This window comes from Salvelinus alpinus, chromosome 5 (genome assembly GCF_045679555.1).
Source record: "Salvelinus alpinus chromosome 5, SLU_Salpinus.1, whole genome shotgun sequence".
Lineage (NCBI taxonomy): Eukaryota > Metazoa > Chordata > Actinopteri > Salmoniformes > Salmonidae > Salvelinus > Salvelinus alpinus.
The window spans coordinates 64659886-64804064 of NC_092090.1; the positions used below are offsets into that span (position 1 = coordinate 64659886).

At 42.4% G+C, this 144179-nt stretch overlaps 2 protein-coding genes and 1 pseudogene across 2 annotated transcripts; 2 read left to right on the forward strand and 1 right to left on the reverse strand.

The window, feature by feature from the left end:
- Positions 1 to 367: 367 nt before the first annotated feature.
- On the forward strand, positions 368 to 4590 carry LOC139576518 (T-box transcription factor TBX3-like). The gene is made up of 7 exons (XM_071402712.1): positions 368 to 1181; positions 1296 to 1563; positions 1750 to 1896; positions 2456 to 2532; positions 2631 to 2728; positions 2858 to 3462; positions 3623 to 4590. The coding sequence occupies exons 1-7, from the start codon at positions 835 to 837 to the stop codon at positions 4046 to 4048; spliced, it is 1968 nt and encodes a 655-aa protein (XP_071258813.1). The 5' UTR covers positions 368 to 834; the 3' UTR covers positions 4049 to 4590.
- Positions 4591 to 13935: 9345 nt separating this feature from the next.
- On the forward strand, positions 13936 to 27796 carry LOC139575221 (TM2 domain-containing protein 2-like; annotated as a pseudogene).
- A 4324-nt stretch (positions 27797 to 32120) lies between these two features.
- On the reverse strand, positions 32121 to 46513 carry htra4 (HtrA serine peptidase 4). Its single transcript, XM_071402713.1, has 10 exons — positions 45797 to 46513; positions 39650 to 39749; positions 39203 to 39407; positions 37779 to 37868; positions 37516 to 37620; positions 37168 to 37200; positions 35217 to 35331; positions 34956 to 35013; positions 34584 to 34679; positions 32121 to 32830 (listed from the first exon to the last, which is right to left on the reverse strand). The coding sequence occupies exons 1-10, from the start codon at positions 46215 to 46217 to the stop codon at positions 32665 to 32667; spliced, it is 1389 nt and encodes a 462-aa protein (XP_071258814.1). The 5' UTR covers positions 46218 to 46513; the 3' UTR covers positions 32121 to 32664.
- Between the last annotated feature and the right edge of the window lie 97666 nt (positions 46514 to 144179).

The window sequence follows — 144179 nt, forward strand, 5'->3', positions numbered from 1 at the left end:
ATGTTCTTTTTAAATGTCAGCAAGGCAATATAAATAGGACAATATTAAGTCTACCCAGCCAAATTATTGATGAGAAGTGGATTTCAGCATCAGACGCACGTGGACAGCTCCTAGTTGCAATGGTGCGCTCTAATCCTTCATTGCTCACGAACACTCCGACTATATGGCTCGACGTTTCTTGCAAAGTTGTCTTTTGATCACCAGTGAAGTGGCAGAGACCAAATTGTATATGAAGCCAACACCCCACGTTACAATACTGCTTACTGAACCGCTCTACCCACCTGATCCGTGAAACCACACCCATAATGGAATATACAAGGTCCAAAGTGTCAAAGAGCCAATCAACTCCGGCTCGGACTTCGTAACATATTCGCACAGTTCGGGAAGGAAGAACATGAGCTAAGTGCACGCTAGGTCTTTGATGGGATAGGCTATTGCCTCTATTCTGGGGTTGTTTTTCTCCTAATAGCCTAATATAATGCTAAGAATAGAAGATAATTCCTTGGAATGAGATGGAGATGCACTTATCGAATGCGACCGGTCACATTTGTTCGGATTTAACACAAACTAGCCTAATCGAAAATTGAAATAGGTGGCATATGGGTAGGCCTACTTTTGTCTTCTGAAAAGGGTAAGCGACATTGTAATTAGGATGAAATGGCAACGAAATACCAGCATGAAATACACTTGAGAAAATGTGACAGTTAGACTGAATATAGCCTATTCCAAATATCAAAACGTGTGCATTTAAGAAATAATTGAAGACATCGGTTGTCCTACCTTGACATGAAGAGGATTCACTTTTGAATTAGAGATCCACTTGTACCAGGGGATATGGCACTCCAACCGTTTTTACCAAACACTGCTTCGGATTTCACCCTCGACGCAATGCTGGCCCGACAACCTCCGTTTTTTCCTGCCATTGCATTAACTTCCCACGGGTCTCTTCACTTGCCTGTTGCGCAAAGGCATCCCATGCTGGATCCGGACAATGCTGAAACGATCCTCCGCAAAGCCTCGCTGGAACCGCTTAATGCAACCCAGTCTGCCAAGCTCAGTCCTCCTAAAACGCTGGAGACGGTAGCCACGGAGGATGATCCAAAAGTTCACTTGGATGCAAGGCACCTTTGGAAACAATTCCACAAATTCGGCACTGAAATGGTCATAACAAAATCAGGAAGGTAAATGTTATAAAATATCACCAATAACCATAGCCTATAAAGTTATTCGTTTTTTTCCAGCCTATATTCTATACGTCTGTGATTTAGAATCGATGTGTGTTACCTTTTCTCCAGGCGCATGTTTCCACCGTTCAAAGCAAGATGTACTGGCTTGAACCAAAGGGCAAAATATATTTTGCTCATGGACATTGTGGCGGCCGACGACTTCAGGTACAAGTTTCACAACTCCCGTTGGATGGTGTCAGGAAAGGCAGATCCTGAGATGCCAAAGAGGATGTACATACACCCAGACAGTCCCGCTTCTGGCGAGCAATGGATGTCAAAAGTGGTCAATTTTCACAAACTAAAATTGACAAACAACATCTCGGACAAGCATGGGTTTGTAAGTTCCAAAAATACTAGCGTTTTGTGTTAATAATGTAGTCTATTTACAGTGAAGTTTAACTCATCTAATGTATTGTTATATTGAAATATAACTGAAAGACTCGTTTTTCTTAAACTGCGTAAAGTTCGAGTTGATGACTAGGCCTGATGTATTATTTAAAATGTATGTTGTCTCCAATTACAGACGATTCTTAACTCAATGCACAAATACCAGCCCAGGTTTCACGTTGTGAGGGCCAATGACATCCTCAAACTACCTTATAGCACGTTCATGACCTATGTCTTTTCTGAGACAGAATTCATTGCTGTAACTGCATATCAAAACGATAAGGTAGGCCCTTCATATTTTCATAAAGGAAATTTCAGAATATCAATGTATTTTTCGTATTGATAAAAAATATAAATTGTTTATATATATATATATATATATATATATATATATATATATATATATATATACACACACATTTATATATTATGCATAAAGGGTTTGTAAAGAGTTTATAGATGGTGATGAACAATTATTGCAGTTATGTAGACTTCAATCCAGGTCTAAATTAATTACTGACATATAGCCCGAGCTATACTCTATAGTATATTATGCCCAAGGCTCAATATTCGGCAAGTAATGAAATGTTGATGTTTGTGTTTTCAAATATTTTGTTTTAATATGCAATTTATTTACACAACGTTTATTAACTGCTTATAAACCCTTTACAAAGTTCTTGGGTACAAAGATTTTGTTGGAAACGTTTGAAGGATTTTATAGGCCAACTCCTGACTTATCACTAGCCTATAGCCTATGAGACTATGATTAATAGTGTTCAAATGTAGTTACTGGTCTAATGTTTAGAAACATTACAGTCCTTAACAGTCATTTCTATTTTCAGATCACACAAATGAAAATTGATAACAATCCTTTCGCCAAAGGATTCCGTGACACTGGCAATGGCAGAAGAGAAAAAAAGTGAGACAAAAAACGACAAATGTAAATCTAAATACTAAATACTTTTAGAAACTCTTAATTGTCAATAGGCCTACTAAAATGTTCCTTTTTTTTATTAGGAAACAATTGGGGATAAATATACAAAAGTTCAGTGAAACCTCTGGTGACTCTTTGGATGAGGCTCCACTGAAAAGCGCAGGAAATGCAAAATCAACCGGTGAGTTTGTATGATAACGAATTTAATACTTTTGTATCTTACGTACCATAATATATTGTAATGGTAAAATGTTTAGCCTCAACTTGTTCTCAGTTTACAAACAACATTGTATTTAACCAATCATGTTAGAGGGCTGCCAAAGTGACAACGAAAGCAGTCAAGAAAGCAAACATTGGAATAATGTTGGACAAGACTTGCGAAAAATCTCAACCACCACAGAGGAACTGAAACCTGAGTCAAATGTTACCACATTCCACGACAAAACGGACAGGGCTTCAACGAACTCACTTAGGACCGAAACAGACTCAGAGGATCCAAAACAGGACCATATAAACTCCATAACTGGTGGTATGACACGTTGCTTTGGAGCAGAGGATCCGAGGGCAACAGAACACTTCCAGCCTTTAACCGTGGAAACGGACCAACGCGCTCACATCACAGGCCTAGGACGCAACAATGTTTCACACTGCTATTCTTATCCACCGGATTGGACAAGATATATTCTCAACCCCTTGGGTGTCGCTCACCGTCTCCTACACAATGCCCAAGTCAACATGCAGGGAGAAACTTTATCCAGTGTAGCAGCAACAGCAATGGGGCACATGCTGATGGCTGTGTCATCTGACGGAGTGTGCACCATGGGAACGGCTGGTATCCCAGTATCTTCTGTACAAAGAGTGTCAGGAATGTCAGGATTACCCTTGAACTTTCAGCAGCATGCTATGGCATCGCAGGTATGCCTATCATCTCTTAATTCAGCAACACTACTCAATAGGCGGATTTTAAGCTTATGACGTCGTAAATTAATTAGGCTAATTTAAGTCGTGAAAATAAGTCATGAAAATAACAGCAAACTTTGCAGCCCTAACCGCTCTTTCTTTGTTTCCCATATAGGGCCTCACGGTTTCTCCTTTTGGTGCTATTTTCCCCTATCCCTACTCCTATTTGGCCGCAACGGCTGCTCTCTCCACCACAGCATCAACCCCAGTGCATCGCCGCCCAGTGCGCCCTCCTACCCGGTTCAGACCATACTCCATTCCCAATAGCGTAGGCCTACCAGACAACTGTTCGACGCCGCCGACATCTATTCACCTTATGACTAATAGAGACGTGAATTGTCACACTATTGCAAATAGTCCGATTGCTGCTCCATTGGACTGTAGGCCTATGTCAGAGGTAAACAGCGATTCCTCGCTACAGGGTTCTGGTGCGTCAGCGGCAAAACGCTTATCCAACAAGGATTGCATGGATCAGCTTCAATGTATACAAGAGTTGGTCAGAGGTATAGACTCCTATCAAGACAGAGACTCATATTCCTAGGTCATAAATCTAACAAACTGATTCAAATTGAGCTATTTTTTTTCATAGCCTGATGAATGAAGATTGAGGTGTTTGCTATCATACCAAACGGCATTTTAACATTTCTAATGCGGAATGTATACATAATAGATAACATTGTTTGAGTCTGTGAATTATGGTTGCGCTTGTGTGTTGATGATACTGTAATTTGTTCACTGATTGCACTGAAGTTTATTTGCAATAAATCCCCAATGTTTTTATATATCACTCAGCCCAGCCCAGCCATGCAATGAACCGCAATAAACCACTGTATTTTACAACCAAAGCACGTGTGTTGTTCAAATATGATTTATTTCGTGTTCTTGACAAAATAGTTAAGGAAATTTTGAAAATTCGTTTTATATAACCATTCATTTTTTTATGGAGGAATGTTTTTGCTGACTTGTTAAACATTGAAAAGTCAATGGCGTGGCTTCGGTCAGTTAATCAATATCATTTGCAGTTTCAGTAAGACAATAGTGTCAACATAACTATTTCATGTCGTGATGTGTGTTTTGTCCAATTTTTTATTTTATTTTATTTTATCTTTAATGCCAGCCCCGGGCCTTTTGCCTTTTGGTAGGCGTCATTGTAAATACGAATTTGTTCTTAACTGACTTATCTAGATAAATAAACGTCAAATAAAAAAAATATATAAAACATGTAGCTATTTTTATTTGCTGTAATTATGTGCATGCGTTGTAGATCAAAATAAATTGTCACAATATTTTTGGGGAAAATCTTGTATGCCTATCATTTATTACAACCCATTATATGCCTACAAAGCTCTTTGTTATAACATGTTTGTTCATTTGAATAACTGCTCTTGAATGCGTGTTATAAACTCAACAAAATAATGTTAAACGAAATAAAAGTATTCTGTTTTAATGGTTGAGGAGGTTCTTGAATGGATGCTCATGTCTGTGCATTTTATGTTTGAAAGGTTTCAGTTGGTTTAAAACGAAAAAAGTTCTAAATTAATTTCCTACCTCCCTACTGTGTGCGTTTTTAACATTTGCAGCCTAAAAGTATATAAAATACATTATTAGGCTAGCCTACTATTACGGTAATCGTTTACTATCATAGCGCTTATAACTACTACTTTGCAAATATATATATATTTGTAAATTATCCCGTAAGTTTCATATGATGATCTATATGAACAAATGATTCCAAAACGTTTATATTATAAACACAAGTTATTGTTCTTTATTGCATAAGCCTATATACTTAACAAATATATGCTTCCTTTTTTAGCCCCTTAGATGTTGTTCTGGTAAAGGCCTACAGTACACAGTCTTCATATTCAACGATCATGCTTGAATACAAATATTGTTTATCAAATACATTCAGCATTATCATAGTTTTTATTTCGAAAACGTTTTATTAAAATGTCATAAAATCTTAGAAAATATGAATGGCACAGTTATTACTAGCATTTAATGTTTAGATTTATGGAGATATATAGCCTACCAGCACGTGCAGTATTACTAAATAACAAATAATTTGACAGGTGCGAGCTTCACCTGCCCTCTGATAAGTGAAAGTTTTCCCATACATTGTTTAAACCAATCAAACCCTTTCAGATCTCCACAAGGGCGTGGCTAAAAGGGATACAGTTTGTGTCAAATTAACGTAACAAGTAGATTACGTGTGTACAACTCATGCGTCATTGGTTTTTGTCATATCGCTATTATTTAAAAGATTTGAAATACCTGGTTGGAGGTCAATACTATATAGCAGGGCTAGGCAACCCTGGTCCAGTAGTGCTACAGGCACTTCATGTTTTTGTTAACCATCTTCGAAGACCGGCTTGGTATCCCACAAAGCAAGCTAGATCTACTCAGGGTTTTCTAAAGCTAACCAGCTTCAGTTGGCTTCACATTTCAGCTCAGGCTTCATCCATACTATAACGGTGGACATGGCTAGTCGAACGCCGAACTCTTCATTGAGACAATTCTGAAACATCGAATTCAACAGGTGTAGTAGACCTTATAGTGAAATGCTTACGTACAAGCCCTTAACCAACAATTCAAATTTAAGAAAATAAGTGAAGTAAAAAAATAAAAAATTGTTAAAGAGCAGCAGTAAAATAACAGTAGCGAGGCTATATACAGGGGGTACCGATACAGAGTCAATGTGCGGGGGCACAGGTTAGTCGAGGTAATTGAGGAAATATGTACATGTAGGTAGAGCTAAAGTAACTATGCACAGATGGGGGGCAGCCATTTGATTAGCTGTTCAGGAGTCTTATGGCTTAGGGTAGAAGCTGTTAAGAAGACGTTTGTGTCTCCTGATCCCGTGTGGCTCAGTTGGTAGAGCATGGCGCTTGCAACGCCAGGGTTGTGGGTTCATTCCCCACGGGGGGACCAGGATGAATATGTATGAACTTTCCAAATTGTAAGTCGCTCTGGATAAGAGCGTCAGCTAAATGACTTAAATGTAAATGTAAACGTTTGGACCTAGACTTGGCGCTCCAGTACTGCTTGCCGTGCGGAAGCAGAGAACAGTCTACGACTAGGGTGGCTGGAGTCCCTGACAATTTTTAAGGCCTTCTTCTGACACCGCCTGATATAGAGGTCCTGGATGGCAGGAAGCTTGATGTACTGGGCCATACGCACTACCCTCTGTAGTGCCTTGCGGTCGGAGGTCGAGCAGTTGCCGTACCAGGCAGTGATGCATCCATTCAGGATGCTCTCGATGTTGCAGCTGTTTAACTTTTTGAGGACCCATGCCAAATCTTTTCAGTCTCCTGGGTGGGAATAGGCTTTGTCGTGCCCTCATTGTGATTTAATTATAATGTTGCTAGTTATCTAGTTGTGGCCATCTGGTTAGTTTCAACAAACGCTTACGACAAATTCTAGTTAGCTAGCAACAACATTAGCACAGCTTGCTAGTTAGCTTACATTAGCTACAACAGGCACAAGCCAAACATACTGTCATCTTGTGGCCTGGAGTATTTAAACAAAGAAAATCGGAGGTAAAACTGTTCCATGTGAACAGCCAAAAGTTAACTGCAGACACTCTGGGCAGAGGTGCTAAGTACCTATCGGCATTCAGATTTCTCGGTGTGTCTGACCCTTAACAAAATTAATGGGAGCCCCCTGCCCTGCGTGCCCGGTCAGTATTCGGCCATGATTCCTACAAGTTTAGATAAATGGCTAGACTAATTTACCAATTGAAACATTGTTAGCTGACATGACTAATTGAGTGACTGTCAGTGAGAAAAACTGCTGATTCACAACAAAATTTCGAACTTGCACCTTGTGTATTCTACTATTTGAACTCTCAACAGTAAGTTGAGACCCCGACTAGGGGGGGGGGGGGGGGGGCATGCAATATCCACTGTCTTAGTATGAATGAAGCCTGAACTGGAATAAGAAACTTACTGAACCTGGTTAGTTTTAGAAAACCCTGAGTAGATCTAGCTTGCTTTGTAGGATATCCCTCAAGACTTGAATGGAAATGGAAGTTGTTTTGGGAGCTAACATAGCTTCACCACTAGAGAGCAGTATTTACAAACCAATATATCAATAACCTTGATGTTTCATTAAACCCCTTTTCTCAATCATATAAAAGCATTTTTTTGAACAGTGTCCACAGTAAATGCTTTTTCAAAATGAAGTTACCTTCTCAAAACATAGTTACATCTTCAAAACAATATTATACTGTACAAATTGCAAAAACATTCATAAAAGGAACCCGAATGCCTGCAAAAAGATTCATGCAACCATAGTTTCCCTTGAGTCCAAGCACACAAAAATAAAAGTTAGACTGTCTTTTAAAAATACCAGTAGATCAATACATGTTCTTTGCATTCACTAAATCATGATGATCAAAATTGGATGTACAACTATCCAAAGTTACAGAATTATGTGCAATTTCTCTACTTGTATGCATATTTCACCAAACAATTTCATATACATCAAAACAAATATTATTCTTGATAAAATGTTTCATAAAAATAAGCACATTCGGCTGCGCTACAGCAATGCCAAGTCAGCCCGTGCTCACGCCATGGTTCTCACAGCTAGGGGAAGTGAATAGATAGGCTACAATAACTTTGTTCATGCATGCTGCATATTATATGTAACAACACCCTAGTGCATCGGACACAAAACGAAACACCAATACACATTAACAGCCCAAAATAGATACAATTGTGGAATTTTCTTTCATAGGTGCCTTTTCATTATATACTTAACAAAAATGTAAATGCAACATGTAGATTGTTGGTCCCATGTTTCATGAGCTGAAATCAAAGGATGTGCGTATGACCACAAACTTTTCTGAAATAAAAGATCCCAGAAATGTTCCATATGCGCAAAAAGTTGGGGGTGCTGAGAAGTATTTCTGTCTTTAATAAAGCCCTTTTGTGGGGAAAACTAATTCTGATAGGCTGGGCCTGGCCTCCCCAATGGGTGGGCCTATGCTCTCCCAAGCCCATTCATAGCTGCGCCCCTACACAGTCATTTGAAATCCATAGATTAGGGCCTAATGAATTTATTTCAGTTGACTAATTTCCTTCTATGAACTGTAACTCAAAATCTTTGAAATTGTTGTATGTTGCGTTCATATTTTTTGTTCAATATAGCATAGACACTTGTGATTTCTAGTTGCATCAATCAAAGCAGTGGAGCGTGGCCGAACCATTCATCTTGGGGCTACGGGGGGAGCGGGATTGCTAAGACATGTTTAATGAAACTGGGGTCCCCTTGATCTCTCTCATAACAAAATGAGCACTACATTATTATTTTTTGCAACACTGTCAGTCATTTCTCATTGCTGTCACACATAATGCAAATGCTAAGCACATTTTTGCAAAACAGTAAACACAACTCTCTACAAAAGATGCAAAAGTCAGTTGAGTAATTCATGTCAAACAAAATTAAAACATTTGGTCACGGCTGGTACAAATTACTCCCATGAATATGAGCCTCTTCTGCATGTGTGCAAAACTTTTTTGCATAATTGTTCAATCGACAACGAGTCCTTATTCATGAATCAAAGAGGTCACCTCTGAGTTACTGTTTGCACGAATGGACCAAGATGCAGAGGGCAAGGACAAAGGAGAGGTAGAGGGGCCCATAGAGGAAGATCACTCTCAATTAAAATAGAAAAATGTAAAATACTGTAAAGCCTTTTGTTTTTGGATATTCATGCTCTTGAGTGACAGTCTTTCTGCATTGGTCATCTTTGGTAAAATTATTTTATGAAAAAAGAATACAGCCCATGCTTGTTTGCTTGCCTTTTATGGTGCGTACTATAATTATAGTATCAACAAATGGCACAGACATATGCAAGAGGGTTATGTTAGGGTATATTGATAGTTGTAGTTAGTATTTATTGTGTCATTGTGTAACGCTTGATTGAAATAACTTTTCATTAGATAACAATGTGTAGGTTTTGATGGGAGGTAGTTGATTTTGTGTCATTATTTAAAGTTTTGAAAGTTAATGCATTTTGCAAATTAGATGTGTCATTTATGATGCCATGATATGTGCCTGTATTGACTGTGTGTTATGATCCCATGTACTGTTGAAATTTGGATGAAATGTCCTAGGCATGTTAGTGCAGTATATTGAGAGGTGTGATTTACAACAGTCAGAATGACACCCTCATTGAAATGACAATTGAACAGGTAAAGAGGTATGCTTAGATAACCTATGCAGAAAAATATACTTTAAAACAATTTTTTTTTTTACATTAGGCATAATGAGGAGGAAAGCTGGTTCGGCTGTTTGAAAAATTCTCCAACTTCCAGGCCAACCATCCTCTTGTACTTCACACCTCCTATAGAATAATGGGTGCATGATGCTCCTGCTTAGAGGTAACCCAACTTCATTCCCTGCGTCTCTGCATGTCTGCAATATTGTAACAAATATTATAAATTATTCCTCATTCTCTATCCCTACATTGTTGTACGACACTGATGGGACTTTTGTGCACTAGTAGTTACTGATTCCTGGATACAGTGAACGCAATTGCACACGTTTATCTTCTGATGAAAACCAAGTGTTATATTCTGTGAACAAAACACTGAACAGTGAATTTTGCATTCACCGATGAAAGGGAAAGGGGGATACCTAGTCAGTTGTACAACTGAATGCCTTCAACTGAAATGTGTCTGATATATATATTTAAAGTTCGTAAAAAAGGGGTCTAAGATCTGCAACTCAGTTACAAAGGAAAGAACAATGATCAGAAGTTCTGTCAAATGTACAGTATTTGATCATTGCTGTTCTGCAATAGATACAGTTGAAGTCGGACGTTTACATACACTTAGGTTGGAGTCATTAAAACTCGTTTTTCAACCACTCAACAAATTTCTGGTTAACAAACTATAGTTTTGGCAAGTCGGTTAGGACATCTACTTTGTGCATGACACAAGTCATTTTTCCAACAATTGTTTACAGATTATTTCACTTATAATTCACTGTATCACAATTCCAGTGGGTCAGAAGTTACCATACACTAAGTTGACTGTGCCTTTAAACAGCTTGGAAAATTCCAGAATATGATCTCATGGCCTTAGAATCTTCTGACAGGCTAATTGACATAATTTGAGTCAATTGGAGGTGTACCTGTGGATCTATTTCAAGACCTACCTTCAAACTCAGTGCCTCTTTGCTTGACACCATGGGAAAATCAAAATAAATCAGCCAAGACCTCAGAAAAAAAATTGTAGACCTCCACAAGTCTGGTTCATCCTTGGGAGCAATTTCCAAACGCCTGAAGGTATCACGTTCATATGTACAAACAACAGTACGCAAGTATAAACACCATGGGACCACGCAGCCGTCATACCGCTCAGGAAGGAGACGCGTTCTGTCTTCTAGAGATGAACGTACTTTGGTGCGAAAAGTGCAAATCAATCCCAGAACAACAGCAACGGACCTTGTGAGGATGCTGGAGGAAACAGGTACAAAAGTATATAAACTCAGCAAAAAAAGAAACGTCCTCTCACTGTTAACTGCGTTAATTTCCAGCAAACTTAACATGTGTAAATATTTGTATGAACATAAGATTCAACAACTGAGACATAACCTGAACAAGTTCTACAGACATGTGACTATCAGAAATGGAATAATGTGTCCCTGAACAAAGGGGGGGTCAAAATCAACAGTAACAGTCCGTATCTGGTGTGGCCACCAGCTGCATTAAGTACTGCAGTGCATCTCCTCCTCATGGACTGCACCAGATTTGCCAGTTCTTGCTGTGATATGTTACCCCACTCTTCCACCGAGGCACCTGCAAGTTCCCAGACATTTCTGAGGAGAATTGCTCTAGCCCCCCCCCCCCCCTCTGATCCAACAGGTCCCAGATGTGCTCAATTGGATTAAGATCCGGGCTCTCCGCTGGCCATGGCAGAACACTGACATTCCTGTCTTGCAGGAAATCACGCACAGAACGAGCAGTATGGCTGGTGGCATTGTCATGCTGGAGGGTCATGTCAAGATGAGCCTGCAGGAAGGGTACCACATGAGGGAGGAGGATGTCTTCCCTGTAACGCACAGTGTTGAGATTGCCTGCAGTGACAACAAGCTCAGTCCGATGATGCTGTGACACACCGCCCCAGACCATGACGGACCCTCCACCTCCAAATTGATCCCAGTCCAGAGTACAGGCCTCGCTGTAACGCTCATTCCTTTCGACGAAATATGCGATTCCGACCATCACCCCTGGTGAGTCTAAACCACGACTCGTCAGTGAAGAGCACTTTTTGCCAGTCCTGTCTGGTCCAGTGACGGTTTGTTTGTGCCCATAGGCGACGTGGTTGCCGGTGATGTCTGGTGAGGACCTGCCTTACAACAGGCCTACAAGCCCTCAGTCCAGCCTCTCTCAGCCTATTGCAGACAGTCTGAGCACTGATGGAGGGATTTTGCGTTCCTGGTGTAACTCGGGCAGTTGTTTTTGCCATCCTGTACCTTTCCCGCCGGTGTGATGTTCGGATGTACCGATCTTGTGCAGGTGTTGTTACACGTGGTCTGCCACTGCAAGGACGATCAGCTGTTCATCTTGTCTCCCTGTAGCGCTGTCTTAGGCGTCTCACAGTACGGACATTGCAATTTATTGCCCTGGTCACATCTGCAGTCCTCATGCCTCCTTGCAGCATGCCTAAGGCACGTTCACGCAAATGAGCAGGGACCCTGGGCATCTTTTTTTGTTGTGTCTTTCAGAGTCTGTAGAAAGGCCTATTTAGTGTCCTAAGTTTTCATAACTGTGGCTTTAATTGCCTACCGTGTGTAAGCTGTTAGTGTCTTAATGACCATTCCACAGGTGCATGTTCATTAATTGTTTATGGTTCATTGAACAAGCATGGGAAACAGTGTTTAAACACTTTACAATGAAGATCTGTGAAGTTATTTGGATTTTTACAAATTATGTTTGAAAGACAAGGTCCTGAAAAAGGTATGTTTCTTTTTTTGCTGAGTTTATATATATCATTTTCAGAAAGCGCATATTTTCTTCAGTTCTGCAAGAACTGGCAAATCATACACTGCAGTACTTAATGCAGCTGGTGGCCACACCAGATACTGACTGTTACTTTTGATTTTGAACCCCCCTTTGTTCAGGGACACATTATTCAATTACTGTTCGTCATATGTCTGTGGAACTTGTTCAGTTTATGTCTGTTGTTGAATCTTATGTTCATACAAATATTTTAAACATGTTAAGTTTGCTGGAAAAAAACACAGTTGACAGTGGGAGGACATTTCTTTTTTGCTGAGTTTATATAGATATATAGCCCTGTTAAGGTAATCAATGGATTATGGAAGTATAGCATATGGATCAGCAGCTCAGACATCTTTTAAAAAAGCTAGATGTAATCCAGGCAAAAGCCCTGTTGTGGAACAATGCAGGTAGAGTTGGGAGGGATGCCGTTAAAGTTGAGACAACAGCTAGCCATGACATATTGGGTAAATTAAATTCATGTGTCTCAGGGCAGACAGGATGTATTGTATGTTTTGCAGTGCTTGTATAGAGTGAAACAGATGGGGTATTTGTTATGTTCCTCTGGGTACCAGCTCACGTGGGAGTAGAGGGGAATGAGGAAGTGGATATTATTGCCAAGCAGGCTCTTAAACATCCTAATGTTGAGATGGAATTGTCAATCAGTAAAGCAGAAGCCAAGGGGTTAATAAGAACAGTGGTTAAAAATAAGTGGCAAGAGTGGAACAGGGAGAGAAAGGGATGACTCTTGTACAAAATTCAGGAAAAGGTTGGGGCAAGGAGGTCCTCAGGCCGAGAGAGGAGGAAAGTGTAGTCACAAGGCTGAGACTGGAACACACAAGGCTAAATATAACATTGAAATTGGTGGGGAAACATCCGACTGGGAGGTGTGATCATTGTCAGGAGGAGATGGAGACAGTGAAACATGTTCTATTTCAGTGCCAGAAATATGTGAGAGAAAGGGAGCGATTGTTATTAGATTTGAGGAGTAATGGGGTTGAAGAGTCAGGATTAAGTGAAACGGCTGGGGAAATCTTCAGCGGATGTAGTATTTCATTATGTATGTCGTTTCCTTAGGGAGACTAGATTATTGGGTAGGATGTAGACCTCCACTATCTCTGGTCCACACTCCAGTCCAATTGGTGGCGGTAATGCACTTTAAAGTTGGTTGCCAACTGCGATATAAAATCCACAGAAAAATATGAAGAATCAACGCTTTCGTTGACGTCACATCCAGTTTCTTCCCAGCTAGATAAAATAATATAACTAATCTTCGAAGAAACTATGAAATAAGATGGTATGAAACATTAATCAATGTAATCTAGCTATATTAGCCAAACTATCTGGCAGGATACTGGTAGATGGCAATAAAATATGATCAGTTCTTAGCTAGTTCTAACGTCACAGCTAGCTAACTGTTAGTTAGCCATTGGCATTACTTGCTGACGTTTCTCCAATCCAATGGCGCCAACAAGCAAGCTATAGCTAGTAATAGCCGCAGCTCAACCAAGGTTGAGAAGGTGGCTAGGATTTCGGTCAGCTACATTCTTCTTTGTGGTCAAGTTATCTTGCTACTAACAGTGTTGCTTTTGCATTGTTTGGAAGGAATACACTCCCAGAATTCATCAGACACATCCGGACAGAGAGCAACAGCTTCATTCAATGAGCAGCCACAGGATAACGTCACGTCGTATCATATCATACCAGTTGAATGCGTGAGTTATACTGAACTATATGAATATAGGCCCCCGTCGCAGTTGTCTTCTGCAGTTATCTGTAAGTATTGTATTTCTACACTAAACAAATATAAACGTAACACGTAAAGTGTTGGTCCCATGTGTCATGAGCTGAAATAAAAGATCCCAGAAATGTTCCATATGCACAAGAAGTTTGTGTCTCTCAATTGTTGTGCACATATTTGTTTACATCTGTGATAGTGAGAATTTTTCCTTTTATCAAGATAATCCATCCTCCTGACAGGTGTGGCATATCAAGAAGCTGATTGAATGGTATGATCATTACACATATGCACCTTGTGTTGGGGACAATAAAAGGACCCTCTAAAATGTGCCATTTTGTTACATAACACAATGCTAGAGGGAGTGTGCAATTGGCATGCTGACTGCAGGAATGTCCACCAGAGCTGTTGCCAGCGAATTTAATATTCATTTCTCTACCATAAGCTGCTTCCAATGTCGTTTTAGAGAATTTGGCAGTATGTCCGGCCTCACAACCGCAGACCATGTGTAACCATGCCAGCCTAGTACCTCCACATCCGGCTTCTTTACCTGCGGGATTGTCTGAGACCAGTCACCCAGACAGCTGATGAAACTGTGGGTTTGCACAACCGAAGAAGTTCTGCACAAACTGTAAGAAAGTGTCTCAGGGAAGGTCATCTGCGTGCTCGTAGTCCTCACCAGGGTCTTGACCTGACTGCAGTTCGGCGCCATAACCGACATCCACGAGAGTTGTTGCCAGAGAATTGAATGTTAATTTTTCTACCATAAGCCATCTCCAAAGTAGTTTTAGAGAATTTGGCAGTAGGTCCAACCGTCCACGTGTATCTAGTTGTGTGGGTTTGCTGATGATAGCGCCCTGTTTGCCCAGCCCGTTTTCTAATAGACAGAATACACATTAAATTTTTCCTGTCGGTATGTGAAGACCCGAGGAGTTCATACACTGTCAAGATCCAGTGGACCATGCACAGAACTCCATTGCCATTCTGGAGATGGGACATGGTTGTTGGAAGGTATGTCAAACCGTAGTGGATAGGCCCTCTCGCTCTCACTCAATCTGTGTGTGGCTTTCTATTCTGCTAGTACATTGACTAGTCAGTCAAAAACAGATGGGCAAACTGGCACGGTTGAACATTGTTTAGATTTTTGGTATTCCGTCAATATCTGTGTGTGAACTTTGTGTGATTTCATTTGTTATTCAACTAAATCACCCCCTTTGTTTAGTTTAGAGGGCAGGTACACAAAGATGTGAATCACACACCAGTCGTCTGCACGACATTGAGTGTGCTGGACCCAGGGAGTTCCTGAGAGGGAATGAGTGTGCATCAAGTAAGGGAGAATCTAGCTGCTGTACTTGACTACAGTTTCTGACAAGCTCATCAGTCAGTGTTTGTTGTTACATGATGATAGTCATTCCCAGTTTACGGTACTGAGACACCTGCCTGACTTCATCATTCAACAGATTTGAAATACCTGCTTGGAGGTCAATGCTATATATCAGAGCTGTTCAATTCTGGTTCATGAGGGCCGAAACACTTACAGTTGAAATTTAAACTCAGTTTTTCACAATTCCTGATATTTAATCCTAGTAAAAATTCCCTGTCTTAGGCCAGTTAGGATCACTTTATTTTAAGAATGTGAAATGTCAGAATAATAGTAGAGATAATGATTTATTTCAGCTTGTATTTCTTTCATTACATTCCCAGTGGGTCAGAAGTTTACATACACTCAATTAGTGTTTGGTAGCATTGCCTTTAAATTGTTTAACTTGGGTCAAACGTTACAGGTAGCCTTCCACAAGCTTCCCACAATAAGTTGGTTGAATTTTGGCCCATTCCTCCTGACAGAGCTGGTGTAACTGAGTCAGGTTTGTAGGCCTCCTTGCACGCACATACTTTTTCAGTTCTGCCCACAAATGTTCTATAGGATTTATGTCAGGGCCACTCCAATACCTTGACTTTGTTGTCCTTAAGCCATTTTGCCACAACTTTGGAAGTATGCTTGCGATCATTGTCCATTTGGAAGACCCATTTACAACCAAGCTTTAACTTCCTGACTGATGTCTTGATGTTGCTTCAATATATCCACACAATTTTCCTGCCTCATGATGCCATCTATTTTGTGAAGTGTACATGTCCCTTTTGCAGCAAAGCACCCCCACAACATGATGCTGCCACCCCTGTGCTTTACGGTTGGCATGGTGTTCTTCGGCTTGCAAGCCTCCCCATTTTTCCTCCAAACATAACGATGGTCATTATGGCCAACAGTTCTATTTTTCTCCAAAAAGTACGATCTTTGTCCCCATGTGCAGTTGCAACCGTAGTCTGGCTTTTTTATGGCAGTTTTGGAGCAGTGGCTTCTTCCTTGCTGAGCGGCCTTTCAGGTTATGTCAATATAGGACTCGTTTTACTGTGGAAATAGATACTTTTGTACCTGTTTCCTCCAGCATCTTCACAAGGTCCTTTGCTGTTGTTCTGGGATTGATTTGCACTTTTTGCACCAAAGTACATTCACCTCTAGGAGACGTTCTGTCTCCTAGAGGTGAATGTACTTTGGTGCAAAAAGTGCGTCTCCTTCCCTTCCCGAGCGGGTTGATGGCTGCGTGGTCCCATGGTGTTTATACTTGCGTACCATTGTTTGTACAGATGAACGTGGTACCTTCAGGCGTTTGGAAATTGCTCCCAAGGATGAACCAGACTACAATTTTTTTTCTGAGGTCTTGGCTGATTTTTCTGTTGTTGATTTTCCCATGATGTCAAGCAAAGATGTACTGAGTTTGAAGGTAGGCCTTGAAATACATCCACAGGTACACCTCCAATTGACTCAAATGATGTCAATTATCCTATCAGAAGCTTCTAAGGCCATGACACAATTTTCTTGAATTTTCCAAGCTATTTAAAGGCATAGTCAACTTAGTGTATGTAAACTTCTGACCCACTGGTATTGTGATACAGTGAATTTTAAGTGAAATAATCTGTAAACAATTGTTGGAAAAATTACTTGTCATGCACAAAGTAGATGTCCTAACCGACTTGCCAAAACTATAGTTTGTTAACAAGTAATTTGTGGAGTTGTTGAAAAACAAGTTTTAATGACTCCAACCTAAGGTTATGTAAACTTCTGACTTCAACTTTATGTTTTTTTGTGTCTACCTGGTAGTTAATTGCACTCACCTGGTGTCCCAGGTCTGAATTAGTCCATTATTAGAAGGAGACGATGTGGTCACTGAATTATTTTGATGAGCATGAAAATTATCCAAACCAATGGTCACCAACCTTTTCTGAGTCAAGATCACTTTGAGTCAAAATGCAAGCCGATCTACTGCTCAGATTTCTTTATTTTTTTATGTAAGCCTATGCAACATTAACCAATTAAAAACAGTTATGTAGCAATGAGGTTTGTGCAGTAGGCTATAAGCCCAATAAATGATCTCTGCATATTGTCTATGCTTGAATTGTCCGGCCAATTTTGTTCTTAGACCATTTAGAAATTGTATAGATTATTTTTATTTTTTTTAGGTATAGGATCACACTGTTAATAGATAATTTCAAATAAAATGTTGGTCACATACACATGGTTAGCAGATGTTAATGCGAGTGTAGCGAAATGCTTGTGCTTCTAGTTCCGACCGTGCAGTAATATCTAACAAGTAATCTAACAATTTCACAACAACTACCTTACACGTGTGTGTATATAAGCAATGAATAAGAATATGTACATATAAATATATGGATGAGCAATGGCCAAATGGCATTGGCAAGATGCAGTAGATGGTATAGAGTTCAGTATATACATATGAGATGAGTAATGTAGGGTATGTAAACATTATATAAAGTGGCATTGTTTAAAGTGATTAGTGATACATTTATTACATTCAATTTTGAATTATTTGAGTCAGTATGTTGGCAGCAGCCACTCAATGTTAGTTATGGCTGTTTAACAGTCTGATGGCCTTGATAGAAGTTGTTTTTCAGTCCCTCGGTCCCAGCTTTGATGCACCTGTTCTGACCTCACCTTCTGGATGATAGCGGGGTGAACAGGCAGTGGCTCGGGTGGTTGTTGTCCTTGATGATCTTTTTGGCCTTCCTGTGACATCGGGTGGTGTAGGTGTAGTTTGCCCCCGGTGATGCGTTGTGCAGACCTCACTACCCTCTGGAGAGCCTTGCGGTTGTGGGCAGAGCAGTTGCCGTACCAGTCGGTGATACAGCCCAACAGGATGCTCTCGATTGTGCATCTGTAAAGGTTTGTGTGTTTTTAGTGACAAGCTGAATTTCTTCAGCCTCCTGAGGTTGAAGAGACGCTGTTGCGCCTTCACCACGCTGTCTGTGTGGGTGGACCATTTCAGTTTGTCCGTGATGTGTACGCCGAGGAACTTAAAACTTTCCACCTTCTCCACTACTGTCCCGTTGATGTGGATAGGGGGGTGCTCCCTCGGCTGTTTCCTGAAGTCCACGATCATCTCCTTTGTTTTGTTGACGTTGAGTGTGAGGTTGTTTTCCTGACACCACACTCCGAGGGCCCTCACCATCTCCCTGTAGGCCGTCTGGTCATTGTGGTAATCAAGTCTACCACTGTAGTGTCGTCTGCAAACTTGATGATTGAGTTGGAGGCGTGCATGGCCACGCAGTCATGGGTGAACAGGGAGTACAGGAGAGGGCTGAGAACGCACCCTTGTGGGGCCCCAGTGTTGAGGGTCAGCGGGGTGGAGATGTTGTTTCCTACCTTCACCACCTGGGGGCGGCCCGTCAAAGTCCAGCACCCAGTTGCACAGGGCGGGGTTGAGACCCAGGGTCTCGAGCATAGTGACGAGTTTGGTGGGTACTATGGTGTTAAATGCTGAGCTGTAGTCAATGAACAGCATTCTTACATAGGTATTCCTCTTGTCCAGATGGGTTAGGGCAGTGTGATTGCGATTGCGTCGTCTGTGGACCTATTGGGGCGGTAAGCAAATTGGAGTGGGTCTAGAGTGTCAGGTAGGGTGGAGGTGATATGATCCTTGACGAGTCTCTCAAAGCACTTCATGATGACGGAAGTGAGTGCTGCGGGGCGATAGTCGTTTAGCTCAGTTACCTTAGCTTTCTTGGGCCAGGAACAATGGTGGCCCTCTTGAAGCATGTGGGAACAGCAGACTGGGATAGGGATTGATTGAATATGTCTGTAAACACACCAGCCAGCTGTTCTGCGCATGCTCTGATGACGCGGCTAGGGATGCTGTCTGGGCCGGCAGCCTTGCGAGGGTTAACACGTTTAAATGTTTTACTCACGTTGGCTGCGGTGAAGGAGAGTCCGCAGGTTTTGGTAGCGGGCAGTGTCGGTGGCACTGTATTGTCCTCAAAGCGAGCAAAGAAGTTGTTTAGTTTGCTCCAGAAGCAGGACATCGGGGTCCGCGATAGGGCTGGTTTTCTTTTTGTAGTCTGTGATTGACTGTAGACCCTGCCACATTCCTCTCGTGTCTGAGCCGTTGAATTGCGACTCTACTTTGTCTCTATACTGATGCTGTCACGCCCTGACCTGTGAGAGCTTTTTATGTCTCTATTTTGATTTGGGTGGGCATTCTATGTTCCTTTTTTTATGATTTGTATTTCTTTGTGTTTGGCCGGGTGTGGTTCTCAATCAGAGGCAGCTGTCTATCGTTGTCTCTGATTGAGAACCATACTTAGGTAGCCTTTTTCCCACCTGTATTTGTGGGTAGTTGTCCATGTATAGTTGCCTGTGAGCACTACGTTGGCTTCACGTTTTCGTTTTGATGTTTATTGTTTTGTTGGCGACATCCTAAAATAAAGAAGTATGTACGTTCACCACGCTGCGCTTTGGTTCACTGTTTCCACCTTAGACAATCGTGACAGATGCTTAGCTTGTTTGATTGCCTTGTGGAGGGAATAGCTACACTGTTTGTATTCGGTCATGTTTCCGGTCACCTTGCCCTGATTAAAAGCAGTGGTTTGCTCTTTCAGTTTTGCGCGAATGCTGCCATCAATCCACGGTTTCTGGTTGGGGAAGGTTTTAATAGTTGCTGTTGGTACAACATCACCGATGCACTTGCTAATAAACTCGACTGTGATTATAATCAAAGAGAATTCTCTTGGTAGATAATGCGGTCGGCATTTGATTGTAGGGAATTCTAGGTCAGGTGAACAAAAGGGCTTGAGTTCCTGTATGTTATGATCACACCACGACTCGCTAATCATAAGGCATACACCCCCGCCCTTCTTCTTACCAGAGAGATGCTTGTTTCTGTCGGTGCGATGCGTGAAGAAACCAGGTGGCTGTACCGACTCCGATAACGTATCCCGAGTGAGCCATGTTTCCTTGAAACAGAGAATGTTACAATCTCTGATGTCTCTCTGGACGGCAACCCTTGCTCGGATTTTGTCTATCTGTTGTCAAGAGACTGTACGTTGGCTGGTAGTATACTCGGGAGCGGTGGGCGATGTGCCCGTCTACGGAGTCTGACCAGAAGACCGCCGTTGTTTTGGGTCGCCTGCTGGGATCCGATCCATTGTCCTGGGTGGTGGATCAAACAGAGGATCCGCTTTGGGAAGGTCGTATTCCTGGTCGTAATGTTGGTAAGTTGACGTTGCTCTTATATCCAATAGTTCCTCCCGGCTGTGTGTAATGAGACTTAAGATTTCCTGGGGTAACAGTGTAAGAAATAATACATAAAAAAACTAAATATTACATAGTTTCCTAAGAACGTGAAGCGAAGCGGCCATCTCTGTCGGCGCAGGAAGTGTCTGTTGTATTACTTGTGAGGCCCAGCTGAGTGAACATAATATACAGTACCAGTCAAAGTTTAGACACCTATTCATTCAAGGGTTTTTCTTTATTTTGACTATTTTCTACATTGTAGAATAATAGTGAAGACATCACAACTATGAAATAACATCATAACAATCATGTAGTAACCAAAAAGTGCTTAACAAATCAAAATATATTTGAGATTCTTCAAAGTAGCCACCCTTTGCCTTGATGACAACTTTGCACACTCTTGGCATTCTCTCAACCAGCTTCATGAGGTAGTCACCTGGAATGCTTTTCAATTAACAGGTGTGCCTTAAGTTAATTTGTGGAATTTCTTTCCTCCTTAATGCGTTTCAGCCAATTGGTTGTGTTCTGACAAGGTAGGGGTGGTATACAGAAGATAGCCCTATTTGGTAAAAGACCAAGTCCATATTATGGCAAAAACAGTTCAAATAAGCAAAGAGAAATGACAGTCCATTACTTTAAGACATGAAGGTCAGTCAATCTGGAAAATTTCAATAACTTTGAAAGTTTCTTCAAGTGCAGTCGCAAAAACCATCAAGCGCTATGATGAAACTGGCTCTCATGAGGACCCCCACAGGGAAGGAAGACTCAGTTACCTCTGCTGCAGAGGATAAGTTCATTAGTTACCAGTCTCAGAATTTGCAGCCCAAATAAATGAGGGATGCAAACTAGTCACCTTTCGGCGAAATTCGCCGTTTTGAAGCCAAAATAGGTAAACTACGTGATACGTGTATATCCAATGAGGAAGTGGATCACTACTGGCTGTCAGCGAACAAGTGATGCGCGTTTGGTGAAATATTGGCTGTATCTGAAGAGACAACCAACTTGCTAGTTACAGCATCAGCTTGCGCTCTGAAAAGGCAGCGGAGAGTGGAAAGGCAGGTTGCCAGTTACAGCAGCGCGTCCCCAGAACGATAATGAAGAGGTAGGTGACCACGAAAACGGGGGTGAGAAGGTGATGAACCGTACTTCATGAGCTGTAACCGAAAAACGGGCTGGCGTTTGGAAAGTTTGAGGTGATGGAGCAAGTGTGTTGGAACAAGAATTGTTAGCTTTGTAAAGTATTGTAACGACCCTGGGTTTATAAGCGGGGATATCGACTCTGCCGGACGAGCATGCTTTTGCGGCACAGTCGAGAGCGCGACGGACTTCGGGCTAGAAGGTCAAGGGTTCAAGACCTGCTCCCTGCTGTTACATGGGTGTCAGAAGTGATCGGACCTTGCATCCACGACAGTGCGTGTGCTTGGCCGGTGAGCGCGTTCCTGTGAGACGTGGAGTCGCAAGCTAGCGCGAGGACGCGCTCTTTGAAAGGAGGGAGTAGTGTAACGACCCTGGGTTTATAAGCGCAGAAATTGACTCTGCCGCAGGAGCATGCTTTTGCGGCACAGTCGATAGCGCACCGGACTTCGGGCTAGAAGGTGGATCGAATTCTCTGTTAGCTAGCCAGAGAAATGTTGAGCAACATTAACCGACTTAGCTGATCAAATAATTGAGTTTATGGTGTGAAAATTAGCTGGCTAATAAAGTCAGACAGCTAGCTAGCCAACGTTACAACATCAGATGATCTAACGTTAGTAACCTAACCAATTCGCTATAGTATTAACTGGTATACGACTCCTTGCCGTTTCTCAAGTTATGTTAGTTGTGTGAGCGTTGCGTTATTCGAATCCGGTATCAGGATAAATAAAAAGCAAGGTCTGCTAACTTTCTTTAATTATGTTTAATTACCGCAAGCAATGAATGGCAAATGCAATTTTCGTATATACGGGTTCGCTGTATCACTGCGCAGGGTTGAACAGAGAACTGGCAGGAAGTACGTAAACAGCTGTTCTTATACCGTGATGACGTAGTTCCAACGCGTCTGTTGGCCTATCACAGTAGAGGCTGAGCGCGGTTTAAACTTTGCTCCGCCTTTGCTGGCACTCGGACTTGTCCAAGTCCCTTAGTGCTCTCCTCTGTCCACATCTGGTTGTTGGGTAGATTAGATCCGTCTTGTGTCTCCCCCGATTCTACACTCAAACAGTCCCTTATTTGGTATTGATCAGTGCTCTAACCTCCCTGGTTGGCCTAGAGATATGCACCCCTCCCCTCTCCAGATTGACCACAGCTTTTATGGCCTGTCACTCAATGTTGGTCAGTCTTTACACACATACATCTGTATTGTTTGTGTGTGTGTAACAAAACAATATTCATCTTCATACAATATGGTAGCAGGCTATAGTGCATAAACATACATCCTAACAGTTGCTTACTGGACCCTGGCAATCTGTGTGTAATGTTAACTAGCTAACATACTAATTTTTTCCCTCTACAGTATGTGGTTAATTTTCAGAATGAGAGAATTAGGTGAAAATGAGGCGTTGCTTGTTAAACAAGGGAATTCAGGGATCAAGTGTAGCTGGAGCTGGGCCTGGCTTAAGCTGGATGGCACTATAGAGGTGAAAGGAACACCATACACTTTCCCTCTTTCTCACTTTTTCAATACAGTGGATACAAAGGGGTATGCCAGGTATAGTCTGTCTGAATTAGATCAATTATGCCAACAAAGGGTCTCGTGCCTGCTGGCACATTGTAGAACAGATGTCCACAGGCAAAACGTGTACAATGTAATAACGTGCAGAGTAGCCCAAAGATATTGCTTTTGTTGTGTTGAACTTGACAGTAACACATGTGTGAGTGAGGGGGGATTATTACTTTTTTATTTATTTAGTGAATGTTATTTTTGCACACATGTAGCCTTGTGCGCTTGATCGATGTCTACTATAGTGGCCACTATAATAGAGCAAAAATAGAATGCCTGTTTTGTTTCATTCTATTTCCACTTTAAGATGTTTTTTCCCCAAGTGCAATATTTAGATTGTGTGGGGTCACACGCGTTCTATGTGTGTATCGTTTTTGCTCAAGACTTGAGTGTCATTTGCAGTAAAGTCTAGGCAACAAATAACATTGGATTGCTTTCCTGACATTTTTTTTAGCTGTGTGTTAGGTTCATGTTAACCACTTTGTATTTTATTTTCCACACTGAGACTGATCATACAGATCATATTCTTTGTTGTTTAATTAGTTAACCTGCATTTCCCCCTAGCAGGGATTTTTTGTTTGTTGCATGTTTCAGTGCAACAAAAAAAGGTGTCACCTTTTTGGGCCCTCACCAGTTTGCGTCTCTGCTAAATGCTTCAGGGGTCAAGTAACAGACACATCTCAACATCAACTGTTCATAGGAGACTGGGTGAATCAGGCCTTCATGATCGAATTGCTGCAAAGAAACCACTAATTAAGGACACCAATAAGAAGAGACTTGCTTGGGCCAAGAAACACAATCAATGGACATTAGACCGGTGTAAATCTGTCCTTTGTTCTGATGAGTTCAAATTTGCGATTTTTGGTTCCAACCGCTGTGTCTTTGTGAGACGTGGAGTAGGGGAACGGATGATCTCTGCATGTGTGGTTCCCACCGTGAAGCATTGCTGGTGACACTATCTGTGATTTATTTAGAATTCAAGGCACACTTAACCAGCTTGGCTACCACAGCATTCTGCAGAAATACGCCATCACATCTGGTTTGCGCTTAGTGGTACTATCATTTGTTTTTCAACAGGATAATGACCCAACACACCTCCAGGCTGTGTAAGAGCTATTTGACCAAGGAGAGTGATGGAGTGCTGCATCAGATGACTTGGCCTCCACAATCACCCGACCTCAACTCAATTGAGATGGTTTGGGATGAGTTGGACTGCAGAGTGAAGGAAAAGCAGCCAACAAGTGCTCAGCATATGTGGGAACGCCTTCAAGACGGTTGAAAAAGCATTCCAAATTAAGCTGGTTGAGTGCAAAGCTGCCATCAAGGCAAAGGGTAGCTACTTTGAAGAATCTCAAATATAAAATATATTTTGATATAACACTTTTGAGGTTACTACATGATTCCATATGTGTTATTTAATAGTTTTGATGTCTTCACTATTATTCTACAATGTAGAAAATAGTAAACAAAGAAAAACCCTTGAATGAGTAGGTGTGTCCAAACTTTTGACTGGTACTGCATATTTTGTTTACTGGACTGATGGCCTGCGTCTGATAGTCAGTCTGAGGTGGAGGGAACAGTGTAGGGATGGGCGATTCACGATATCTCTTCTCTCTAAATAAGTTTTGCTGTACAATTTAAAGTTCAAATACTCTGCATTTTAACAGTCAGCAATAATCTAATGAATTCAGTTATACTTAGGCTAAATCTAAGCCTTCCACAACCATAAGACCCACTAATATTTAAATGTTATAAAAATAGTTTAACATGCTTTTAATTTTTTTGCAACAATCATTGATCTGACTTTCAAGTCTGTATGGAAAATAATATTTTTTGTTACAAATTTAAATAGAACCATGCGTAATGCACATTCACTAATAATGACTAAATTCTTGTAGCAGGCAGTTAAAAAAAGTTCTCATCAACAATCTCTCAAGCCCATGTATTAGTTAGTGATTAGGTGGTTAATCTTTATATTTAAAGTTTAGCCAACTTGGATCTATTTAAGTGATAATGGCCGAGAAGTCAGTGTTGGAGGATATATTGACTAAGTTAGCCATAGTTGGCTAAAAACATCTTAAAGTGGAAATAGAATGAAACAAAACAGGCATTCTATTTTTGCTCTATTATAGTGGCCACTATAGTAGACATATCCTCCAAACACCGGCTTCCCGGGCATTATCACTTTTATACAATGTGTTACCATTTTTTTTTTTTTTTTTTAATTGAACCTTTATAATGGAAGGTTCGGTTGCCAGAGACGCAACCCAGTCGTTCTTTGTACATGTTCCATTGCCATACAGCCTGGAAACGTTCTTATCCCTTGCTTACTAGCTAGCCAACTATGGCTAACTTAGTCACGTCAAACAGTGCAGCCAGAATAACAACAGTAGCTGCATTTGTTTAAGCTGTTTTCTAGTGAAATTTTAATTGGATACATGCATAAGCTAATGAGGCACGATTTCACCCTGGCATAGAAAATGTGCTCACTCATCAGGACACTTGTTCAGAGGAGCTAGACAACAACACAGCTAAAAAGATCACTTCAAACGGAAGCTGGAAAGACTGCAAACTAGCTGCACTGTGTTTTGTTTGACATTTCTTTGTATATATCCATACAAATGCCAGGTGATTCATGATTTAGACTGGCTGAGAAACGCTTCCTGTCTGTCTCGTCCTGACTCCCGACACGTTGATTACTATGGGACAGCTGGAGATTGAATTTGAATATTGAAACAATGTTGCAAATGTTGGAGAGACAGACGGTAGGGTTTATACAAATCTCTGCTATTGAAAACTAAATGTTAGTCTAAAAGAAATGTGAGATAATGTCTAGATGCTTTTTATAGTGGAGCTCAAGTTCATAAATTGCCTGGCTGGGCTGATGAGACAGTGGATTGCGCAGTCAGATAGTACAGAGTAAATAGGCATTTTAATGTCATAGATTTAGCCAGTGGTAACTTGTGGAATAGATACTGTCTGGAATGCGGTTTTAACCAATCAGCATTCAGGATTAGAACCACCTGTTGTATAATTGCTAGCTAACAAGGTTGAACAGTTGAAATGTTATGAACACACATCCCTTCTGTTTGAAAAGCATGTTAGCCTGTCCACTTCTTTCAGATGTTGAAATCAGGTGGCCTACCTTATTTCTCAGAATGAGAATGAGTTGCCAATTCCTAAAATAATTGTTTTATGCTTATTGCATATTAGTAAAAGACTAGACAGCTAGTATAACAGTCTTTGGCTAAAATGCTGCTAGCGGTATGTGGTACCGTGTTCTCTGGAGTGATGAATCACGCTACATCATCTGTCAGTCTGACGGACAAATCTGGGAAATCGTAATGTAAATCTGGGAAATCTTAACGCTACAGCATACAATGACATTCTGGACGATTCTGTGCTACCAACTTTGTGGCAACAGTTTGGGGGTCATGCTGTTTCAGCATGAGCCCTGTGCACAAAGCGAGGTCCATACAGAAATTATTTGTCGATCGGCGTGGAAGAACTTGACTGGCCTGCACAGAGCCCTGACCTCAACTCCATTGACCACCTTCGGGATGAATTGGAACGTCGACTGCGAGCCAGGCATAATTGCCCAACATCACTAAAGCTCTTATGGCTGAATGGAAGCAAGTTCCTGCTGCAATGTTCCAACATCTAGTGGAAAGCGTTCCCAGATCAGTGAAGGCTGTTACAGCAGCAAAGGGGGGACCAACTCCATATTAATTCACATGATTTTGGAATGAGATGTTTGACGAGCAGGTGCCCACATACTTTTGGTCATGTGGTGTAGCTTCACCACTAGAGATAATTATTTACACACCAATATATGAATGGCATTGGAAGTTCATAATAATGTACCCAATAGGAGACCTTTTACATCACTTTTAATGGGCTCACCTGGCCATTCCTTCCTGTTGTTGACACCTCTGCCTTGTGATTTCAGATACACTGGCTACTATTTCATCACCACTCTGCTGTATTCCTTCTTCCTGGGGTGCTTTGGAGTGGACCGGTTCTGCCTGGGGCACACAGTCACAGCTGTGGGCAAGCTGCTGACCCTAGGAGGCCTGGGCATCTGGTGGTTCGTGGACCTCATCACCGGAGGCCTGATGCCTAGTGACAACAGCTACTGGTGCACCTTCTACTGAGACCAGCGAGCATGGGTTGAAGACCTTTTAAGGTGGGTTTACATTGCAGAGATGCGGGCTGAATATTTGCCATTGCTTGTTTGTGAGCAGTTTGACCACGTGTCGGATGCCTTTCTATCCGATTCTCCTAGAGAATCTTGTCACCTGACATGCTATCATTTTCATGTTTGCGCATTCATGTTTGCGCATGCCACAGATGACCATTAATCGCACCATAATTAACAATGTGTCGGCCGCTAACGCAATTTCCTCAGTCTTTTCTCTCACCATGTGAAAACGAGAAGTATGAGCAAATGATGTGTGGACCAGGGGCATGGTTGAGTGGCTGGCATGTTCGATATCTTTTGCCTTCAGTAGGCTCCTATAGATTTCTCTGCTTTGTTTTGAAAGACTTGGGTCTAAAGGTTAGACCACTGAACTGTTTAAGCAAAGGAAATGGTTTGCTATGTTGTCTATATGAAAGCTTAAATCTTAAATCTATATGTTTCATTATGCGATTGTATGCGTGCACAAACTACACATCTGAGATATATATTTACATTTTTTAAACAATTTTCATCATATGGTCATGGGCAATTCCATGGCAACATAATGATTTGGGGGACTTCGATCCTTCACTTTAAAATGTCAAAACAAAAACCAATGATTGCGAAATTAAACATACCATAAATCTATATGCACAAGGACTACTTTTAACAACTTCCACTGACAATTTCACAACACATTTACTTGAAGAACAGTGCAGTTGCAAAGTTTGTTAACAGGATGACTGCACAAACAGCACACACTCTCATCCTGCGCCGGCACTGCTCTTCAAATAAATGTTTTTGTAAAATTGTCAGTGGAAGTTGTTAAATCTATATGCACAAGGACTACTTTTATGGTTTGTTTAATTTCGCAATCATTGGTTTTTGTTTTGACATTTTAAAGTGAAGAATCGAAGTCCCCCAAATCATTATGTTGCCATGGAATTGCCCATGACCATATGATGAAAATGTAAAAAAATGTTTTTTAATATATGTATGTTCTAGCCGATCACTGAAGCTTTGCAATGATGTTATAAAGAATACATTTGAGCTGTTCCCCTTTCATCATACTACTACTACGTGTTGAGCATCTCTCTGTGCAGTCCTTTTACATTTTTTATTTATTATATATATATTTTTTTACATCTGATGTATATTAAAAGTACATAATATTGGCTGTTGGCATTTGGACCCTTCCATAGTGCTGGTTGCATTAGCCTACAGGGGTCACACCTACAGATACTGTTCACATTGCATACATGTAATTCCAAATGTAGTTCTGTTGTGTTCATTTGAAAACAACTTCATGAACCAGAGGTTAAAGACACATTAGGACCCTATGTGTAATGCTGTTCATATCTACCCACAATAATTCAATGATTGTTTTATATTCCTTTGTTATGCATTGAAATGTTTGTCCTTATTTATACTTTAACAGAAATATAACAACGTGCAACAATTTCAAAGATTCTTACGGAGTTACAGTTCATATGAGGAAATCAGTCGATTGAAATAAATTCATTAGGTCCTAATCTATGGATTACATATGACTGGGCAGGGGTGCAGCCGTGGGTGACCCTTGGAGGACCCAGGCCCACCCACTGGGGAGCCAGGCCCAGCCACAAAAGGCCTTTATTACAGACAGAAATACTCCTCAGCACCCCCACCCCCACTCAGACGATCCCCCAGGTGAAGAAGCTGGATGTTGAGGTCCTGGGCTGGCGTGGTTACATGTGGTCTGCGGTTGCGAGGCCGGTTGGACGTACTGCCAAATTCTCTAAAACGACGTTGGAGGCAGTTTATGGTAGAGAAATTAACATAATTCTCTGGCAACAGCTCTGGTGGACATTCCTGCAGTCAGCATGCTAATTGCAAGCTCCCTCAACTTGAGACATCTGTGGCATTATGCTGTGTGACAACTGCACATTTTAGTGGCCTTTTATTGTCCCCAGCACTAGGTGTCTTCCAAAATGTGACATTTTGGGAAAAAGGTTGGCAAAAATGTATCTTCCTAGGTGTAATGTGAGAGAATGCAGACTGTCTCACTGTGTTTGCCATCCCTGCACATCAAGTGTTTGTGGTTCAATATTTCTCTTTGAATCCTGTTTTGAATCTATGATTTGTTCAAAATGAACAACACATGAGATGGGTCCTTTTTGTTCTGTGCATGCATCCATCCATGCACTTTTCGATTAATTGTGTTTCTGTACACCTGATGACTTAGGCTTGTTCGTAGCACAGAGATATTTCTACTGTGACATACAGGTAACTGCCAAAATAAAGGAAACACCAACATATAGTGTCTTAATAGGGCATTGAGCCAGAACAGCTTCAATGCACCTTGGCCTAGATTTTTACAAGTGTCTGGAACTCTATCGAAGGTTCAGAACTCTTCTTCCATGAGAAATTCCATAATTTGGTGTTTTGTTGATGGAAAATGCTGTCTCAGGCGCTGCTCCAGAATCTCCCATAAGTATTCAATTGTGTTGATCTGGCGACTGAGACGGCCATGGCTTATGGTTTATATACACTGCTCAAAAAAATAAAGGGAACACTTAAACAACACAATGTAACTCCAAGTCAATCACACTTCTATGAAATCAAACTGTCCACTTAGGAAGCAACACTGATTGACAATAAATTTCACATGCTGTTGTGCAAATGGAATAGACAAAAGGTGGAAATTATAGGCAATTAGCAAGACACCCCCAAAAAAGGAGTGATTCTGCAGGTGGTGACCACAGACCACTTCTCAGTTCCTATGCTTCCTGGCTGATGTTTTGGTCACTTTTGAATGCTGGCGGTGCTCTCACTCTAGTGGTAGCATGAGACGGAGTCTACAACCCACACAAGTGGCTCAGGTAGTGCAGTTCATCCAGGATGGCACATCAATGCGAGCTGTGGCAAAAAGGTTTGCTGTGTCTGTCAGCGTAGTGTCCAGAGCATGGAGGCGCTACCAGGAGACAGGCCAGTACATCAGGAGACGTGGAGGAGGCCGTAGGAGGGCAACAACCCAGCAGCAGGACCGCTACCTCCGCCTTTGTGCCAGGAGGTGCACTGCCAGAGCCCTGCAAAATGACCTCCAGCAGGCCACAAATGTGCATGTGTCAGCATATGGTCTCACAAGGGGTCTGAGGATCTCATCTCGGTACCTAATGGCAGTCAGGCTACCTCTGGCGAGCACATGGAGGGCTGTGCGGCCCCACAAAGAAATGCCACCCCACACCATGACTGACCCACCGCCAAACCGGTCATGCTGGAGGATGTTGCAGGCAGCAGAACGTTCTCCACGGCGTCTCCAGACTCTGTCACGTCTGTCACATGTGCTCATGTGCTCAGTGTGAACCTGCTTTCATCTGTGAAGAGCACAGGGCGCCAGTGGCGAATTTGCCAATCTTGGTGTTCTCTGGCAAATGCCAAACGTCCTGCACGGTGCTGGGCTTGTAAGCACAACCCCCACCTGTGGACGTCGGGCCCTCATACCACCCTCATGGAGTCTGTTTCTGACCGTTTGAGCAGACACATGCACATTTGTGGCCTGCTGGAGGTCATTTTGCAGGGCTCTGGCAGTGCACCTCCTGGCACAAAGGCGGAGGTAGCGGTCCTGCTGCTGGGTTGTTGCCCTCCTATGTTCTCCTCCACGTCTCCTGATGTACTGGCCTGTCTCCTGGTAGCGCCTCCATGCTCTGGACACTACGCTGACAGACACAGCAAACCTTTTTGCCACAGCTCGCATTGATGTGCCACCCTGGATGAACTGCACTACCTGAGCCACTTGTGTGGGTTGTAGACTCCGTCTCATGCTACCACTAGAGTGAGAGCACCGCCAGCATTCAAAAGTGACCAAAACATCAGCCAGGAAGCATAGGAACTGAGAAGTGGTCTGTGGTCACCACCTGCAGAATCACTCCTTTTTTGGGGGTGTCTTGCTAATTGCCTATAATTTCCACCTTTTTGTCTATTCCATTTGCACAACAGCATGTGAAATTTATTGTCAATCAGTGTTGCTTCCTAATTGGAAAGTTTGATTTCACAGAAGTGTGATTGACTTGGAGTTACATTGTGTTGTTTAAGTGTTCCCTTTATTTTTTTGAGCAGTGTAGTTTATGCTCATCAAGCCATTTCAGTGACCACTTGTGCCCTGTAGATGGGGGCAATTGACATCATTTGGTGGCAAAGTCATGGTAGCCAAAATAATGGCCTGCCCATCATTTTTATACATGACCCTAAGCACGATGAGATGTTAATTGCTTAATTAACTACGGAACCACACCTGTGTGGAAGCACCTGCTTTCAATATACTTTGTATCCCTCATTTACTCAAGTGTTCCCATTATTTTGGCAGTTACATGTACTTACAGTACTTAGAGGAAAGGAAAACCAGGTTTTAGAGCCAAGCACTATGAAGACTTTATTAAATGTCCACAAATGTCACATTTACCACTTCCAGAGGTAACACATTCTACATATCATGACTTAAAACACAAACCATACCTCTAGAACTGCCTATACAGACTAGAGCTGAATGTCTCGAAAGTACATTAGATTCTATAGTTCTGGCAGAGAAATGGGTGCGGCACAGTTCATAAGGGACTCCCATCACCACAATGTTGCATATTGTAACTACGTATATCGCTATGGGAGTACGTCAGAGCTAACACGTGCATGTATGGCATGAACCACATTCACTTGCAACATACAGGCACCATAAACAACTGATGTACAATGCATTTGGCACAACTGTTGTGATACAACAGTTTTTTTATATACAAAAATAAGACAATTGTTGTGGAAACATGGCACAATGGTTGTGTAAACATTTTGGTGCAGACAAACTGTTGGATCACAAATCAGTTGTATCGCCACCATTGTATCACAACCGTTGTGTCAAAACCTCCGTGTGTACGGGGGACACAATGAGTGGAGAGAGACAGGCAGCCACTCAGTCGATTTCCTCAGGGACAACCTTTATCATGACGTCTTCGTTAGCTCGCCGCACTACCACGGACAGCGGACTGCCTGACTGGACAGCATCACTCACCTCGTCTGTGGTCTGGATGGGTTGCCCGTTGATGCTGATTATAACATCATGGTTAATCATGCCAGCACTGCATGGGGAACATGCATTAGAAAACAATTAACACTACACACACCTAGCCTGCTCCCAGATCTGTTTGTGCTCTGGACAACTCCGTTGATTGCCGTCGTTGTCAAGCCAATGTTTAGCGTGACGACAAGGAGTTGGCATGACAGCACAAAGACTGGCACTCAGGCTCACACACCCTCGCTGTTATACAAAACTCAACCTTTCTCTGACTTCCCATCTTATACCCTAAAGGAACAAGCGTTGACCTTTAGACTAAGTTGCAGATGCTGTGTCTTGATCCAAGAGAGAGAGAGAGATGCCGGTGGCTTCAAATCCAACAGATAATAGGCCAATCAGTACCATTCACTATAGTTTTGTAGTGTTAGCCAGGCTGGCTTATTATTGGACCTAACATCTATTAGCCATTTTGATTGGCATTCAGATTCAGAAGCTTTTGTTTGAGAGGGCTGCTGCATGCATGTTTGTGTTCCATAGCTGTGGGGGCTACTTCCTGCTATTACCCACAACGACAACATATCACACAGAGCTATTGAGACGGATTTGAGCTCCTGACTGTTCTAGCTTTTTTTGTTGTTGCATGGGGTAAGAGGGGATGTGGTTGAAAGTAATAGGGCTCTGTTCAAAAGTAGTGCACTATGAAGGGTATAGGGTACCATTTGGGGCATGGCCAGGAAGAAGACGTAATCAGAAACCTGCCTGTGGGTGACTGCTGGCTGGAGTGTAGTAGAGACCTGGACCAGTCTCGTCTAATAGCCTTGATAACCACAGGCCTGTCATTCCGTTCCTTTGAAAATATCCTGATGCCTCCAAACCCCTTTTGTGCACAGCACTGTCTGCTAATCCATTTGACCAAGACCTAATGGATAAACAGACAAGCATCCTACTGCGCATCACAAATCATACAGACTTGTTTCAGGTTGTGTCCAAAACCTTTTTAATAGTGAGTAGTGCTACTCTATCCTTCTCATATCCCATTAAAACTGCTTTGGTAATATGAATTTAATAACGTTCCTATTCAAAAAGCGCAATGTAACAGGTAATTGTCAGATTTAGGTCTGTACACCACTCAAATACACCAAACTATCATCTGTGAATAACATAGTAATGGTGGTATTGTCCCATTATCAGGCCTTCTGTGGGTGTTCCCACCATATGCCAATAATGAGAAGATGTCTAAACTTGACTCGGCGTGTGTCCTAAAATAGCCGCCTGTCCCGTCTGGCATCGGCACACATTTCAGCAAATAAACGCAGTGTCTAAATGAATTGTTTACAAGTGAACTTCAGCGAGTACCGTAAAGATTGTGCAAAATAAGATAAAGGAGAGCAATATCATTGCCATGGATGAGACAGCAGTCGGGTTGGACATGGTCGGCTTAACTACGGGGGATACAAGGCGCAACGAGGTGTGCGTGAGAGAATGGTGCTAAAGTGCAAAATCGCGTATGATCGACAGCCTAGTCTTTGCAAGTCTGATCTGCGATGGATTTGTTATTCTAATGTCTATACTGGTCACAATAAGCAGTGCGGTAGTCTTTTCAACATTTTATTGAGCAAAAGCTGTGTGCGTTAAGGAAATAGATCCCCGTCTCTAATAAGCGGCGGTTGTGTTAAGTGATTAGAAGCAAATGTCTGGGATATTAATTTAAGTTTTACGGTAGTGCACTACTTTTGACCAGGGCCCATAGGACTCTGATAAAAAGTAGTGCACTTTATAAGGATAGGGTGCAATTTGGGATGCACCCTCAGTCTTACCTGGAGGCAGCTGTTCCTGGGATCACTTCATAAACGTACACTCCTGAGCTCACATCTGGGAAGCCGCTCTCCCGCTCCCTCAGATCTCGGATCAAACTGGGAGGAGGATATTACACACAGTATGGCAAGACTTGGAAATGGTCACACACAAGATTTTAGCCAGCAACATTTTGAGAAAGGCAACAATTTGACCGTAAACTTAATATAGATTGTGGTTTAATCGGGATCAGAATTTATGGTGCATAGTAAACCTGCCAGTAATAATGGCACGGCCTGCGTCCACAATGGCACCCTATTCCCTATATAGTACTCTACTTTTGACCTGGCCATGGAAAAGTGATACCTTCTGACCAAAAGCAGATCTTTACTCACTGAGTTGAGAGTTGAAGCATCCGGACACCCATGTATTTCTTTTTTGGCAGTGTCTTTCCTGATAAACACAGTAAAATAAGAACGGTTATAGAATACCAAATGACTGTATAGAATTGTGCCAAATAAGAATTTGATCTTAACTGACTTGACTAGTTAAATAAAATACAAATAAAAATCATCAGCAATCTGAACCAGAAAAGCTATCATGTAAATCATGGGGTATATTAGTGAAATAGGTAGTGAAGAATTAGTCAAACAAACCCTTGATTTGTCTGTCGTAGGAATCCGCAAGGAATTGCCGTATTCTGTCAGCAGGAATTGCAAAGGATATTCCTGCTGTGACCTTCAGAGTATTTATGCCAATGACATCCCCATCCTGGAAACAAGTCAAATTGAACATAACAAATTATGAATATAAACAGAATTGTAGCATTAAAATATGAAAATATGCATCTGATATACAGTACCAGTCAAAAGTTTGGACACACCTACTCATTCAAGGGTTTTTCTTTATTTTTACTATTTTCTACATTAGAATAATAGTAAAGAAATCTAAACTATGAAATAACACATGGAATCATGTAGTAACCAAAAGTTTGAAACAAATCAAAATATATGTTATATTTGAGATTCTTCCAAGTAGCCACCCTTTGCCTTGATGACAGCTTTGCACACTCTTAGCATTATCTCAACCAGCTTCATGAGGTAGTCACCTGGAATGCATTTCAATTAACAAGTGTGCCTTGTTAAAAGTTAATTTGTGGAATTTTTTCCTTAATGCGTTTGAGCTAATCAGTTGTGTTGTGACAAGGTAGGGGTGGTATACAGAAGATTGCCCTATTTGGTAAAATACCAAGTCCATATTACATCTCCATGTGTCGTTCCCACCGTGAAGCATGGAGGAGGAGGTGTGATGGTGTGGGGGTGCTTTGCTTGTGACACTGTCAATGGTTTATTTAGAATTTAAGGCACACTTATCCTTAACCAGCATGGCTACCACAGCATTCTGCAGCAATACGCCATCCCATCTGGTTTGCACTTAGTGGGCTATCGTTTGTTTTTCAACAGGATAATGACCCAACACACCTCCAGGCTGTGTAAGGGCTATTTGACCAAGGAGAGTGATGGAGTGCTGCATCAGATGACCTGGCCTCCACAATCACTACCGACCTCAATTGAGATGGTTTGGGATGAGTTGAGCCACAGAGTGAAGGAAAAGCAGGCAATAAGTGCTCAGCATATGTGGGAACTCCTTCAAGACTGTTGGAAAAGCATTCCTCATGAAGCTGGTTGAGAGAATGTCAAGAGTGTGCAAAGCTGTCATCAAGGCAAAGGCTGGCTACTTTGAAGAATCTAAAATCTAAAATATATTTTGATTTGTTTAAAACTTATTTCAGATTCCATATGTGTTATTTCATAGTTTTGACGTCTTCACTATGCTACCATGTAGAAAATAGTAAAAATAAAGAAAAACCCTTGAATGAGTAGTCGTGTCCAAACTTTCGACTGGTACTGTACATTCATGGAATATGTACTTTCATTCAAGAAAGTTCCTTTGAACATGTCAGTCAACATTGTGTAATGTTCTGTTCTTTCCTGTGGTTCCAAGAATGTTCTGCTGTTCTGTTGTTTCCATGTGTGATGCTTAGCATGGTAATTCTCACTGAGTGAGGGAACAGAATGAAATGTGTATCCTTTTGGTGTATTTGAAAGTAAAGCAGTCTTTTTACAACATTAAGCTCGAGGCCACTGCTTTGATATATCCTATGTAATTGTGTACGCGTGCACAATGATGTTTTATGTAATTGCACTGCACCAATGCAATGTTGTGCAAAAGCCTTCTTTTATATACCACAAGGACTTAGATGGAAAAAATTATATAGCGGGTGAAGAAAGGCCTTAAGCTTCGTCAAGGGCGACTCTAGGAGAATTTTCCTGCTTTGAGATCAATAGGCAGACATAAGTCATCACTATTACAGGAGTCTGCAGATAAAGAATGTTTCCCGTGGCAGATTTTAAAACAACAGATGTCACAGTAAAACATAGAATGGGGACCTTGAGCAGTAAGCCATATATAGAAAACAGAATTATGTCCTTGCAAATCTTTCCGAAATAAAAAAAGGAAAGATACATAGCCTGCCTGCATTTCAAATGTGCTGATTTACATATTACAATCCTCTCAAATACAATATCAAGTAGTAAATCCCCTTACCAAGTTCACAAGTGGTCCCCCTGAGTTGCCATACTATAAAAGAACAGAGCAATAAACAAAAGGTAATGACAATTGTATTGCAGTGCAATGTTTAATCCAAAACAGAGACAAGAAGAGAAGATGGAGACATACAGTATGTAATGATATGTAAAGAGATGCACATGCAGTAAAAAAAGATTCTCAAAATACTGTTGCTTGACAGCCATGTTTCACGTTTGCATCCTAAATGGTACCCTATTCCCTATATGGTGAACTACTTTTGACCATGCATGGCCTATAGGGCTCTGGTCAAAAGTAGTGCACTAAACAGGGAATAGGGTGCCAGTTGAGTCACAGACTATGACTCACGTTGATGATGGCGTCCGTCTGGATGTACTCCATGTCAGAGTCTTTGAGTCCCAGCTCCAGGCCATTCCTATGGGCCGTGCTGATGATGCCTGTGGTGACCGTGTTCTGCAGGGGGAAGAAAATTCAAACAAAGCTTCAATTCCAACTAATATCCAAGTGAGTGCTGGCCTTTTTCATGTTTGTTGTGATCTATTTGTGGTTCCAATCATCCTTTCACGTGTTTACGCAAGAGGATAACAGTTGAGTATGTTCCCTCCCTTTACCTGCAGGGAGAAGGGACTTCCCACTGCCACCACAAACTCCCCAGGCCGAAGGTCAGACGAGTGGCCCAGCAGAAGCACCGGCAGTGGACTCTACAGAACAAGACAAACATAGAGATCATATAAATCACAAATCCACTGTTTCATGTTGCTAGGATATCAATGTTCATTCTAGTGTTCTGTTTAATTATGTGAAGATAGTGGGTTAGCATCGCTACTGCCTTCCTGAGACCTGTAGTACTGTCCCGGAACCCAGAAATGTTTGGGCTATTCTTTAAGCCGTGTCCGAGCCAGAATGGCCCATAGAGCAGGAACCTGTTTCTGAAGCTTGAGGCAGTTTGATGTAAAGTACACCCCCTGAACAGGACGCTAGTTAGCTTTCCTGGGACAGTAGTATTGAAGGTGCTTCTGGAGTATGTTGTGTCAATAAGGCGTGGGTTTGAATCCCAGGTCTGCCATGGGAGAGATGGACTGTGTTGTAAAGGCAACTGTGGGCTTACTGACTGACACATTGCTGGTCCGGTTCATTGAGTCATCAGAGCTACTTCCTGATACTGTATATGCAGTAAGGGAAGACAAATCACCCACCAAAAAAGGGAAAGAGGCTTTTCAACTGCTCTGTTAATACATTGGCCCTATCAACAGAAGAACCTATAGCACTGAATCATCAGTAAAGCCAAGAAGGCACTCTCACTCTAACCTTCACACCTAGCCTAAGCGTGTATCCGCATGCCTTTTCTTGTCGTGGGTTGAAGTATTTATATTGCTGGAATCTGACGATTACAGTTTGTTTCCATTGCCAGCCCCTCTAGGGCGTAAAGCCTTGTTCCATCACAACCTCACTTGCATGCAAATTTTGGGGTCTGCTGCAGCCTATGACCGCTTACTGTCTACCATCACAACTCATTCAATCTAATCCCTTTCTACTGCGTTTGTAGTCTCCACGGAAGTTTCTAGTTTTCTGAAGTATATTGTGTAGTGATGAGCTGAGTCAAAATGATCAGTTGTATTGCCTGTATGGTTTGTCCCTGGCCTAGATTGGGTTTTAGTGGACTGTGTTCTGGCCAGGGATCCCATAAAGCCACACAAAGGAGCTGTTTACCCAAGCTCCTGTCGTTGCGGTGACAAATGTTTTAGTAACAGCACCACTTGCGAATACTTAAAAAAAAGGGCTGAAGCTGTGAATTTGTAAGACCAAAACAATAGCCCCTAGAGGAAAATTTGGCGACAAATTGACCATGTCAAGGAGTGGAATCCAATTTTGGTCAGGCGAAAGGTCCTCTGTCGCCTTTTTTATGTTAGTCACTGATGACAACCCAGTAGGCCAGTGGAAAACACCAAGCAACATTTTGTTTAAGGACCTGTGAAATGAGAGAGGCCCTTGGAACAGCCTCATTTTAGGGAGGAGGAAAAGGAAGAGCACTCACATCCGACTCAATTTTGATGAGTGCAATGTCTAGCTTCGTGTCCACGTCCTTGACGGAGGCATCGAATTTGACACCGTTCTTCATCTCCACTTTGATTTTCTGCTTGTTGGAGAGAACGTGGGCGTTGGTGACAATCCAGCCGTCCTCTGACACGATGAACCCCGAACCACTAGAGACGGGGACTTCCTGGTTTGAAAATGCCAACCTGAGTGAAAAGACACAACAACCAATCAGGTTGCTTTCATCATCATACCAAAATATAAGGGAATCAGTTCCAATGAAGGGTTTGCGAAAAACACCCAGTCAACAAAATGCAGAGCTTGAAAATTAAGTATTGATCACAACTGTGTTAGACGCCTACTTCAATATGTTGCTGCAGAACGCATTGCATAGTACATTACTAACAGAAAGATTAAAGGGCTCCAATACTGTACTTGCTGCTTCTACCTCTTGAAAAGCTCTAGGTGCACCACAGCAGGGGCTATCTTATCCACCACATCGGCAATGAAGTTGAATTTGTAGCGGATACTTCCTGGGTTCAGGGAACCTGAGGGGACAAAATACAGAAAGACAGAAAGGAAGGTTTATTAATGTGAAACAAAGTTCATGCATATATTGGAGGTAGAATTTGCATACATTTCATATGTTGTTCATGAGCTGTAAACATTTTCATATTTATTGGGATACTAGTATATGGATTTTTTTTAAATAGAAAAAGCATAACATCTGTCAGACTTTTTCCAGCAGTTAAAAAATAGTGGGAGGGCAAAGTGGTAGGATTTAAGCCCTCTCTGAGCCTGATACGGGTATGCCAATTCTGAGCTTTGGGTTTGGTGCATGGTCTCCTTATGAACACAATGACAAATACATGTATGATACAGGGAAGCACTTAAGGCAAGTAGTAGCATATCTTGGCATTTTTTAAATGTTTTCATTACAGTTGAAGGAACTTAGATCAGTAGGGATTTGCCCACAGGACCTGCGGGTCCTGACAGAGATCATTGCAGCACAGTCTGCATTTTTCATGCTATGGTTGGGAGCGGTCGGTCCGACAGACAACTTTGGGATGAAAATATTTAAGTTGTCCCGCAGATTAAAATCACATCTTTGTTGCATTATTCACACACACTGCGAATTCGTTGCTTCAAGTTAAGTAGCCTACCTCTCCTCTCCTAATTGGGTGTGCGAGATCAAGTGTGCCTAGTACAGATGAAGTCAGAAGTTAATATATCTTCACATGATCTCAGTATATACAGTATACACCCGTTCTGAAAGGCCCCAGAGTCTGCAACACCACTAAGCAAGGGGCGGCACCATGAAGACCAATGAGCTCTCCAAACAGGTCAGGGACAAAGTTGTGGAGAAGTACAGATCAGGGTTGGGTTATAAAAAAATATCCGAAACCTTGAACATCCCACGGAGCACCATTAAATCCATTATTAGAAAATGGAAAGAATATGGCACCACAACAAACCTGCCAAGAGAGGGCCGCCCACCAAAGCTCACGGACCAGGCAAGGAGGGCATTAATCAGAGAGGCAACAAAGAGACCAAAGATAACCCAGAAGGAGCTGCAAAGCTCCACAGCGGAGATTGGATTATCTGTCCATAGGACCACTTTAAGCCGTACATTCCCCAGAGCTGGGCTTTATGGAAGAGTGGCCAGAAAAAAAAGCCATTGCTTAAAGAAAAAAATAAGCAAACACATTTGGTGTTCGCCGAAAGGCATGTGGGAGAATCCCCAAACATATGGAAGAAGGTACTTTGGTCAGATGAGACTAAAATTGAGCTTTTTGGCCATCAAGGAAAACGCTATGTCTGGCGCAAACCCAACACCTCTCATTACCCCGAGAACAGAATCCCCACAGTGAAGCATGGTGGTGGCAGCATCGTGCTGTGGGGGTGTTTTTCATCGGCAAGGACTTGGAAACTGGTCAGAATTGAAGGAATAATGGATGGCGCTAAATACAGGGAAATTCTTGAGGGAAACCTGTTTCAGTCTTCCAGAGATTTGAGACTGAGACGGAGGTTCACATTCCGGCAGGACAATGACCCGAAGCATAGTACTAAAGCAACACTCAAATGGTTTAAGGGGAAACATTTAAATGTCTTGGAATGGCCTAGTCAAAGCCCAGACCTCAATCCAATTGAGAATCTGTGGTATGACTTAAAGATTGATGTACACCAGCGGAACCCATCCAACTTGAAGGAACTGGAGCAGTTTTGCCTTGAAGAATGGGCAAAAATCCCAGTGGTTAGATGTGCCAATCTTATGGAGTCTTACCCCAAGAGACTTGCAGCTGTAATTGCTGCAAAAGGTGGCTCTAAAAAAGTATTGACTTTGGGGCGGGAGTGAATAGTTATGCACGGTCAAGTTTACAGTATATTTGTCTTATTTCTTGTTTGTTTCACAAGAAAAAATATTTTGCATCTTCAAAGTGGTAGGCATTCCCCCACATAATATATCTTAATTCCAGGTTGTAAGTCATCAAAATAGGAAAAATACCAAGGGGGGTGAATACTTTCGCAAGCCACTGTATCTTATATGCACAACGTGCCGACAGAATTTGATCTCTCTGTGCTGCTGACGGCAATTTTTTAAATTTGTATTCTACATTTTTTAATGATTTATTAGGGGGTGCTGCAGCACCCTCAGCACCCTTACTTTCCGCAGCTATGCTAGAGACCCTTGGAGCCTTCGGCCCCTATTCTGCTACCTGTTTGCTTGGATAGCTTGTCAGGTTGGTTTCCAGGGACCAAATTGATACCAGCAAGCTTGTGCCTGCTGAGCTCATGGCCTTGTTTGCCCACAAGGCAAATCAAGGTCTGAATGCAGCGAACACCCAGCCTGTAAGCCCATCTGATTGGCTGGCAGGAGGTGGAGGTACCTTTTATAGGCCACCTAGCTCTCCTCTTCTACTTAAAGGTTATTTATGACTCTCTTACTTTAGGCGAACTGGAAATCTTTGCCCCCCAAAACTATTCCCCTGCTGTTTCTCCTCTTCCCATTTATAGGGCATTTCTTCTCATGTAGGCTACAGCACGTTGCTCTCACACACACATTATCACATGTACTTTCCCTAAAGCTCCTGTGCACTACACCTTATCCTTAATGCATTCAGACACACGGTTTTGAGATTGATATTTGCATAGCAGCACAATGAACTAATCTCTGCGGAAACTTCCTTGAATGCAAATTTCAGCATGGCAAACAAAGGTACTCCTTTTGCCAAGACATATCCTTGACAGGACACCGAATATTTTTGCCTTGCACAAGGCTTCTTCACCCCCCCCTCCCCAAAACAACTTCTTATAAGCTACTAGTGCACTCTTTAAAATCTATGCCATTTTACAAACATATCACAATGTTTAACACTTTCTACATAAGATGATTATGAGAACTGGGTGCATTCTCCTGGTGCTGTCAGAAGCCTGGGCTCTTTGGGAGACTGAGGTTGTGTCCAACATGGTACCCTATTCCCTATACAGTGAGTATACCAAACATTAGGAACACCTTACTAATATTGAGTTGCATCCTCCAGAACAGCCTCAATTCGTCGGGGCATGGACTCTACAAGGTGTTTAAAGCGTTCCACAAGGATGCTGGCCCATGTTGACTCCAATGCTTCCCATAGTTGTGTCAAGTTGGCTGGATGTCTTTTGGATGGTGGGAAATTCTTGATACACACTGGAAACTGTTGAGCGTTTGTCAAACCGGTGCGCCTGGCACCTAGTACCATACCCCGTTCAAAGGCACTTAAATATTTTGTCTTGCCGATTCACCCTCTGAATGGCACACATATACAATCCATGTCTCAATTGTCTCAAGGCTTAAAAATCCTTCTTTAACCTGTCCCTACATTTAATCATCTACACTGATTGAAGTGGATTTAACAAGTGACATCAATAAGGGATCATAGCTTTCACATGTATAGTCTCTGTCATGTAAAGAGTATAATGCATTACTTTTGACCATTTGGGACGCAGCCTGAGAGATTGACTTGAGGGAGGCCATGGAGTGCACTGCATCTGTTCATGGATACTGTCCCTAGGCTCCACTGCCAAACCCTGATTGATGGTCAGAGCTTGGAATGCCTTGAACAATATAAAAATACTGGGTGCACTGCACACATCACAAATTTTGTATTTCAGATAACATGCACTTTGAATGGATTCCTCTGGATATTACTTGGAAAAGATTCAGCTTGTTTATTTTCTAATTTTGAGATATAATTCTATTTAAAATTGTGATTAAATTAATTAACTTTGGTGAACGTGCCATCCATCACTGTGATGTGTCAGTAGTGATGGGGAAGAAAGAAAAACAATATTATAAAAATTAAATCGTATTGTTTTGACTATCGCAATATTATTGCGCTAATTGGCTGTACCTGCACCAAAACTCCAGTATTTTTATTTCATAGCTTGTACTCCATATTTTTAAACAGGGAGACAATTTGTTTTCAACACTTGTATTTCTATGACTGATCAAAACTCGCTTTCTCCAGGCTCTCTGTTGTCCCTCTGCAGCAGACATGGTGAGCAAAATGTTTGGAGCATCGAATCGCAATAACATCACATTATCGATACATATAGAATCGTGAGAATCGCAATACATACTGTAACGCCACTTTAGTATCGTGATGAAACCGTATCGCGAGGCCCCAGCCCTATATTTCTAGCCATATTAGACTGTTATACTCCTGTATGTTAGGCTACGAATCAACTAGAATCTCTGTAACGAACCCACAGAGACATAAAGCATAAAAAAAACACATCGCCTACAGCTTTTATATAATGAGCAAAGAAAAAACTGTCAACACATTCCGCATGGCTACTTATTCAGGCTGGTGTTATTACTAAGAAAAGTTAAAGAGAGGTGATGAAATATTGTGTTAACACCTTTCTTGCCTGTAGTGTACGTCTGAGGCCGTATGTATCAAGTTACTCAGAGTAGGAATGTTGATCAAGGATCAGGTCCCCCGTCAATGTAATTAAAAGAAAATTGTGATCTAAAAGGCAAGACTGATCCTAGATCTGCACTCGCATCACTACTCAACACTACTCTGACACACTTTATTAATACAGGCTCTGTAACTGAGTAAAGTGTTGAATGTTGCTGCAAAGGTAGTCGACACAGCTCTGTTTCGTACACATCTTTGGCTCCCATGTGGAGGAATCCTGTCATGCAGTGAAATCTGAAGTACTGTCCTCTCTACGGTTGCTCTCTTAACCCCTCCACATGCTCCAAGCCTTTTATAGGCTGCTTCTCATTCAGGTGATTACTCAGTCCAATCACCTCATTCTTGTGCCAGTCCGTTAAACATTATGTGACACCCTCCAAAGCACACAGTAATTGGAAGCCATGTGGTTTGCACACCTGCTTTTCTCAGAAACCAGGAGGGGATCTAATGCATGGTGAATTTCTTATTTTCTCCATACACATTCTACTGTGGGTATAGCAACAATATGTAACCACTTGCTATGAGTAATAGGCCTAGATTGTGTTGCAATGGACACATTTCCGTTTAGGCATAACAACAGTTTTGTCAATAATAATGAAACCATTACCATGTCTAACACTTTCTGGCTGGCACAACATGGAACAGCAAACTGTAAACTGGCATTTGTTATCGTCTCAGATCCATCAAGATATCAACAGCTTGATCATGGAGCAAGTACGGAGTCCCAGTACCAGATCATTCACTCCTGCTCTCTTTGACTACTATGCCTGTGTACAATTCACCATCTCAAACCGTGCTAGAAAGTAATAGCCTACATCCCGAATGCCTCCATATTCCCTATATAGTTCCCATAGGGCTCCGGTCAAAAGTAGTGCACTATATAGGGAATAAGGTGCCATTTGGGATGGACCAACGTAACATGTAGGCCTATGATTATGACCAAAAATCGATTGAATATGCTCAGGATCCGTGCTAGACGAGGAAAGAAAAAAAACAGGGTTTGTCTGATTGTATTGTAAACAACATCTACCCTAATGCATTTTGCATTTTAGCGTCGTATGGCATGTTAACAGGATCAACCTTTATCAAATAAAGTTGATCTGTCGATCCTTTATTCAATGAAATAATGTTTTATTGGTGGGGGCTTGGTTGGAAGGGATGTAGTAGTTCTGCCAAGGCTCTGGCCAGGGTGTTTTTTCTCTATTGGAGAAAACAATTTCATCAAATTTTCCCTTACATAATTGGATCAGAGAGAGAATGAAAGGTGAAGCATTCTTCAGTAGGCTGTAAAACAAGATGATGGCTTGACCTTAGAGAGAAGCAGCAGTTTAACCTTCCTACTTAGTAGGTTAATTACAATCCCTGACATACAGGATGTAGACTACATCCTGTAGGCTTACACATTGCAGTAGAGCACAAATACCCATGTTGGGTCAACTTGACAAGTAGTTAGGACTGTACAATCGATTTATTCAACAATTAGGATTGTACAATCCAGTTATTCAACGAAGAAAATACATAAAGAAAACATAAACTAATGTCTTGATAACAATAGGCTACTTTGGATGGTTGACTGGAGATTAATACATGTAGGCTATGAAACTTTTCTTCCTTTGGCCCTCAATACTCACCCGAATCACAGTGGCCTTTCTGAATCAAGATGACCGGGGGATTTATACTGAGTTCTGCTATTTTGTTCTCGGCTCTCAAACGGCACATAGTGGGGTAAGTCCTTCCATCACTTCCACACACCGGCTCTGCAAGGGTGCAAACGCATGAACCGCGAACTCTGCGCTTTCCCGCTGGATATTCGCATGTCATCCCCTCGCCACAAAGGCCAATACCGCGCTCCCCGCAAATGTCACCTTCTCCAGACGCGCATACTGTGCAGCATCCGCAGCTGTCCTTCACTACACCGTAGTAACACCGTGATTCAGGTGCGACAGGACAGCCGGAGCCATCACAGACTTCCGGACACGGAGTTTGTCTCTTGCGAAGTAACCGCGCATGAACCACAGAGGCGAAGATAATGCAAACCACAAACTTTATCATGTTCAAAAAAAAGCTGATAACTCTTGTAAATTCAATTTGTAACCAAACAATGAACAAGGTCAAGTCCTCCTGCCCGTTTTGCGTATACCTGTCTATATCACCAATTTTATCTAAATGATGCCTTATTTGAAAATAAAATGCATGTGCAAAATGTGCATTCAGAATCCACAGCTTCAGGTTGGTCTAGTTTGCAGTTTAGTCTAAGTCTAAATGTCTTGTAACTGTGTTTCCAGTAGCAGCAGTCTGATTTTGAGCTCCACTCTTGCTTAGTCTTTTAAGTCCCCCAAGTGAACTCTCTGGAATGCAGCTGTGTGACTTTATGTAGAGGATTTGAAGAGACCCACAAGGAAGGAGCACCCTTTCAGTTTTCAGTACAGCTGTCTCCTGTGTGAATGATCAACAACACTCACATCAATGTAACTCACTTGATGACATATGACAGCATAAACCTACTTTTTTGTGATCATTTTGAAGATTTATAAATTACAATTTCAGTGGGTTGGTTAAACATGTCAGCATAATATTACATTTACATTTAAGTCATTTAGCAGACGCTCTTATCCAGAGCGACTTACAAATAATATACCAGCCTGGTCTATTTAGTATAGTGTATGTTACTTGATGTTAGGTCACATTACATTGATTAGATGTAACATAGTAAATACGGAACACTTAAATTACACTGAATAAAAATATAAAAACGCAACATGCAACAATTTCAAAGATTTTACTGAGTTACAGTCAAATGAAATAAATTCATTAGGCCCTGATCTATGGATTTCACATGACTGGGAATACAGATATGCATCTGTTGGTTACAGATACCTTAAAAAATAAAGTAGGGGGGTGGATAAGAAAACCAGTCAATATCTGGTGTGACCACCATTTGCCTTATGCAGTGAATAGAGTTGATCAGGCTGTTGATTGTGGTCGGTGGAATGTTCTTCCACCCCTCTTCAATGGCTGTGCGAAGTTGCTGGATATTGGCTGAAACTGGAACACGCTGTCGTACACGTCGATCCAGAGCATTCCAAACATGCTCAATTGGCTACATGTCTGGTTAGTAAGCAGGCCTTCCAGGAATTGTGTACATGGGACCGTGCATTATCATGCTTAAACATTAGTAAATGGCGGCGGACGAATGGCACGACAAATGGGCCTCAGGATCTCATCACTGTATCTCTATGCATTAAAATTGCCGTCAATAAAATGCAACTGTGTTCGGTGTCCGTAGCTTATGCCTGCCCATACCATAACCCCACCGCCACCATGGGTTCACAACGTTGACATCAGCAAACCGTTCGCCCATACGATGCCATACACTCTGTCTGCTATCTGCCCTGTACAGTTGAAATCGGGATTCATCCATGAATAGCACACTTCTTCAGCATGCCACTGGCCATCAAAGGTAAGCATTTGCCCACTGAAGTCGGTTATGACGCCAAACTGCAGTCAGATCAAGACCCTGGTGAGGACGATGAGCACGCAAATGAGAAAATCTTAGGTTGTGCAAACCCACAGTTTCATCAACTGTCCGGGTGACTAGTCTCAGATGATCCCCCAGGTGAAGAAGCCAGATGTGGAGTTCCTGGGTTGGTGTGATTACGCGTGGTTTGGATGTACTGCCAAATTCTCTAAAATGACATTGGAAGCAGCTTATGGTAGAGAAATTAACATTAAATTATCTGGCAACAGCTCTGGTGGACATTCCTGCAGTCAGGAATCTCCTGAGACATCTGTGGCATTGTGTTGTGTGACAAAACTGCCCATTTTAGTGTGGCCTTTTATTGTCCCCAGCACAAGGTGCACCTGTGTAATGATCTTGCTGTTTAATCAGCTTCTTGATATGCCACACCTGTCAGGTGGATGGATTATATTGGGAAAATGCTCACTAACAGGGATGTAAACAAATGTGTGCACAAAATTTGAGAGAAACTTTTTGTGCGTATGAATTTTTGTTCAGTGTAGTATGATATTTTATGTTTGTTATGAACAGTAGGTTACATATAATACGATCGTCTAGTAACCCAAAGGTTTTATGTTCGAATCTCAACATGGACAACTTTAGCATTTTATCTAACTAGCAACTTTGCAACTACTTACTACTTAGCATGCTAGCTAACCCTTCCCCTAACCCTTTAACCTAACTTCTAACCTTAACCCTAACCATAATCCATAACCTAACGTAGCATATCATACTAAAGCAATCAAACGTAATATATCATACTAAACAGATCAAATGTGATCTATTTAATAAGTGACATCAATAAGGCATCATAGCCTTCACCTGGATTCACCTGGTCCGTCTATGTCATTGAAAGAGCAGGTGTTCTTAATGTTTTGTACTCTCAGTGTATGACTGCTATTGCATTGGTAGGCCAATTTTATGCAAACTAACATAAAGTAACATATACTAAATGGAGTGGCAGGATTTTTGGAAAATATAAAATGTTTTGCTCTGGGACCAGGTTCCAGCATTGGCCTGCATTTCAGATTACGTTTGATTGATCAAGGCAAGATATGAGCTGCATATTATCTGGACTTTAAAAAGGCAAACACATACAAAAAGTACAAATAAAGTAAAGTAACAATGTTTGGAACTTTATATAAGTGATCTAATTCTTTCCCACATAAAGCTCTCACTTTACCACTAATGGCTTATTCATCTACCAAATGTCACCACCCGAAACAATACAATCCATCACACACATCCACATTCTTGTTATGAGCAAGGACTATGTATTTAAAGGGATACTTTAGGATTTTGGCAATGAGGCCCTTTAGCAGATACCCATAGACTTCCAGTCATTGCGCTAACGCCAGTTAGCGTTGGCTCACAAAACTACCTCTAACTTCCTTCACATTGGACACAGACATACAAATGGTATCAAAGAGTTGATCTGACATGTATAAAGGGCCAAAATCATTGCCAAAATCTCGAAGTATCCCTTTAACCTAGCCTGAAATACCTGCAGTGTCATTTAGTACAAGGCTGGGTTTTTATCTAGTTGGCAGCTGCTAATATAAAGATGGATGTGGGAAGTGTCCTTCCTATGTAGGCCTAGGAGGAGACCCTATACTCTGCATTAAAAAGAGCCAGTCCTAGGTTTGATGCAAGGGAGTGAAACCCACCTGGTGTATTCCAAGCATGTAATTCTTGGAGCAGATACAAAGCAATGCTTTTTGGAGAGAACAGCTCAGTGTATGAATATAGGCTGTTTTAGTTGTCACTGAGAAAATTATTTTTTTGTGGTAATTTTATTCACATTATTAGCTTACATTTAAAAAGGAAATGTGTGATGGCGGCAGGAATGCTCAAGTTCAAGCATCGCTCTCCCCCGCACTTGAGCCGAAATTGTAGGCCCTAATATGTCAACCTTTCCACTGGTTTTAACGTATGTAGGCCTAGGCTACAATTGGAAAATGATCTCCATTGTTAGCAAGTTATGCTGGTATCTTTGTAGCTCCAGTGAAATCCTTTTCTTTCAGTTTGTGCATTCATTTTAAGTGATACTTGCGTTTGTCTCGCTTGCTGCTTCTCAGAGCGCCACTCGTGGCACATCCACGCTCTACTAAAGATGCCTGCGGACATGTACGCACCCTTTTTACCCGCTGGTTCTGTTATTTTGTCATTCTTAATTTCATTTAACGAGATCTCTCGTTTTGGGAATGTAACTGTGAATACTATGTGATGTTATGATAGACCTCTATCATAACATCAGGGGGACGGACCCTGATTAATTTCACCATAGTCTTTGACCAACGAGCCATGGCTAACTCATTTCCGTTTTTTAGGAGTACAAGCTGGGGAGTTCTATTCTGGCTATGGGATAAATAAAGAAAACAAAACAATATTTTTGGTCAATGTCGCTCAGGATCACTTTTTGAAGTGAATTAAGTCCCCTTTTGTCTATATATAAAAAAAGTGTTTACTCTCTTTAAATGACAATTGTTTTAACACACAACTATTTACTTAAAAATTCAGAAAAATAAATGATAGTATAATCAAATGGTAGTAAATTAGCTTTTTAGTACTAATGTAGATTGTATTTTGGGAAAAAAGCTGCACCTTATATATAAACAAATATATATTTAGCTAATTAACTGTATTTTTGCTAACACAGCAGTCTGTTTTGGTAAAGAAAAAAATGGGATAACATTAATTAATGTCTATGATAGGAAATAAGTTGGTATTTGCTATTGCTTTGTACAATAGATTCTTCTTGGGGTCAAAATTACATTTGAATATTTTGTTACTTTACAGCCTTAGTCTAAAATGGATTGAATAGTTTTCCCCCTGATAAATCTACACATAATACCCTATGATGACAAAGCAAAAACAGGTTTTGACATTTTTGCAAATGTATAAAATAAAATAAATAAAAAACGGAAATATCACATTCACATAAGTATTAAGACCCTGTACTTTGTTGAAGCACCTTTGGCAGCGATTACAGATTCAAGTTTTCTTGGGTATGACGCTACAAGCTTGGCACACCTGTATTTGGGGAGTTTCTCCCATTCTTTTATGCAGATCCTCTCAAGCTCTGTCAGGTTGGATGGAGAGCGTCACTGAACAGCTATTTTCAGGTCTCCCCAGAGATGTTCGATCGGGTTCAAGTTCGGGCTCAGGTTGGGCCACTCAGGGACATTCAGAGACTTGTCCCGAAGCCACTCCTGTGTTGTCTTGGCTGTGTGCTTAGGGTTGTTGTCCTGTTGGAAGGTGAACCTTCGTCTGAGGTCCTGAGCGCTCTGGAGCAGGTGTTCATCAAGGATCTCTCTGTACTTTGTGCCGTTCATCTTTCCTTCAATCCTGACTAGTCTCCCAGTCCCTGCCGCTGAAAAACATCCCCACAGCATGATGCTGCCACCACCATGGGATGGTGCCAGGTTTCCTCCAGACGTGACGTTTGGAATTAAAGCCAAATAGTTAAATCTTGGTTTCATCAGACCAGAGAATCTTGTTTCTCATGGTCTGAGAGTCCCTTAGGTGCCTTTTTGGCAAACTCCAAGCAGGCTGTCATGTGCCTTTTACTGAGAGTATGGCTTCCATCTGTCCACTCTACCATAAAGGCCTGATTGGTGGAGTGCTGCAGAAATGGTTGCCCTTCTGGAAGGTTCTCCTATCTCCACAGAGGAACTCTGGAGCTCTGTCAGAGTGACCATTGGGTTCTTGGTCAAGGGGTCTAAATACTTTACGAATGCACTGTAGAACCCCAAAGAACCCTTTCTTCTATGAGTGTACAGTATATGGTCACCATGTGGAAATGCAAGACAGAACCTCTACTCATCCATAAGCCACAATGTAAGAAGGAAAACTCTGATGTTTCTATGTTGAAATAAGCATCACTCATTTTGTCAAAATGTTACATTATCTGCCATTGCACACGTGGAATTTAGTTTGGGGGAAAAATGCATTCTGATTGGCTGGGCCTGGCCAGTCATGTGAAATCCATAGAATAGGGCCTAATTTATTTATTTATATTAACTGAGTTCCTTATATGAATATGAACTGTAACTCAAGTAAACATTTAGAAATTCTTGCAGGTTGCGTTTATATTTTGATTCAGTATATATACCCACCTTGAGGGTTCTATCCCTACCCGAGAGTGTAATGGGGATTTTAGAAAACAGCTACAAAAAGAGTACCCAGTCACATCAAACTCTGAAATGACTGCTAACATTCCCTTTTAATTTCTTCAAGCTGTTTTGCGTCGACATTTATATCCATATGAATGATGCGGCTGCATGATTTCACAGTTGGCAGGGGGAAGATTGAATTCCTATTTTGCAAGATTGTTGCTGAGGTCTGAGTGGCAAACAGCTAGGTTCATACAAACCTGTGCTGTTGCAATCTAAATGCTAGCTAGAAGCAAGAGGAAATCATGTGTTTAAAGTGGAACTGACAGCGTTTAGCAACATGAAATCTTATTCAACTCTGTTCATATTCTTCCAAGGAAGAATTACACTTTATTTTTTCTGACAAGCAAGCACTTAGATATGGTCGTTCTCACAAATTCTTAGGTTTGGGGAATGACGCATTTGTGAAAATTCTACAGAAATATAGTGGGAAAGCAGCTGTGCGTTTGGACAATTAATAGACACTGCAGCAATTAAAAGCGAATAAAAACATCTGATTCGCCCAGGATGGAGTCTAAGCAGACCCGTGCGCCATAGCCAATTAGAGCTACAGCAGGTCTTTATGCAAATAAGCCATTTGGCACAGTGGCCTGCCATCATTCACTTTGAACTGGACTGTGTGTTTACAGGCAGTAGCAACAGCGCGACTTTAGATCATTAGAACCACAAAATACATGGAACCATTTCGGTTCAGTGAAGAAGATCCTCTAGGGTTCTGATCGGAAGCAAGCGATGGAGCCCTTTTGGTTCTACAAGGAACCTTTTTTTCTAATAGTGTAGGTATGATTATGCAATAGCATAATTATAGGTAGGTGTGTAAGAGAGAGAGAGATATGAGGGCACAGACAGAGCTGAACTGAGGTGAATTTGGATTCTATTACTATCTACAGTGACTGTGCTGTGAGCAGGAGATAAATGGCTTAGTCATGGCACTGGCACGTAGGTCATGTTCAAGGCTGAGCGCTCACATAGGGATAGTTTAATTAAATTGTTTCAGTGGCAGTACACCATAGCAGGGCCTGCATTTTCAACAAATGAAGCCAAAACAGACAGTTACCATCAGCCAGGTTTAGCTAGCTCTGAATCAAGTGATGTAGTACAAAAAGTAGGCTTACTTACTTAGTTGTTTTAGTCAGCAATGATGAAGAAAGATTTAGCAATGTTAACTTACTTTTTTAAAAGTAAGTTAACACTATAATATGGACAGACAAATCCCCATGATCTTCGAGGAGCTCCACTTTTAAGAGCCAAACATAATCTCATGACATTGATCATGCCCTGATGGTGGTTAAAAGGGGAGACATGTAAAGCTAAGAACTTGAAAAGGTTATATGGAGACCACAGGAGTTTGCTGGCACCTTAATTTGGGAGGACAGTCTCGTAGTAATGGCTGGAGCAGAATCAGTGGAATGGTATCAAATACATCAAACACATGGTTTCCAGGTGTGTGATGCTATTCCATTTGCTCCGTCCTCCCCTCAGCAGCCTCCTGCGTTTGTGACATGGGGCAACACAACTTGTCACAATGCCTTTCAAATTCACTTTGCCACAACTAATTTAGAATCCTCTAACTTGTGTGTACAACAGTAAGTGGGGATGCATTATGTAAGAAATGCATTAAAAAAATACATTGTAGAGTTCTTTACAGTTCATTCATTCTTTGTCATGTTTGTTGAGTGAATTTCTCAATTCACCATACAATTGTGTCTGTGAGTCATACAGTTCCTAAGTACACTGCTACAGTGCACTCACTCACTCATTTGACTTGATTTTCATTTCCCTAGCTAGCAAGATACCAAAATAATTAATATAATCTTCAAACCTCTGATAAATCAAGTCCTTTTAACATGAAAGATACAGTATTTGTTGAGAACCATCTTTGATATTGTGGACAATCATTATGATATGCTTTACACCTTTGAAGTACAGAAGCTAAAGTTGAATTTCACCTCAGAAAGTTGCTCCTCAACTTTTAATGTCAGCATAATATATAATATATGTGATGGCAGGCATGTGTTTTAACAATAGAAAGCAGTCGCACAATGTTTTTCAGTTGTCAAATTATTTGTTTGATTGAAAAAGACATGGAATGTCCATTTGTATAGTTAGTTAACCATCATTGTCCTCCACCTCTGTCCATTTCAGACCTCCCCACGTCTCTTAACAATAAATTACTCATAACACAACCTCAATATTTTGTACCCAATTTTCAGACTTTATGAAGCCCAAATATGGCATCCTTAACATATTCATAATACTGCACCAGACTAATGTCTGCAAGCTTTATCCTTGTCCACCAAACTTTGAGGAGTGTTATTTGACGAACACTGTCTATTTTTCATAGAAGCACTGGCATGTACTGTGCAGACAGTGAACCCATTAGCGTCAAATATGCTTCAGTGTTTCTCATGTCTTTGCCTGCTTTTGGTCAATTTTTAGATGCCTTACGATTTCATATTGACCTTTGTGTTTACCTTTGAAAAAGGTTCATTGTTAGTATATCAGTTCATTGGAAATTGTATGTTTGTGTGCATTATATTTGACATTATATTGTTGAAATCCTGGTAAAATTAAGGTTAAGAGAAAAAACATATTGCCTTTATTTAACCAGGAAAGTTTAACCAGGAAAGTCATTGAGGACACATTCGTTTTTACAATAGTGACCTAAGACGATATATGGTGAAACATATTGTTGTTTGATGAAAGCTATAAACTACACAGGTAGCTGGTAGGTAGTTTTTTTCTGGGCTCATTTTTAATGACATTGATGTGCTAAAAGGCTTCCAACATCCTTTATTGGGAACTTAGATTTCCTCTTTATTAGGCTGCACCAGATGGACAGAACAAAACAGTCTTATCTTCCTCCGGTTCTAATTCGTCTAACAGGAGAGTCCTTTGATTGTGGTCTTGTTGTGAGTGCTCTCACTTTGCATCTCAAAAATAGACTGTTGGGCAAAACACTGAGATAGGCCTGCATTGGCTAAGGAAGTGAATACTAAATATGTCTATGAAAGATGAAATGCAACAGACACTGTCTCTTTTGTATGCATCAGAAGCACCATTATAGCCCTAATGGAATTGCCCCAAGGGGACAAATAAAGTCGTTTGAATTGAATGGAATGGAGTTGACAGATTTGACTGTATTTTAAGTCAGTGTGACCTGACTGGATGATTTTCTATGCACTTAAATACATCCATGGATGTAGTCAGGTGCATTATAGCCGAGTACTTTCACTGTTCTACATCCACGATTTATAAACACAAACTAACACGGGTTTGAAATCTTATACTGCACATTATCCTTATGCTTATTGGAAAATGGGTAGCCGTAAAAGCATACCGCTTAAGTAAAATTGTATGATTATTTTGTTATTATAATTACTGTATGCCCACACCGGAAATGAATTGCATTTGGGTCATTCCTCGAAAAAAAATAATAATAATAATCTTTAAAAAAATAAAATAATTTTGGAACAGTAATTGGTGGCATATTTTATGTCAAACCTATATTTTCAAATCTCTTATTCCCCAACACTTCACAATTTATACCTAAAATATAAATAGGACGCTAAAGGCACTCTTCGAGGTGTCACTCTAAACATGTGAAAATTCCCATAGGAACACAGCCATTTTAAAAGCACAGGTCTTGTGCAATGTAGTTTTTCGTCTTACAGGAATAATATATATCTGAGGAGAAAGCTGACGTCTCCACCTATCCATTGATGTAAATATATCCCCTTTCTGATTCCCAGTTGGTCCGCTAGATATCAGTAGGAGATCACATGACATCTCTTTTTCCTATCGTAAACGAGTGAGATATATTAACTGGCATACAAGGTAATGTGGATGGAGATGGACATGCATTGCTTTACAGTAACCATCAGGGTGGGGAGATTCTTATAACATTGCCAGCAGTAAGATTTTTTGTTTGATTTCCAAAAAGACAGGGGCTGTAGCTTTCAAATGATATGTACCCCCAAAACTCGACTGACCCGGTACTGGGTCCAAAACAACCGCTCAGAGTTCACAATTAATAGGCACTTACTATAGTATTTTTTTTATTTAACCTCGGGATGAGAAAACGTGTTTTATGTTAAGTTGAACATGTGCTCTTTATGACAGAATGTAAAAATTATGTGAAATCTTTTTTTTTTTTTTTACCAAGTTACACTTCTCAAAGGGCACCGAATTGGTGGAATGACCCATTTAACGTCTTACAGTTAAGAACATTAACGTCTGAGAGGAAAGAAATGACATGACATTTCCATAATGGGTGAGTGTGACTGCATAAGTCATGTTTTTCATTTATAGCTGCTGTCATTCCGCCTGCTCGTTCTGCATACAAATCCATTATTTCCTCTGGAAAACTCATAATTCATAAGCTCATTATGGAGGTTGTGAATTAAAAATCTGTAAGAGGCCTTTGTAATGCAATTTCCTGATCAAAAGGGACCTAGTTTTAAAAGTCAAGAACAGTTTGAAATAAGTTTTTGTCTTTCTTCTGCTGAAGTACTTTGACTTTTAAAGTGACTGAGTAGCCGGTTTATTTGTTTATTATTTGCTTATTTGAATCGCCATCTTTTGCAGAAGCAGCAGCTACTCTTCCTGGGGTCCACGGTTGTCAGTTACAAAACCTTTTTCCTAATGCATTTGGTATGTTACACAGCTCTGCTGTACAGTTATAAATGCAATGAGTTTAATACATAGCTGGATCCTGTAGGCCCTATTTGATAATCCTGTGTTGTTGCTACTGCTTCAGACTCAGCCCAGAGGGGTTTACTACAAAGTACGTTCAATGATTTAGCCAGCTAACTATTCTGAAATAACGTTTTATTTTTTGGAAAAATAATCTTGAAATGGACATGGTCTAATTGACTCTACAACCAAAAACACATATCGAAGGTTAGCTTTCTTAATGAACATGAAAATCAGTAGTTATTTTTGGTTGTTTATCAAAGTTATTTGGCTAACTCATTGATTCTGCTTTGCATTATACCCCTATGGCTCATCAGGTAAATTGTCTCAAGCTACCAGTCACCAGTAGAGGGCAGAAGTAGTCCATTATGTCATGCTTCTCCTCATCTTTCTCCTCATCTTTCTCCAGGTCTCTCTCTCTTTTTTCTTTCTCTTTCTCTTCCTGCAGCAGTGATGACCGCAGGACTAATTTGCTATGTGTTGCTGTGATTAGGGCTGGCACAAATATCGTATAATCTACAATTATGGACAATAACCGCAAACAAAAAAAATGCATAGTCATTATCGCCTTAATACACATTTTAGGAGTAGGGGGATCCAACTTTATATTTAAGTAGATATAGTTTATCCAATATCAGTTTTTCATTTTTACATGAAGTGGGGAAAGTTGGTAACAATTTTACAAGCGGAACAGCATGGTTGGAAGGAGAAGCGTAATTTTCAAATGGTCAGAACCATTCATTTTTGAGACAGTGTTGTCACCAAAGCTGTGTTGTATTCATTAGGTATGTCATAGCTAATTTTTAAAGATGCATTACAAGCGCAAAACATTTTTCAACCAAAATGACAATTATAACCAAAGCTATTTGCATGACAAATAATCGTTACCCAAAATTCCATAATAGTCACAGTGACACCCGGTATTAATCTGAACCAAGATGACATAGCCAACCCTCTGTTTCAGCGTTTAAAGGTCCATATAGTAGAATAGAACATTTGCATTCTTAACTCAATGTTCTGTAAAATAAAGTCCTGGATGATAATTGTCAGATTTGGAGCTGTTGTGTGAATAGAGCTTCTAATATCATATTTCATTAAGCACATCCTATAGGTTACCTCCTGTTGTGTATTGGATGTAAAACTGGCATAAAAAGCATCTTAGACTTGAGTTCACATTCACGTCTATCTATGTCCTGAGGACGTCAGGAAATGCCTTCAAAACCGGCCACTAGGGGCAACAGTGAGAGCTATTACCACCAAGCTGGTTTGGGTTTTGCTAAGGCGTTGTGGATATGGGTGGTGGTAATCCCATGACTCTTGATCAGAAGTTTGCATTCGATCCCAGTTGTGGACACTGTTTTTTGGTTTTAACCCTATCCCAAACTTTAAACCTTACCTTAACCATTCGGAATGAGTGCCTAAACTTAACCTTTGACTTCAAAATTTGACATTTGGAGAAATGGAATGATACAGAGGAGCAGCAGCAAAATAAAACGCTTTGAAATTTTTGGTTTGGAGCAACTTTTAAATTTGACATTTGGAGAACGTGGATTAACGTCTAATTCTGCAGTAAGACTGCTTGTTGGTCTGCACACAAGGTGAACGGATTCAGCAGGTGTCTCAGGTTTAGGAAAACACAATAATTACCTTTCTTTGGTGTCTGGGAAGCTCTTTAAAGTAGCAACGGTAATGAAATTGTATTTAAAAAAAATAAACAATTCTAATAAATTAAACAGTTGGACAATGGATGAAGAATTTTTAGAATTTTCATAATCCATTAGATATTGACTGAATTATAGCACATAAAACATTTTGTGTTAAAATAAAGACAATGATGTGCCTAATTTGCATAAATACACCAGGTGTATTTGCATATTTGAATAAATGTACATAAAGGGATGGAACTCCCTCCTTGCTTTGTCTAACCACTATCATGAATCTAGCAAAGAAGTTTTGTGGGTCAGAGTGCAGTATGTATTTAGGTTCATAGCACAAATGTTTGTTAGCATGTTTTTCACACTGGTTTTAGCCATGGAGGGAGCAGGGTTGCCAAGGCAACTGCAGGGTGGTTGCCAAGCAACACATGCCTCGGAGGGAGACATCTTCATAGCGCGACAAATTCCCATGATTTGTGAATCTGTTTTGGACCTAACAGCTAGCACAACAGCAAAAATGGCTTCTCATTCCAAAATCATGGGCATTAATATGGAGTTGGTCTCCTCTTTTCTGCTGTAACAGACCCCATTCTTCTGCGAAGGCTTTCCACTAGATGTTGGAACATTGCTGCGGGGACTTGCTTCCATTCAGCCACAAGAGCATTAGTGAGGTTGGGCTCTGATGTTGGGCGATTAGGGCTGGCTCGCAGTCGGCGCTCCAATACAACCCAAAGGTGTTCGATAGGGTTAAGGTCAGGGCTCTGTGCAGGCTAGTCAAGTTTTTCCACACCGATGTCGACAAACCAATTCTGTATGGACCTCGCTTTGTCACAAAGTTGAAAGCACCCTATTGTCTAGAATGGCATTGTATGCTGTAGCGTTAAGATTTCCCTTCACTGGAACTAAGGGGCCTAGCCCTAACCATGAAAAACAGCCCCAGACCATTATTCCTCCTCCACCAAACTTTACAGTTGGCACTATGCATTGGGGCAGGTAGCGCTATCTTGGAATCCGCCAGACCCAGAGATGGTGAAGTGTGATTCATCACTCCAGAGAATACGTTTCCACTGCTCCAGAGTCCAATGGCGGCGAGCTCTACACCACTCCAGCCGATGCTTGGCATTGTGCATGGGGATCTTAGGCTTGTGTGCGTGCGGCTGCTCGGCCATGGAAACCTAATTTCATGAATCTCCCGACAAACAGTTCTTGTGCTGATGTTGCTTCCAAAGGCAATTCGGAATTCGCTAGTAAGTGTTGCAACCGGTGACGGACGATTCTTACGCGCCACATGATTCAGCACTCGGCGGTCCCGTTCTGTGAGCTTGTGTGGCCTACCACTTCGAGGCTGAACTGCTGTTGCTCCTAGATGTTTCCACTTCACAATAACAGCACTTACAGATGACCAGGGCAGCTCTAGCAGGGCAGAAATTTGATAAACTGACTTGTTGAAAGTCACTGAGCTCTTCAGTATGGCCCTTCTACTGCCAATGTTTGTCTATGGAGTTTGCATGGCGTTGGGCTCGATTTTATACACCTGTCAGCAATGGATGTGGCTGAATAGCTGAATCCACTAATTTGAAGGGAGGTCCACATACTTTTGTATATATAGTGTATCTACCAAAATAATTACAGTGCATTATGGCATGACCCCGAATGATACAGAGAAGATTTCTAATACTTCCTCGGTCTGGACAACCTGGAACAATACAGATATGTCTAATGCTCACTACCTTCGTCCTCCTTCTCATGATCATGCCCTGTGCTCTAAATAACTCAACTGGCTAGTTTCCCTGTCTGTACAGAGAAGGGCGGGGTGTACATTGATCCTGCTGCTCTTATTGGATAGGGCAAAGCTGTCCATTCACTTGCTTTATATTTTACCTGATCACTTCTCATCACTCTTCTTTCAGTTTTCACTTGCAACAACTGTGGTCTAAACACGGACCAAAACTACTGACCATAACCACACAACTACTGACCACACAACTACTGAACCACACAAGTAATGACCACAGCCACTCAACTACTGACCACAACTACAGACCACTACTGACTACAGCTACTGACTACAACTACTGACCACAACCACACAACAACTGACCACAATTACTAAACTACAACTACTGACCACAACCACAAAACTACTGACCGCAACTATTGACCACAACCACAGAACTACTTACCACAACTAATGAACCACACAACTACTTAACAAAATTACTAACCACTACTGACCACAACTAGTGACCACAACCACACAACTACTGACCACAACTACTGACCACAGCCACAACACTACTGTCCACACCTACTGACCACTACTGACCACAACTACAGAACTGCACAACTAATGACCACAACCACAAAACTACTGACCACAACTACTGACCACAGCTACTGACCACAACTACTAAACCACAACTACAACACCCCTGACCACTACTGACTACTACAGACCACAACCACACAACTACTGACCACAACTATCGAACCACACAACTTCTTAACAAAATTACTGATCAAAACCATATAACTACTGAACTACAGAACTATTTACCACAACTACTGACCATAACCACACAACTACTGACCACACAACTACTGAACCACACAACTACTGACCACAACACTACAACTACTGAACACAACCACACATCTACTGACCTCAACTAATGACCACACCCACATAACTACTGACCACAACTATTGACTGCCATTACTGACCACAACCACACCACTACTGACCACAATTTCTGACCACAACCACACAACTTCTGACCACAACCACACAACTTCTGACCACATATTTACTGACCATAATTACTGACCACAATCATACAACTACTGAGCAAAACCACACAACCTATGACCGCAGAACTACTGACCACAGAACTACTGACCATAGCTACTGACCACAACTACCCACCACCACTACTGACCACAACAACACAACTACTGACCACAGCCACACAAATATTGAGTATACAACTACAGAACTGCACAATTAATGACCACAACCACAAAAATACTGACCACAACTACTGACCACAGCTACTGACCATAACCACACAACTACTGACCACAACTACTAAACCACAACTACAACACTCCTGACCACTACTGACTACTACTGACCACAACCACACAACAACTGACCACAACTATCAAACCACAGAACTTCTTAACAAAATTACTGATCAAAACCACATAACAACTGAACTACAGAACTATTTACCAAAACTACGGACCACAATTACTGATCACAACTTCTGAGCAAAACTACTGACCACAACTACTGACCATAACCACACAACTACTGATCACACCTACTGACCACACAACTACTGAACCACACAACTACTGACCACAACAATACAACTACTGAACACCACCACACATCTACTGACCTCAACCAATGACCACAACCACACAACTACTGACCACAACTATTGACTGCAATTACTGACCACAATCACACAGCTGCTGACCACAACCACACAACAAATGTCCACACAACTGCTGACCACAACCACACAACTACTGACCACAACCACACAACTTCTGACCGCAACCACACAACTGCTGACCACAGAACTACTGACCATAGCTACTGACCAGAGCTACTGACCACAACCACACAACTACTGAACACAATCACTGACCACAACTACCCACCACCACTACTGACCACAACAACACAACTACTGACCATAACTCCTGTCCACAACCACACACATATTGAGCATATAACTACTGAACCACACAACTACTGACCACAACCACATAACTACTGACCACATAACTATTGACCACAACAAAACAACTAATGACCATAACCCCCTGTCCACAACCACTCACCACAACTCCTGACCACAACTACTGACCAAAACCCCAAATTCTTCCATTACCACAAACCATATCTACTCCCGTGATCAAGTGATCATTGGTTGAACTCTCCGGACGTGAACATTAAAAATTACAGCAATAGTGCATAATTATGTCTGAAACACCCTTTCATCACTCATAATGATGTAGGGAGACTGGAAAAACACCCCAAATAGTGTCTAGTGGTGAAGTTTCCCTTTAAACTTTTTGTCCTTCTTTTTGTCCTCCATCCACTTGCATGGGATTTCCTCAACATTCTAAAGCTCCCTATTGTGTCATCATCAGTTCCAACTTCCAATCACCGTAAATGCAAATTGCAACTTTTGACACAAGTCAGCTACTTTGACCACTTTTACAACAATTTAGACAAAAAAATAGTGTATGACATCTTGATCTACTTCCCTGCTTTTCATATCTGTCCGTGGAACAAAAATATCTTATTCCGATAAAAAGTTACAGCTGTTTTAGTAACCGCATCAACATTTTCTAAAACTTTTTATAAACAACAGAAATTTTGACCTCTTTCCAAAGAAATAAGATAAAAAGTTAGGAGGTATGACAGTAGTCCATCAGGTCAATAGATGGTGCTGTTGTACTGTGGTAGTAGGAGAAACAGCCAGTTCTGGCCAAGTGCGAGCACCATTCTTCAGAATAAATAAAGTGGCAGAACTTTGCAGACGTAAACTTGTGTCCGTTCTTTTTACTATTACAGGTATGTAACAGAACTTCCGAACGTTCTAATATCGAAAGGATATGTAATAACATGCTATTTAACAACTTTGTCAAGGTATTATCACGTTAGGAAAGGTTTTGTGTCGAACTGAGTGAGAGAAGAACGTGATTTACAATGAGTGAGAGTATATGTTAGCTAGATGCTAGCTGAGGTAAAAAACAATTTACGAGCACAGAGACTATGTTTACTGAGTAGCTTACTTGTACTGGACTTTGTTTAGGAGATTTTATAAAGAAACAATTTGTTAGTGATTTCTGAGGTCGTTTTACATGCTATTGGTTTTGTGTAAAATTGTGCTCATGAGCTGGTAAACTGGCCATGCACGCTCAGTCTGGAGGGTGGGCTTTTAGTGCATACAGTGCGGGTGCATGAGAGAGTCGATTTTACGGAGGTGCCACTATCTTAAAGCTGAATGTATTGTTGTCAGTTTTCTATATTGGTAAAGGTATGTAGAAAAACATTCAGTTATTTTTGTCTTCATATACAGTATAAGTGTTTCTATTGTATGAATGGGAAATACATTTTGGTTTTCATGTGAAATCATAGAGTAAGACAGGGTAATTTGTGGAATATTTTTTAATTCTGCTTCAGGTAAGGGCTTTTATGTTGTGTAATTTAAAGTGTGCACTTGTTTGATGTGAATGTTTTAAAAGTACGAACAAGAAAATAGACAATTGAACAAGAGAAAAAAAAACATTCTTCAGCATAAAGAAAGCACCAGAACTTTGCAGACGTAAACTTGTGTCCGTTATTTTTACTATTACAGGCCACCTCAGCTGCAGACTGAGGCCGGTAACAATTTGGGGACTCGTCCGGGATAGCACCACCATCTGGTGAATTGCTGATCCTACAACTGGGTGATACGGACGTCAGAGCTACGAAGGCTTTGAGAGTTATCCAGAAAGCTGAGGTTACTGGGACAACTTCGAGAGTCACCAGAGAGCGGATTGAGACATTCAGTAATGATGGCGCTGCAAGATTATTTGGGATCTTCAGAAACAGTTATCATCAATGAATGGAAGCCAGCTGCACACACTATCAGTGACTCTAGACCACGAGAGCGAAAGAGACATTCCAGAGGCATCTGAGTCCAACGAACCAGAACTTTTTGACTACATCATTGACTACATCAAGGGTGAGGAGATACTGAAGCTGGAGGACGAGGGCTTGTCCTGCCTACTTCACCTGCATGATCAACTTGATTAACTTTTATCAGTCACAGATAATGACACTACACCGACCGAGACCAACAACGCATCAACAACCAAAGACACTGTGAGCAATGGGTCAGCACATGCAGCACCCCTGGTTGCAGAACAGGTATCTGGGTTAATGAGAGTTACTGATGTAGCAGCACTGTTTCCCCGTAGAGAATTTAAAACTTCTTCGGGATCGGTGTCCCGTCCGTGGGACGGTTGAGCTAACGTAGGCTAATGCGATTAGCATGAGGTTGTAAGTAACAAGAACATTTCCCAGGACATAGACATATCTGATATTGGCAGAAAGCTTAAATTCTTGTTAACCTCTTGACGCTAGGGGTCAGATTTTTTTTTTCTTAAGATATCGTTCCCAAGGTAAACGGACATTTTCTCTGGCCCAGATCGTGGAATATGCATATAATTTACAGATTAGGATAGAAAACACTCCAAAGTTTCCAAACTGTCAAAATATTGTCTGTGAGTATAACAAAACATATTCTGCAGATGAAAACCTGAGAAAATATAACCCGGAAGTGATATTTAAAAAACAAAACAAAAAAAACGGTGTTTCCTGGACAGTCTTTCTTCCATTTAAAGGGGTATCAACCAGATTCCTTTTCCATTGGCTTCCTCAGGCTGTGACCAGGCTTTAGACATAGTTTCAGGCTTTTATTTTGAAAAATGAACGAGATTTTTCAAAACTAGTCAGGTGTCCTCCGAATAGTTCCTGCGCGCGCGAGAGGAGCTCTCCATTTTCCGTTTGTCTCTTAAAGAATAGGTTATGGTCCGGTTGAAATATTATCGATTATGTTTGTTAAAAACAACCTGAGGATTGATTATAAAAAACATTTGACATGTTTCTACGACCATTACGGATACTTTTTGGAATTTGTCGAACGGAACACGGCTTTGGTTTTCTCAACATAATGCGCAACCCAAATAGCGTTTTTTTGTGATAAAAGTAATATTTATCGAACAAAAATAACATTTGTTGTGTAACTGGGAGTCTCATGAGTGGAAACATCCAAAGATTATCAAAGGTAAGCGATTCATTTTATTGCTTTTCTGACTTTCGTGACCAAGCTAACCAAGCTAATATAAGGCTAGCTGTTGTAGCATTGAAAGCTACACTCACAAAAGCTTGGATTTCTTTCGCTGTAAAGTATATTTAAAAAATCTGACACGATAGGTGGATTAGCAACAAGCTAAGCTGTGTTTTGGTATATTTCACTTGTGATTGCATGATTATAAATATTTTTAGTAATATTTTTTAATCTGATACGTTTGGAAATTTCCATCTTCCTTTCAGGACCGGAACGAGGCTGTAGTTTTCTCAACATAACGCGCAACCCAAATGGCGTTTTTTTGTTATAAAAGTAATATTTATCGAACAAAAATAACATTTATTGTGTAACTGGGAGTCTCGTGAGTACAAACATCCGAAGATTATCTAAGGTAAGCGATTAATTTTATTGCTTTTCTGACTTTCGTGACCATGCTAATTTGGGGCTAGCTGTTGTAGCATTGAAAGCTACACTCACAAAAGCTTGGATTTCTTTCGCTGTAAAATATATTTTCAAAATTTGACACGATAGGTGGATTAAAAACAAGCTACGCTGTGTTTTGGTATATTTCACTTGTGATTGCATGATTATAAATATTTTTAGTAATATTTTTGCATTTGGCGCCCTGCAATTCTAGCGGTTGTTTAGGAAAGTGATCCCGTAAAAGGGATCCGTAGCGCAGAGAAGTTAATCTAACTGCACTGTCCAATTTACAGTAGCTATTACAGTGAAAGAATACCATGCTATTGTTTGAGGAGAATGCACAATTTTGAACATGAAAAGTTATTAATAAACAAATTAGGCACATTTGGGCAGTCTTGATACAACATTTTGAACAGATATACAATGGTTCATTGGATCAGTCTAAAACGTTGCACATACACTGCTGCCATCTCGTGGCCAAAATCTAAATTGCACCTGGGCTGGAATAATACATTATGGCCTTTCTCTTGTATTTCCAAGATGATGGTACAAAAAAAATACAAAAGACTGGTTGTTTTTTTCTTTGTATTATCTTTTACCAGATCTATTGTGTTATATTCTCCTACATTCCTTTCACATTTCCACACACTTGAAAGTGTTTCCTTTCAAATGGTACCAAGAATATGCATATCCTTGTTTCAGGGCATGAGCTACAGGCAGTTAGATTTGGGTATGTCATTTTAGGCAAAAATTGAAAATTATTAAGATACATGGTGGCCAAATCTCTGATTCTGCTTCTGATTTTACTTACAGTAGTATACTGACTGTCAGAAAAAGCATGTGAGTCAGTCTAATGATGATGCTCCACTCAGCTTTACCATGGTGGGCAGAGAAAAATGGCACCCACCTGTTGACTTAGAACATCTACAGGAAGTTGAACAGAAAATAGTCCTAAGAATGCTGTATGAAGAATCTGATGTGTTCACACAGGAAGATGGAAATATCGTCTATATTCTGAACCTTAAGCTTAACCTTAATCCTTCAACTTGAAGGATCACACGCCTGTCCAGAAAAGTTACAACTCCATTCTTTCACCTCTATACAAGAGGTGAAAGAATATGTCCAAAACCTACTGGAGAGAGGCAGGGTCAAGAGATCCACATCTCCATATTCATCTGCATGTGCAAGAAGGACAGCAGCCTGCCGTTATGTGTCGACTTCAGGGAGCTGAATCGCAAGACCATCCCTGACCGCCATCCGTTGCCACGGATACAAGACCTAATGGATAACCTAGGGGGATACACATGGTTCTCGATACTTGACCAAGGCAGCGCTTACCATCAAAAGGCTTTGTGGATGAAAGCTCAAGACAAACCACCCCATTCAGCACCCCCTGGGGGCTATATGAGTAGGTCCGCATCCCCTTTGGTTTGACCAACACCCCATCCGCTTTCCAGAGGGGTATGTAAGGAGTTCTAGAGGGCATGAGAGATGACTGCTGTTCTCCATATCTGGATGATGTTCTCTGCTATTCCAAGACGTTCAGTGAACATGTGGAAGACCTGAGAAGAGTGCTTAGTCGGATGAGGAAGCACGGTATCAAATTGCGGGCGGAAAAGTGTGAAGTCTTCAGACGCCAACTGAGGTACATTGTATGCAGTGAGGGAGTACAAATCGACCCAAAAGACTTGGAAGCTGTGTTGCGGCTAAAAGAGAGGAAGCCACAGACAGTTGGAGAGGTCAGAACACTGCTGGGATTCTTTGGCTACAACAGGTTGTTTATCCAAGATTTCTCCAGGATGGCCAAACCCCTATTTGAGCTGCTACAATGTCCATTAGAAGAAAAGGGGAAAACTGCCAAGCCCAAATCAACCAGAGGAAAACCCTAGGCCAAAAAGGTTAGCAATGAACAACGGCATCTTAAGACACCAGTTCAGTGGACGGCTGTACACAGAGCCATCGTAGCCAAGTTGGTGGACATGCTAACCAACCCACCCATACTAGCATACCCAGACTGTGACTTACCATTTGTGCTATACACTGACGCTTCCAATGAGGGTCTAGGGGCTGTCCTTAACCAACATCAGACTGGGAGACTATGTGTAATCGGGTATGGGTCCAGAACACTAACTCCAGCAGAGAAAAACTACCACAGAAATCGTCCCTGTGTTGCAGAGAAAACACCCATGGGTTCTATCACCACCAGTGCACCCTTTGAGCTTCTCTCCGTCGACTACTTGCACCTTGAGCCAAGCAAAGGAGGCTATGCTCCGCACTCTGCAAGAAGAGAAGAAGACAGAGTGGAAAGACGCGTACAAAGCTCTCCCTCGCCCTCCATTTGGCAAATCTGACCATAACGCCAACCTCCTGATTCCTGCTTACAAGCAAAAATTAAAGCAGGAAGTACCAGTGACTCGGTCTATAAAAAAGTGGTCAGATGAAGCAGATGCTAAACTACAGGACTGTTTTACTAGCACAGACTGGAATATGTTCCGCGATTCTTCCGATGGCATTGAGGAGTACACCACATCAGTCACTGGCTTTAACAATAAGTACATTGAGGACGTCGTCCCCACAGTGACTGTACGTACATACCCCAACCAGAAGCCATGGATTACAGGCAACATTTGCACTGAGCTAAAGGGTATAGCTGCCGCTTTCAAGGAGAAAATAAACAATTAAACAAGAGAAAATAAACATTCCTCAGAATAAAGAAAGCGCCAGAACTTTGCAGACGTAAACTTGTGTCCGTTCTTTTTACTATTACAGGCCACCTCATCTACAGACTGAGGCCAGTCACACTTGCGTTCAGATTTGTTATACTACTTTTTGAATTGTAACCATTTAACATTTGCATAAATTAACATTGGTTTGAATTAAAACCACAGTAATATAGTGGTAGCTCTTTAAAATGGTCCGGCTCCTTGGCCAATTAAGCTATAAGACATTCAGGCATCCTAACTTCAATTTTTTTTTATCTTTATCAACTATATCTATATAACTTTGCATACATTTGCATAAAATAACTCACCAATAGTAACTCTTGAACCATTCAAGCTAAACACACCGAACCAACTTTCACATGTTCAGGCTTTCCTAACTTCCTATTCTTAAAAATGTTTATCAATTATAACTATATAAATGTGCATACATTTGCATAAAATAACTCACCAACATTAACTCTTGAACCATTCAAGTTAGAGACACCAAACCAACTTTCTCATGTTTAGGCTACTTCAAATTCACAGGAAATAGATTACTTAAAAAGACAGATCCTCAGATGGGTGAGGCATGCACTTTGCTACTTTAAAGCTCCAACAACAAGAGGGAAAGAACTGAATGAATGGTTAGATGAAATATTGCATGGGATTTTCTATCTGTATTCCCTGAATAAACACAGTTAAGAGTTCTGGTGCAGTATGCTCTCCCAGAGTCCTGCATCTCAAATGGACCCTATTCCCTATTTAATGCACTACTTTCGACCAGGGCCTATAGGCACACACCCACAGTCAACCGGATCACAGGGATGTTTTTTTGCGGTCATAGTTACGATGAAAATGTTTTGTCCGCTTATTCAAATCAAATGTATTTTTATAGCCCTTCTTACATCAGCTGATATCTCAAAGTGCTGTACAGAAACCCAGCCTAAAACCCCAAACAGCAAGCAATGCAGGTGTAGAAGCACGGTGGCTTGGAAAAACTCCCTAGAAAGGCCAAACACCTAGGAAGAAACTTAGAGAGGAACCAGGCTATGAGGGGTGGCCAGTCCTCTTCTGGCTGTGCCGGGTGGAGATTATAACAGAACATGGCCAAGATATTCAAATGTTCATAAATCACCAGCATGGTCAAATAATAATAATCACAGTAGTTGTTGAGGGTGCAACAAGTCAGCACCTCAGGAGTAAATGTCAGTTGGCTTTTCATAGCCGATCATTAAGAGTATCTCTACCGCTCCTGCTGTCTCTAGAGAGTTGAAAACAGCAGGTCTGGGACAGGTAGCACGTCCAGTGAACAGGTCAGGGTTCCATAGCCGCAGGCAGAGCAGTTGAAACTGGAGCAGCAGCACGGCCAGGTGGACTGGGGACAGCAAGAGTCATCATGCCAGGTAGTCCTGAAGCATGGTCCTAGGGCTCAGGTCCTCCGAGAGAGAGAAAGAAAGAAAGAGAGAAAGAGAGAATTAGAGAGAGCATACTTAAATTCACACAGGACACCGGATAAGACAGGAGAAATACTCCAGATATAACAGACTGACCCTAGCCCCCCGACACATAAACTACTGCAGCATAAATACTAGAGGCTGAGACAGGAGGGACACTGTGGCCCCATTCGATGATACCCCCGGACAGTGCCAAACAGGCAGGATATAACCCCACCCACTTTGCCAAAGAACAGCACCCACACCATTAGAGGGATATCTTCAACCACCAACCAACTGAGACAAGGTCCTGAGTATAGCCCACAAAGATCTCCGCCACGGCACAACCCGAGGGGGGCGCCAACCCAGACAGGAAGACCACGTCAGTGACTCAACCCACTCAAGTCAGTTCTAGTCAGGATTCTAGCAGCCGTATTTAGCACTAACTGAAGTTTATTTAGTGCTTTATCCGGGTAGCCGGAAAGTAGAGCATTGCAGTAGTCTAACCTAGAAGTAACAAAAGCATGGATACATTTTTCTGCATAATTTTTGGACAGAAAGTTTCAGATTTTTGCAATGTTACGTAGATGGCAAAAAAGCTGTCCTTGAAACAGTCTTGATATGTTCGTCAAAAGAGAGATCAGGGTCCAGAGTAACGCAGAGGTCCTTCACAGTTTTATTTGAGACGACTTTACAACCATCAAGATTAATTGTCAGATTCAACAGAAGATCTCTTTGTTTCTTGGGACCTAGAACAAGCATCTCTGTTTTGTCCGAGTTTAAAAGTAGAACGTTTTCAGCCATCCACTTCCTTATGTCTGAAACACAGGCTTCTAGCGAGGGCAATTTTGGGGCTTCACCATGTTTCATTGAAATGTACACCTGTGTGTCATCCGCATAGCAGTGAAAGTTAACATTATGTTTTCGAATGACATCCCCAAGAGGTAAAATATACAGTGAAAACAATAGTGGTCCTAAAACGGAACCTTGAGGAACACCAAAATGTACAGTTGATTTGTCAGAGGACAAACTATTCACAGAGACAAACTGATATCTTTCCGACAGATAAGATCTAAACCAGGCCAGAACTTGTCCGTGTAGACCAATTTGGGTTTCCAATCTCTCCAAAAGAATGTGGTGAACGATGGTGTCAAAAGCAGCCCTAAGGTTTAGGAGCACGAGGACAGATGCAGAGCCTCGGTCTGACGCCATTAAAAGGTAATTTACCACCTTCACAAGTGCAGTCTCAGTGCTATGATGGGGTCTAAAACCAGACTGAAGCATTTCGTATACATTGTTTGTCTTCAGGAAGGTAGTGAGTTGCTGTGCAACAGATTTTTCAATTTTTTTTGAGAGGAATGGAAGATTCAATATAGGGCGATAGTTTTTTATATTTTCTGGGTCAAGGTTTGGCTTTTTCAAGAGAGGCTTTATTACTGACACTTTAAGTGAGTTCGGTACACATCCGGTGGATAGAGAGACGTTTATTATGTTCAACATAGGAGGGCCAAGCACAGGAAGCAGCTCTTTCAGTAGTTTAGTTGAAATAGGGTCCAGTATGCAGCTTGAAGGTTTAGAGGCCATGATTATTTTCATCATTGTGTCAAGAGATATAGTACTAAAACACTTGAGTATCTCTCTTGATCCTAGGTCCTGGCAGAGTTGTGCAGACTCAGGATAACTCAGCTTTGGAGGGCTCGGGAGAGACGAAGGTCGAAAGCCATGCGTCCTCCGAAGCACAACCCAACCAAGCCGCACTGCTTCTTAACACAGCGCGGAAACACCGTGCACCTGGCCCCCTTGGTTAGCGCGCACTGCGCCCGGCCCGCCACAGGAGTCGCTGGTGTGCGATGAGACAAGGATTTCCCTACCGGCCAAACCCTCCCTAACCTGGACGACGCTAGGCTCAATCAAACAGACTCCAACCTCTCCACAATGGCCAAGACCAGAGAGCTGTGTAAGGACATCAGGGATAAAATTGTAGACATGCACAAGGCTGGGGTGGGCTACAGGACAATAGGCAAGCAGCTTGGTGAGAAGGCAACAACTGTTGGCGCAATTATTAGAAAATGGAAGAAGTTCAAGATGACGGTCAATCACCCTCGGTCTGGGGCTCCATGCAAGATCTCACCTCGTGGAGCATTAATGATCACGAGGAAGGTGAGGGATCAGCCCAGAACTACACGGCAGAAGGCCAGCATCCCGGAGTCACCTCTTCACTATTGACGTTGAGACTGGTGTTTTGCGGGTACTATTTAATGAAGCTGCCAGTTGAGGACTTGTGAGGCGTCTGTTTCTCAAACTAGACACTCTAATGTACTTGTCCTCTGGCTCAGTTGTGCACCGGGGCCTCCCACTCCTTTCTATTCTGGTTAGGCCAGTTTGTGCTGTTTGCACTGTTCTGTGAAGGGAGATCTTCAGTTTCTTGGCAATTTCTCGCATGGAATAGCCTTCATTTCTCAGAACAAGAATAGACTGACGAGTTTCAGAAGAAAGTTATTTGTTTCTGGCCATTTTGAGCCTGTAATCGAACCCACAAACGCTGATGCTCCAGTTACTCAACTAGTTTAAAGAAGGCTTTATTGCTTCTTTAATCAGAACAACATTTTTCAGCTGTGCTAACATAATTGCAAAGTGTTTTTCTAATGAGCAATTTGCCTTTTAAAATGATAAACTTGGATTAGCTAACACAACGTACCATTGGAACACAGGAGTGATGGTTGCTGATAATGGGCCTCTGTATGTATGTAGATATTCCGTTACAAACAGTCATTTATAACATTAACACTGTCTACACTGTATTTCTGATCAATTTGATGTTATTTTAATGGACAAAAAATTTGCTTTTCTTTCAAAAACAAGGACATTTCTAAGTGACCACAAACTTTTGAATGGTAGTGTATATATATATGTATATATATTTAATATATATTTTGAACATTAACCATGTGTGTTCTCTTGTTTTGTACTGTTCTGTTGTTTTGACCCAATGATTCGTCTGAGAAACAAAGAACTTTGCGTGCTTCAGGCCCAAAGCTGGCGAGACATTCAATGACGTCATCTTCATGGACGAATCAACCGTGGCCCTTGAGCAATTTGCTCAAAATTGCTACAGAAAAAATGAAGAAAATCAAGCAAGCCGAATCCCAACCATCCCCTCAAACTCCATGTGTGGGGGGCAATTTCTCGCCAGGGACCAGGCCCATATTTGATTTTTGATGGTAGGTTTAGCTATTTATAAAAGCTAAAGTTACATAAAATATTATAGCCTACACCTCACGGACTGCTCTGTGTTCCACAATAATTCACTGTTGCCTCCTTGTTCACGTATCATGGCTCGAGAGTTCTTTGAGGAAGAAATCATCAAGAGATATGCTGGACCCTATGTCCGAGAGGTGTTTCTGGAACTACATTGTTTCTTTCAAGGTAGGATTATAGCAATATTTTGTTATGTTTAGGCCTATTTACATGTACAGTGGGGAGAACAAGTATTTGATACACTGCCGATTTTGCAGGTTTTCCTACTTACAAAGCATGTAGAGGTCTGTAATTTTTATCATAGGTACAGTTCAACTGTGAGAGACGGAATCTAAAACAAAAATCCAGAAAATCACATTGTATGATTTTTAAGTAATTCGTTTGCATTTTATTGCATGACATAAGTATTTGATACATCAGAAAAGCAGAACTTAATATTTGGTACAGAAACCTTTGTTTGCAATTACAGAGATCATACGTTTCCTGTAGTTCTTGACCAGGTTTGCACACACTGCAGCAGGGATTTTGGCCCACTCCTCCATACAGACCTTCTCCAGATCCTTCAGGTTTCGGGGCTGTCGCTGGGCAATACGGACTTTCAGCTCCCTCCAAAGATTTTCTATTGGGTTCAGGTCTGGAGACTGGCTAGGCCACTCCAGGACCTTGAGATGCTTCTTACGGAGCCACTCCTTAGTTGCCCTGGCTGTGTGTTTCGGGTCGTTGTCATGCTGGAAGACCCAGCCACGACCCATCTTCAATGCTCTTACTGAGGGAAGGAGGTTGTTGGCCAAGATCTCGCGATATATGGCCCCATCCATCCTCCCCTCAATACGGTGCAGTCGTCCTGTCCCCTTTGCAGAAAAGCATCCCCAAAGAATGATGTTTCCACCTCCATGCTTCACGGTTGGGATGGTGTTCTTGGGGTTGTACTCATCCTTCTTCTTCCTCCAAACACGGCGAGTGGAGTTTAGAGCAAAAAGCTCTAGTTTTGTCTCATCAGACCACATGACCTTCTCCCATTCCTCCTCTGGATCATCCAGATGGTCATTGGCAAACTTCAGACGGGCCTGGACATGCGCTGGCTTGAGCAGGGGGACCTTGCGTGCGCTGCAGGATTTTAATCCATGACGGCGTAGTGTGTTACTAATGGTTTTCTTTGAGACTGTGGTCCCAGCTCTCTTCAGGTCATTGACCAGGTCCTGCCGTGTAGTTCTGGGCTGATCCCTCACATTCCTCATGATCATTGATGCCCCACGAGGTGAGATCTTGCATGGAGCCCCAGACCGAGGGTGATTGACCGTCATCTTGAACTTCTTCCATTTTCTAATAATTGTGCCAACAGTTGTTGCCTTCTCACCAAGCTGCTTGCCTATTGTCCTGTAGCCCATCCCAGCCTTGTGCAGGTCTACAATTATATCCCTGATGTCCTTACACAGCTCTCAGGTCTTGGCCATTGTAGAGAGGTTGGAGTCTGTTTGATTGAGTGTGTGGACAGGTGTCTTTTATACAGGTAACGAGTTCAAACAGGTGCAGTTAATACAGGTAATGAGTGGAGAACAGGAGGGCTTCTTAAAGAAAAACTAACAGGTCTGTGAGAGCCGGAATTCTTACTGGTTGGTAGGTGATCAAATACTTATGTCATGCAATAAAATGCAAATTAATTACTTAAAAATCATACAATGTGATTTTCTGGATTTTTGTTTTAGATTCCATCTCTCACAGTTGAAGTGTACCTATGATAAAAATTACAGACCTCTACATGCTTTGTAAGTAGGAAAACCTAAAAAATCGGCAGTGTATCAAATACTTGTTCTCCCCACTGTATATATATTTTTTTAACCTAATGTTGGCTGTTAGGCTAATGTCTTTTTTTTTGTCTCCAAATGCAGCACATTACTCAACACTAGTAAGACTCGGTAGGCCTACAGTATATCTAAAAAATATTTTTTAATTCTCTCTACTCTCTCTGATTTAAACCCGATCGAACTTGTTTGGCATCAACCGAAAACATTCATCCGTAACTCTGCCAAGCCTACAAGCAAAGCGGAACTAGTGAAGGCTATCAACGTTTTGTCTTTAGACACTGATGATACAACAATGCATCAAATACATTGATCATTTCAGCAAGTTTTTACCCGTGGTCGTGGAGCTGGGGGTAAGTTCAACTAAAATGTAGCTGAGATGTACAGTAGTTAAAATAAACATCTGCATTTTCAAAGAGTCTTTTTTATCATTATTTTATGAACGAAAGCATAAAGATGTTGATGAACAAATACTGTACAGTATACGCTTTATCTGACATTTTGCGGTTGTATGAGGTTTGGAGTTTGGAATACTTAAGCATCGAATACATTGCAAGTCGGGGGGATTTTGCACACCGAGCCGAGCTATTAGACTATTCTTTCATAAATGAATGGAGGTATGAATGTTTCAGTCTATTTTCAATATAATAATTCAGAAGGATAAACCCATAGGTCTTAGGCCTGCAGTAAATTAAATTAGATTACCTGTGTCATGTTTTGTCTTTGATCTTCATGTCTTGTCCCTGTGCTTCCCTCTGCTGGTCTTATTAGGTTCTTTCCCTCTTTCTCTCTCTCTCTCTCCTCCTCCCTCTCTCCCTCTCCCGCTCTCTCTCTCTATCGTTCCGTTCCTGCTTCCAGCTGTTTCTCATTCTCCTAACGACCTCATTTACTCTTTCACACCTGTCCCCTATTTTGCCCTCTGATTAGAGTCCCTATTTCTCCCTCTGTTTTCCGCTTCTGTCCTGGTCGGATTCTTGTTTGATGTTTGCTGTTCCTGTGTCCTTGTTCCGCCCTGTCGTGTTTTTGCCTTCTTCAGATGCTGCGTGTGAGCAGGTGTCTATGTCAGCTACGGCCTGTGCCTTCCTGAAGCGACCTGCAGTCTGTGGTCGCGTCTCCTGTCGTTCCTCTCTACTGACGAGAGGATTTCAGTTTCCTGTTTTGGATTTACCTTTGATATATCCAGGAGAATCATTGTTTGTTTGATACTGGAATAAAGACTCTGTTACTATTACGTCGCTTTTGGGTCCTCATTCATCAGCATAACAGAAGAATCCGACCAAGATGGACCCAGCGACTATGGATTCTCTCAACACTGCCGTCGAGTTCCAGGGAGCAATGCTCGGCAGACACGAGCAGGAATTGTTTGCTGCTCGTCATGCCGTTGAGACCCTGGCCGCTCAGGTCTCCGATCTCTCTGGACAGTTTCAGAGTCTTCATCTCGTGCCACCAGCTACTTCCTGGTCTTCCGAGTCTCCGGAACCTAGGGTTAATAACCCACCATGTTACTCTGGGCAGCCCACTGAGTGTCGCTCCTTTCTCACCCAGTGTGATATTGTGTTCTCTCTCCAGCCCAACACGTACTCAAGAGAGAGAGCTCGGATCGCTTACGTCATATCACTCCTTACTGGTCGGGCTCGGGAGTGGGGCACAGCTATCTGGGAGGCAAGGGCTGAGTGTTCTAACGATTATCAGAACTTTAAAGAGGAGATGATACGGGTTTTTGATCGTTCAGTTTTTGGGAAGGAGGCTTCCAGGGCCCTGGCTTCCCTATGTCAAGGTGATCGATCCATAACGGATTACTCTATAGAGTTTCGCACTCTTGCTGCCTCCAGTGACTGGAACGAGCCGGCGTTGCTCGCTCGTTTTCTGGAGGGACTTCACGCTGAGGTTAAGGATGAGATTCTCTCCCGGGAGGTTCCTTCCAGCGTGGACTCTTTGATTGCACTCGCCATCCGCATAGAACGACGGGTAGATCTTCGTCACCGAGCTCGTGGAAGAGAGCTCGCGTTAACGGTGTTTCCCCTCTCCGCATCTCAACCATCTCCTCCCACCGGCTCAGAGACTGAGCCCATGCAGCTGGGAGGTATTCGCATCTCGACTAAGGAGAGGGAACGGAGAATCACCAACCGCCTTTGCCTCTATTGCGGTTCTGCTGGACATTTTGTCATGTCATGTCCAGTAAAAGCCAGAGCTCATCAGTAAGCGGAGGGCTACTGGTGAGCGCTACTACTCAGGTCTCTCCATCAAGATCCTGTACTACCTTGTCGGTCCATCTACGCTGGACCGGTTCGGCTGCTTCCTGCAGTGCCTTGATAGACTCTGGGGCTGAGGGTTGTTTTATGGACGAAGCATGGGCTCGGAAACATGACATTCCTCTCAGACAGTTAGGGAAGCCCACGCCCATGTTCGCCTTAGATGGTAGTCTTCTCCCCAGTATCAGATGTGAGACACTACCTTTAACCCTCACAGTATCTGGTAACCACAGTGAGACCATTTCCTTTTTGATTTTTCGTTCACCTTTTACACCTGTTGTTTTGGGTCATCCCTGGCTAGTATGTCATAATCCTTCTATTAATTGGTCTAGTAATTCTATCCTATCCTGGAACGTTTCTTGTCATGTGAAGTGTTTAATGTCTGCTATCCCTCCTGTGTCTTCTGTCCCCTCTACTCAGGAGGAACCTGGTGATTTGACAGGAGTGCCGGAGGAATATCATGATCTGCGCACGGTCTTCAGTCGGTCCAGAGCCAGCTCCCTTCCTCCTCACCGGTCGTATGATTGTTGTATTGATCTCCTTCCGGGGACCACTCCCCCTCGGGGTAGACTATACTCTCTGTCGGCTCCCGAACGTAAGGCTCTCGAGGATTATCTGTCTGTTTCTCTCGACGCCGGTACCGTGGTGCCTTCTTCCTCTCCCGCCGGAGCGGGATTTTTCTTTGTTAAGAAGAAGGACGGTACTCTGCGCCCCTGCGTGGATTATCGAGGGCTGAATGACATAACGGTTAAGAATCGTTATCCGCTTCCCCTTATGTCGTCAGCCTTCGAGATTTTGCAGGGAGCCAGGTTCTTTACTAAGTTGGACCTTCGTAACGCTTACCATCTCGTACGCATCAGAGAGGGGGACGAGTGGAAAACGGCGTTTAACACTCCGTTAGGGCATTTTGAATACCGGGTTCTGCCGTTCGGTCTCGCTAATGCTCCAGCTGTCTTTCAGGCATTAGTTAATGATGTACTGAGAGACATGCTGAACATTTTTGTTTTCGTTTACCTTGACGATATCCTGATTTTTTTCACCGTCACTCGAGATTCATGTTCAGCACGTTCGACGTGTACTCCAGCGCCTTTTAGAGAATTGTCTCTACGTGAAGGCTGAGAAGTGCGCCTTTCATGTCTCCTCTGTCACATTTCTCGGTTCTGTTATTTCCGCTGAAGGCATTCAGATGGATCCCGCTAAGGTCCAGGCTGTCAGCCTGGCCCGTTCCTAAGTCACGATTGGCCCGTTCCTAAGTCACGTGTCGAGTTGCAGCGCTTTCTCGGTTTCGCTAATTTCTATCGGCGTTTCATTCGTAATTTCGGTCAAGTGGCTGCCCCTCTCACAGCTCTGACTTCTGTCAAGACTTGCTTTAAGTGGTCCGGTTCCGCCCAGGGAGCTTTTGATCTCCTCAAGAAGCGTTTTACATCCGCCCCTATCCTTGTTACTCCTGACGTCACTAAACAATTCATTGTCGAAGTTGACGCTTCAGAGGTGGGCGTGGGAGCCATTCTGTCTCAGCGCTTCCAGTCTGACGATAAGGTCCATCCTTGCGCTTACTTTTCTCATCGCCTGTCGCCATCGGAACGCAACTATGATGTGGGTAACCGCGAACTGCTCGCCATCCGCTTAGCCATAGGCGAATGGCGACAGTGGTTGGAGGGGGCGACCGTTCCTTTTGTCGTTTGGACTGACCATAAGAACCTTGAGTACATCCGTTCTGCCAAACGACTTAATGCACGTCAGGCTCGTTGGGCGTTGTTTTTCGCTCGTTTCGAGTTCGTGATTTCCTATCGTCCGGGAAATAAGAACACCAAGCCTGATGCCTTATCCCGTCTCTTTAGTTCTTCTGTGGCTTCTACCGACCCCGAGGGGATTCTCCCTGAAGGGCGTGTTGTCGGGTTGACTGTCTGGGGAATTGAGAGACAGGTAAAGCAAGCACTCACTCACACTGCGTCGCCGCGCGCTTGTCCTAGTAACCTTCTGTTCGTTCCTGTCTCTACTCGTCTGGCTGTTCTTCAGTGGGCTCACTCTGCCAAGTTAGCTGGCCATCCCGGCGTTCGGGGTACGCTTGCTTCTATTCGCCAGCGGTTTTGGTGGCCTACTCAGGAGCGGGACACGCGCCGTTTCGTGGCTGCTTGTTCGGACTGCGCGCAGACTAAGTCAGGTAACTCTCCTCCTGCCGGTCGTCTCAGACCGCTTCCCATTCCTTCTCGACCATGGTCTCACATCGCCTTAGACTTTATTACCGGTCTGCCTTCGTCTGCGGGGAAGACTGTGATTCTTACGGTTATCGATAGGTTCTCTAAGGCGGCACATTTCATTCCCCTCGCTAAGCTTCCTTCCGCTAAGGAGACGGCACAAATCATCATTGAGAATGTGTTCAGAATTCATGGCCTCCCGTTAGACGCCGTTTCAGACAGAGGTCCGCAATTCACGTCACAGTTTTGGAGGGAGTTCTGTCGTTTGATTGGTGCTTCCGTCAGTCTCTCTTCCGGGTTTCATCCCCAGTCTAACGGTCAAGCAGAAAGGGCCAATCAGTCGATTGGTCGCATATTACGCAGCCTTTCGTTTCGAAACCCTGCGTCTTGGGCAGAACAGCTCCCCTGGGCTGAGTACGCTCACAACTCGCTTCCTTCGTCTGCTACCGGGCTATCTCCGTTTCAGAGTAGTCTTGGGTACCAGCCTCCTCTGTTCTCGTCCCAGCTCGCCGAGTCCAGCGTTCCCTCCGCTCAGGCTTTTGTCCAACGTTGTGAGCGCACCTGGAGGAGGGTCAGGTCTGCACTTTGCCGTTACAGGGCGCAGACTGTGAGAGCCGCCAATAAACGTAGGATTAGGAGTCCTAGGTATTGTCGCGGTCAGAGAGTGTGGCTTTCCACTCGTAACCTTCCCCTTACGACAGCTTCTCGCAAGTTGACTCCGCGGTTCATTGGTCCGTTCCGTGTCTCTCAGGTCGTCAATCCTGTCGCTGTGCGACTGCTTCTTCCGCGACATCTTCGTCGCGTCCACCCTGTCTTCCATGTCTCTTGTGTCAAGCCTTTTCTTCGCGCCCCCGTTCGTCTTCCCTCCCCCCCCCCCCGTCCTTGTCGAGGGCGCTCCTATTTACAAGGTACGAAAGATCATGGACATGCGTTCTCGGGGACGTGGTCACCAGTACTTAGTGGATTGGGAGGGTTACGGTCCTGAGGAGAGGAGTTGGGTTCCATCTCGGGACGTGCTGGACCGTTCGTTGATTGATGATTTCCTTCGTTGCCGCCAGGGTTCCTCCTCGAGTGCGCCAGGAGGCGCTCGGTGAGTGGGGGGGTACTGTCATGTTTTGTCTTTGATCTTCATGTCTTGTCCCTGTGCTTCCCTCTGCTGGTCTTATTAGGTTCTTTCCCTCTTTCTCTCTCTCTCTCTCCTCCTCCCTCTCTCCCTCTCCCGCTCTCTCTCTCTATCGTTCCGTTCCTGCTTCCAGCTGTTTCTCATTCTCCTAACGACCTCATTTACTCTTTCACACCTGTCCCCTATTTTGCCCTCTGATTAGAGTCCCTATTTCTCCCTCTGTTTTCCGCTTCTGTCCTGGTCGGATTCTTGTTTGATGTTTGCTGTTCCTGTGTCCTTGTTCCGCCCTGTCGTGTTTTTGCCTTCTTCAGATGCTGCGTGTGAGCAGGTGTCTATGTCAGCTACGGCCTGTGCCTTCCTGAAGCGACCTGCAGTCTGTGGTCGCGTCTCCTGTCGTTCCTCTCTACTGACGAGAGGATTTCAGTTTCCTGTTTTGGATTTACCTTTGATATATCCAGGAGAATCATTGTTTGTTTGATACTGGAATAAAGACTCTGTTACTATTACGTCGCTTTTGGGTCCTCATTCATCAGCATAACAACCTGGTTCCTTTTTTATTAGGTTATAATAATCCATGCCTTCTGGGAATGTTAAAAAGTCAATAAGTAATGGGTGGAGTTAAAATCAACCAATGTCAGACATTAAATGCTTTATTATCCAAATGTTGAAAGTGCACGTGGGCGAAAAATGACAAGCTTGCAACACACATCTGATTATTCATTATGAATAGGATTTGTTTGATTTATTTCGTTTACATTCTTCATTGTAACCACAATGTCTCAAATAATTGAACACACACAACATGAGCAGACTAACTTGGTCAAAACATTTATTTATTAAAGACGATCAGAAAGAATGTTGGTACGTATTTATTTTGATCCAAAGCGACGAATGAGTGAGTCACTCAACTTTATGCTGAGGTGGCAGGTAGCCTAGTGGTTAGAGCGTTGGGCCAATAACCGAAAGGTTGCTAGATCGAATCTCTGAGCTGACAAGGTAAAAATCTGTCGTTCTACCCCTGAACGAGGCAATTAACCCACTGTTCCTAGGCCGTCATTGTAAATATGAATTTGTTCTTAACTGACTTGCCTGGTTAAATAAATAAATAATGCTGACATAGATAGCTTTATGCTGCGAAATAGCCTACTAAATAGGCCAAGCCTAAACTAATATATTAAATTGCCTAAATTATAATGCAGATTTAAAGACACATTATTTCTGATTGTCTTTAGCAATTATTTTATGTTTTATAATAAATTAATATATTTGTAAGGGTTGATGCATTTTTTGTTAGGGCAAATCTGCTTTGTGATATTGAGTTAGAAAGGTAAAACTTTAGAGTACTTAAGCATCAAATACATTGCAAGTGTGCTCTTATTTGGCCATTAGGCTACACTTTACAAAAGGACTCAACTCTGACTGACCGCAGCATCTATCATTAGTCTAAACTGTGGCACAAATTGGGGGATTTTTCACACCTAGCCGAGCTATTAGACTAACCTTTTGTAAATGAATGGAGGTGTGAATGTTTGTCTATCTTCAATATAATCATTCATTCAGAAGGTTAAACCCATAGGTCTTAGGCATGGAGTGAATTAAATTAGATTACCAGGTTCATTTTTCATTAGGTTATAATAATACATGCTTTCTGGGAATGTTAAAAAGTCCAGAAGTTACGGGTGGAGTTAGAAATATGGCTGTCAGAAGTATTAAAATCAACCAATGTCAGCCTTTAAATGCTTTATTATCCAAATGTTTAAAGTGTGTGTGGGCGACGGAGAAACAAAATGGTGCAGTTTAGGAGAGTGATGCCGTCGCTGGAGATGGGGGTGTGAGCAGGTGGGTCTGGGCAGGTGTGATGTAGTTGTCGTTTGTATGTGTATGTTTTGTATTGTCTGAAAAGATAAAATAAAATCTTCAAAAAATAAGGAAAAATGACAAGCTTACAACCACACCAGATTATTTACATTCGTCATTGTAACCACAATGTTACAAATAATTCAACACTCACAACATGAGCAGATTAACTTGGATTCTTTATTAAAGACTATCAGAAAGAATGTTGGTACTTATTTATTTTGATCCAAAGCCACGAATAAGTGAGTCACTCAGCTTAATGCTGACACATCTTCGCTGGAATCTCTTTCATTCAGTTCTTTTCTTCACATCAGCAAAGAAGGACTCCGTGTTTCAGAAACTGATTTTATATAGAGGGACTATCATTCTTTCACACTGTGGTATATAAAGCTATTTTGTTATTTAGAATTATTTTTTTCTGGTTTTAGAGGGAGAGAAACCAACAGCCCACCATGTCTATTTTTCAAAAATAGTCAGTCCACATGTCAAGTGTAATTGCGCTATTGTATTTACCAAAGTTCTCTCTCAACTCCATGACCACCGCCAGCTATTTTTTTGTTGTGCCTGATGCAGGACTCTCGTGCCAGAGAAGAGAGACTCTAGGACTGAAACATTCACACCTCCATTAATTTACGAAAAGATAGTCAATTTGTGCCACAGTTTAGACTACCGATAGATCAGTGTTCTAACTCCCCCTTGTGATAGTGTGGTGCAATGACAGAATGACGCAGTGTACCACAATCTGCCACCATCTACCACAAACGGTCACAGCATAAGCTCAAAACTTTTAAAGAAAGAACCACTGTACATGCCAGTCACTGTTTTTTCTCCTTCTAATGGCAGCAGATTTCACCAGACACTTCATAAATATAGATGAGGATGTAAACAGGACTATTAGTTAAATAAAGCCCTTACAGCCATATGGGCAACATCTGCAAGAGCCAGAGATTCTGCACTGAAATCTGCTGTAACATCATGTTTAGGGTGCATTTGTGGGAGATGATCAGTATTTCTGTTATTTCACTGTTATTTCAACCCTGATCGAGCTGCACCCGGACCACAATCTGTCTGCTAACTAGCGTCTACCGTGCTGCCATGACAACTGTCTAAGGGCCTTAATTCACACCTAACATCTGTGGAAGTGCTGGCAGGAGGAACCAAGCATCAAGCGTTGCTTTCACATTGACTCCAGGGTTGTTCCATGTAATTTCAACAAGCCATGACTATTACAGATTGTTCTGAAATCGTTTCTGTAGTTAGAAACAGTTAAGCAGTCCAGAAGCATTACTTTGTTGAAATATAATTTGATCTCTGAGAAATTAAGCTTATTGATTGCACCCAAATTGGCCATTTTATTTGATAGGATTCATATAATATGTAATAATTATAGTACCTAACATCCGATTTGGAACAAACCTTTTTCAACCAATGAGTAAGACATGATGAATCCAAAGAAGTGGTTAAAGTCATCCACATATCCCCCATGCTAATCCCACCCTAACAACAAGTATATAGTGTCGATTCTCCTTGTTTAACAAGTAGTATGGAGCTGCGGCTCGGAGTATTGTTTCTTTGAGGTTTGAAATTTGAGGTTTGGTGCAACTTCGAAATGTGACATTTGGAGAATGTGGACGAATGTCTAATTCTGCAGTGAGACTGTGAAAGCTTGTTGGTGTCCACCCCCAGGATTCACAGCATGGGCTGGAGGAGGTGAGAACAGAGCAGAGGAGAGGAAAGAGAACCCACATGCTGTGCTCTGTGGGGTACTGGCTGTGTTACCAAGGAATTTCTCACAGGTATTTGCATTCCTCCAAAACCCAATCCAACTTGTAGAGGGTGGAGCTGTTAAACTATTGCAATACCTTCAACATCCATTATCTCTGTAGCGTTCTGCTCCAGTGTGTGAGTTTAGTCGTATTCTACCTGTGGATGTTATGGTCTTTAATGTAACCTAACATAAAGTAACATATCATATTAAATGGAGTGACACGGATTTGAGTAAAATATAATGTTTTGCTCTGAGACCAGGTTGATTTGGGACACACACCGACTCCCCACCACACCATTGATACTCAATTACAGTAACAAGTGGGCCTTAAATTTTAATTTTAATTTTGGCTGTGTCAAGGACAGCAATGTTACCAACCTTCTCTTATTAGACACAGATTGTCACGTCGGTATAAAGGGATCGGGAGACAGGCACAGGAATGCGTAATAGGGTTTTTTATTTCCCAAATTACAGCGTGGCGTGTAAAGGCACGGGGACAAAGACCAAGCAAACACGTATACAAAACACAGGGTTGAAACCCAAACAAAAGAGCGAGGAGTACCTCTAATAAATAACACAAGCGCACATTGATACCACACAGGACGAGACCCGTAATCATCTGCGCAATCCACGCGGCACGAAAGCCAAAACAACACAGCACAGGTACTCACACGACCAACGGACCTTGTAACAATAATCGACAGGATAATGGTGAACAAAGGGCACACTTATACAATTACTAATGAATGGGAATAAGGGACCAGGTGTGCATAATGACAGTTCCGGAGGGATCCGTGACACAGATAATAATAATAATTAGAGCGTAAAAATAATGGGATGTATCAGTGCATGGGGAGGGCTGGGATTTGGATATGAACCCGGTTTAGGGTAAGGGTTTGGGTTAGGTGCTGCTCAGTACGGTGAAGAGAGGAGTGTCTTTGTAGTGGATTTCTTAGCTTGTGTGTGAGTGTGCATGTGTGTGTGGTAGTGGTGGGTGGTGGTTGGGGGGGGGGGGGGGGCTTTAGGAGGGACTGAAAGACAGTGATGGACTCTGAGTCATGGATGGCTGGAGTGAGGGAGTTCCAGAACCTAGGGGAAAACCTGGAGAAGGCCCTGTTGCGGAAGCTTCGACCTGGGGATGACACGGTGAGGGGGGGGGGGGGGGGGGGACTCAGAGTCCAAGGGCTTTGTAGGTTAGAAGGAGGATCTTATAAGCAATGCGTTGGGAGACAGGGAGCCAGTGGAGTTCACGGAGGACAGGGGTGATGTGCTGCTTGGACATACTGTGGGAGAGAGTCCATCTCTGGTCCTGAGAATAACCCTGTTGTTTCTATTGCTCTGACATTCAAATAAAAAATGACTATGATCTTGTGGTCAATTTGCAGTGTACAAATCATTTATAACTATGTTTCCGGCCCCCCGACCATAATCGGGGATCCCTGACTGACAGTATATTCCTTATCTCTCAGAACACTCTAGTCCTCGGTGCTCTAGTTACTACATGACAAAATATGGCTTGGTGTAAGAATCGACGCTAGAGACGAGAAGCAGGTACAGGGAGTGAACATTTAACCACGGACAGGAACAGAATATGGACAGCGTCTGGACAGGGGAAACGGAAACCACAATAATTCTGACATGGGGATGAAACAGAAGAAACAGACAGATATAGTGGAGGCAATCAAAACGTGAAGGAGTCCAATGAGCGCTGATGTGTGTAATGATGGTGACAGGTGTGCGTAATGAAAGGCAGCCTGGCACCCTCGAGCGCCAGAGAAGGAGAGTGGGAGCAGGCATGACACTAGGTCTATTAAACATCCAAACAGGTTGAGACAGTGTACCTCAAATCATTGTGAAGACCATGGCAGATGTACAGGTATGTATTAAAATAATGAGGTGTGGACTGTGCTACGTTGTGGAGCTGTGTCCTGTTGGTGATTTAGGGTAGTGAGGATGTATGGTGTGTAGTCTAATTGAGAGAGTTAGAGCGAGAGAGTGTGTGTGTTTGTGTGTGTGTTCTTTTCTGCATGTGTGCTTCCTTGCATGGGTGTGTGTGTGTGTGCCTACACGTGTGTGTGTGCCTACGCGTGTGTGTGCCTACGTGTGTGTGTGCCTACGCGTGTGTGTGTGTGTGAGCAGCACATTCTGATTGATGGCTGGCATGTCTGCTGAGACGGGGGTGGAGAGGAGAGGCAGTAATGGCAGCGACACAGCTCCAACAGATGGGAGGTGATTTAGAGATGCAGTCTTGCTCAAGATAGGTTAATTAGACTGATAAGCAAAACTTTGTTGGATTTCACACTTTGTCTCTGATCGTTTAATATCACAGCCTTCATATGGTCACCACCACACCAACCAACCACACATCTTCCTCCTCAACCTTGAATAACCGGTAAATGAGGGTTGTGGATGAGTGAAAAGATGCCAACTCTCTGTGCGTCCCAAAAGGCTCCCTATTCCCTCAATAGTACACTACTGTTGACCAGAGCCCTATAAGCCTATGGGTGCCATTTGGGATGCAGGCACTCTCTTAGTGGATATTGATGCAGAGACTTGTTGACAGGTTTAGGGTTGAGACATTACCAATATCGCAATACTTAGAAGTATCGTGGCAAGGAAGCAAAACACAAAGTGGATTGAATTTGTTGAGGAAAACAGCCCTAAAGTTGGAAAGAAAGATCTTTATGTTGTCACCCAGAGAGATTTCTGTATTTTCCAAGCTATAGCACACAATATTCGACATACAGCAGGTTTTTAAAAGACCAAACAGTTAGGTCTGTTTCGTGTTTTAATTTCTGCCATGGAAAATCGAGTATCACACTGCTCATTTCACATAATTAGGGCCATGCTTTTTGGTGCACTTTTGAGGGAACTGTGCTTTTACAGTTATTTCTAGCATTGTCCACAATTTTTTTCTTCATATATATATATTGAAGTTGAAGTCGGAAGTTTACATACACTCAGGTTGGAGTCATTAAAACTTGTTACATACACTCCACAAATTTCTTGTAAACAAACTATAGTTTTGGCAAGTCGGTTAGGACATCTACTTTGCGCATGATACAAGTAATTATTCAGCAATTGTTTACAGATTATTTCACTTATAATTCACTGTATCACAATTCCAGTGGGTCAGAAGTTTACATACACTAAGTTGACTGTGTCTTTAAACAGCTTGGAAAATTCCAGAAAAATTATTTCATGGCTTTAGAAGCTTCTGATAGGCTAATTGACATAATTTGAGTCAATTGGAAGTGTACCTGGGGATGTATTTCAATGCCTACCTTCAAACTTAGTCCCTCTTTGCTTGACATCAAAATCAAAAGAATCAACTAATACTTCAGGAAAAAAATTGTAGACCTCCACAAGTCTGGTATCATTGGGAGCAATTTCCAAATGCCTGAAGGTACCACGTTCATCTGTACAAACAATAGTACTCAAGTATAAACACCATGGGACCACGCAACCGCTCAGGAAGGAGACGTGTTCTGTCTCTTAGAGATGAACGTACTTTGGTGCGAAAAGTGCAAATCAATCCCAGAACAAAAGTATCTATATCCACAGTAAAATTAGTCCTATATTGACATAACCTGAAAGGCCGCTCACCACTAGTCCAAAACCGCTATAAAAAAAGCCAGACTACGGTTTGCAACTGCACAAGGGGACAAAGATAGTACATTTTGGAGAAATGTCCTCTGGTCTAATGTTTGGAGGAAAAAGGGGGATGCTTGCAAGCTGAAGAACACCATCCCAACTGTGAAGCACGGGGATGGCATCATGTTGTGGGGGTGCTTTGCTGCAGGAGGGACTGGTGAAATTCACAAAATAGATGGCATCATGAGGAGGAAAATGATGTGGATATATTGAAGCAACATCTCAAGACATCAGTCAGGAAGTTAAAGCTTGGTCGCAAATGGGTCTTCCAAATGGACAATGACCCCAAGCATTTAAAAAAATATATATTTCGCCTTTATTTAACTAGGCAGGTCAGTTAAAGAACACATTATTTTCAATGACGGCCTAGTGGGTTAACTGCCTTGTTCAGGGGCAGAACAAATGATTTTTACCTTGACAGCTCAGGGATTCGATCTTGCAACCTTTCGGTTACAAGTCCAACTCTCTAGCCACTAGGCTACCTGCCACCCCAGGAGGCCCCGCATAATCCACTATCCACTTGGGAGGCTCCGCATTCTTCCAAAGTTGTGGCAAAATGGCTTAAGGACAACAAAGTCAAGGTATTGTAGTGGCCATCACAAAGCCCTGACCTCAATCCCATAGAAAGCTTGTGGGCAGAACTGAAAAAGCGTGTGCGCGCAAGGAGGCCTACAAACCTGACTCAGTTACACCAGCTCTGTCAGGAGGAATGGGCCAAAATTCACCCAACTTATTGTGGGATGCCTGTGGAAGACTACCCGAAATGTTTGACCCAAGTTAAACAATTTAAAGGCAATGCAACCAAATACTAATTGAGTGTATGTAAACCTCTGACCCACTGGGAATGTGATGAAAGAAATAAAAGCTGAAAGAAATAATTTTCTCTACTATTATTCTGACATTTCACATTCTTAAAATAAATTGGTGATGCTAACTGACCTAAGACAGGGAATTTTTACTAGGATTAAATGTCAGGAATTGTGAAAAACTGAGTTTAAATGTATTTGGCTAAGGTGTATGTAAACTTCTGACTTCAACTGTGTCTAGAATCTAGAATCGGCTTCCTATTTCGCAACAAAGCATCCTTCACTCATGCTGCCAAACATACCCTCGTAAAACTGACCATCCTACCGATCCTCGACTTCGGCGATGTCATTTACAAAATAGCCTCCAACACTCTATTCAACAAATTGGATGCAGTCTTTTACAGTGCCATCCGTTTTGTCACCAAAGCCCCATATACTACCCACCACTGCGACCTGTATGCTCTCGTTGGCTGGCCCTCGCTTCATACTCGTCGCCAAACCCACTGGCTCCAGGTCATCTACAAGTCTCTGCTAGGTAAAGCCCCACCTTATCTCAGCTCACTGGTCACCATAGCAGCACCCACCCGTAGCACGCGCTCCAGCAGGTATATCTCACTGGTCACCCTCAAAGCCAATTCTTCTTTTGGCCGCCTCTTCTTCCAGTTCTCTGTTGCCAATGACTGGAACGAACTGCAAAAATCTCTGAAGCTGGAGACTCACCTCCCTCACTAGCTTTAAGCACCAGCTGTCAGAGTAGCTCACAGAACACTGCACCTGTACATAGCTCATCTGTAAATAGGACATCCAATCTACCTCATCCCCATACTGTATTTACTTATTTATCTTGCTCCTTTGCACCCCAGTATTTCAACTTGCACAATCATCTTCTGCACATCCTACCATTCCAGTGTTTAATTGCTATAGTGTAATTAATTTGCAACCATAGCCTATTTATTGCCTTACCTCTCTTATCCTACCTCATTTGCACATGCGGTATATAGATTTTTCTACTGTATTATTGATTGTATGTTTGTTTATTCCATGTGTAACTCTGTGTTGTTGTATGTGTCAAACTGCTTTGCTTTATCTTAGCCAGGTCGCAGTTGCAAATGAGAACTTGTTCTCAACTTGCCTACCTGGTTAAATAAAGGTGAAATATAATAATAAAAATATATATATATTTTTTTTATATATATATATATTTACCCCTTTTTCTCCACAATTTTGTGTATCCAATTGGTAGTTACAGTCTTGTCTCTTCGCTGCAACTCCCGACCGGACTTGCGAGAGGCGAAGGTCGAGGCAGAGTTGCAAACAAAAAGCCATATCTCAGACTGGCCAATAAAAAGAAAAGATTAAGATGGGCAAAAGAACACAGAAACTGGACAGAGGAACTCTGCCTAGGAGGCCAGCATCCCGGATTCGCCTCTTCACTGTTGACGTTGAGACTGGTGTTTTGCGGGTACTATTTAATGAAGCTGCCAGTTGAGGACTTGTGAGACGTCTGTTTCTCAAACTAGACACTCTAATGTACTTGTCCTCTTGCTCAGTTGTGCACCGCGGCCTCCCGCTCAAGAAATAGAGTTGATACAAATTTACTAAATAAATACATTTTTTTAATAATACATCTAATCAATGAAAAAGTAACACAAGGGGGGGGGGGGTCAATGTAGTCCGGGTGGCCATTTGATTAGCTGTTCAGCAGTCTTATGGCTTGGGGTAGATGCTGTTAAGAAGCCTAGGTCCTGGATGTCAGGAATCTTGGCCCCAGTGATGTACTAGGCCATGCGCACTACCCTCTGTAGCACCTCACAGTAAGATGCCGAACAGTTGCCATACCAGGCAGTGATGCAACCGGTCAGGATGCTCTCGATGGTGTAGCTGTAGAACCTTTTGAGGATCTGGGGACCCATGCCAAATCTTTTCAGTCTCCTGATGGGGAAAAGGTGTTGTTGTGCCCTCTTCACAACTGTCTTGGTGTGTTTGGACCATGTTAGATTGTTGGTGATGTGGACACCACGGAACTTGAATCTCTCGACCCGCTCCACTTCAGTCCCGTCAATGTTAATGGGGGCCTGTTCGGCCCTCCTTTTCCTATAGTCCACGATCAGCTCCTTTGTATTGCTCACATTGAGAGAGGTTGTTGTCCTGGCACCACACTGCCAGTCCTCTGACCTCCTCCCTATAGATTGTCTCATCGATGTTGATGATCAGGCCTACCACTGTTGTGTCATCAGCAACCTTAATGATGGTGTTGGAGACGTGCTTGGCCACACAGTTGTGGGTGAACAGGGAGTACAGAAGGTAACTAAGCATGCAGTGTTGAGGATCAGAGTGGCAGATGTGTTGTTGCCTACCCTTACCACCTAGGGGCGGCCTGTCAGGAAGTCCAGGATCCAGTTGCAGAGGGAGGTGTTTAGTCCCAGGGTCCTTAGCTTAGTGATGAGCTTTATGGGCACTATGGTGTTGAACGCTGAGCTGTAGTCAATGAAAGCATTCTCACATAGGTGTTCTTTTTGTACAGGTGGGAAAGGGCAGAGTGCGATTGATGGTGGTCTGTTTGAAACATGTAGGTATTACAGACTCGGCCAGGGAGAGGTTGAAAAGGTTGTTTTCTTATGGCCTTATGCAGCTCGTTGAGTGCGGTCTTTGTGCCAGCATCGGTTTGTGGTGGTAAATAGATGGCTCCGAATAATATAGATGAGAACTCTCTTGGTAGATAATGTGGTCTACAGATTATCATGAGGTATTCTTACTCAGGCGAGCAATACCTTGAGACTTCTTTAATATTAGACATCGCACACCAGCAGTTATTGACAAATTGACACACACCCCCGCCCCTCATCTTACCAGATGTAGCTGCTCTGTCCTGCCGAAACACAGAGAAGCCAGCCAGCTCTATATTATCTGTGTCGTCGTTCAGCCAAGTCTCGGTGGAACATAAGATATTACAGTTTTTAATGTCCCGTTGGTAAGATAGTCTTAGTCGTAGATTGTCCAGTTTGTTTTCCAATGATTGCACGTTGGCCAATAATACAGAGGGAAGTGGTAGTTTACCTACTCTTCAACAAATTTTCACCAAGGGCTCCTCCCACCTTTTCACCGTCTTTTCTTCACGCGGATGACGAGAATTTGGGCATTGTCTCGACAAAGCAGTATATCCTTTGCGTCGGACTCATTAAAGAAAGAAGCCAGTCCTGCATTATCTTAGCTGCGTGCTTAGGGTCATTGTCCTGTTGGAAGGTTAACCTTCGCCCCAGTCTGAGGTCCTGAGTGCTTTGGAGCAGGTTTTCATCAAAGATCTTTCTGTACTTTGCTCCGTTCATCTTTGCCTCGACCCTGACTAGTCTCCCAGTCCCTGCTGCTGAAAAACATCCCCACAGCATGATGCTGCCACCACCATGCTTCACTGTAGGGATGGTGCCTGATTTCCTCCAGACGTGACGCCTGGCATTCAGGCCAAAGAGTTTCATCTTGGTTTCATCAGACCAGAGGATCTTGTTTCTCATTGTCTGAGAGTCTTTAGGTGCCTTTTGGCAAACTCCAAGCGGGCTGTCATGTGCCTTTTACTGAGGATGGCTTCAGTCTGGCCACTCTACTATAAAGACCTGATCGGTTGAGTGCTGCAGAGATGGTTGTACTTCTGGAAGGTTCTCCCATTTCCACAGACGGTTCATGGTCATCGGCTTCTTGGTCACTTCCCTGACCAAGGCCCTTCTCCCCGATTGCTCAGTTTGGCCAGGCGGCCAGCTATAGGAAGAGTCTTGGTGGTTCCAAACTTCTTCCATTTAAGAACGATGGAGGCCACTGTGTTCTTGGGGACCTTCAATGCTGAAGAAATGTTTTGGTACCCTTCCCCAGATCTGTGCCTCGACACAATGCTGCGTCGGAGCTCTATGGACAATTCCTTCGACCTAATGGCTTGGTTTTTGCTCTGACATGCACTGTCAACTGTGAGACCTTATATAGACAGGTGTGTGCCTTTCCAAATCATGTCCAATCAATTGAATTTACCACAGGTGGACTCCAATCAAGTTTTAGAAACATCTCAAGGATGATCAATGGAAACAGGATGCACCTGAGCTCAATTGTGTGTCTCATAGCAAATGATCTGAATACTTATGTAAATAAAGTATTTATTTTTCTTTATTTTTAACACATTTGCACAAGTGTCTAAAAAACTGTTTTCGCCTTGTCATTATGGGGTATTGTGTGTAGATTGCTGAGGAAAATGTTATATTTAATCAAGTTAGAATAAGGCTGTATCGTAACAACATGTTGAAAAAGTCAAGGTGTCTGAATACTTTCTGAAGGGACTGTATATTTGATGAGTGTTAATGTTTACCGCCTGTATTCAATGGAGAGTATTCCTAGGATTTTCTACCTGTAGCAACAAAAACTGCACCAAAAAGCATGGCCCTACACATAAACCTTACAGGCAAAACATAATAGAACACTATTGAATAGTAAATTAATTAGGGTCTGGATGTAAAACATCTCCTGGAAAAACGTTTATAGTTGCGAAAGGTTATTTATATGAATATTCTAATGACATCACATTAAAACAGTGCATGATCGTATATATTTTTTTTTTTGCATATTAACCTTGAGATAGGAACTACTGCTACTGAATGCTTCCCAAATGGCCCCGCATTCCCGATTGGTCCTAGTCAAAAATAGTAGGGAATAGGGTGCCATTTGGGGCAAAGATACTGTGTTTGACAATACAGACAGCGAGCTAACAGGTCTTTTGTATTTAAGATGCTCTTATTATCTATTACCTGCTGTCTATTTAGCTTCCCCAGGTTGCCTTTTTGAATATAATGTATTCCATTTCATTGGTGTATTGTGTTGGTGGGATTATTCTGAACAGTTCTACTTGTTACACCTAAACACACCCTTGCTCCATTATACACCATTCAGTCTCATCAGAGATACAGTATCTCTCTGTGTATTATTAAGACATCAACTGCCAGCTACCATAAAGCTAGAATGGGAGACGATATTAGATACTCTATATTTGATGATGTTTGGCACTTCAAATGTTTATGGAAGGAAGTTTGATGTGCACTATGCAAGGCTTTCTTTTCATGTGCCAGAGGTCATTAGTGAAGAAGTCTTTGTTATGGTGGAGGGATGTAGCAGGGTGTTGAAGAGGATTACATTGTCATGAACTCCTATTCCTGTTCCAATGTGTACTGTCAGATAAAGTGCATGCCTCTTGGATTCCTTTATCTTCATTCTCTTGTCCACATGACTTGGTAGTGTTAGTTCCTTTGTCGTCTTTCTCTCGTCCACATGACTTCTTCTGAGGTCTTCCGTGAGTAGATCGGTTTCCTGTACTGTTGAGACACACAGTTCTGCACCATGCTGTATGTAGCAATGAGTATGGATCTGCATTGTGACTTCCGTAGAAGTTTCAGGTTTTCAGGAATGTTTTCACCCACTGAGCTTGATCGATAGGCAGAAATAGGGCCCCGGAGAGCCAGGAGTGGAGAACCAGTAGACCCTCCATCTTACCAACTCACACATACCCTCATGTTTTCTTTTGAGAACTGTCAGTGCTAAATCTCCTCACTCAAGATGGAATGCTAATGTGCTGTTGAAAATGTACTCTACATCAGTGCAACACTGTAAAACGGGTTGTTGCGGTTTGCTGTCATAGAGAAAGTATTCAAAGCATACAGATTATGACAGTGCTGAAGAGCAGTAGTTAAACTGTATATCTTGAGGAAGTGTTCAGAGTGCCTTGATGTTGAAGATGTCCCTTGAAGGCAGAAAAACGGGAAAGCTCAGTTGATTTTTCAAGCTTTTATTTCAAATGATGACTCGACATTTAACCATCTCCAACCAACTCCTCAAACTCCATCTGAAATAAACTGGATAATTACAACATGTTTGTAACATTTCAGTCACAAGAATGTAGATCACAACGCATAAATGTATTACTCATAGTTTGATAGTCAAAGAAAACATGTGAACATGAAAGATACAAAAGTTTGTTGGTGCATTCCCTCCCTGAATGAGCTATATTTATTTATTGAACCAGGAACAGACCCTTGATGTTAGACACCTCTATTGAGAGGGGGACCTGGCAAGAGGTCAGTAGGAAGTAGTCTGCCTGTAGATACACACTGTTAGAAAAAAGGGTTCCACAATGGTTCTTCGGCTTTCCCCATAGGAAAACCATTTTTTGTTCCAGGTAGAACTCTTTTGGGTTATATGCATTACCCTCTGTGGAAAGGGTTTTACATGGAACCCAAAAGGGTTCTACCTGGAACCAAAAAAAGAAACCAAAATGGGTTCATAAAAGTGTTCTCCTATGGGGACAGCCAAAGAATCATTACAGTGCCTTGCAAAAGTATTCACCCCCCTTGGTGTTTTTGTTGCATTACAGTCTGTTGCATTACAACCTGTAATTTAAATTGATTTTTATTTGGATTTCATGTAATGGACATACACAAAATAGTCAAAATTGGTGAAGTGAAATGATAAAAATAACCCCCTTTGCTATGAAGCCCCTAAATATGATATGGTGCAACCAATTACCTTCAGAAGTCACATAATTAATTAAATAAAGTCCACCTATGTGCAATCTAAGTGTCACATGATCTGTCACATGATCTCAGCACCTGTTCTGAAAGACCCCAGAGTCTGCAACACCACTAAGCAAGGGGCACCACCAAGCAAGCGGCACCATGAAGACCAAGGAGCTCTCCAAACAGGTCAGGTACAAAGTTATGGAGAGGTACAGATCAGGGTTGGGTTATTAAAAAATATCAGAAACTTTGAACATCCCATGGAGCACCATTAAATCCATTATTAAAAAATGGAAAGAATATGGCACCACAACAAACCTGCCAAGAGAGGGCAAACCCATGAAAACTCACTGGTTAGATGAGGCTAAAATTGAGCTTTTTGGCCATCAAGGAAAATGCTATGTCTGGCACAAACCCAACACCTCTCATCACCCCGAGAAGACCATCCCCACAGTGAAGCATGGTGGTGGCAGCATCATGCTGTGGGGATGTTTTTCATCGGCAGGGACTGGGAAACTGGTCAGAATTGAAGGAATGATGGATGGCGCTAAATACAGGGAAATTCTTGAGGGAAACCTGTTTCAGTCTTCCAGAGATTTGAGACTGGGACGGAGGTTCACCTTCCAGCAGGACAATGACCCTAAGCATACTGCTAAAGCAACACTCGAGTGGTTTAAGGGGAAACATTTAAATGTCTTGGAATGGCCTAGTCAAAGCTCAGACCTCAATCTAATTGAGAATCTGTGATATGACTTAAAGATTGATGTACACCAGCAGGAACCCATCCAACTTGAAGGAGCTGCAGCAGTTTTGTCTTGAAGAATGGGCAAAAATCCCAGTGGCTAGCTGTGCCAAGAGACATATCCCAAGAGACTTGCAGCTGTAATTGCTGCAAAAGGTGGCTCTACAAAGTATTGACTTTTGGGTGGGTGAATAGTTATGCACGCTCAAGTTTTATTTATATTTGTCTTATTTATTTTTTGTTTCACAATAAAAACATATTTTGCATCTTCAAAGTGGTAGGCATGTTGTGTAAATCCAATGATGCAAACCCCCCAAAAAAATCTATCTTAATTCCAGGTTGTAAGGCAACAAAATAGGAAAAATGCCAAGGGGGGTGAATACTTTCGCAATGCACTGTATTGGTTCTAGATAGCACCTTTTCTCCCAAGTGCAGTACAAGAGAACAGTACTTTCAATATTCCATAAATCCCAGTTATACACATCCAAATCCTACACAGTAGTCTATGTTAAGTCTATCCATACGCTTGGCTCTAACTCTCCCTGGTTGTAATTGTATCCTGAGGCATTCAAAGTCTCCTCTCAGTAAAATAGATTAGGGAGAAGATTGCCTATAGCTTTCTTATCTGGACTTTATCTTTTAAAACTTATTGGGCAATTGGCCCTAAAAATAACCCTGGCTCTCAATGTGAAGAGCAACAAGCTTGATTTAGTGTATTAACCAGAGAGGGGAGGTTCACAGTTACAACACTGTCATGATAAGTTCATACACTGCTTTGAGCTATGAGGAAAACTGTAAGTGGGCGGAAAATTTAACTCAACTCAAACTTAACCTCTACGGGATCGGTGTCCCTCCACCGAGACGGTTGAGCTAACGTGCGCTAATGTGATTAGCATGACATTGTAAGTAACACGTGCATTTCCCAGGACATAGACCTGTCTTATATGGGCAGAAAGCTTACATTCTTGTTAATCTAACTGCAGTGTCCAAGGAGCAGAGCTATTACAGTGAAAAAATAACATGCTATTGTTCGAGGAGAGTGCACAACAACAAAAAACGTTTATCATGGCAACTGATTTGATACATTCACCTCTGAAGGTAAATAATATACTTACATTCAGTAATGTAATCTTGCTCTGATTTGTCATCCTGAGTGTCCCAGAGATAAAATGTGGCATAGTTTTGTTTTCTAGTTTGAACCCCTGCTGTGTCTGGCTCCACACCCACCCATCTAGATGTGGGAAAGTTAGTGTATAAGCTCATGATCCATCATGTATGACACTCATGGGAGTGTGTAAACTTACATTTTGTATTACCATATCATTTTTGTATGTTCTCTATAGTTATGCACTTGAAAATGTATCAATTGACCAATTCGGCACATTTGGTCAGAGTTATATTGTCCAGTATTGAAATGCTTCACTGGATCAATCTGAAACTTTGCACACACACTGCTGCCATCTAGTGGACATAATCATAATTGCGCCGAAATTGCAACAATACATTCTCTTGCATTTTAAAGATGATGATAAAAATAATAATTTTAAAACGCAGGTTTTTTGGTTTGTATTATCTTTTACCAGATCTAATGTGTTATATTCTCCTACATTAATTTCACATTTCCACAAACTTCAAAGTGTTTCCTTTCAAATGATATCAAGAATATGCATATCCTTGCTTCAGGTCCTGAGCTACAGGCAGTTAGATTTGGGAATTTCATTTTAGGCAAAAATTGAAAAAAAGGGTCTGATCCTTATTAAACTTATGTCAGTTTTCATGTTGTACTTACAGCCTTCACTACTTCCCTGTCACACCCTGATCTGTTTCCCCTGTCTTTGTGCTTGTCTCCACCCCCCTCCAGGTGTCGCCCATCTTCATCATTATCCCCAGTGTATTTATACCTGTGTTCTGCTTGTCTGTTGCCAGTTCGTCATGTATTGTCAGGTCTTACAGGCGTGTTGCCTGTCTCCCTGTTTACTCAAGTTCTGTTTCCTAGTTTCCCCGCTTCTGACCATTCTGCCTACCCTGACCCCGAGCCTGCCTGCTGTTCTGTACCTTATTGACTCTGCCTGGATAAGGGACCTCTGCCTGCCTTTGACCTGTCTTTTGCCTGGCCCCTGTTTGAGTCAATAAACATCTGTTACTCTAGTTGTCTCCATCTGGGTCTTATCCTGAGAAGTCAACTTCCTCTCTGTTTACTTCCATTTCCATTCTCTTTACCTACAAGTTTGCATTGTTTCCATTAAATCTAAATCCCTAGTTACTCACCGGATCCCAGAGTGTTGTGCTTGATCTCCTAATCAAAGTGTTCCCTGTGTGTTTCCAGCGAGCCACCCTGGTATCCTCCTCCTGCTGTCTGGTGATGGTGGAAATGATATTCTTGGGCACAGGCCCGGGCGAGGGATCAATACCGGCAGCCAGTGAATCTTCTCAGGTGAATCAGCAGCACTCATGGCTGTATTACTTTGCTCAGCATGATCGTCTCTGGTGTTGCTGATGAATAAGATGGAAGCACAGGGACTTGTTGGGGGCCGCATCCCAAATGGCACCCTATTCCCTATATAGCGTATTTCTTGACTATGGCCATAGGGCTCTGATCAAAAGTAGTGCATTAAATAGAGAATAGAGTGCCATTTCAGACGCACACAGCCTTGGTCTTTTAGGGCGCCAGACGATGAGAAGATGAACAACAAATGCAGCAGAAGGTTGGCTGGCTGGTGAGCAGTGGAGGGTTTTATAGGAGTCAGGATCCATAACCTTCCGAAAGCTGAAGAAAGACTGGGGGCCATATTTAAACTTGTCATGATCCCTCTCCTGTTGGATGTTCCGCATTGGTGCAATATTGATAGGTAATTTTTCACCTGCCATGAGGGGATTGGTTTTTATTCTGGCAGAAGCATTATGTACCAATACCTCTGTACAGACTAGAAACCATGTGGGGTCACTCTGGACTCTCTCGGTCAAAGTGCCCTACCTACAGTATGAGTTAGGGATGTTTTGTTTTTACTAGACCTGGGTTCAAATATATTTGAAATCTTTCAAATACTTTGAGCATTTGCTTTAGCCTGCCAGGAGTGACAGATGTGCAGTGTTTGCATTTACATTTTTTTGCAAAACATGTAAAAATAACTTCACAAGGTTTTGCTATTATATCTTTTACTCATGGGGATTTCTCACTGATATGAGATGAAAGCCATTTTCTAGATTTTCTTTCCAAACAGCGATACTTATCTCGGCCATCAGATCTCACTTGAATTGAAGTGTCCACTTGTCTGTTACAACTCATAGAATATGCAAGACACCTTAAAGCTGAAATTCACTTTCAAGATAAATATCCGTCACTGTCTGGCTAGTCCCCTTTTATCTCAGACTGCTGAGGGCAGTAGTAAAAACGAACGTGCTGTAATTCCAGAGACTCAAAATCTGGTTGATGTCTCAGACCTCACATGGCTGATAAGGACAGTCCTCGGGGTCAGGACAGGCAGAGGCTGTTATTTTCATATTATATTCTGTGCATTAGTTAGAAACCACAGACCTTTAAATGCCCATGCTGAAAGGAACTTAGTCTTAATCTTCAAAATGGCAGGTGTTGAAAATACAATTTACTGATTCGATGTTGACTTATATTTGTTTTTAAGGAGCAGGGAGAATAAATTAGGCTTTTGACACTGATATATGACTAATTTAAAATGGGGTTTGAATGAATTGTTTGGAGGTTTCCTTTGGGGAAATGAATTATTCCTGCTAACTTTGCTGTCTAAAGCTAGGGGTGTGTCCCAAATGGCACCCTATTCCCTATATAGTGCACTATGTAGGGAATAGGGTGCCATTTGGAATTCAACCTAGGAGTCAGGTGTCTGGAAGTGTTTCTGTGAAATGTCTCCTCCTATCCCCCTGTTAGTCCATGGGCACCGTACCACCACATTACAGATGCATAACAAAACCTTGAATTGAGCCCAAGTGCCTTACTGCAGATCCATAGGAGGTTGGAGGCACCTTAATTGGGGAGTATGGGCTCATAATAATGGCTGGAACGGAATATGTGTTTGATATCATTCCATTCACTCTATTCCAGCCAATATTACAAGCTGTCCTCCCCTCAGCAGCCTCCTGTGTGCAGATCATCCCCCATCGCTGTTCATTTGGTGACATATATTCATTCCCCACTGACTCCTCTCCTTTCCCTGTCTTCCATGCTCAATATTATGTTGCTGCCTTACTATTCATATTTAATTAACCTTCTCCCCCCAGACATAAATCAATACGTAGATCGGGAAAACTGTCGGCTATTTGGCTAAGGAATACAAAATCACATAAAAAAAACAACTTCAGTTTACAAACGGTTATGTAGATCAAGCTCAGTTTAGAGTTGAACAGGCCTCTCATTAGAACTGAGTCAGGGGAATCACTGCTCGACGCAGATTTCCCACGTGGCCATCAAAATGCAACTGCTGTTTTTACTCGTTGATGGATTTTCTTGCTGGCAAAGTAGAAGCTGTCAAAATTTTGTTTTAATGCTAATTATGTAAACTCTGACGTTTACATTTTTTGTTTATTAGCTTTATGACATTATACTGAGTTAATGTCAAAACACCATGATAACCGTATGCCCATGGAGTTGTTGTCCTGAAGGGCACAGCTTGTTTTCCCTCACTTGTGTTCAGTGAATTAAAATGTTATTATATAGTTCCATAGTTTACAGCTATTATTTTCTTTGTGCTCTTGTGTAACTATTAGACATACAGTACATCTAATGAAATACAGTACATGAATCTCTGTTTTCAGGTAATGGAGTGTTCTACACTCGGTTGATCAAATAATTTGTTAGCATTGGAGATTACTTTTAGAGTGACTGTGATTTATAGCAGCTACATAATGGATTATTAGTGCAGTGATTGAGGACAGGAATATTGTTGGGTGACAGGTGATCTGCACATACACAACGAGCTCTCAATCAAGGGCTGGGGTAATTCCATCTAAGTTTAAAGGGATACTTTGGGACAGGGCCGGCGTTATGGGTGGATCTTGGGGGGCCTGGCCCTCCCTACCGTACCTCCTTGCCTGTCCAAATAAAATATTGAAATGGTTATAATTTATTTGACTGAGACGCTCGCCGACAGAAAGATGCATCAATCTCAGATAAAGCATCTGAGCGAGTGAAACAGCGCCCCTCTGTCTCAGTATGTGTAGACCATGTATCTGATACTGTCTGGACCAAAAGAGTATGGCATGACATATAGTAAGACAGGTGCGCTGTTTCACTCACTTGGATGCTTGCTCCAGTGAGAGTTTCAGAAGAGAGGAAGAGGCGAAGTGAGAGAGCTCACTCTCGCCAAAATATGTCCAGAATAAGCCCAATGTGTTTCTATGGGCATAATATGCAGACCTAAGCTTGTTGCCTGCCTTCCCACCTTTGGGACAATGATTCTCATTGTTAGGGCGGAGACATGAGCATCTCGTCATTAAATACAGATCTCTGGATTGAGCTTCTTGCACAGTGGCAATTTTAGCATATAAATCTTGGTGGGGCAAACTCCCCAAAAATGTTTTAGATGCATCCCAGCAAAGCCACTACACAGCACTAAACAATACATGAATTGCACTATAACGGTGACAACCAGTTCCCACAAACTGTTAGGACCTACATAAAGCTGACCCAACAGCAGAGCTTTCTTTTCAGCACCATGGAGTGAATCCTTACCACTGCTACACCTGGCTATCAGCGGAGCCTTGTCTGGGAGCAAAACAGTTAATTCAGCCTCATTTACTGACTTAAAAAAACATAGCTGATATGGCTGACTTGCTTAAACAAATGTGGTTTCTATTGACTATTGAGATGTACAAACTATGGCACAAGGGGATGACAAGCGGATAAGAGGCAATCCGTTATTTCGATTAAGACATTAATGAGCGAGCTAGGACCGACGTAGTCAATATAACTATTTGTTCAGCACTATTGAAATGTACAGCGACAGAATTCAGAACATGGGCCCTTACAGTATTCTCCACGTACACCAAGTCAGAACCGTAGGATAAAAAATGGGGGGAAAGGTTCAAATTATAAGTGTGAGGCACATGGGCTACTAAGAGCTTACTACACAACATACACTTAATATTATTTTCTTAGCTACAGTATACATATCTCCCTGGCATATTACATTTATGCAGCAGCATACAAGACATTTTTGAACTGACCTTGTTGTGCTGTGCTCACTTGAACAGGAAGGTTGCGCAGCTGTAACGAACGTCGCCGGGAGAAGGAGAGGAGGACCAAGATGCAGCGTGGTAAGTGTTCATTATTTTAATAAAACAACTGAACACTGAACAAAACAACAAAAACGACAAACGAACAGTCCTGTAAGGTGACGAAAAACACTAAACAGAAAATAATCACCCACAACTCAAAGTGGGAAAACAGGCTACCTAAATATGGTTCTCAGCAGCAGTCCTTGGTGGGTAAATTTTGTCATCAGTCTGGCATTCTCTGGGTTTATGGTGCTTTCAAGACAACTGGAAACTCTGGGAAAAAAACAAGGTAGAATCATGACATCAGTGATCTTCAGGTCGGAGCTCTATAAGAGGCCTGAGTTCCGGACTTGGTATTCCGACTTGGATGACCGTTCAAAATGTATTTTCCCAGTCGGAGTTCACAGTTGTCTTGAATCAATCAATCTATCAAATGTACACTACCGTTCAAAAGTTTGGGATCACTTAGAAATGACCTTGTTTTTGAAAGAAAAGCAATATTTTTTGTCCATTAAATTAACATTAAATTGATCAGAAATAACGTGTAGACATTGTTAATGTTGTAAATGACTATTGTAGCTGGAAACGACTGATTTTTAATGGAATATCTACATAGGCGTACAGAGGCCCATTATCAGCAACCATCACTCCTGTGTTCCAATGGCACATTGTATTAGCTAACAGACGCCTCACCAGTCCTCAACTGGCAGCATCTCAGAATCGCCTCTTCACTGTTGATGTTGAGACTGGTGTTTTGCGGGTACTATTTAATGAAGCTGCCAGTTGAGGACTTGTGAGACTAATGTACTTGTCCTCTTGCTCAGTTGTGCACCGAGGCCTCCCACTCCTCTTTCTATTCTGGTTAGTGCCAGTTTGCGCTGTACTGTGAAGGGAGTAGTACACAGCGTTGTACGAGATCTTCAGTTTCTTGCCAATTTCTCGCATGGAATAGCCTTCATTTTTTCAGAACAAGAATAGACTGACGAGCTTCAGAAAAAGTTCTTTGTTCTGGCCATTTTGAGCCTGTAATCGAACCCACAAATGCTGATGCTCCACATATTCAACTAGTCTAAAGAAGGCCAGTTTTATTGCTTCTTTAATCAAAACAACAGTTTTCAGCTGTGCTAACATAATTGCAAAAGGTTTTTCTAATGATCAATTAGCCTTTTAACTTCTTTGGGGTAGGGGGCAGTATTTTCACGTCCAGATGAAAAGCACGCCCAGAGTAAACGGCCTGCTACAAAGCCATAAAGGCTAGAATATGCATATTATTAGTAGATTTGGATAGAAAACACACTGAAGTTTCTAAAACTGTTTGAATGATGTCTGTGAGTATAACAGAACTCATATGGCAGGCAAAAACCTGAGAAAAAATCCAACCAGGAAGTGGGAAATCTGAGGTTGATCGATTTTCAACTCAGCTCCTATTGACGATACAGTGGAATATTGGTAATGTTGCACGTCCTAAGGCTTCCACTAGATGTCAACAGTCTTTAGAACCTTGTCTGATGATTCTACTGTGAAGTGGGGCCCGAATGAGAGTGGATTGAGTAAGGTCTACCATGACCTGAACATGCGCTGACCATGCGCGTTCATGTGAGAGCAAGCTCTGATCCATCGCACTTCTGAAGACAAAGGAATTCTCCGGTTGGAACATTATTGAAGAATTATGTTAAAAACATCCTAAAGATTGATTCAATACTTCGTTTGTCATGTTTTTACGGACTGGAATATGACTTTTTTAACTTTTCGTCCGTACTTTCCGCTGGACTTGCCCGCGCATCGTGAGTTTGGAAAGTGTACTGAACGCTAGAACAACAAGGAGGAATTTGGACATAAATGATGGACATTATCGAACAAAACAAACATTTATTGTGGAACTTGGATTCCTGGGAGTGCATTCTGATGAAGATCATCAAAGGTAAGTGAATGTTTATAATAAGATTATTTCTGACTTCTGTTGACTGCACAAAATGGCAGATATATTTGTGTCTTGATTGGGCTCTGAGCGCCGACTCAGATTATTGCATGGTTTGCTTTTTCCGTAAAGCTTTTTTGAAATCTGACACAGCGGTTGCATTAAGGAGAAGTGCATCTAAAATTCCATGCATTACAGTTGTATCTTTTAGCAATGTTTATTATGATTATTCCTGTAAATTGATGTGGCTCTCTGCAAAATCAAAGGATGTTTTGGAACTTGTGAACGTAACGCGGTAATGTAAACTCAGATTTTTGGATATAAATATGAACTTTACCGAACAAAACATACATGTATTGTGTAACATGAAGTCCTATGAGTCCTCTGATGAAGATCATCAAAGCTTAGTGATTAATTTTATCTATATTTCTGCTTTTTGTGAATCGTCTCTTTGGCTGGAAAAATGGCTGTGTTATTCTGTGAATAGGCACTCACCTAACATAATCGTTTGGTTTGCTTTCGTTTGGTTTGCTTTCGGATTTACAACAAGTGTATCTTTAAAATGGTGTAAAATACATGTATGTTTGAGGAATTTTAATTATGGGATTTCTGTTGTTTTGAATTTGGCGCCCTGCAGTTTCACTGGCTGTTGAATCAGTGTGGATGACGGATCACCACCTCAAGCTGAACCTCGGCAAGACGGAGCTGCTCTTCCTCCCGGGGAAGGACTGCCCGTTCCATGATCTCGCCATCACGGTTGACAACTCCATTGTGTCCTCCTCCCAGAGTGCTAAGAACCTTGGCGTGATCCTGGACAACACCCTGTCGTTCTCAACTAACATCAAGGCGGTGACCCGTTCCTGTAGGTTCATGCTCTACAACATTCGCAGAGTACGACCCTGCCTCACGCAGGAAGCGGCGCAGGTCCTAATCCAGGCACTTGTCATCTCCCGTCTGGATTACTGCAACTCGCTGTTGGCTGGGCTCCCTGCCTGTGCCATTAAACCCCTACAACTCATCCAGAACGCCGCAGCCCGTCTGGTGTTCAACTTTCCCAAGTTCTCTCACGTCACCCCGCTCCTCCGCTCTCTCCACTGGCTTCCAGTTGAAGCTCGCATCCGCTACAAGACCATGGTGCTTGCCTACGGAGCTGTGAGGGGAACGGCACCTCCGTACCTTCAGGCTCTGATCAGGCCCTACACCCAAACAAGGGCACTGCGTTCATCCACCTCTGGCCTGCTCGCCTCCCTACCTCTGAGGAAGTACAGTTCCCGCTCAGCCCAGTCAAAACTGTTCGCTGCTCTGGCACCCCAATGGTGGAACAAACTCCCTCACGACGCCAGGTCAGCGGAGTCAATCACCACCTTCCGGAGACACCTGAAACCCCACCTCTTTAAGGAATACCTAGGATAGGATAAAGTAATCCTTCTAACCCCCCCCCCCTCCCCCCCTTAAAAGAGTTAGATGCACTATTGTAAAGTGGTTGTTCCACTGGATATCATAAGGTGAATGCACCAATTTGTAAGTCGCTCTGGATAAGAGCGTCTGCTAAATGACTTAAATGTAAATGTAAATGTTGAAGAGATGGGACGCTACCGTCTCACGTACCCTAGAGAGGTTAAAATTATAAACTTGGATTAGCTAACACAACGTGCCATTGGAACACAGGAGTGATGGTTGCAGATAATGGGCCTCTGTACACCTATGTAGATATTCCATTAAAAATCAGCTGTTTCCAGCTACAAAAGTCCTTAATTAACAATGTCTACACTATATTTCTGATCAATTTGATGTTATTTGGACAAGAAATGTGCTTTTCTTTCAAAAACAAGGACATTTCTAAGTGACCCCAAACTTTTGAACGGTAGGGTATTTTTAAAGCACCTTTTACATCAGAAGATGTCACAAACTGCTTATACAGAAACCCAGCCTAAAACCCCAAACAGCAAGCAATGCAGATGTAGAAGCATGGTGGCTAGGAAAAACTCCCTAGAAAGCCAGGAACCTAGGAAGAAACCTAGAGATGAACCAGGCTCTGTGGGGGTGGCCAGTCCTCTTCTGGCTGTGCCGGGTGGAGATTGTAAGAGTACATGGCCATGTAAGGCCAGATTGTTCTTCAAGATGTTCAAACATTCAAAGATAACCAGCAGAGTCAAATAATAATCAGTGGTTGTAGAGGTTGCAAAAGGTCAGTAAATCAGGAGCAAATGTCAGTTGGCTTTTCATAGCCGAGCATTCAGAGGTCGATACAGCAGGTGCGGTAGAGAGAGAGAGTCGAAAACAGCAGGCCCGGGACAAAATATCACGTCCGGTGAATAGGTCAGGGTTCCCTAGCCGCAGGCAGAACAGTTGAAACTGGAACAGCAGCACGACCCGGTGGAATGGGGACAGCAAGGAGTCATCAGGCCAGGTAGTCCTAAGGCATGATCCTAGGGCTCAGATTCTCCAGGAGGAGAGGGAGAGAGAATTAGAGGGAGAATACTTGAATTCACACAGTACACCAGATAAGACAGGAGAATTACACCAGATATAACAGATATAATAGACTATTGCAACAGAGATACTGGAGTCTGAGACAGGGGTGGGTCGGGGGGACACTGTGGCCCCATTCGACGATACCATCGGACAGGGCCAACCAGGCAGGATATAACCCCACCCACTTTGCCAAAGCACAGCCCCCACACTAGTTGCTGGTTCCAGGTGATGATGGTGGCGGAAACCAAACTCCAGGTCTTGGTTGGCTCGCTCAGACTGTCCGTTGGACTGGGAGTGTAACCCGGAGGACAGGCTGGCTGACAACCCAAGGAGTGTGCAGAACGCCTTCCAGAACCGGGACGAGAACTAAGGACCCCGGTTGGAGACCATGTCCACTGGGAGTCCATGGATCCGGCAGAAGTGCTGCACCATGAGCTGGGTCGTCTCTTTGGCAGAGGGTAACTTAGGGAGAGGAATGAAGTGGGCGGCTTTGGAAAACTGGTCCACTACTGTCAGGATGGCGACGTTGCCGTCAGACAGGGGAGACCCGTGAAGTCCAAGGATATGTGAGACCAGGGATGGTGAGGAACAGGTACAGGTTGCAGGAGACCAGCCAGAGCTTGCTGTGGAGTCTTGTTCTGTGCACAGATCGTGCATGTGGCGACGAATGCAGAGAATTCAGGAACCATGGTAGGCCACCAAAAGCGTAGTCGCAAAAAGTGGCAGGCAAGCTTGGAGGAGTTGGCCCACTTCAGGACCAGGGAGCGGACAGCATCAGAAACAAACATCCGGTTATCTGGGCCCCCCCGGGGTGCGACTGGGAACGCTGTGCTTCTTGGACCTGCTTCCTTATTCCCCAGCTGACTGCCGTCGCCAGGCACGAGGTGGGAAGGATGGTCTTGGGTTCCGTGGGTGTAGCCGCTGGGCTATAGCAACGTGACAGCGCATACAGCTTGACATTCTTGGATCCCGGTCAGTAGGAGAGGGAGAAGTTGAACCGGGTGAAAAGCAGGGCCCACCTAGCTTTCCTGGAATTGAGAAGGTTGGTGGTGCAGAGATATTCCAGGTTCTTGTGGTCTGTCCACACAATGAACGGATGTTCTGCCCCCTCCAGCCAGTGCCTCCATTCCTCCAACGCCATCTTCACCGCGAGAAGCTCACGATTCCCCACATCGTAGTTCCTCTCCATGGCGTTGAGGCGATGGGAGAAGAAGGTGCAGGGATGTAACTTGAGGTCCAGGGCAGAATGCTGGGACAGGACAGCCCCCACTCGGCCTCCACCACGAACTGGTGGGACAGATCAAGATGAACGCCCAGTCAGCAGCTGGGGACCACATGAATGGAATTCATAGTGACCGCTGGTCGTGTTGAAGGCAGTATTCCACTCGTCCCCTTCCTGTATCCACACCAGGTGGTAGGCGTTTCGTAGGTCCAGCTTCGAGAACACGGTGGCCCCCTGGAGCGGAACGAAGGCCGAGGAGATGAGTGGTAGCGGGTAGATGTTCTTCACCATGATGCCGTTGAGGCCACGGTAGTCGATGCACGGGCTCAGGGTCTTGTCCTACTTCTCCACAAAGAAGAACCCTGCGGCGGCGGGGGAGGCAGAAGGACGGATTAACCCTGCAAATCAAATCAAATCAAAACACATTTATTTATAAAGCCCTTCTTACATCAGCTGATATCTCAAAGTGTGGTACGGAAACCCAGCCTAAAACCCCAAACAGCAAGCAATGCAGGTGTAGAAGCACAGTGGCAGTGTAGAAGCACAGGAAAAACTCCCTAGAAAGGCCAGAACCTAGGAAGAGACCTAGAAAGGAACCAGGCTATGCGGGGTGGCCAGTCCTCTTCTGGCTGTGCCGGGTGGAGATAACAGAAAATGGCCAAGATGTTCAAATGTTCATAGATGATCAGCAGGGTCAAATAATAATAATCATAGTGGATGTCGAGGGTGCAACAGGTCAGCACCTCAGGAGTAAAGGTCAGTTGGGTTTTCATAGCCGATCATTCAGAGTATCTCTACCACTCCTGCTATCTCTAGAGAGTTGAAAACAGCAGGTCTGGGACAGGTAGCACGTCCGGAGAACAGGTCAGGGTTCCATAGCCACAGGCAGAACAGTTGAAACTGGAGCAGCAGCACGGCCAGGTGGACTGGGGACAGCAAGGAGTCATCAGGCTAGGTAGTCCTGAAGCATGGTCCTAGGGCTCAGGTCCTCCGAGAGAGAGAAAGAAAGACAGAGAAAGAAAGAATTAGAGAGAGCATACTTAAAATCACACAGGACACCGGATAAGACAGGAGAAATACTCCAGATATAACAGACTGACCCTAGCCCCCCGACACATAAACTACTGCAGCATAAATACTGGAGGCTGAGACAGGAGGGGTCGGGAGACACTGTGGCCCCATCCGACAATACCCCCGGACAGGGCCAAACATGCAGGATATAACCCCACCCACTTTGCCAAAACACAGCCCCTACACCACTAGAGGGATATCTTCAACCACCAACTTACCATCCTAAGACAAGGCCGAGTATAGCCCACAAAGATCTCCGCCACGGCACAACCCGAGGGGGCCGCCAACCCAGACAGGAAGATCACGTCAGTGACTCAACCCACTCAAGTGACGCACCCCTCCCAGGGACGGCATGGAAGAGCACCAGTAAGCCAGTGACTCAGCCCCTGTAATAGGGTTAGAGGCAGAGAATCACAGTGGAGAGAGGGGAACCGGCCAGGCAGAGACAGCAAGGGCGGTTCATTGCTCCAGAGTCTTTCCGTTCACCTTCACACTCCTGGGCCAGACTACACTCAATCATAGGACTTACTGAAGAGATGAGTCTTCAATAAAGACTTAAAGGTTGAGACCGAGTCTGCGTCTCTCACATGGGTAGACAGACCATTCCTTAAAAATGGAGCTCTATAGGAGAAAGCCCTGCCTCTAGCTGTTTGCTTAGAAATTCTAGGGACAGTTAGGAGGCCTGCGTCTTGTGACCGTAGCGTACGTGTAGGTATGTACGGCAGGACCAAATCTGAAAGATAGGTAGGAGCAAGCCCATGTAGGTTAGCAGTAAAACCTTGAAATCAGCCCTTGCCTTAACAGGAAGCCAGTGTAGAGAGGCTAGCACTGGAGTAATATGATAATTTTTTTGGTTCTAGTCAAGATTCTAGCAGCCGTGTTTAGCACTAACTGAAGTTTATTTAGTGCTTTAACCGGGTAGCCGGAAAGTAGAGCATTGCAGTAGTCTAACCTAGAAGTGACAAAAGCATGGATTAATTTTTCTGCATAATTTTTGGACAGAAAGTTTCTGATTTTTGCAATGTTACGTAGATGGAAAAAAGCTGTCTTTGAAACAGTCTTGATATGTTCGTCAAAAGACAGATGGGTCCAGAGTAACGAGGTCCTTCACAGTTTTATTTGAGACGACTGTACAACCATCAAGATTAATTGTCAGATTCAACAGAAGATCTCTTTGTTTCTTGGGACCTAGAACAAGCATCTCTGTTTTGAATGTAGATATAATTAATCTTTAACCTTTGATGATCTTCATCAGATGACACTCATAGGACTTCATGTTACACAATACATGTATGTTTTGTTCGGTAAAGTTCATATTTATATCCAAAAATCTCAGTTTACATTGGCGCGTTACGTTCAGTAGTTCCAAAACATCCAGAGATTTTGCAGAGCCACATCAATTTACAGAAATAGTCATCATAATGTTGATGAAAATACAAGTGTTATACATAGAACTTTAGGTCCACTTCTCCTTAATGCAACCGCTGTGTCAGATTTAAAAAAAACTTTACGGAAAAAGCAAACCATGCAATAATCTGAGTACGGCGCTCAGACGACAAATCAACCCAAAGAGATATCCGCCATGTTGGAGTCAACATAAGTCAGAAATGGCATTATAAATATTCACTTACATTTGATGATGTTCATCAGAATGCACTCCCAGGAATTCCAGTTCCACAATAAATGTTTGTTTTGTTCGATATTGTCTATCATTTATGTCCAAATTCCTCCTTGTTGTTCGCACGTTCAGTACACAATCTAAACTCACGACGCGCGTGCAAGTCCAACGGAAAGTACGGACGAAAAGTCCAAAAAGTTCCATTACAGTCCGTAGAAACATGTCAAACGATGTATAGAATCAATCTTTAGGATGTTTTTAACATAAATCTTCAATAATGTTCCAACTGGAGAATTCCTTTGTCTTCAGAAATGTGATGGAACGCAGCTAACTCTCACATGAACGGGCATGGACAGGGCATGGTCAGCTCGTGGCACTCTGGGAGAGACCTTACTCAATCTCCTCTCATTCGCCCCCACTTCACAGTAGAAGCATCAAACAAGGTTCTAAAGACTGTTGACATCTAGTGGAAGCCTTAGGAAGTGCAATATGACCCCATTTCCACTGTATCTTGGATAAGCAAAGAGTTGAAAACCTACAAACCTCAGATTTCCCACTTTCTGGTTGGATTTTTTCTCAAGTTTTTGCCTGCCATATTAGTTCTGTTATACTCACAGACACCATTCAAACAGTTTTAGAAACTTCAGAGTGTTTTCTATCCAAATATATTAATAATATGCATATCCTAGGATCTGGGCTTGAGTAGCAGGCAGTTTACTCTGGGCGTGCTTTTCATCCGGACGTGAAAATACTGCCCCCTACCCCAAAGAAGTTAACACAAACCAGGAAATAATCACGCACAAAACATAATGGGAACCAGAGGGTTAAATAGGGAAATAATAATAACTTAATGGGAACCAGGTGTATACACTCAAGACATAACAAATGGAAAACAGAATCATGGATCGGTGGCAGCTAGAAAGTCGGTGACGACGACCGCCGAACTCCGCCCTAACAAGGAGAGGCACCAACTTCGGCGGAAGTCGTGACAGATACAGTGAATTATAAGTGAAATAATCTGTCTGTAAACAATTGTTTGAAAAATTACTTGTGTCATGCACAAAGTAGATGTCCTAACAGATTTGCCAAAACGATAGTTTGTTAAGAAATTTGTGGAGTGGTTTAAAAACGAGTTTTAATGACTACAACTTAAGTGTATGCAAACTTCCGACTTCAACTGTATGGCCAATGGTCGATGAGCACAGATAGGTTTTATCTATAATTTCTCTTCATGTGACAAGGATTGAAAAAGATTTGCCTGTAGATTATCGACTCGATTCACGAGGATGACTGCTAGCTTACTAGCTAAGATTTTGAAAGTATGACGTTGACATGATCAGTCTAATCAAAGCTACGGTAGATATAAATGATTTGGCGACATTTTATCTGGCCAATGACCTTGATCTTTATTGGATGGGCACTTTTCATGTAATTCTATGGCAGCACACAAGGGACTTGAATTTTCGAGCTCTACCCGTAGATTCTGCTGTGACGTAGTGTTCCCATGAGTGACAGAACGCTGAGCCAATCACGGAGCAACTAGAGAACATTGCCAACCACTATGCTCCGTATTTTCTGCTGGCTGCCCCATCACCACAGAAGGCACTGAGCTAGGCTGAAACAACTGCATTTTTGAGCTGCCTTACTCAAGAAAGCATAAAAGAGACAATGTTTGTATGCGGCTTTATTAACTCAATTATAGTTTTTTTTACATTGTTTGCAAACTGATATGTGACACGTATTAATGTCAAAATAACATGCAAAACGGGCACAAAAAACAACAGGTGGGGCTCAACAGGTGGGACTCAAAACTGGTGGGGCTTTATCCTACCTGCCCTGAATGACGAGTCGCCACTGCTCTTGCATACTGGAAAGGAATGTTGGCGGATGCACATTGCACTGTTAGGATGCTGACTTCCCCTAAAGCAGTGGTTCACAAACTTTTTATAGTCCCGTACCACTTCAAACATTCAACATTCAGCTGCGTACCCCCTCTAGCACCAGGATCAGCGCACGCTCAAATGTTGTTACATAAGAATGAGTGTGAGTTTTTGTCACAAGCCGGCTCGTGGGAAGTGACAAAGAGCTCTTATAGGACCAGGGCACAAATAATAATATAATAGTAATCAATAATTTTGCCATCTTACATATAAAATGTTATTTGTTCATTGGAAATTGTGAATAACTCACCACAGGTTAATGAGAAGCGTGTGCTTGAAAGGACGCACATAACTGCAATGTTGGGTTGTATTGGAGAGAGTCTCAGTCTTAAATCATTTTCCACACACAGTCTGTGCCTGTATTTAGTTTTCATGCTAGTGAAGGCCGAAATTCCACTCAAATCAAATCAAATATTATTGGTCACATACAGATGGTTAGCAGATGGTAATGCGAGTGAAGCGAAATGCTTGTGCTTCTTGTTCCGACCGTGCAGTAATATCTAACAAGTAATCTAACAATTTCACAACAACTACCTTATACACACAAGTGTAAAGGAACGAATAAGAATATTTACATATAAATATATGGAAGAGCGATGGCCGAACGGCATAGGCAAGATGCAGTAGATGGTATAGAGTACAGTATATACATATGACATGAGTAATGTAGGGTATGTAAACATTATATAAAGTGGCATTGTTTAAAGTGACTAGTGATACATTTATTACATGCAATTTGTTATTATTAAAGTGGCTAGAGATTTGAGTCAGTATGTTGGCAGCAGCCACTTAATGTTAGTGATGTCTGTTTAACAGTCTGATGGTCTTGAGAGAGAAGCTGTTTTTCAGTCTCTCGGTCCCAGCTTTGATGCACCTGTACTGACCTCGCCTCCTGGACGATAGCGGGGTGAACAGGCAGTGGCTCGGGTGGTTGTTGTCCTTGATGATCTTTTTGGCCTTCATGTGACATCGGATGGTGTAGGTGTCCTGTAGGGCAGATAGTTTGCCCCCGGTGATGCGTTGTGCAGACACTACCCTCTAGAGAGCCTTACGGTTGTGGGCGGAGCAGTTGCCGTACCAGGCGGTGATACAGCCCGACAGTATGCTCTCGATTGTGCATCTGTAAAAGAGTGTTTCTGGTGACAAGCCAAATTTCTTCAGCCTCCTCCTTTCTTCAGCCTCCTTCAGCCTCCGCTGTTGCGCCTTCTTCACCATGCTGTCTGTGTGAGTGAACCATTTCAGTTTGTCTGTGATGTGTACGCCGAGGAACTTTCCACCTTCTCCACTACTGTCCCGTTGATGTGGATAGGGGGGTGCTCCCTCTCCTGTTTCCTGAAGTCCACAATCATCTCCTTTGTTTTGTTGACGTGGAGTATGAGGTTATTTTCCTGACACCACACTCCGAGGGCCCTCACCTCCTCCCTGTAGGTCGTCTCGTCGTTGTTGGTAAACAAGCCTACTACTGTAGTGTCGTCTGCAAATTTTATGATTGAGTTGGAGGCGTGCATGGCCACGCAGTCATGGGTGAACAGGGAGTACAGGAGAGGGCTGAGAACGCACCCTTGTGGGGCCCCAGTGTTGAGGATCAGCGGGGTGGAGATGTTGTTTCCTACCCTCACCACCTGGGGGCGGCCCGTCAGAAAGTCCAGGACCCAGTTACACAGGGCAGGGTCGAGACCCAGGGTCTTGAGCTTAATGACGAGTTTGGAGGGTACTATGGTGTTAAATGCTGAGCTGTAGTCGATGAACAGCATTCTTACATAGGTATTCCTCTTGTCCAGATGGGTTAGGGCAGTGTGCAATGTAGTTGCGATTGCATCGTCTGTGGACCTATTGGGGCGGTAAGCAAATTGGAGTGGGTCTAGGGTGTCAGGTAGGGTGGAGGTGATATGATCCTTGACTAGTCTCTCAAAGCACTTCATGATGACGGAAGTGAGTGCTCCGGGGCGATAGTTGTTTAGCTCAGTTACCTTAGCTTTCTTGGGAACAGGAACAATGGTGGCCCTCTTGAGGCATGTGGGAACAGCAGACTGGGATAGGAATTGATTGAATATGTCCGTAAACACACCAGCCAGCTGGTCTGCGCATGCTCTGAGGATGCGGCTAGGGATGCCATCTGGGCCGGCAGCCTTGCGAGGGTTAACACGTTTAAATGTTTTTCTCACGTTGGCTGCGGTGAAGGAGAGTCCGCAGGTTTTGGTAGCGGGCCGTGTTGGTTTCACTCTATTGTCCTCAAAGCGAGCAAAGAAGTTGTTTAGTTTGTCTGGGGGCAAGACATCGGGGTCCGTGACGGGGCTGGTTTTCTTTTTGTAGTCTGTGATTGACTGTAGACCCTGTGTGGTGGTTAATTTCTGTATTATCAAATGAGGAGAGACAAACTTATCACACAAGTCAGAGTTATACTTAAACTAAATCTTTAATAGTGAGAGCTTTGCAATAGCAAGGGCTTGTTGACGAATCACCGTCTCTTTGATGATTCGTTGAGAGCCACAACACAAAGGCTACTGATATCTTTTATAGCAAAGATCCACCCCCTAGTCGACATAACAAACCACAGATGTTTTGAACGGGTCACAAGGTGAGACTTTTTAAATGAGAAAGGAGTATCCCATAGCCAGATAGCATTCGCTATAAATTATCGTTCAGTTTGGCCCTTAAGACAAGGTTCAGATCTCGTTCCTGGAACTTCATAGCACAAAAACACCAACTCATCCAATGGCATGAATCAATTGTCAACTCCAGATACCCCCATCTCAAGTAAAACCCCTTCTTGACCCCACTCCTGGACAAGCTCACTGAGGGGAGTGAGCCTCTAGGTCATACACTAACCCAGGATAAGTGCAACATCAGAGACGACATACAATGGTTCCAGACACTACCACACACATCCCCCAACGCCAAAGGAGGGAGTGACTAGCGCACAGACATTGTGGAGACAAGTAATTGGTTCCCCATTAATCACGCCACCCCTTCACATGGTTTAAGAATAGGTAAAAGACACATTCACATATGAAGACAATGTTCCCTCCTGTCCTCTTCCCTTTCTGATATTCTGCATAGCACCAGGGACATGTGAAAGACAAGCCTGACCTCTTCCCTCTCTGGGCCCCAGATGACTGAGCCCCAGCTGAGGGAAAAAGTGCAACTGCCAACGCCAGAGTCTGAAGGGATACATTCTAATAACAAGTATATCACATATGCATATTATGCAGATAAGACATCTTAATTATCTATGTTACCCAACTAATTCTGATTCTTCCACCACACCTGCCACATACCTCTCGTGTCTGAGCCGTTGAATTGCGACTCTCACATAGGTACGTGGTTGCAAAGGGCATCAGTGTCTTAACAGCGCGATTTGCCAAGGCAGGATCATCTGAGTGCAGCCCAATCCATAAATCTGGCAGAGGCTTCTGATTAAATTCAATTTTCACAGAACCACTTGTTGCAATTTCGATGAGGCTCTCTTGTTCAGATATTGGTAAGTGAACTGGTGGCAGGTTATGAAAGAGATAACGAATCCAGATGTTTGTGTCATACGTTTCGGGAAAGTACCTGCGTAATTGCGTACCCAACTCACTCAGGTGCTTCGCTATATCACATTTGACATTGTACGTATGCTTGGGTTCATTTGCACACAAAAAATCATACAATGATGGAAAGACCTTATTTTTGTTCTTGTTAACTTTTCTGGGATATGTGGGACGCTAACGTCCCACTTGGCCAAAAGCCAGAAAAAATGCAGCGCGCCAAATTCAAATATATGACTATAAAAATCAATCTTTCATGAAATCACACATGAAAGACACCAAATTAAAGCTACACATGTTGTGAATCCAGCCAACATGTTTGATTTCAAAAAGGATTTACGGCGAAAGCACACCAAATGATTACGTTAGGTCAGTACATAGCCACAGAAAAACACAGCCATTTTCCCAGCCAAAGATAGGAGTCACAAAAAGCAGAAATAGAGATAAAATGATTCACTAACCTTTGATGATCTTCATCAGATGACACTCATAGGACATCATGTTACACAATACATGTATGTTTTGTTCGATAATGTGCATATTTATATCCAAAAATCTTTACATTGGCGCCATGTTCAGAAATGCATCCAAAATATCCGGAGAAATTGCAGAGCCACATCTAATAACAGAAATACTCATCATACACTTTGACGAAAGATACATGTTTTACATAGAATTAAAGATACACTTGTTCTTAATGCAACCGCTGTGTCAGATTTCAAAAAAACTTTACGGAAAAACCATGCAATAATCTGAGACGGCGCTCAGATATAAACAACATTTCTCCGCCATGTTGGAGTCAACAGAAATACGAAATTACATCATAAATATTCCCTTACCTTTGATGATCTTCATCAGAATGCACTCCCAGGAATCCTAGTTCCACAATAAATTGTTGTTTTGTTGATAATGTCCATTATTTATGTCCAAGTAGCTACTTTTGCTAGCACGTTTAGTACACATGTCCAAACGCTCGCGCAGATCCAGGCAAACGTCGGACGAAAACTTCAAAAAGTTATATTACAGGTCGAATAAACTGGTCAAACTAATTAGAGAATCAATCTTCAGGATGTTATCATAAATATTCAATAACGTTCCAACCGGAGAATTCCTTTGTGTCTACAGAAGTAATGGAACGCAAGACGATATCATTTGGAATGCGCGTGACCAGGAACTGGCATTCTGCCAGACCACTGACTGAAGCACCTCCCATCCGGCCCCACATAACAGTAGAGGCTTCATTCAACGTTCTACAGACTGTTGACATCTAGTGGAAGGCGTAGGAAGTGCAAACAGATCCATATCTTACTGGGATTTGAATAGGCGATGAGTTGAAAATCGACCAGCCTCAGAATTTTTTCTCCGGTTTTTGCCTGCCATTTGAGTTCTGTTATACTCACAGACATCATTCAAACAGTTTTAGACACTTCAGAGTGTTTTATATCCAATAGTAATAATAATATGCATATATTAGCATCTGGGACAGAGTAGGAGGCAGTTCACTCTGGGCACGCTATTCATCCAAAAGTGAAAATGCTGCCCCCTATCACAAAGAAGTTAATGTAAACAGAGAAGAGCTCCAACTTCTTAATCATAGCCTCTGTATGTTGTAAAGGTGTTACATGGTCACTGCCCATATCATTGCATAGTGCAGAAAATACAAAAGAGTTCAGGGGCCTTACTTTAACAAAGTTAACCATTTTCACTGTAGTGTCCAAAACGTCTTTCAAGCTGTCAGGCATTCCCTTGGCAGCAAGAGCCTCTCGGTGGATGCTGCAATGTACCCAAGTGGCGTTGGGAGAAACTGCTTGGACGCGTGTTACCACTCCACTATGTCTCCCTGCCATGGCTTTTGCGCTATCAGTACAGATACCAACACATCTTGACTACCAAAGTCTATTTGATGTCTCAAAGCTGTCCAGTACTTAAAAAAATATCCTCTCCTGGTTTCCAATGGTTTGCAGAAGAGGATGTCTTCCTTAATTGACCCACCCATAAACGTAATGGACATATACCAGGAGCTGTACCAGGCCTGCCACGTCTGTTGACTCATCCAGCTGTAATGCATAGAATTCACTGGCTTGTATGCAAAGCAGTAATTGTTTCAAAACATCTCCTTCCATGTCACTGATGCGTCGTGAAATAGTGTTGTTTGATGAAGCCATTGTTTGTATAGTTTTTTTGCCTTTTCCCCCAGCATTGTTCCAGCCATATCCGCGGCAGCAGGAAGAATTAAGTCATCCACAATAGTATGGAGCTTGCCTGACCTAGCCACTCGGTAGCTCACCATATAATACACTTCTAGACCCTTCTTATTAATGATATATGTTGCCTTTATACATGTTTTACTACTCGAAGGTCATCTTAATTCTCGCTCAAAAAACTCCTGTGGCTTATTTTTCAAATTGCATGTTTTGTTTCTAAATGTCTGTGCAAGAGTGGAGGTTTCATCGAGTTGTGAGATAGTACTTTTGCAACACACTGTGGCTGAGGAAAGGCACTACTCCCACTACTCCCAAATTGACTTCCCCATTGGGTTTTTTGCACTTAGATACATTCTGAGTGTGGATAAAGCTTCCATCCAATTTAGCCTGAATTCAGATAAATTACCTGGGAGAAAAATCCCTGTAACCCTCCTCCCAAAGGGTGTTTATAGACTATCTAGCTTCCCAGTTTTCAGTTCCCTGCTCCTGATCCCTCCCCAGCAGCAGCTGCTTGTCAAATGAGAACTTGGAAAGGGTCTGGGGAATTTCAAATTTTGTCACATTCATTGTTTGTTCATTCATATATCAAGTTAATAGGAACAGTGCATTCACTGATGTGATAGCAATTTTATGAAGTTGGCTTCCCAACCTCATAACTACTGTAGCTACCAAGAAGCCATTTCAGGCTGTCAATCAAGTTAGAGCTTGTCTAACTTCAGGTAACTGCCAAAAATAAAGGAAACACTAACATAAAGTGTCTTAGTAGGGCATAATTATACAGAATGTCAAGCCATCAGTCTATTAGCTGAAGCTAAAGTGCAACTGAAGTGCAAATGAAGGCTAGTCCATGTGAGAAATTGCGCAGATTCTGAAGATCTCGTGCAGCGCAGTGTACTACTCCCTTCACAGAACAGAGCAAACTGGCTCTAACCAGAATAGAAAGAGGAGTGGGAGGCCCCGGTGTACAACTGAGCAAAAATAACAAATACATTAGAGTGTCTAGTTTGAGAAACAGACGCCTCACAAGTCCTCAACTGGCAGCTTCATTAAATAGTACCCGCAAAACGCATGTCTCAACGTCAACAGTGACGAGGCGACTCCGGGATGCTGGCCTTCTAGGCAAAGTTGCAAAGAAAAAGCTATATCTCAGACTGGCCAATAAAAAGAAAAGATTAAGATGGGCAAAAGAACACAGACACTGGACAGAGTAACTCTGCCTAGAAGGCCAGCATCCCGGAGTTGCCTCTCCATTGTTGACGTTGAGACTGGTGTTTTTACTTATTGAAGGGTTTTTCTTTATTTTTACTAGTTTATACTATGGAGAGTAATAGTGGAGACATCAAAACTATGAAATTACACATATGGAATCATCTAGTAACCAAAAAAGTGTTAAACAAATCTAAATATATTTTAGATTTTAGATTCTTCAAAGTAGCCACCCTTTGCCTTGATGACAGCTTTGCACGCTCTGAGACAGAGGCAGTTGTCAGCAGCAGAACAAACTCAAATCAAGTAAAATTTGTTGTTTGGACAACACAGATTACTAGCTAGCTAGCTAGCATATTTGCATCATCATTCACTCTGATCAGCTGATAGCCTTTCTTTCCGTCAATCATCTCGCATCATTTCGAGGCCTAGGAGTCACTGGCACTAGCTTGCTTACAATGTGTGATGAGTGAGTGTTGCTTCAGAAAATATATAGGCTTATATATGTTGACATTTTGGCTACAGAGGCAGTGGTACGTTATGAATTGTGAGTTATTAATTACTTATTTTTTGGGGGGGAGCTGCCGTTTATTTTGAGCACCTGCTCCCCCCAAAGTTCTGTGCACGGCCCTGCTGCCTGGAGATCAAATGGGAAAGAGAGCCATCCTAATGTGCCCATTAATCAAGAGGAACCATGCTATTCAACTAAATATATTTATTAAATATGTTAGAAATGGAAGCAATTATTCTTAAAGCCATTTATCTATACAGTGGGGAATTCTCAAATGCATTTAATAGAGTCTTGCATGTGAAGATGCATATCTGATTAGATATTACTTTATTACTGGATTGGACTGCTAGGGAATTGAATTTTCACTGAGTAGAGGCAGGACCAACCATTTTGCTGTAGTGAGACTAAGCCTTTGGCCCCAAAATTTACAAAACTATTCAAACACCTTATCTTTGTATTCACAGAACAAACGTAATGCTACACCACAAAACAGAAAACAATGCTATTTCAAAATGCAATCCTCTCATATGTGCTGGTGGCGGCAAGGTTATGCTAAACAATATTTCAGAATGCAATCCATAAACCAAACAGTGGGGAACATTCCCCCTGTCTCATTCTTGAAGGAGATCAGATGCTGCTGCAGACACATTTGAAAGGATAGTATGCATGAACGTGTGTTCACTTACACCGCAATACGTCCCAAATGGTACCCTATTCCCTAAATAGTGCACTACTGAGTCCAAAAGGCCCATATCAAAAGTAGCGCACTACATAGGGAATAGGGTACTATTTGTGACACAGACCACTACTCATGAATGCAATCCTGTACCTACATGTCCTCTGAGAACACAGCTCAGAATACAATTTGGTTATCACTGACGGATTCAGCTTAGGAAAAACAACAATATTGCAGGTCCATCCGAAAGCAGATACAGGCTGCATCTCAAATGACAACCTTTTCTCTACATAGTGGACTAGTTTTGGCCAGCGCTCTATGGTCAAAAGTAATGCACTATAAAGGGAATAGTATGCCTTTTGAGACGTAACCTCAGTCAGAAGTGTTATGGAGAAGAATTATGGAAGGTTCGACAAGTGCAGTTGTTTTAACACATCCTTGTCACATCATATTCCCAGATTATTTGTGATCATTATTATCGTTTGGAAGACACAGACTGTTCCATAAATCCTATATGGCAGTTAAATGTTAAACTGTACTGCAGTGTCTCTGTTTATTTTCCTCCTTTGCTAGTGCTCGCTAGCCTAACCCACATATCTGTGTGGTGGGCCGAGATTCAGTCTAATGTGCACTTTAGAGTCTGTTTTCCCGACATTCGCGGTAAATGCTGCAGATGTTGGCTCAATCGTAAATTACGTTTAATCGCCAAGTGCAGTGCGCTTGTCAACAACGTGCCTTTGATTGAATCCCAGCCTTGGTTTTCTAGAAACACCCGGAAGTTGCCTTCGATTCCTGACACAAGGTCATTTTGTGCTTCACTTGAATTGTTGGATTGAGGATTGGAACAGCAGAGGCTGCCTTGAAGGGCAACTATTTACTGTGGGCTTGTTGTTATTTGGAATTGGAGCTACTGGAGATTTTTGTTAATTATGTTTTTATTACGTCATGGTTAGAAACTACACCAGTAGGTTGGACAATATTATTTTCTGCACTTATATCTTACGAAGCTATTACTTAAATACTGGTTGTCAAATGATCCTCCAACGTTAAGAAAATGGAAGAATCAATTGCTTTGTTATTTAAATATAGAAAAGAAAATCGGACTACAGACAGAAACAGCATAACACAATCTGAAGTCATATGGGGTAGAGTCTTACAAGCACTGGAAACAACATTGGGTTTTGATACGGTGGGAACATGTGGGAATGAGCAAATGTTGAAAGGTATGTAAATGTTAAGATGTCTATTGTTTTTGTCTACATCTGTTTTTGTTTTTTGATTAAAAAAGTCAAATAAAATATTACCCTAGAAAGAAAATACACCTCTTAAAACTTCTTAGGGCTGCAATCCCATTAACGGGATCGATATGACAACAGCCAGTGAAAGTGCAGGGCGCCAAATTCAAACAACAGAAATCTCATAATTAAAATTCCTCAAGCATACAAGTATTTCACACCATTTTAAAGATACAGTTCTTGTTAATCCCACCACAGTGTCCGATTTCAAAAAGGCTTTACAGCGAAAGCACCACAAACGATTATGTTAGGTCACCGCAAAATCCCAGAAAAACACAGTCATTTTTCCAGCCAAAGACAGGAGTCACAAAAAGCAGAAATAGAGATAAAAGTAATCACTAACCTTTGATGATCTTCATCAGATGACACTCATATGACTTCATGTCACACAATACATATATGTTTTGTTCGATAAAGTCCATATTTATATCCATAAAACCTTTACATTGGCGCCATGTTCAGAAATGCCTCCAAAATATCCGGAGAAATTGCAGAGAGCCACATCAAATAACAGAAATACTCATCATAAACCTTGTTGAAAGATACATGTTTTACATAGAATTAAAGATGAACTTGTTCTTAATGCAACTGCTGTGTCAGATTTCAAAAAAGCTTTACGGCAAAAGCACAATATTCAATAATCTGAGAATAGCGTTCAGCCACAAAAGGAAGCCATACAGTTACCCGCCAAATTGTGGAGTCAACAAAAGTCATAAATAGCATTATAAATCTTTACTTACCTTTGCTGATCTTCGTTGGAATGCACTCCCAGGACTCCCACAAGAAATGTTTGTTTTGTTCGGTAATGTCCATCATTTATGTCCAAATAGCTACTTTTGTTAGCGTGTTTGGTAAACAAATCCAAAGTCACGAAGCGCGTTCACTAAAAGCAGACGAAATGTCAAAAAGTTCCGTAACAGTCAGTAGAAACATGTCAAACTATGTATTGAATCAATCTTTAGGATGTTTTTAATATAAATCTTCAATAATGTTCCAACCGGAGAATTCCATTGTCTTCAGAAGTGCGATGGAACAGAGCTCCCTCTCATGTGAACACGCATGGTCAGCTCATGGCAGACCTTACTCATTCCCCTCTCCTTCGGCCCCACATCACAGTAGAAGCATCTAAAGAATGTTGACATCTAGTGGAAGCCGTAGGAAGTGCAAACTGACCCATATCCCACTCTGTATTCGATAGGCGATGAGTTGAAAACCTACAAACCTCAGATTTCCCACTTCCTGGTTGGATTTTCTTCTCAGGTTTATTACATTTACATTTACATTTAAGTCATTTAGCAGACGCTCTTATCCAGAGCGACTTACAAATTGGTGCATTCACCTTATGATATCCAGTGGAACAACCACTTTACAATAGTGCATCTAACTCTTTTAAGGGGGGGGGGGTTAGAAGGATTACTTTATCCTATCCTAGGTATTCCTTAAAGAGGTGAGGTTTCAGGTGTCTCCGGAAGGTGGTGATTGACTCCGCTGACCTGGCGTCGTGAGGGAGTTTGTTCCACCATTGGGGTGCCAGAGCAGCGAACAGTTTTGACTGGGCTGAGCGGGAACTGTACTTCCTCAGAGGTAGGGAGGCGAGCAGGCCAGAGGTGGATGAACGCAGTGCCCTTGTTTGGGTGTAGGGCCTGATCAGAGCCTGAAGGTACGGAGGTGCCGTTCCCCTCACAGCTCCGTAGGCAAGCACCATGGTCTTGTAGCGGATGCGAGCTTCAACTGGAAGCCAGTGGAGAGAGCGGAGGAGCGGGGTGACGTGAGAGAACTTTGGAAAGTTGAACACCAGACGGGCTGCGGCGTTCTGGATGAGTTGTAGGGGTTTAATGGCACAGGCAGGGAGCCCAGCCAACAGCGAGTTGCAGTAATCCAGACGGGAGATGACAAGTGCCTGGATTAGGACCTGCGCCGCTTCCTGCGTGAGGCAGGGTCGTACTCTGCGAATGTTGTAGAGCATGAACCTACAGGAACGGGTCACCGCCTTGATGTTAGTTGAGAACGACAGGGTGTTGTCCAGGATCACGCCAAGGTTCTTAGCACTCTGGGAGGAGGACACAATGGAGTTGTCAACCGTGATGGCGAGATCATGGAACGGGCAGTCCTTCCCCGGGAGGAAGAGCAGCTCCGTCTTGCCGAGGTTCAGCTTGAGGTGGTGATCCGTCATCCACACTGATATGTCTGCCAGACATGCAGAGATGCGATTCACCACCTGGTTATCAGAGGGGGGAAAGGAGAAGATTAATTGTGTGTCGTCTGCATAGCAATGATAGGAGAGACCATGTGAGGATATGACAGAGCCAAGTGACTTGGTGTATAGCGAGAATAGGAGAGGGCCTAGAACAGAGCCCTGGGGGACACCAGTGGTGAGAGCACGTGGTGCGGAGACAGATTCTCGCCACGCCACCTGGTAGGAGCGACCTGTCAGGTAGGACGCAATCCAAGCATGGGCCGCGCCGGAGATGCCCAGCTCGGAGAGGGTGGAGAGGAGGATTTGATGGTTCACAGTATCAAAGGCAGCCGATAGGTCTAGAAGGATGAGAGCAGAGGAGAGAGAGTTAGCTTTAGCAGTGCGGAGCGCCTCCGTGACACAGAGAAGAGCAGTCTCAGTTGAATGACTAGTCTTGAAACCTGACTGATTTGGATCAAGAAGGTCATTCTGAGAGAGATAGCAGGAGAGCTGGCCAAGGACGGCACGTTCAAGAGTTTTGGAGAGAAAAGAAAGAAGGGATACTGGTCTGTAGTTGTTGACATCGGAGGGATCGAGTGTAGGTTTTTTCAGAAGGGGTGCAACTCTCGCTCTCTTGAAGACGGAAGGGACGTAGCCAGCGTTCAAGGATGAGTTGATGAGCGAGGTGAGGTAAGGGAGAAGGTCTCCGGAAATGGTCTGGAGAAGAGAGGAGGGGATAGGGTCAAGCGGGCAGGTTGTTGGGCGGCCGGCCGTCACAAGACGCGAGATTTCATCTGGAGAGAGAGGGGAGAAAGAGGTCAAAGCACAGGGTAGGGCAGTGTGAGCAGAACCAGCGGTGTCGTTTGACTTAGCAAACGAGGATCGGATGTCGTCGACCTTCTTTTCAAAATGGTTGACGAAGTCATCAGCAGAGAGGGAGGAGGGGGGAGGAGGGGGAGGAGGATTCAGGAGGGAGGAGAAGGTGGCAAAGAGCTTCCTAGGGTTAGAGGCAGATGCTTGGAATTTAGAGTGGTAGAAATTGGCTTTAGCAGCAGAGACAGAAGAGGAGAATGTAGAGAGGAGGGAGTGAAAGGATGCCAGGTCCGCAGGGAGGCGAGTTTTCCTCCATTTCCGCTCGGCTGCCCGGAGCCCTGTTCTGTGAGCTCGCAATGAGTCGTCGAGCCACGGAGCAGGAGGGGAGGACCGAGCCGGCCTGGAGGATAGGGGACATAGAGAGTCAAAGGATGCAGAAAGGGAGGAGAGGAGGGTTGAGGAGGCAGAATCAGGAGATAGGTTGGAGAAGGTTTGAGCAGAGGGAAGAGATGATAGGATGGAAGAGGAGAGAGTAGCGGGGGAGAGAGAGCGAAGGTTGGGACGGCGCAATACCATCCGAGTAGGGGCAGTGTGGGAAGTGTTGGATGAGAGCGAGAGGGAAAAGGATACAAGGTAGTGGTCAGAGACTTGGAGGGGAGTTGCAATGAGATTAGTGGAAGAACAGCATCTAGTAAAGATGAGGTCAAGCGTATTGCCTGCCTTGTGAGTAGGGGGGGAAGGTGAGAGGGTGAGGTCAAAAGAGGAGAGGAGTGGAAAGAAGGAGGCAGAGAGGAATGAGTCAAAGGTAGACGTGGGGAGGTTAAAGTCACCCAGAACTGTGAGAGGTGAGCCATCCTCAGGAAAGGAACTTATCAGGGCGTCAAGCTCATTGATGAACTCTCCAAGGGAACCTGGAGGGCGATAAATGATAAGGATGTTAAGCTTGAAAGGGCTGGTAACTGTGACAGCATGGAATTCAAAGGAGGCGATAGACAGATGGGTCAGGGGAGAAAGAGAGAATGTCCACTTGGGAGAGATGAGGATCCCAGTGCCACCACCCCGCTGACCAGAAGCTCTCGGGGTGTGCGAGAACACGTGGGCAGACGAGGAGAGAGCAGTAGGAGTAGCAGTGTTATCAGTGGTAATCCATGTTTCCGTCAGTGCCAAGAAGTCGAGGGACTGGAGGGAAGCATAGGCTGAGATGAACTCTGCCTTGTTGGCCGCAGATCGGCAGTTCCAGAGGCTGCCTGAGACCTGGAACTCCACGTGGGTCGTGCGCGCTGGGACCACCAGGTTAGAGTAGCAGCGGCCACGCGGTGTGAAGCGTTTGTATGGTCTGTGCAGAGAGGAGAGAACAGGGATAGACAGACACATAGTTGACAGGCTACAGAAGAGGCTACGCTAATGCAAAGGAGATTGGAATGACAAGTGGACTACACGTCTCGAATGTTCAGAAAGTTAAGCTTACGTTGCAAAAAATCTTATTGACTAAAATGAAATAGTACTGCTGGCTGGTGAAATAGGCTAGCTAGCAGTGGCTGCGTTGTTGACTTTGTTTGAAAGTGTAGCTGGCTAGGTAACCTCTAACTGGCTAGGTAACCTCGACAATTACTCTAGACTACACAATTATCTTGGAAACAAAGACGGCTATGTAGCCAGCTAAGATCAAACAAATCAAACTGTTGTACTGTAATGAAATGAAATGTAATACTACCTGTAATACTACCTGTGGAGCAAAGCGGAATGCAACTACTCGCTCCAAACCAAACCGGGAGTGCGTATCGTAGAGGGAGAGGCAATAGAAGTGTTGTTTCTTGTATTATTGTCTTTTGTGTCTTTAGAGGACTGCTTCACCTTAATGTCCCCTTTCCCTTTTCTTCTGTCCTTATTTTGTCCCACTTTGTCCCTTCTTTGTCCCTTCTTCTCTTCTGCCAACTAGACACTCCTTGTTAGTTTATGCCTGCCATATGAGTTCTGTTATACTCACATACATCATTCAAACAGTTTTAGAAACTTCAGAGTGTTTTCTATCCAATACTAATAATAATATGCATATATTAGCAACTGGGACTGAGGAGCAGGCAGTTTACTCTGGGCACCTCTGGGTACCTTTTCATCCAAGCTACTCAATACTGCCCCTGCAGCCATAAGAAGTTAAAAGGATTTTCTAGCTAAATTTCATTTTCTTTCAACATCTCTTTCACTTGTTAGACCTACAGTATGTCAATAGAGATGTGGATCAAAATCTCTACAGCCTTCCTCTCTTTGAAAAGCAGCCTGATTGGACATGTTGCTTGGATTAAGAACAAATGGCATGGCTTAAATGTTTGGTTGGCTTGCTTTGGTCCTGTACTTGCCAGGCCTCACTGGATGGTTGAATAAGCTTGAATGGTAGGTATAGTAGAATATAAGGCACTGTCAGTGCAGTTCCCCCATTCACTGCATGTGCCATTTAGCTAAGGAACGTTGGCTCCCATAGAACGTCTCAAGACAAATGTACACAGCTGGTATTGGAAGACTAGGTGACATTTTCAACTAATTGTCACCCAATCTCTCTTCATAAGGGCAAGAGTTGATGGCTGAACTTGGAACTTTGAGGGAGATAGCTTTGAAATGTCACCTGCAATGAAAAATGACTCAGCTGCTTCTAGATTAAATGAAAAGATGTTCTTTTCTCCTCTGGGCCCCAGCACAAGTTCTCTTCAGACACTAAATTAAATGAAACAACGGGATCAAAGTACTTTGATCTGGTGAGACTTATTTCTATCTAGTGTGTTCATGTTTCTCGTGTTTTACAAATCAATTAAATAGGCCTATATAGGATTCATGATTGTAGGTGATTTATGGCAAAATTAATTATGTTTTTTAATGTTCCACCTGTTGAGTTTCAGATAGCACCATAATTATATTTCTAAGGGGGTTTCTTTACACATAAAGAGTCTAATCTCAAAAGCAAAAGGACTCATCAATATATTGATGGTGATGATAAATCTTAATTAATTTCTGTAGTGGGGGCTAAATCAGGGTCACACAGAGTGTTTCTTGGTAGTCTTAAACAAATCTACTTTGGAACAAAAGTATACACCTCACACACATGGTAATGGTCTTTAAAAAAGAAGACACCTGTACCATGCCAGATATAGAGTTGAAATGTATAACATTTTGAGTTTGCATCCCAATATTACATGTTATATACAGTGCATTCGGAAAGTATTCAGACCCCATTACCTTTTCAACATTTTGTTACGTTAAAGACTTATTATAAAATGGATTAAAAAAATATATAATCCTCATAAATCTACACACAATACCCCATAATGACAAAGTTAAAACAGGTTTTTAGAATTTTTTGCAAATGTATAAAACCTTAACTGAAATACCATATTGACATAAATATTCAGACCTTTTGCTATGAGACTCGAAATTAAGCTCAATTGCATCCTGTTTCCTTTGATCATCTTTGAGATGTTTCTGCAACCTAATTGGAGTCCACCTGTGGTAAATTAAATTGATTGGACATGATTTGAAAAGGAACACACCTGTCTATATAAGATCCCACAGTTGACAGTGCATGTCAGAGCAAAAACCAAGCCATGAGGTGGAAGGAATTGTCCGTAGAGCTCCGAGACAGGATTGTGTCGAGGCACAGATCTGGGGAAGGGTACCAAAACATTTCTGCAGCATTGAAGGTCCCCAAGAACACAGTGGCCTCCATCGTTCTTAAATGGAAGAAGTTTGGAACCACCAAGACTCTTCCTATAGCTGGCCTCCCAGCCAAACTGAGCAATCGGGGAAGAAGGGCCTTGGTCAGGGAACTTCTGGTGTGAATGCGATCTGTAAGATGGTTCCAATATTTATATAAAACATTATATTTTGGAGCAGTATAACAGTGGGTGGACATTCTCCATTTCTCTTTATATTGGATCTTTGATCAGCTACTGTGAAAAGTTTGGATGTGCGTAAAACCCTCCATAGTCTGCATTGCGTTAATATTATATGTCCACGGGAAGCTTTTATGGTGTCTGTAAGCGTAGTTAGACATAGCCTATTTAAAACATGTTGTTTTGTTTTGTTTAGAATTTTCTTCTAATTATTCGCTCTCTGTTTAGTCCTTATCAAGCATTTATTTATCTTGCTTATTGACAACATTTGTCATGTCAAGGCTCAGCCATAATGCAATTTACAGTAGGCCTAGCCTCTATATCAGTGCAAATGCTACAGTATGTACAGTATATACAGTATTTCCACATTGAAGCCATGCAATTACTTACAACAATGTGGACTGCAAACAGGTTCAAGTTAACATATTTGGCAAAATGGGTTAGGTCAACATTTTGTTATTTCGTTTTTGTAAGCTGTTTAAAAAACTATAACGGACTAACATTGGAATTGGAGTTGATTCCAAGGCAATACATAAAATACCGTAAATACACAACTTGAAGCAACCACATATTTAGCCATGGAGCACATTCTGATTGGCCAGTGAGGGGCCAAGCCTGGACACACCCACAACATGTTTATTAAAATTAGAGCGCTATGTATGTGTGGTATTTCTAGGACTTGTGAAAGGCAGCAAGGCAGACAGACAGAGAGACAGAGTAATAGATGTAAGACAAATTAGACAATCCAAATATACTGATAAAACAGTGGCAGGCGAGGCGAGCAGGCCGACGGGCAGCCTCAGTGTGCTGTATAGGAGTTATTGAAGAGCTCTGTAGTAATCTACTTCAATAGTGGGTTGCACTGGGGAGGAAAGACAGAGTTAAAAGCAGGAACAAATTCCCCTCCAGATGTTTCTTTCTTTCTGTTCCTCCCTCGGACTCACAGTCATTGCACTGAAATATGAGGCTGCAGGCACTGCCAGGAGGGAGAAAACCTCAATTTATTCTGATTCAATTTGTGTCAGGCAGGTTACAGACTTGTGTATCCATTGAAAAAGACAAGGGCTTCAGAATTGGTATTCTGAAAGGTGCTTGGAGTTGGGAGGGAGTGTGGTTTACGCCGCAGCTGCAATGTTGCGTTTGGGAGATCGATCCCGGCCTCTTTTGGCTGGATGTAGAGCAGAGTAGAGCACACACTTGTCTCTCAGCAGCTATGACAGGGCTGAAGGGGCTGATGGTGGGCATTCTGCTGCAGATGAAACACAGGTTCCTAATCCAACCTTCCACAGAGAACTCTTCTCTCCCAGGGGCTTTCTATTTTCTCATGTTAGCCCTGCCTCTTCCCCTTCAGGAGAAGGAAGAAAGCAGGTGGGAGGAGAGAGCAGGGTGTAAGTTGTGCAGGAGGCTACTGTAGTGTACAGTAGGTGAAAATCATTTGCTGAATATCTCTGAAATGTCCATAGCACGGAGAGGTTAAATGATATATTTCTGTTCCTTAGAAATGCTGCATGGTAGTCAATTCCTGTTTTTCCTTTTGTTCTGAAGCTATCGTCTCTCAAAGGTGGGAGTAAGACAACAAGTAATTTGAGTGCACACAGAAGGTGTATGGTACATATTGATTTGGCATGTCATCATTTTCCATATACTGATGAATACTGTTGTTTTGCAAGTTGAAAATGCTAAATTAATGACATATACCAGGGGTGCATTCGGTCTTCAACAAGGTTATACTTCCTTGTCGTCAAAATTTGCAGAGAATATGCTCCCTGGCCGTCTAGTGATTATTAAAAAGCTGGACAGTCAAATTGTTTTATGAATGTAGGTCCATTGACTGTGCACAGTGATTATTAGTGAGCTGGACAGTCAAAAAAACGGTACAGTATGAATATAGGTCCTTTATCATTTGTTTTTAGTCATTTTTAAGTATTTTTCATCTAAATATATATACACTGCTCAAAAAAATAAAGGGAACACTTAAACAACACAATGTAACTCCAAGTCAATCACACTTCTATGAAATCAAACTGTCCACTTAGGAAGCAACACTGATTGACAATACATTTCACATGCTGTTGTGCAAATGGAATAGACAAAAGGTGGAAATTATAGGCAATTAGCAAGACACCCCCCAAAAAGAAGTGATTCTGCAGGTGGTGACCACAGACCACTTCTCAGTTCCTATGCTTCCTGGCTGATGTTTTGGTCACTTTTGAATGCTGGCGGTGCTCTCACTCTAGTGGTAGCATGAGACGGAGTCTACAACCCACACAAGTGGCTCAGGTAGTGCAGTTCATCCAGGATGGCACATCAATGCGAGCTGTGGCAAAAAGGTTTGCTGTGTCTGTCAGCGTAGTGTCCAGAGCATGGAGGCGCTACCAGGAGACAGGCCAGTACATCAGGAGACGTGGAGGAGGCCGTAGGAGGGCAACAACCCAGCAGCAGGACCGCTACCTCCGCCTTTGTGCAAGGAGGTGCACTGCCAGAGCCCTGCAAAATGACCTCCAGCAGGCCACAAATGTGCATATGTCAGCATATGGTCTCACAAGGGGTCTGGGGATCTCATCTCGGTACCTAATGGCAGTCAGGCTACCTCTGGCGAGCACATGGAGGGCTGTGCGGCCCCACAAAGAAATGCCACCCCACACCATGACTGACCCACCGCCAAACCGGTCATGCTGGAGGATGTTGCAGGCAGCAGAACATTCTCCACGGCGTCTCCAGACTCTGGCACGTCTGTCACATGTGCTCATGTGCTCAGTGTGAACCTGCTTTCATCTGTGAAGAGCACAGGGCGCCAGTGGCGAATTTGCCAATCTTGGTGTTCTCTGGCAAATGCCAAACGTCCTGCACGGTGCTGGGCTTGTAAGCACAACCCCCACCTGTGGACGTCGGGCCCTCATACCACCCTCATGGAGTCTGTTTCTGACCGTTTGAGCAGACACATGCACATTTGTGGCCTGCTGGAGGTCATTTTGCAGGGCTCTGGCAGTGCACCTCCTTGCACAAAGGCGGAGGTAGCGGTCCTGCTGCTGGGTTGTTGCCCTCCTACGGCCTCCTCCACGTCTCCTGATGTACTGGCCTGTCTCCTGGTAGGGCCTCCATGCTCTGGACACTACGCTGACAGACACAGCAAACCTTTTTGCCACAGCTCGCATTGATGTGCCATCCTGGATGAACTGCACTACCTGAGCCACTTGTGTGGGTTGTAGACTCCGTCTCATACTACCACTAGAGTGAGAGCACCGCCAGCATTCAAAAGTGACCAAAACATCAGCCAGGAAGCATAGGAACTGAGAAGTTGTCTGTGGTCACCACCTGCAGAATCACTCCTTTTTTGGGGGTGTCTTGCTAATTGCCTATAATTTCCACCTTTTGTCTATTCCATTTGCACAACAGCATGTGAAATTTATTGTCAATCAGTGTTGCTTCCTAAGTGGACAGTTTGATTTCACAGAAGTGTGATTGACTTGGAGTTACATTGTGTTGTTTAAGTGTTCCCTTTATTTTTTTGAGCAGTGTATATATATATTTCTTTCTTTCTTTCTTAAACCACCGTGGGCCGGATTGGACCTTGGCCCGCGCACCGTATGTTTGACTGTAGTACTAATATTGAGTAATCATATTTTATTCTATTAATATTTCAAGAGCCTTCCTACTTTGCTAAATGAGGGCTGTAGTTCCCAGTTGGGTTGGGTTGTGGGTTGAGGGGGCTGTCAGATGTTTGTGTGCAACGCTACGTACCTGACTGGGGACACTGTGTTCCTGGGTCGGAAGGAAGGCTACAGCCAGACACCACCTGTTTGATCCCATGACTGTCTCTCCTTACAGCCCTCACTCCTGATTGATGAAACCTGTCATGTGCTAAACAGATCATTTTTTAAAAACTTACACGGGCACCCTATGTTAAGGGGAAGACTGTAGGCAAATACGCTGTTCAACTCTGTGCTACACCGCACTCTCCCGGCTCTCTCTCTCTCTCGCTCGCTTGATCTGCTCAGGCTCACCAGGTTTGCAAGTTGGGATGTGTTATTCCTGATTGTATATGTTTTGTTTAGTTTTTTACCGAGAGAGAGGGGGGTGACTTTAAAATACATGCTTCCAGATGTATTCTGCATACGTCAGTGTGGGAGGGCAGCAAAGAAACAGTAAGTAGTACAGCATGAATGGCGGCCCTGGCTCTCCTTGGCTGGCTCTCTACTCCCCCTGCTCCTCGGGGGTAAGACCATTCACATTCATTTATACTCCTGGTTCTGTTTTTCAAATTTTGCTATAATTAGTATGTTGCAGAGTTAAATGGAGGGTGAAAAAAATGAAGCTTTGATCAACCTGGGCCCAGTGTCTCAACAGTGCATGCTTTATGTATTTGCCTCATTGTTGCTGTTGCTGCTGTTGAGTTCCTGCCTGTATTTCACTTTCCAATGTTCCTTTATTCATGGCAACACAGTGTTACTTCGGTTGTGCTTGACGGTGACCTTTTTATTAAGGTGTTCATCTCAATAGAATTGAAAACAGCACAATGCAGCTAGCAGCTTTACCTGTTCATTTGGTTTCTCCTGGAGGTCCAGCTACTTTAGCCACTGCTGAGGTAAAATCAACTAACTGAATTCAAAAAGTAAATTGTTTTTTATTTTTTATTATAGAGAAGCATTGAGGAAAATTGGAATTGGAGTTGGAATTTCAGTTTACTACAGTCAAGTCTGCCACTGTTCTGGGAAAAATGAGATTTGAGATTGTGAGGATCAGGCGACGAGTGGCTAATCTGCCTTTGCCTTCAGTCCTGCTAGCTAACGTTCAATCGCTGGAAAATAAATAGGAAGAACCAAAAGCACGTATATCCTACCAACGTGACGTAAAATGTTTTGATATCTTATGGTTCACCGAGTCGTGGCTGAAAGACGACATTAAGAACATACAGCTGGCAGGTTATACACTCTATCGGCAGGATAGAACAGCAGCCTATGGTAAGACATGGGGCGGGGCCTATGCATATATCTTGCCTGAGGTAGAGTATATCATGATAAGCTGTAGACCACACTATCAACCTAGAGAGTTTTCATCTGTATCTTTAATGCAGGGAAACTTATATCAGTTTTACTTAATTTCTATCAGCATGTTAAATGTGCAACCAGAGGGAAAAAATTCTAGACCACCTTTACTCCACAGAGACGTATATATATTAGTCGCCAGACCCACTGGCTCTCGGTCATCTATAAGTTTATGCTAGGTAAAGCTCTGCATTATCTCAGCTCACTGGTCACGATAACAACACCCACCCGTAGCACGTGCTCCAGCAGGTATATCTCACTGGTCATCCCCAAAGCCAACACCTCCTTTGGCCGCCTTTCCTTCCAGTTCTCTGCTGCCAATGACTGGAACAAATTGCAAAAATTGCTGAAGCTGGAGACTTATATTTCCCTCACTAACTTTAAACATCAGTTATCTGAGCAGCTAACCAATCGCTGCAGCTGTACATAGCCCATCTGTAAATAGCCCACCCAATCTACCTACCTCATCCCCATATTGTTTTTATTTACTTTTCTGCTCTTTGGCACACCAGTATTTCTACTTGCACACCATCATCTGCTCATCTATCATTCCAGTGTTAATTTGCTAAACTGTAATTACTTTGCTACTGTGGCCTATTTATTGCCTTACTCCTCACGCCATTTGCCCACACTGTATATTGACTTTCTCTTTCTATTGTGTTATTGACTGTACGCTTGTTTATTCCATGTGTGACTCTGTGTTGTTGTTTGTGTCGCACTGCTTTGCTTTATCTTGGCCAGGTCACAGTTGTAAATGAAAACTTGTTCTCAACTAGCTTACATGGTTAAATAAAGGTGAAATAAAAAAATTAAAAAAACATATCCCAACCAGAAGTCATGGATTACAGGCAACATTCGCACTGAGCTAAAGGGTAGAGCTGACGCTTTCATGGAGCGTGACTCTAACCCCGTGTCACGACCATCGTATGAAAGATACCAAGGCGCAGCGTGGTAAGCGTACATTCTCTTTAATGAATGAACACTGAACAAAAACAACAAAATCAACGAACGAAACGTGAAGCTATACAAATAGTGCAGACAGGCAACTAAACATAGACAAGATCCCACAAACACAAAAGGGAAATGGCTGCCTAAATATGATCCCCAATCAGAGACAACGATAAACAGCTGCCTCTGATTGGGAACCATATCAGGCCACCATAGACATACAAATACACCTAGATAACCCACCCAAGTCACCATCATGCCCCAACCAACACAGAGAAAAAACAGCTTATTACGTTCAGGGCGTGACACCCGGAAGCTTATAAGAAATTCCGCTATGCCCTCAGACGAACCATCAAACAGGAAAAGGATCAATACATGACTAAGATTGAATCGTACCTCACCGGCTCCGACGCCACAAAGGGAAGCACAGCTGAGAGCTGCCTAGTGACACGAGCCTACCAGACGAGCTAAATAACTTATATGCTCTTTCTGAGGCAAGTAACACTGAAACATGCATGAGAGCATCAGCTGTTCCGGATGAGTGTGTGATCACACTCTCCGCAGCCAATGTGAGTAAGACCTTTAAACAGGTCAACATTCACAAGGCCGATTACTAGAACGTGTACTGCGAGCATGCACTGACCAATTGGCAAGTGTCTTCACTGACATTTTCAACATCTCCCTGTCTGAGTCTGTAATACCAACATGTTTCAAGCACACTACCATAGTTCCTGTGCCCAAGAACACTAAGGTAACCTGCCTAAATGACTACCGACCGGTAGCACTCACGTCTGTAGCCATGAAATGCTTTGAAAGGCTGGTCATGGCTCACATCAACAACATTATCCCAGAAACACTAGACCCACTCCAATTTGCATACCGCACCAACAGATCCACAGATTAAGCAATCTCTATTGCACTCCACACTGCCCTTTCCCACCTGCACAAAAGGAACACCTATATGAGTATGCATTGACTACAGCTCAGGGTTCAACACCATAGTGCCCTCAAAGCTCATCACTAAGCTAAGGACCCTGGGTCAAAACACCTCCCTCTGCAACTGGATCCTGGACTTCCTGACGGGCCGCCCCCAGGTGGTAAGAGTAGGTAACAACACATCCGCCACGATGATACTCAACACAGGGGCCCCTCAGCTGTGCGTGCTCAGTCCCCTCCTGTACTCTCTGTTCACTCATGACTGCATGGCCAGGCATGACTCCAACACCATCATTAAGTTTTCTGATGACACAACAGTGGTAGGCCTGATCACCGACAACGATGAGATAGCCTATAGGGAGGAGGTCTGAGACCTGACCGTGTGGTGCAAGGACAACAACCTCTCCCTCAACGTGAACAAGACAAAGGAGATGATTGTGGTCTACAGGAAAAGGAGGACCGAGCACGTCCCCATTCTCATCGACGGGGCTGTAGTGGAGCAGATTGAGAGCTTCAAGTTCCTTGGCGTCCACATCACCAACAATCAAACATGGTCCAAGTACACCAAGACAGTCGTGAAGAGGGCACGACAAAACCTATTCCCCCTCAGGAGACTGAAAAGATTTGGCATGTGTCCTCAGATCCTCAAAAGGTTTTACAGTTGCACCATCGAGAGCATACTTACAGGTTGCATCACTGCCTGGTATGGCAACTGTTCACCCTCCGACCGCAAGGCACTACAGAGGGTAGTGCGTACGGCCCAGGACATCACCGGGGCCAAGCTTCCTGCCATCCAGGACCTCTATATCAGGCGGTGTCAGAGGAAGGCCTAAAAAATTGTCAAAGACTCCAGCCACCCTTGCTTCCGCAAGGGAAGTGGTACCGGAGCACCAAGTCTAGGTCCAAGAGGCTTCTAAACAGCTTCTACTCCCATGCCAGAAGACTCCTGAACAGCTAATCAAATGGCTACTCAGACTATTTGCATTGCCCCCATCCCTTCTACGCTGCTGCTACTCTCTGTTATTATCTATGCATAGTCACTTCAATAACTCTACCTACATGTACATATTACCTCAATTACATCGACACAGGTGCCCCCGCATATTGACACACTGATGAAAAACATTTGATTTGATTTGTAAATTACTGTTTAACAAATAGTAAAGCATCTTACACTTTATTCACCCACAAAACAGGGGTCTGTTGAGAAGGCAAAATATGCTTTATGAGCATGTCAACAACATAAAGTTGTTGGAATGAATGCCTCTAAACATTCACATGTATTATAAAAACAACGACAACAGTAACAAAAGTAACAACAACAGCAACAACAATATTTATAATGTTAGCATCAGAAATCCCTGTGGCCGACATTAATTACTAGAGTCCACTAATGGCGCCTATACAAAGACAGCTTAACTAGAGTGACTCTGTAGCATTGCTTTAGCACCCAGGACCAGCTATTGTAAATCATCCCTAATCGTCCTGAAAAGCCCATTGGAGGCAACAACTCAATAAAGAGGTGAGTGTAACAGAGAAAGAGAAAGAAAGAGGAGAACTGAAGGAGAACTGGAATTCAACTACAGCTTTCTCAATGTGAGGATTACATGTTCTATTAAAAACCTGATTCTGTTCTATGATACAGTAGATTATTTCACTGAACATGAGTAGTAAGTATGATTAATCATTTACAGCTGTTTATTTTTTATTTTCGTACTACAGTATACAATATTTTTTCCCCGGTAGGCCTATGAGTGTCCAATGTTCAAATCGTTTTATTGCGAGCCAACAAAATCCTGACAATGAACACCCTGCTATGAATAATACAGCACATGCTGGGCTTGGCAGCCTCTACAGTTGACACATAATCAGAGATGACATGATCAGAAGTGTGTTGCAAACAGCTGGTGCAAACATTGACGGACAAATACAATGAAAATATGGCAAGCTTTAATGTATTCACCGCGAACAGTGAATCAGTGCTTCCTCACCTATTTTTCTCACCAGTAGGCGTAGATTGTGTCACCCATCTACTGTGGAGTAGAAGTTCAAGTTCAAGTTGAACGTTTCAGCAAACACTCTCTGAAATTTGGTCAGCTTCAGTTTATATTCACTAGACAATTTTCCACTAATAAAAAAAACATAAAAACACACAATATACATAAACAACATCAATACAATATGCAAGAGACAATCTGTCTCGACTGGGAATGCTCAAAGGTGAGGGGCAGTGACGGGTCAATACGTTTGCCTATGCGTGGGCTCTTGCAAACTGAATTAAACAATCAACAAACATAGCCATAAGCTCAGGTGTAAACAAGAACTGTATATTATTACAGTATGTTGAAGATAAGGAGTAGACATTCACTGAGAAATGGATACAGCATAGGCTCACTGTGCTGTTGTAGACAAATCTTTCAATATTCAATTTTTCAGATGTTGACTATCATCCTTGTTTTTATTTAACTAGGCAAGTGAGTTAAGAACAAATTCTTACTTTCAATGATGGCGTAGGAACAGTGGGTTAACTGCCTTGTTCAGGGGCAGAACTACAGATTTTTACCTTGTCAACTCGGGGATTCGATCTTGCAACCTTTCGGTTACTAGTCCAACGCTCTAACCACTAGGCGACCTGCCGCTGCTTTTTATTCTCAGATATATCCTGTATTCCTTTTTATCCATCATTAATACTTTAGGGACTTGGGTCTATTCTTGTCGCATATTCTCAGAAGTTCCCCGTTTCTTGCATCGTTAATTGATGCATTTAAAAAGTGAACGTGTCTGCATGCCATATACATGAAACGTTAACAGTTAATAAATTCAAGATGCAGATGACACATCGGTTTAATCTTCCCCTGATGTAGGTCATGTGTGAGCATGCGCCCAGTCAGCTGCAGTAAAGTTACAGCACAATGTTCTTTAACCATATATTTTTCTAACACTGGTCCACTTATGGGCAATTCAATGGTAACGGAATTGTGCTGAGACTCTTAAATACTTAAAATGTATGCCAAACAAAATGATCTCCGCCACCAAACAAAACCAAATTTGGTTGGTCTGGACAAGACCAAATCTGGACCAATCATAGATGTCTATGTGTCACAAGTTTGGACATCAAAGTATAGCTCAGTAGAGTACAATAGAGTTCAGTACAGTACAGTAGAGTACATTACAGTAAGTTGAGTATAGTTCAGTACATTATAATGTATTCAACTCTAGTGTGCTCTACTGTGTACTGTACTGAACTCTACTCCACTCTCTTCTACTCTACTGTACAGTACTGCTGCTATATTTATGCATAGCTTTACCCATTTATATGCTTATTGCATTTGTCATTGATTATTTCCATTAATAGCCGATTAATTATGTATGTTCATTGCTTTTATTGCCCGTTATTATTTGCACCTTTCTGTGTCTCCTTTTAGATAAACCATATTCCATGCAAAACAAACCAAGTCTCAATTCAAGACAAGTCACATGTCATCATTCCCTGTATCATCTCCATTACTCTTATACTGAACTGCATCCTTGCCTCTGCCTGCTCTTTAACTAGAGTCCCACAGTAGATGGGCATCACCATAACCATAATCCTCACCTAAACCTCAATCAGTTCCAATCTTGTAGCTGAATAATTGTGTGTGAACCAAAGTTTTGGTCAGTGTTTCCATGGGCACCCTTATTAGGGGAGTTATATATCTGTGTCAAACAAGAAAACCCAATCCTCTAAGCTTTAATACATTTGCTTGTTCTTTATATCTGCTTCTGCACTGTTTCCCCTAATTGGTCCTAGAACCTGTGTCTAACGTTTAGATGTTACAGTTACATTTTTTAAATTTTCTATGTTCAATTGCGAAGATGTCTGGTCCGTTGTATTGCTCAGAACTGTTGACCCAACTCAATAGGTGGCCTGTCACGATCCTGTGTGTCTTATGTTCTGGTTGAGGTGTTACCCTCATTAAACAGTAATTGGCGTAGTCTGGTAGTTGCGCCATTTTAGTTAACCCTAGTCAGCAGGTGTTACTACAATATACTATGTCCTTAAAAACACTACATTAAATACTATAGTATACTACAGTAATGCCCGCAGAAACAATTCAGTGAATACTATAGTATACTACTGTAAAGTCTGCAAAAACACTTCAGTGAATACCAAAGTATACTACAGTAATGTCCGCAAAAACATTATAGTGAATACTATAGTATACTACAGTAATGTCTGCAAAACGCTACAGTAAATACTACAGTGTACTACAGTCATGCCCGCGAAAACACTGCAGGGAATACTATAGTAAACTACAGTCATGTCCGCCAAAACACTACAGTGAATATTTTTTGTCATTTTTAGCAGACCCTCTTATCTAGAGCGACTTACAGGAGTAATTAGGGTTAAGTGCCATGCTCAAGGGTAGATCAACAGATTTTTCACCTAGTCAGGGATTCGAACCAACACCATTTCGGTTATTGGCCCAATTGTCTTTACTCTAGGTTACCTACTGTGAATAATACAGGGAAGTCAGCAAAAACACTACAGTGAATATTATGGTATATTACAGTCATGTCCGCAAAACACTACAGTGAATACTGTAGTAAAGTCTGCAAAAAAATACTTCAGTGAATACTACAGTATATAAATATAGTACTACTACAGTATTTAGACCATAGTATACTATAGCATTTTTTATGTGGGTTAGCTGTAAATGTGAAACGTTTGATGTTTGAACTAGAACCACAATGAAAATAAATGTAAAACTGTTTTGCTCATTCTTGACACATTTCTAAATCCATTGTATACACATGTAGGCTTTTTTTTAATAGTCAAGAACAATCAATCAAGGGATACTACAGTGTGGAGTGTAGTATTCTAAAGTATACTACAACATTCTATATTAGGCACTACATGATCGAGGGGGAAACTCAGAAGAAAGCCCATGCGTAAGCTCCTCATGGACAGCACTTTCAAATCAAAACAGCATCGACAGAGCTAGGTAGCAGACCAATCGATCGAAACATTTTTAAATAAGTTCTACGTGTTCGAGGGATACTACAGTATGTACTGTAGTACAGTATTCTACAGAAGTCTATAGTAAGCACTTCACGATTGACGGTTACCATAGTGTAGAGTATAGTATTCTACAAAATTCGATAGTAAGTACCTTATATTAAGCAAAGCAGATGGCACCATTTTCTTGTTTTTAAAATGTACGGATCATCAGGAGTACATTCCAACACTCAGACATTAAATACAAACAATGCATTTGTATTTAGTGAGTCTGCCAGATCAGAGGCATTAGGGATGACCATGTGTTCTCTTGATAAGTGCGTGAATTGGACCATTTTCCTGTCCTGCTAAGCATTCATCATGTAACAAGTACTTTTGGGTGTCAGGGAAAATGTATGGAGTAAATAATTAGTAAGGTAAAGTACAGATACCCCCCAAAACTACTTCAGTAGTACTTTAAAGTATTTTTTCTTAAGTACTTTACACCACTAGTAAGTACTATAGTATTCAACAGTAAACTGTAGAATTTTCTTATGTGGGCTGCTCCAGTTTAGGTTCCAAAGTGAGAGCCTCTCCCTCTCTTAGTGATGTCTTCCATCTAATTTCAATGGCCCATACAACGCCAAGGTACTTATCTGCATCATTTAATCACCCATTTCCATAGAAGACCTGGTTGATTAAATGTTTGATTATGATCTTGAAGCGGCATTATCTGATAGATAGTGGGCATTGAGAAGGGCTGATCCTGTAGCGTACAGGTGTTGGCAGCATTGTGGGTGTGCATCTGTGATTAAGATACGCCAAGTGAAAGCCCTTTCAAGGCCATTCGTGGCTTTCGGCGACAATAATTACTTTACTATTAGAGTGGCACAGCACCACTTCAAACAGAATCCCAAGACTGCACTGCCAGACCAGATAAGATAGAGATCAAAATCCTCCCAATTTGCCTTATCGAGTTGAGAGGAGAGCTTTGTATGGCTTTGTTCCAAATGACACCCCATTCTCTATATTGTTCCCTACTTTTGACCAGGGCCCATAGGGCTCTGATCAAAAGTAGTACTTTATGTAGGGAATAGAGTGCCATTTGGGATGCAAGCCTGTGTGTGTGTTGCAAGCCGCCCCTCTACTTGCTCATGTGGCCATAAGGGCATAGACATTATAGTGACCACTGAGCAGGGTATTTTCATGCTACCCATGAAGTGTTAAGAGTTTGAGAGCATTCCACAAGTTTAGCTGAATGTTACACGCACATGCAATTCTTTACCATGATCTCTTCCGCGTAACTCATTTAATGTCATCAGCTGTTGATATAATAGACACACACACCAGTGTTGGGCTCCACAAAAAACCCACACAGCCTATATAAATCACACAGAAATCCATCGCGTACTGTACATAAGTAGCTACACATCGGGAAATCTGTGGTGCACAGAGCAGCACAACACAGTTAACATATTCCTGTAGTGTTTGTTCCTGGACTGGTGCCTTGTTTCTTTAGCGAGCGAGGCCACCTAGTCAGGTGAGGCGAGGCGGTGATCTCTGTGTTGTTGTTTTGTTTCTGTGAGACCAAACTTGGACCCCTGCTACTTTCAGTGCAGCTGTAATTATTTGGCTGCCTGACTGAAATGCTGCCTGACATTTAGTATTCCTTTGCAAGCCTGTGGAATTGGAAAAAAAAACATGCATTATTTCATTATTTCTTACTCTGTGCTGGACTTATTGCTTTGGATGTGAGTGGGTCTTGGATCTTGGTAAAGAGCACTCTTCAGATGTATTGACGTAATATGATGAGCACGCACTATACTTGTCCAAAAATAACATGTCAATATGCTACTCATAGTATAATGGAATTAAGTTCAAGTCGAGCAGCATTTCAATAGTTGGAAAAAGCAACTATTCTTGCTTTTTACAAATGTTGGTATTGTTGCTGCTGGTGTGGTCAAATAAACGTGCAGTAAAGTTTTGACTTTATAGGAAACGCATCAATCTCCTTTAAGGTTTCCACCTCATTGTCCACTGATATTTCTTTGACTTTCACAGTGAACATACTGAAGGCCAGTCCCCTAGAGTTCTTTTGCAGGGTTCTTTTTCAGTACAATAGTGTATGGACTATGGAGAGCGAACCCCTGGGAGTCTGTTTAGAATTAATTCATCAGTGAAGGTCTGCTGCTCTCCTTTGGTGCGATGTGACAAGCTGAGACAAGCACAGAAAGACAAGACATATGGACATCATAACCTGGGTCAGTCAGTGACACCTACTTAAATCAATACAAAGAAAGAGAAAACCTTCTCTTTGGCATCATCAATTTTCTTCGTTTGTACATATTCTCTTTGTTTCTATCCCCTGCTATCCCTCTAAGCCTTCCCTCTCTTAGTTACTTTTCAATCCTCCAAATTGATTCTCCTTTATCTTCTTGAATAACACTTGTTGGTTTTTAGTTTAATGTATGCCTTTGTCTGGTCTGAGAATACTGCATTTAGGCCTATTGCACAGGATGCTCTTATTGTCTGTTTTTGTTTGGAGTCTAGTCCGTGTAAATGAAATCAAGTAAATGATGTGTGCCTCAGATTTTTCAGATGTAGACAATAATTTCTACCACTCTCAATAGATACCACCTAGTGTTTTTGGTAAGTATACTGTATGGTCTTTGCTCTACTTTCCAGAATGATTATTACTCACAAAAGGATATAGAATATGTTTTGTCTGTCTTTTCAAGCAGGACCAATAGAGTAACCTTGAAAAGGTTCAAGGATCAAGTAGCAGCATTCATTTTCTCTTCCTGGTAACATCATTGCAGATTATACAGGGTAATATGGATCGTTTCCCTGCCATTTTGTGTAACTTTGTAGTATCAAGTAGTGTCAAGTACACTACTTGGTTTTAAACTTTTTTAAACGTTTAGTGTAAAATCATGTCAAAACATTAAAATGATGTATATGATGGGAATTATAATGCTAATTAAAAATCTGTCAGGAAATGTAATTTACTAGGGCATGCTAATTAAACCAAAGCACGAAAAAGAAATTATAACCACAGCATGCTTCAGTACATAAACTAAGATATGTTTACCATTCAATATTAATACTGTATGCTATATTATGTATACTTAGTTGATTTATAGTAGTATAATATACCACAGAGACAACGGTCTGCTTTAACATCAATCCTATTTTAAACATTCCTTTAACAACTTGGGGAAGCAAAACAAAACATGTACCTACGTTAAGTATGATACTCATGTAATTCTGATGAATCTGGAATACAATAGATAACACAGTAATTGCCCAATTGCTAAGTTGAGAACACAGTGGGCCCATACTTGTGAACATTAGAAAAAGTTTAAGTTCAAGGTTACATTTAAGCATCAACTAATTAAAATCGTTGTCGTAGTGTCACATGATAGAATGATCCATTCCAGCTGGTCCCATCAGATAACCTGGCATATGCTAGCCCTTTGCTAACCTCACCAGGTGGCAGTGATTATTTTCTGTAACAAATTCCTCATCGCCCTATAAAAGATCTTAAACTTTTTCTCAACAAACCAATGGCATTTCTTAATAAGTCAACTTGGACACTTGAGGGATACATGTAAAACTCCAAATATTACAAGTTGACATGTCTGGGAACAGGTCATCAAATGACCCCACAGTAAATGGCACCTTTGGTCATTGTGATCCACAAAACACCACCCATGTACAGTATTTCCGGACACCTACTAACCCAAACCATACGAAGCGCTATATTCTCCTTCCGAAATAAGATAAGTTACTGTACTCTTCTCAAAGTGTGCATGCTACTTCTAAGTGTATTATGTCCTACGGCT

Excerpts from the sequence above, each read along its gene's own strand:
- htra4 (XM_071402713.1), bottom strand. The coding sequence starts at position 46,217 with ATGATAAAGTTTGTGGTTTGCATTATCTTCGCCTCTGTGGTTCATGCG. Across the intron at positions 39,408-39,649 it reads CACCTAGAGCTTTTCAAGAG|GTTGGCATTTTCAAACCAGG; the intron begins GTAGAAGCAGCA and ends CTTTTCACTCAG. Across the intron at positions 37,621-37,778 it reads GAAGTCCCTTCTCCCTGCAG|AACACGGTCACCACAGGCAT; the intron begins GTAAAGGGAGGG and ends TTCCCCCTGCAG.
- LOC139576518 (XM_071402712.1), top strand. The coding sequence starts at position 835 with ATGGCACTCCAACCGTTTTTACCAAACACTGCTTCGGATTTCACCCTC. Across the intron at positions 1,182-1,295 it reads GTCATAACAAAATCAGGAAG|GCGCATGTTTCCACCGTTCA; the intron begins GTAAATGTTATA and ends CCTTTTCTCCAG. Across the intron at positions 2,533-2,630 it reads AATGGCAGAAGAGAAAAAAA|GAAACAATTGGGGATAAATA; the intron begins GTGAGACAAAAA and ends TTTTTTTATTAG.